The 144,179-nt window shown below is 39.2% G+C and overlaps 1 protein-coding gene across 3 annotated transcripts; it reads left to right on the top strand.

Moving 5' to 3' along the window:
* Nucleotides 1–5,822: 5,822 nt before the first annotated feature.
* On the top strand, nt 5,823–117,099 carry LOC118839358 (splicing factor SWAP). Of its 3 annotated transcripts, XM_036746849.1 has the most exons (19): nt 5,823–6,224; nt 9,341–9,510; nt 10,088–10,219; nt 13,932–14,020; nt 18,587–18,812; nt 23,069–23,178; nt 24,558–24,693; nt 45,992–46,115; nt 46,394–46,525; nt 46,856–46,949; nt 52,791–52,971; nt 70,172–70,405; nt 76,242–76,432; nt 94,472–94,737; nt 99,410–99,565; nt 100,968–101,093; nt 110,560–110,724; nt 115,833–115,905; nt 116,655–117,099. In XM_036746849.1, exons 1-19 carry the CDS (start codon nt 5,932–5,934, stop codon nt 116,718–116,720), a joined length of 2,964 nt encoding a protein of 987 aa, XP_036602744.1. In that variant the 5' UTR covers nt 5,823–5,931; the 3' UTR covers nt 116,721–117,099. The 3 variants fall into 3 exon arrangements, with proteins under 3 accessions (XP_036602744.1, XP_036602813.1, XP_036602879.1); XM_036746918.1 differs by lacking the exon at nt 99,410–99,565; XM_036746984.1 differs by lacking the exon at nt 5,823–6,224 and having other exon boundaries at nt 6,940–9,463.
* The last annotated feature ends 27,080 nt before the right edge of the window (nt 117,100–144,179 follow it).

Raw genomic sequence — 144,179 nt, forward strand, 5'->3', positions numbered from 1 at the left:
ACCTGGGTACAAGATGGGGGAGAGGGAAGAGGGTGTAAGGTATATTAAGACTGGAAAAGCTGGTTGGATGAATAACTCTGAACATCAGAGGATTGAATATTTGATCCTGGGCATGATAGGGAGCCACTGGAGTTTATTGATTAGGTGAATGGCATGGTTGGACCTGAACTTTGGGAAATTCCGGATAAATGGAGCATGAATTGGAGTGGGAAGAAACTTGTGGCAAGCAGACCAACCAGCAGCCTATTGCAATAGTCCAGCTGTGAGGAGATGAAGGTCTGTAGTACAATGGAGCAGCATCAGAGGAAAGAGAGGTGTTGCAAAGGTAAAATCGACAAACCTTGGCAACAGATTGGATATGGGAACTGAGAGAACAAAGAGATAAAGATGACACCAGCTTGAGAGCCTGGGGGAGTAGGAGAATAGCAGTGCCTTCAAGAGTCATATGGAAGTGTGGAAACAAGGACAGTTGGCAGATATGGGGGGGCAGTTGAATATTGAGTTCATTTCTGGGCATGGTGAGTTCAAGATGGCTAAATGACATCAAGTTCAAGATATCTAATTGGCAGAGTAAAGATGCTGGAGCTCAAATGAGGTAATATTTGTAAAGTTCCTAGCACAGTGCCTGGTGTAACATATTAGGTGCTATATAAATATGTATTCCCTTTCCCCCTTCCCAGATGTAAAATGGGCATTTGGCAGAGATTAGGGCTGGATAAGTAGATTTGAGAATCATCAGCACAAAGGTGATCACTGAATCCAGGGGAGCAGATGAGATCACCAAATGAAATAGCATAGAGAGAGAAGAGGGCCCAAGACAGAGACCTGTGGAGCACCCACGGTTAAGGGGTTTGACCTAGAAGGAGATCAAGCAAAAGAGACCAAGGAGCAGTTTGACAGGAGAACCAAGAGCGAGAACAGTGTCATAAAAAACCTAGAGAGAAGAGAATATCAAGAAGAGGCTAAGAAGAGGCTGCAGAGAGGTCAAGAAGGATGAGAAGTGAGAAAAGACCGTACAAGTTGACAATTAAAATATCACTGGTAACTTTAGAGAGGGCATCTAGATGGTACAGTGGACAGAGTACCAGGCCTGGAGTCAGGAAGATTCCACAAGCTCAAATCTGGCCTCAGACACTTACTAGCTGTGTGACCCTGGGCAAGTGACTTAATCCTGCTTGCTTCAGTTTCCTCATCTGTGAAATGAGTTGGAGAAGGAAATGGCAAATCATTCTAGTATCTTTGCCAAGAAAACCCCAAAATGGGGTCACAAAATGGGGCACAATTGAAACAACTAAACAACAAACTTTAGAGAAGGCAGTTTCAGTTGAATGTCAGAAACTAGACTGCAGAGTTAAGTAATGAGAGGAAAGCAAGTGGAGGCACCTGTTGTGATAAGGGAATTTCAGAATTAGTGAATATAGAAGTGGCACATTTGTGGATGATGCTAAGATCAAATGTATGGCTATCTTCTTATAGAGCTAAGGAGGGGTAAAGGTCATAGGAAATGAGTAAACAACTGGTAGGTTACGGAGTTCGAGGGTATATCAATAGATATGTTGAAGTCCCCTACTGTGAAGGCAGAAGTTGAGGAGGAGAGAGATTGTGAGCCAGGCATTGAATACACTAAGGAAGGGGGATATCTTGGAGATCCATAGGCAATAACTACCAGGACTTTGATTCGACAGCAGCTATGGATTGTGAGAATCTCAAAAGAAGGGTTACTGAGTGATGGTGATAGGGGAAAACCTGACAGTGACAATGGGAGGAAATATTCCAGCTCCCCCACTTTGACCAGTAAGCTGGAGGGGAAGGGAGCATGGGTGAAAGTGCAGCTAATGCTGGAAAGGACAGCCAGGGAGGCTGTGTCATCAGGAAGAAAACAAGTCTCATTAAGAGTCAGAAGCTGAAAGGAGAAAGGAAAATATTTGAAATGCGAGTTTATTGCCTGTGGAGTGAAGAGATACTCCAGAGGGCACAATGGGGTGGTTTGGGATTGGGACATGGTAGGGATGGGGGTGGGGATGAGAGGAATGGGAATAAAGAACTGGTCAGTGAGACATGAAGAAAGACATTTTAATGATGACCTACAGGGGTTCAAAACCCCTGGAATGAGCAGGGGAGAGGTATGACCAGGGTGAATTCTGTTAATTATTAAGGGAAATTTTTTGAATGATTTTCAATGTCAATAGTGTCATGACCTCAGAGTAGTCTTTTCAGATCCTGGGGCAACTGAGACAAAGAACTTGGAATGAGTGCTGTGATACTCTCATAGTAGACTGGCATGATGGAATGGCACTTCTCTTGCCACAGAAAATGGGAGACCAAGGAAGAAATGGAAGTGGCTGAGATGGAATGACTGGAATGGTACTCTCGCTCCTCACCATAGCAATAAGAGACTGGAAAAGTTCTTCTTTTCCAAAGGAGGCTGGAGATCAGGCAGGAGATACACAGGACATAATAGTAGGGCGCCCTCCTCTCTTCTTCCCACCCCAACTAGAGGCTGGAGACCAGAAAGGAAACTCATGAAGACCAGGCAGGAGAAAGTAGCTCAAGCTCAAGAACTCACCCTCCTCTCTTCTTTCCTCCTACTGCTGGGCACATACCACAAAGTAAAAGACTGAAACGTCTCAAATATTTGTAATAGCAATTTTTTAAACTATAGCCAAGGACTAGAAACAGAGTAGGTGGCCATAAACTGAGGAACGGCTGAATAAAATATAGCATATGCACATAATGTGATATTATTGTGCTATAAGAAATAACCAAGATGAAAAAATTCAAGAAAACTTGGGGACTTATATGAACTAAGCACAGAAAAGTAAGTAGAACCAGGAGAATTACACAATGACTACAATAATATAAATAAAGCCAACGTTACAAGATATCAGAACTTACCACTTAGGACTTCGAAGAACTGAAATTAAAGCATAGCTCTCTTCTGAGAAGAGAGTTGGTAAACCACAGATTGGGTAGGAAGCACTGGTTGTCAGACATGGCCAACAGGTTGATTTGTTTTGCATGTTTCTTTATTACAAGGAGAAGTTTTATTAGAAAAGGCTAAGGGGAAAAAGTTATTGGGAAATGATATGGTTTTTATAGACAATAAAACATTTATTTTTTAAATGAAAACAAAAGGCATCAATGAAGTTTTTAGAGGAGAGAGTAGGGAATAATGTCATCAAAGACTGGGGATATCAGAGAAGGCTCAAGGAAGACACTGCATTTGAGTTGTGCTTTAAAAGAACTTGATAGTAAAACTGAAGAACATTCACGGCCTCATCATGCTAGCAATCCCAACTCCTTCTTTATTTTTCTTTATTTACAGATGAAGAAACTAGACCAGAGATTAAGTGGCTTGTTCAAGGGTACATATGTAGAAAGAGGTAGAGCCAACATGCAAACACAGATCCTCTGACACCAAAGCTAGCACTCTATTCATTTCTGGAATTACAGTGAGCTAAGGAACATAGAATTCACCTCCAGTACATACTAGATGTTTAACATTTGCTGAATTTAACTCAGAGCTAGAAACATTCTAATCTAATCATCTAATCTAACCCATTCATTTTACAGAAAAGGAAACGGAGGCACAGAAAGAATAACAGGCTCGCCCAAGTTATCTTGGGCACAGCTGGGACTGGAACTCAAGCCTTCTGATTCCAAATTCCATTTCACCATGTTACTTATCTGCCATCCAGACGTGAAAGCCCATAGAGGGACAGTGAAGTGTTCGTTTTGGCTGGTAAAAAGTGATGTGAAATAGGGCTCAAGAGTAAGGCAGCACCAGAATGTGCAAGGCCTCAAATGACAGGCAAAGGAGTCTGAACAAGAGAGAAAAGGGAGTCGCTAGAAACTTGAATCAGAAGATCCATATGATCACATGCAAGGAACAGCAATCAATGTGTCACAGAACATAAGAGCTGGAAAGAACCTTAGACACCACCACCAAACCTTCAATTTTACAAAGGTGGGGAAGAAGACAGGCAGCTTCTGAGATAAAATACAACCCTTCCCCGTTTGTATTTTAAGCCCTTCACTTCATCTTTCCAGGCTTATTTCAGCTTTTCACACACTTTATTTTCTAGCCAAAATGGTCCATAAGCTATTCCCCAAAGCTGGCTATTTCTTCCCTTACCCTAGGCCTAAAAGACACTCCCATCTCATCTCCATCACTTGGGATCCCTAGTTCCTTTCAAGATTCACCTCAAGAGTCACGTCCACAAGGCTTTTCCTGCTCTTCCTAGTTGTATGGCTCTTTCCCTTCCAGATCTATCTTCTATTTAACTTATCTGTGTTGAGTCCCAGAAGCAGAATTGGAGGTCCATTATTTTTCAGCTTTGTCTCTCTAATCAATCTTCCATCCCCCAACATTTAGCACAGTGCCTTGTAGTTCAATCTAACAAGTACTTATTATGCACCTACCATGTACCAGGTACTGAGCTACTAGCTGAGGATACAAAGCTGAGGATACAGCTTCTACTCTCAACAGAGATTACATTGTATCCTTGTATTTACTTATGTACATGTTCTGTAAAAATAAATACAAAACAAATACATAGTAATTTTCAGAGGAAGGGCACAGGTCTAATATAAAGGGAAGCCATACAGGGCTGGAACCACAGGCACAAATTGAAGTGTAGAGAAAGGAGAGAAGAGGATGATACTGATGGCTTATGGGGGAGCAAAGAATGGTAGTGAGGGAAGGGCACTTCAGCCCAAGCAGCGTATGTAATTCAGAATCAAGCTATGGGGCAAGAGGGACCCATATAGTAGGCACTTAATTATTTGTTGGATTGGAGTGGAAATGGCCCATAATAAAGTCACAAAAATGTCACCCAAAAAGCATTTATTAATGGTCTGCTTTGAAACAGGTATAGAGACAAAAAGTTAACAGTCCTTATTCTGATGGATCTTGCTCCAAGTCCTGGAGGGAGTCAGGGGCAAAGCTGGGAACTTAGAACGTGAGGTGGCACATAGTAGGTGCTTAACATGTTTATTGAATTGAGCAGAAGGTAAGGCCTCCTCCCTGAATTTTCAGGTTGAGCAAACCTAAACGCCCATGAAGACAAGGAAAGGCAAGGGACGATGCAAAGAGGAGGCTGGCTTGGGGGGCGGGTAGTTCTGAGGCTTGAGTTAGAGATATTGGACTTGCCTATCAATACCTGTGCAATCCTGAGCAACTCATTTCCCTCTATGAAAAATAACAAAGTTGGTTTAACTGACGCTTAAGGCGCCTTTCACCTCTAAAGCGATCATCTAGGAACAAACCTTTGGAATGGGGATGAAGAAGGAAAACATCCTGTACGTAGGCAGGGGAATGGACAGAATGACCCCTCCACACACCCCCCCCCCCACCACCCATCCCTACCTCCGCAGCCCCAACAGCCCCTAGCCTCGCCCAAGGGCAGGGAGAAGAGAATGGAAAGAGCCACGCAGGACAGTCGGAGCCGATTCCCCACTCCCCTCCCCCTGCCTTCCTCCTCCTCTTCCTCTTCCACCCTCCCCTTCCCCCAGCTCTCCAAGTCCTTTGCACCCCGAGCCACAACATTAGAGCTCGTTCGCTTTCGCACTTTCGACATGCGTACAGAAAGCCAGGTGAGAAATAAAGGGGAAAATAAAAAATACAAACCAAGCCCCCGCTGCCACACCTCCCGCCAATCATGTGCTACTCCCCCAGAACAGCCCCCACCTGGGCCGCGATTTCCCCTTCTCGCCCGTGTCGAATCTGCGGATCCGCGTCGCGGACACCGCCTGCCGGAAGTTCCGTCATCCCTCCGCCGGAAATGGCGCTCCCGCCATTTTGTCCTCCGCCATGGCGGCGGTGTTGAGGCTGCGGCCGGGATGTGGCGCTTCTGACTGACGGGGCTTGACGGCCGAGGAGGGGACAGCGGGAGCATCCGTGCGGCCGCCGGGGGCGCCGTGCCCGCCGCCATGTACGGGGGAGGCGGCGGTGGCGGAGGAGGCAGCGGCGGCGGAGGGGGAGGCCGCGGGAAAGGCGAGCGGAAGACCGGCGCGAAGGAGGAGCCGGGGCCCGGCGGTAGCGGCGGCGGCGGCGGAGGAGGAGGAGGTGCAGGTAGCAGCGGCGGAGGCGGCAGCTGCCGCGTGGAGCTGCTGGTGTTCGGCTATGCCTGCAAACTCTTCCGCGACGATGAGCGGGCCCTGGCACTGGAGCAAGGACAGCACCTCATCCCCTGGATGGGCGACCCCAAGATCCTCATCGACAGGTCGGTGCCTCCCCGCCCCTCCCCCTCCTCGCTCCCCGCCCCTCCCCTCCCCCGCCGACGGCGCCCCCCCATTCTCTTCCCAGACCCCCCCCCCCTTCTCGCTCACTTGGTTCGGTCTGGTCCGGCGCCCGCCCGGGGCCGGCAAGGAGGGCATGAGGCCGCCCCTTTCCTGCGCTCGAGGAGCCTCCAGCCTCGGGAACGTCTCCGGCTGGCCAGCTGGTCTACCTTCTCCTACCCGCCCCCTCCCCCCGTGGGGGAGGGCCCTGGGGGGAAGGGGTCACTTGGACCGTGGCCTCTCACTCGCTCTTTTGGTCGTAATTGTTATTCGTTTTTCTAAATGAGGCAGGGGGTGCCTCCTGGGGGGGGGGGTGGCGTCTGTTGCCTTGGTGTTGAGGGTCGCGGCATTTGCAAGCGGATTTGGAGACTGCGGCTTGAACCCAGTAGTCCCTCCCTCATTTCCTTTAGTTGGTGTTGTGGTGAGGGTAGTGTTTGGTCTGGAAGTCCAGTCTGGAGACGGGGCCCTTCTCGGCCCCTGGCTGTTGCAGTGTGACCTTGAGCAAGTCACTGCATTCTGTGCCTCGGTCTTGACTCTCCGTCACTTCTTCTCTCCCTTCACCCCTTCCCCCACTCTCCTCCTCTCTCCTCCTTCCGCTCTTTCTCTGGACCCCAGTTTTCTGCTCCTCTCCCACTCCTTTCGAAGTCGAAACAGGCATAGAAACATATGCCCCTGTCCCGGCCCATTTTCTCCTCTTCCCTTTTCTGGGCCTCAGTTCTCCCCATCATTTTTTTTCGGCTTCCGTTTCCCCTTTAAAAATGGAAGGGTTCCAAGTGGATGCCCTGTAGGGCGCCTCGATCCTGGTGATAAGGTGGTGGAGGTGCTTGCTCCGTGCCTCCCTCCGGAAAGTTGTACTTTGTTGTGGGATCCTTGTGCGTCCTGAGGCTTGGACACCCGGGCGCTGAGGAAAGGTTTCCTTTAAAGAAAAGGCAGTGGATAGAAAGCATTCTCTTTAAGTAGTTATTGAAGACTTGGCTTTGCTGGCTGGAGGCAGTGCTCTGAGTGAGGATTTCTCTGTCTACAAAGTGGGGATGGGGGTGGAGGGGAAGCTTGCTGTTTCTTTTCAAATCAAACCTGCCAGAGGTATTGATTGCTCTTCACTATTTGGAGTTTGGGGAAAACTGGGTCTTGGGAAGGTGATGCCTGAAGGTCTTTGATTTGAAAACAATGACATCACATGCCGTAGATTGTTTGCTCCCCCTTCTTCCCTCTTTTCCTTCCCGTTCCTGGGGTTTTGAAGCAGGGTTTTGGCAACAGAACTTCTTGGGCCTGGATTGAAAACCTAACAGTGTGACAACTATTAGACTATGGAATAGTATCTCCAAGGGAAGGAAGCACATCGTTTGAGACATTTAGAACTGGATTCTACAAAGCACTGGAAAATGTACTGTAGGGAACAATCGTGAACTGGCCGGGATGGACTACAGTAATGACCCAATGGGTCTTTTCCATCTCTAACTTTTCTGTTTGAAGTTAAATCTAGAAATCAAGGACACCCTAAGGGAGATGACGTGACAAGTGAGATCAGACCAGAATCAGATGTGTTTATTGTTCTGCTAAAACTTTGTTGTGTATTAAATTATGGTTTCTATTTCATGATAATGCCCATCCTTGTCTGGCAGCTCATTTTTCCAATGCTATTATTTGTTACAAATCAATTATTAAGTGTGGTAATTGATGAAGATTGAACTCTTTATGCAGTTTTCACACCATATTGTATATGATTTGGGGTAGGTCTTCTAAAATTATTGGGGAGCAAACTCTACACATGTGAATGTATAACATTTTAAAAATAACAATCTACATTTGTAAGTTAAGGAGGTTTACATCTAAATAAAATTCATTTTGAAATTAAAAGAAATGCAGTAACCCTTACTGACTCTGGAGTCTGAGGACTTGGGTTCAAATCCTGCCTCTGGTGCTTACCCATGTAGCCTTGGACAAGTCTTTTAACCTCCCTGGGCCTGTTTCCTCATCTGTAAAGTGAGGGGGTTTGGCTAGTTGACCTGAGGTCCCTCCCAGTTCTAGATCTATGAACCTATGGTCTTCTTGTACTTTGGATTTAGATATTTTCTAATATTTAAATGATGAAGAATTCATCATTTTAATCATGGCAAACTCATTATTAAATGTCAGGGCAGACTTCTGTTTGTCATTTGAGATTTTATGAGACCTAAAAATCTGGGTATTTTAAAATTTGCAAACATACTCACCTTACTAATCTCTGAGAGTTGGCTCCATTGAGAGACTTTGGTGTAAAAAGATGCATGGCAGAGAACACTATCTGTAGTTTGCATTTAGCTGGAGTCTTATCTATTACTTTGTGATGGCGAAACATATAGGTGATATATTTGTGTGTCCTCTTTCCTTGGGGGTGCGGGAGGTGGTGATCTGTTTAGAAGAAATAAGCTCTACTGCATCTTCTTATAGTTTTGCTGTATTTCTGGTGAACCTCCTTAAACTGCATGTATATGTTACTGTTCCTATGTATGTGTGTCTCTCTATCACATAACCCAGAACTTATTTCCTCAGCCAAATGGCTAGGGGACGAGCCTAGCCAAGATTTTACCTCCAATGGACGCAAGTTTCTTTGGTGAAGATCTCTCCTGAGAGTTCGGGACTAGCAGAAAGAAGCGAGGAAATTTCGACCGTTTGGTTCTTTCGGATAGGTATTTATGTACTCGGGTTTGTGTGAATGTAAGCTACAGTATTTGACTTTTCAGAAAAAAAAATATTTTGCAAGTGACATTGAATGGTTGGCAAAACCATAAACGGTAAGAACCATTATTGACATGGATCCCATTAAACTATTAAAGGATTCTTTGCCTTTAAATTGTTAACTTTATCATCATAGAAAGGGATTTAGACTTTATTAAGATAACTTAAATTTAACAGTAGGCAAGAAGTAACTAGCAAAATTAAATATAAATCTGAGATGAGTGGTTGTGTTTAGTTTTTTAAATATTTTTGATTTCTTTATAAAGGGTAAGTATTTTAAATAATCACACACAAAACCCTTGATCTTAATTTCTTTACATTGACCAGTTTGTTCATATTACAGATATGATGGACGCGGTCACCTGCATGACCTTTCTGATTATGATGCTGAATATTCCACATGGAACAGAGATTACCAGCTTTCTGAAGAGGAGGCACGAATAGATGCCCTGTGTGATGAAGAGAGGTATTTAGCCTTGCATACGGACTTGCTTGAGGAGGAGGCAAGGCAAGGTACTGCTCAAGAAAAACTTACTTAAGCAACAAACTTTTTTTTAAAAATTAAGTATTAAAAATTTACTCCCACTCATTTTTTATACTCACTCTTTCTGATATTATCTTGACAGTACCCAGTGGATTGGAAAAACAGGAGTCTTTGCGTATCTGAGAGGACCTCAGGATAGTTTATATGTAGAGCCACAAAGAATTTTCCCAGCTTTTGAGGGCAGACTGGGATTTGAAAAAAAAAAAACTCTTTAACTGTTCTTCTTTAACAGTATCGTATCAATTAAACTTGATGTTCTTGTCTTTGCCTTAACAATCTTTACTGCAGTTCTTAATCCCCAAGTTTTCTTAGCAGGAAGAAATTTTCCACAAAAGACGTGTATTCTGCTATCTATGGGTAAAAATGTACTGGCAGAAAGTACATATTAATAGAAGTGATGTGTGAACTTATAAATTCTACACCTCAAAGTGAGGTTGAAAATAGTGTTGTATGCTTTATTGATAGCTACAACTTTTGACGTTTGTGCAGTTTTTTTTTGTAGTCAATTTCCTTTGTGTTAATAAAGCACTCATGTTTTTGTTCAAGAGGAAGAATACAAGCGACTCAGCGAAGCCTTGGCAGAAGATGGAAGTTATAATGCAGTGGGATTTACTTATGGCAGCGATTATTATGATCCTTCTGAACCAACAGAGGAGGAAGAACCCTCAAAACAGAAAGGTGAGGACAGAAAGAGGTTATTGAAAAAAATGTTAAGAATTTTAAAAAAGGAAAAGGACTTTTTTCTGTCTTTGAAAACGATTTTGTTAAATATGTTGTGTTAGACACTAAGAAGTAATAATAGCCAGCATTTATGTAACACTTCACAGTTTTCAAAGCACTGCACATATATTATTTCAGCATACCCTGGGAGGTAGGTGCTACTATTATCTCCACTTTGTAAATGAGGAAAGTGAGGTTGAGAAGTGACATGCCCAGGGTCACATATCTGATAAGTCTCTGAGACTGGATTCAAACTGGAAATCCAGCACTATTACCTCCTATCCCACCTCTTTACCTCAAATAGAGTTTCCTCTAATTATTTGGAGTACTTGTGAGGATTTTTAAGAAATCCTAGTAATACCCTTGAAAAATAAAGAGCAAATGGCAGTATCTTCTCTTCTAATAAAAGAAAGGGTTTGGAAATAGGACTTTACTTAATTAGAATTTCTCTCAGACTTGCTGCATTAGACCAAGTTGCCCTATTAGTTTGTTCCTGTCATTGCAGATTGCCAAAAAAAAAAAAAGAATAAAGTCACTTTCAGAGTTCTGTGTGTTACCTAATGAATAGCAGGTGGATTTTCTTTGGGGACCTGGCTTCTGATCATGCCTTTTACTTTTACTACCTGTGTGGTTTTGAGCAAGTCACTTAACTTCTGCAGGCCTCAGTTTCATCTGCAAAATAAAGGGGTTGGACTACATTGCCAGGTTGGCTGGACAGTACAGTAACAGTGCAGGGTACTGTATAATGAGACAGGGGAAACAGTCAAAAGTCAGTAAGCATTTGCTAAGCACCTCCTGTGTGCTAAGCATTGCCCTCTAGGAGCTGACAATATGATGGGCAGACAGCACACAAAAAGAAGCTGAAAAGGGGAGGAGGGAGTATCTAGGGGAGAAAATGATCAGAGGAGGTACACAAAACACAAAAAGAAGCTGAAAAGGGGAGGAGGGAGTATCTAGGGGAGAAAATGATCAGAGGAGGTGAGTGTTTCGAAGTTGATTTCATCTTGCTGATGAATGATGAGTTTCTGGAGGTCATGAAACTCAGGAATTCAGCCGGTAGGAAATGTGCCCACTTTAAATCCCTGAAATAATGAGATGAAATGTCTGATTGCCCTCTTTAAAAGGATTAGGGAAGGACTCCAGTGACCATCCTCCACCCTCTTCAATCTGAGGTTTTGCAGGACTTTGAAAACCAAACAGAGGAGTTTGTGTTGGAACCTAGATATATAGGAAACCACCAGAGTTGATTGAGCAAGGGAGATAAGATCTGTGCTGTAGGAAGGTCACTTTGGCAGCTCTGTGGAGAATGCATAGGAAAAGAAAAGGACTTCAGGCGGGGGGGGGGGGGGGGGGGGGGGGGGGGGGGGGCTGATTATTAGGCTATTGCAGTAGTCCTGGTGATGTAAACCTGAACTAGGCTACTGACTGTGTGAATGGATAAGAAAGAGCCAGAGGCAAGAGACATTTCAGGAGGTAGAAATTACAAGACATGGCAGTTGAATGAGGAAGGGTGTGGAGTTTAGGGTGACTCCAAGGTTGCAGAACAGGACAACTGAAAGGATGGTGATGTCCTCAACAGAAATAAAAAAGCTTGAAAGGAAGTAGGTTTGAAATGGAAGATAATAAGTTTGATTTCAGATGTCTGTGGAACTTGCAGTTCAGAATGTCATATAGTTGGTGAGGCAAGACTAGGTGAGCTCAGGAGAGACCTGGGCTATGTTAGACATCTGGGAGTTGTTGGGATAATTATAACCCCTGGGAGCTTCCAGTGACATCACTAGGAGAGATTGTAAAGAAAGAAGAGAGCTGGGACAGAGACTCATGGGGCCCCCATGACACAGACCACTTTGAAGCTCTATGACAGAATTTAGTATATAATATTGTATATTATTGCCAACTGTATTCACCTCCTCCTCCTCCTCCCAGTTTTTGAGATCCATGGAGATCCAAAGGGACCGTGTTTCACTTAAATCTGACTCTCCTCCCCCGCTACTACCCAGTGGCTCCCACAGTGTTCTGGATATAGTTGGTACTTGATTACTATCTGTTTCTTATACTGACATTTCAAAGGGTTGTCAATGGGCTTGATATCTTGTGGAGCAGAGATGTCAACCTGGTGGCCCAAACCAGGTTAAAATGTAATTGGAAAATATTTAACAAGATAAATAAAAATGCACTATGACATAAATAATATTAATTGGAGGTTTTGAGTCCATAGGTAGAGGCTGCAGGGATCTATTTCTCTTTGCCATCACTAATAAAGAATTTATCAGTACCTGATTTTATTAGATTAAAAGTCCAAAAGCATGTTACATCAACTTAAAATGGGTATTTGTAAGGTTTTCAGAGCTACCTGAAGGAAACAGGTGTCTTTTGAGCGCATCATTAAAGCCAAATCCCTGCCTTGAATTGACTTATCTAAATGTATCTTCTGCAGTCTCTGCTTTTGCAGAAATAAAAGTAGCAGGTTCCTTGCATATTTAATACCCAGAGTCTGTATTTTATGTTATTTTAAAATTATGCCTTATTAAATCTGAAGGTTTATTATTCATAGTTTTCTATATACTCATCATTCTTTTAAACCTTTTAGTTTTAAATATAATGGATACTACACTCTCTTGGATACAGTAACAGCTTTTTTAAGCTAAACTCAGCCATCAACCTCACTATTCCAGAGCACAGCAAAGAAGCAGGAAGGAATTGAAAAAAAGTCTCTGGATAGCCAAAATAAATGTCATATAGTTACTCATAATTGAGGCTCTGAGGGCTGATTTACTCTTAAGGTTATATACAATCTAACAAACTTGGATATTTGGTTTCCAAACCAACAACTTATTAGAGGCAGGAAAGTAGCAAGAGAAAGAGGGATGTAGGCACCATGACAGTAGTAAAAATTAACTGCAGTCATTCTAATAACAAATAAGTAGATTTTTAAAAACCTATAAAAACTCAAAACACTCAGTATTCTGGCATCATGGGGCAGATAATACACACCTCAGTTGGCCCTGAGGACATCACTTTTTTTTTTTTAAACAACATAGTATAATTAATAATTATATTTATTGGTTAGTTTATCTGAGGAGGGAAGTATGTAACATTCTACTAAAATGATAGAAAATGTAAGAGAGTTAAACCCTCATTCACCTGGGGAACTCATCTTTCCAGAGCATCTTATTCCCTGAAGTTTTGTGAGGCAAGGTTTTACTATAGCACCCTGCCTCCAAAAAGTGCCAAGCATTTTCATATGCTTCATTTCTTCTTTAACTCATTGTCCTAGGAGAGAGACTTAGAAACATCAATGTGAAACAAATGGAAAAAATTAAATGGGGCAGGGAGGGGAGGGCCAGGCCACCGCCAGTGTCTTTATTATCATCCATAATATTAACTTCTCACCAATATAGGTACCAAACCAGCTAAAGTAGTGTAATATCAAACAGCCAGAGTGGTTCCTCCATGGATGTGTTGGAATGGGGAGGAGGCAGTGTCTATTACTTTTGACCTGTGTGTCATTTGGAGACTTTCCGACACAAAGATGGGGCATTTTGTCTCTAACTTAGTCTTAATTGCCTGTGACATTTATGTTTATGTTATTTACGCTATTGCTTTCTATTTGGTTATTGACTTTTTGTTCATTGTTTTAGATTAATTCATGTTTTCTCTCTTTTTGTAGTTGAAAAAATTGAGGCAGAAAATTCAGAGGAAAATGAAGAACCTTTCATTGCCCCTTTAGGATTGAACGTGCCTTCTGATGTGGAACTGGTATGTGAACGTCTGTCTCATAAACTATATTTTCATAAATACTTGTTTAAGGACTCTAGACTCTTTGCTCTTTTGTTTTTAACTGCTTACAAAAAAGTCTGAGTTTAGGAAAGGAAATGAATTCTTCCCATTATTTTCCATTGGAGAAACAAGAAAAAACTGCAGCAGAATAACTTCATTTAACTCAGAGCCGCATTTAAATCTAGCACTAAAACCCTGGTTAGACTTTCAAGTGAATATGTTGTTCTGACGTGTCCCAGGTAGCTCTTTGTAGATTTTTCAGAGATAACAATACCTTACACCTTTTTAAATTAACCAGCATTTATTTTCTCTCACTCCCAGCCCAGCCCAGCCCCACGGTATTGGGAGAGGATAAGATGCAGGGCACCTTTTAACAATATGCATAGTCAAGCAAAACAAATTCCTACATTTCCATGTCCAAAATTGTATTTCATTCTGAATATTTAGTCAGATAATGTGTTTGTGAGGAGGTGAGTAGTGTTCGATTCATAATTGCATTAATAGGAGTTGTTAAGTCTTTCAAAGTTGGTTCATTTTTAGTGTTTTTTATAAATTGACCTCCTGGCTCCTCTTCAAACTGCATTAGTTCATACAAGTCTTCCCACATTTCTCTGAAACTGTTTCATCATTCTTACAGCATAGTGTTCTGTGCAGTCCATATACCATATTTCGTTCAGCTATTTCCTAGTTTATGGGCATCCCCTTGGTTTATAGCTCTTTGCAAATTAAGTCAACTGCAAGTCATGTCATCATTTCCCTGATGCCATGGTCCTCTTCAGAAACTAAAGACAAACACAACCTGTGAGTAAACTGAGCTGCCTGAATGGAGACCCAGCTAGTTGGATAACTCTGCTAGTCCTCTCCTTCCCCTCCCCCCTCCCCCTCCTTTTCCTCTTCCCCTTTCCCTTACCCCTCCCCCTCCCTCTCTCTCTCCCTCTCCAAGGAAGGTAAATTTTGATGTCCAGAAGCTGCCCACTTAACTTGGGGTTTACTGGCTAGATTTCCTTCCTTCCCTGCTTTCTTCCCTGCTTCTCTCACTCCCTGCTTCCCCCTTAAACCAACCCCCCCCCACTTTCCACTCTGAAGCTTATAGATTCAACCGCAATTGGTCCCTGCCCAAGTTCCACTTAGTGGTTGTGTTTTGGGCCCTCCAGGCTCAGAATGATTGTCTATGGTAACTGTTTCTCTTTGCAACAGCAACCCTGAGGGTCTTCCCCTCCCAGCCTGATTTTTTTAATTTTTCTAATTAAAGGGGCTATCCCTTGACTCACTTCTTAAAGAGGCCTATTCACTGAATGGGCGTTGCCTCCCTCTCAAGTGAGTACATGGAAAGGCCTCAGCCTAAAAGGGCCAAGGTCTCCCTTTGCATCCTAGGCCACCTCCAGTCATCCTGATGATTATCAGGTCACTGGATCCAGATGGCTTTGGAGGAGAAAGTGAGGCTGGTGACCTTGCACAGCCCTCCCTCACTCAAATCAAAGTCCCTGATGCCATGGTCCTCTTCAAAAAAAACGAAGGACAAAAACAAGCTCTCTGCCAACCCAGAAAGAGCTACTATAAATACTTTTGTACATCCAGATTCTTTTCTTTGATCTCATTCATGTGTAGACCTGCCTGTGGTTTTACTGAGTCAAAGGGTAAGCATCATTTAGTAACTTCAGGGGCATACTTCCAAATTTTTTTCCAGCCTGACTTGGCCAGTTCACAGCATACTAGCACACCTGTTTTTCCACAGCCCCTCATACATACATTTGTAAAGCATGTGTACTCTACAAAGTCCCGGTATCCCTATAAGTAGTTTGGCTGCCTGTTTTACATGTGGGAGAAACTGAGTCACAACTTCTGTACACCAACCGATTAGTGATAAGGTTAAGACTCCATACTAGTGCAACGTTAACACTCTTCCTAAACAAAATTCTTGCCAGTGAACTGTCGTCCTTTCCAATTGAGTACATGCTTAAAATTGGCTTTTCCAAAATAACTTTTTGGAGTTTTTAAAAGGTTACATAGGGGTGTAGGCTGGCAAATATGGTAGAAACTCCTTGTCCTGCTACCCAACATCCTCAACGCTGTCTCCTCCCTCCCCCTTCTTGCTTTTGTCACATACTCCTTTCCACCTACTCTACTTCTAGTCCTCTCTGTGCTCTCCTCCTGCCCTTCCTGGTTTTAATGTTGGCTTAACTCCCACCCTGGTCAGGTGTCAGCTCTCCCCTGATCCTTCTCCTTCCTCAGAACATTTCAGATCTCTCTGTTGTATTTTTGACCTTCTTCTTTGTATCATCATTTTGTGGGTTCTTTTCCAACCACTTTTAATCCCATTAAACTGTAAGCTCCTTGAGGGTGTTTTTCCTGTTGTGTCTTCAGCACACACCTCCTATGTGGTAAGTTATTATCTAGTTACCACATACAGTATGGGAGTGCCTTGAGAATTATCAATGGAAGAATTTTCTTCCTCAAAATGAACCTGGCAGTTGTTGGCATTTGAGCTTTTTTTGTACTTTTGAGAAATATCAAAATACTTCCCACTGCCGCTTCCATACTCTTTGCCAAAACAGGCTGCAATTTTCTGTACTAAGTGTAAATATTGCTCTTATTTGAACTTGTCAGTTTCTACCATAGATCCCCTTATGGTACCTAGAGCTGCAAAAAAAAAATGTTAAGTAGGAGTTAATAAGAATCACATTAATGTTCCTTAATCATCTTTCAAACTTGTAAGTTGTTGGGTGATTGTTTGCTCTTATTATTGGATTCCTGTTTGCCCTGGCATATGCAGTCTGTTTTAGAGCTGTTAATTCTTTGCCATTTACATGAAGCCTTTACTTAAAATCAAAGTAGTTGCTGGGCATTGTGGCATATGCCTCTAGTCCCTGTTCTAGAGGCAGTTGAGGCTGGTGGGTCCCATGAGCCTTAAGACTTTTGAGCAGAAGTTGGGCTAAAGACAAGTAGGTGTCCTAAGTCTGATACTGGGATGGTAAGTTCATGAGAATAGGGTGCCGCCAGGCTGCCTAAAGAGGGGCGAACCAGTCTAGATCAGAAACAGAGCAAGTCTAAGCTTCCATTCCATTCACTAGTGGAATTGGGCCTATAAGTGGCTGCTGCACTCAGCCTAGTTGAGATAGGGAGACCCATTCTCTCCCCCCTTCCCATGCCCCCTCAAAATCAAAGTTGTCATTCCCTTACCCATAAGTGAAATATGTCATTAAAGAGATTATTGTGTCTATGATATAGAAAACATTCTGTCGTAGGAGTCAGGAGACCTGGATTCTAGACAAGTTTCTCCTGTTTCTGTGACCTTGAGCAAAAGCTTTCGTGGGCCTCAGTTTGTTTACCTGTAATATGAGACAGTTAGATTATGTGATCTCAGAAGCCCCAGCTCTAAGGTGCTATGATTTTTCTCTAAAAAGGGTAATTGTAGTTATATATCATCATGGTGTGGCCCCATCAGAGAAAAATAATGCTAACACCATAGTTGCAATTCAAGACTTTGGCTTTTGTAATGTCTTTATCTATAAAATAAGGGGATTAAATTAGATGATCTCAAAAGTCCCTTCCAGCTCTAAAATGCTGTTGTTCATTTAAAGAAAAAAGGTAATATGGCTGTGGATAGTCATATTGTGGCCAGATCAGGAAAAAAAAACGGTGCTAACACTGTAATTATACTTCAGAAGCTCTGCTTTAAGAATACACTGTCTTAATCTGGTATTTGACAGAACTGACAGCATGTTAGTAAAACATTCTTCCCATTTTTCTTTTATCCTAGCTGTTTTGTACAGTTACCAATAAATTTCTTATTTATCCACTCTAGGCATAGTATCATCATAGAAATGTCTGATTCTAAGAAGTTTATGATGAATGCAAAAATCTTGGTCAGCAGAAGCAAACTTTACTAGAAAAAGTAATGGACATTATCTGAATGTGGTTGTTTTTGAGAGAGAGAAAAGCCCATTAGTCCAAAGGATCTAAAGTCTTAGGTGTTTTATCAAGCACAATGAAAGTCTATATCAGTATCTGTTTTAGTGCTGAAATACATAGAAGCAAATATGATAGACCATAAACATGAAAGCTAATTTATTTGGGGGTCAGTAAATAACTTTAATTGTAGACATTTATCCTTTTTAAGTACAAAACTTAAGAGACTGGTTTAGAAATAAAATTCAAGAGTGAAACTTGTTTATTTTTATGAAGTATCTGAGCAATAAAATTACAGCAAACTCCTCGACTTCCTGGTTTTAATGAGGATTGTTTGTAATCTCATTTTTGGGAGCGTATTAAATGTATAGGTTTAAATTATATTCTGTTAAGTATTTTCTGTCTTCAGCTCAGCAAACATTTATTAAATGCCTGCTCCTCCAGTGAGGGGACAGTGCAAGAGCATTAACAAAGTGTACCCTTCTTGTTGCACATCCATGAGCCCCAGGGCCAAGCCTCCCTGGTTGCTTTGGGGGAGACAAGCAGGTGCAGGCCTTGTCAGAAGGGGCTGGCTCTGTTGGTATGCTGCTAGACTTATGCTGACCATGCATGTGAGGGTGCTCATTTTTCTTGTAGCCGCCAACAGCCAAGATGCATGCCATCATTGAGCGCACCGCCAACTTTGTCTGCAAGCAAGGGGCTCAGTTTGAGATCATGCTGAAAGCCAAGCAGGCCCGCAATTCCCAGTTTGATTTTTTGCGCTTTGATCACTACCTCAACCCCTACTATAAACACATCCAGAAGGCAATGAAGGAAGGGCGATATACCGTTCTGACAGAGAGCAAAGGAGAAGAGAAGAGAAGTACGTATGCCTCCTTTTGTTTTCTTTCTGAGCTCTAGACTGACAGACACTGCTGACCAGTTTTAGGCTTGTAACTTACAAGAAAGACATTTCAAAGCTCTGTGGATTGAACTATCAACTTTAAAATTAAGAGACCATGTTTCTTTAGAATAGTCTTCTTCATACTTTTTAATTGTATGGGGTCATTACTAAGAAATTTGAGCCGTTTCTCCAGTATGTGTACATTTACTTATTTACAAGCTATATACTTGTATTGCTATCGTAATAATTGTATATGTTATGAAATTTACACAAAATAAACATTTAAAAGGGATAGGATAAAGTTAAGGAATATTTGATCATAGACGTGATAGGGAGCCATTGGAGTTTGAGTAGTGAAGTGCATGGTCAGATCTGTGTCTTAAGAATATCACTTTGGCAACTGTATGAGGGATAGATTGGTAGGGGAGACTTGAGAGGGAGATCAAATTTGATTATTATAATTCTCTGGGTGAGAGATGGTGTATGAGATGATGAGATGACTGCAGTGGTCATCGTATGGGTGGAGAGAAGAAAACCTGTTTGAGAGATGAATGTAGAAATGACAGGTTAGACACTTGGAGTGAAGGGTCAAAGATGACACCATGGTGATGAACTTGGGGGACTTGGAAGTGTGACAAAAACCTCAAGAGCAAGAGTGAAATTTGGGGCGGTGGTGTGTTGGAGGAAATGACATGAGATCTGAGGTGCAGCTCACAGCCCCATCCATGCTTGCTTGTCCTCGATGACAAAATGAACAGAGAGGATTCAGGGCTCCTAGTCATTGATAGCTGCCCCTGAGGCAGATCTCACCCTTGACCTGGTGGGACCATGGGTCAATATGGTAATCCCAGGCAGTAGGTTAGAGTAGACAGAGCATTAGGCTTGGAACCATCTGTAGGACTGGGGGATAAGTCCCTTCACTCCATGCAGCCTGTTTCCTGGTCTGTAAAGTGGGGATAATAATACTCATTTCCCAAGGTTGTGAGGATCAAATGAAACAACACACTAAGTACTATGTAAATGCTAGCAAGTGTCATCATTATTGTGGAGGGGCAGGATGTTGTGTGGGTATGAATTTTCCCAGTGGTAACTGCTGATGTGAGCGCCTCAGTTAAGTTATAACTGCCCTCAAAAGTCTACACAGTTCAGGTAGGGAGAGAAGGAAGCAAACTAGAGAAGTATTAGGAGATAAGGGTAGATACGGTTGTGGCAGCAAGGCCCATGATTCATCATCATGGGGAGGATGGAATGTAATCCGTATTCCCACCCTCTGATTGGTTGGTCATACACCCCTTTGAGATCCCACCATTATCCCCACTTTAGAGACCATTGCTATGTTACCTGTGTATCCTAAAAGTAAGAAGTGACATTGAACTCTTCATTTCACCCATAGGACATTTCAGTGTTTATTTTCACATTGAATCATAAAATGAATTTGACATGCAAGAGTAACTTAAAATTTGATGAAATATACTGATGCAAAACCAATTTCCATCAGAAAATAAAAAGGTTGTAACAATTTGCTTCTCTCTCCATTGCAGCTATATAGCATTGTCTAGTGAATCTTATGATATCTTTAATACAAATATAAAGATGAAATATGGAACTGTAGATAGAGGGCCATCCTTAGAATCAGAATAATGGCCTTTGTACTATTTCTCCCTGACACCTCCCTTTTTTATGACCCTGGACAAATTGCTTAACCTCATGGTACCCCATGAGACTTTACTGTAAGTTGGAGCACATTTGGGGATCTGCATTGGCCCAGGAAATTTGCTCACAAATAGCTTCCTACATTGATAAAGATCAAATCACAGATTTAGACAAGAGAGAGATTACATACATACATATATATATAAATATACATATCTGTGTGTGTGTAGTATTGTATTTATGTCATTATTTGAATTTTGGGATTAAATTTTAAAATTCTCAAAAACTAAAGAGGTTTGATTTATTATCCTTTTCTGGTTTATTTTTGTGTTTATTTGATTCTAGAATATGTTGAATTTTAAATTCTCGTTATGAGGGCCAGCTAACTTTATTTTAAATAAAAATTCAGAGCAATCTACAGAAATCTTGTTAATTTGAAAAAAATTATGTAGGACCTGATTTCTCTCTAAACACTGTTTTGAGGTGAGTTCTTCTACTGGAATGTGCTGTTATCTCATTAGAGAACAGAATCTTATCATAGCACATTCCACTGTGGCTTGTTGTGCCTCTCACATACCCTCTCAAATTTTTTACACTTTCTTGCTATAGACATTTGTCTTCTATTGGGTCTGGAACCTAAATATGGTTATCAGAAATTATGAAATGAATTTGTAAATTGGCCTCATTTATTTCTGTAAACCAGATCCAGTAAAATCCTACTTTAAGACCTCCTTGTGTCATGGAGGTGACCTAGGGTTCTCAAAAGCTCTGCCAAAAGACCACACCAGGTTCCTCTAAACTTGAAAGACTTTAACCCCACCATATATCTTAGTCTCCAGGTTCCACAAGTTCAGCGAGACTCCTCACTAGGTGGGCCTCAGGGTAACGGTCACAGAAGATCTTAAAGACTGCTGTTAAAAGGTTGTGATCTCTTCATTCAAAAGTGTGCCAACACTGATGAAAGCACTGGTCCTTGAAATAATGCTTGTGTTCCAGGGACAAACCTCCAAATTCCAGCAGGAGCAGCCCGTCAAAGAGCTCTCAAAGCATCCCAACGCTGGGTGATTCTTGTTCCATAAACAGAGTTCCCTGCATTAGGATCTTTTATAGATGTCTGGCCATACACCAGTTTTTCATTCTGTTATCACCAGCCCACCTACTGGCTGTACTTTGCTGACCCCTGCCCTTCTTGTTGGTTTGATTAGCTCCAAATCACCCTGGTTTTCTTTTGCTCAAATTCTTGTCTTCTTTCAGTTCCAGACAACTGAATGACTCTTAGTATGTTAAAAACAATTAAGGCCACTTAGTTAAAAGGAAACAGTTGACCAGGATATAACATTAGGTAATCTGATTTCTAATTGGAGAAAAGATTAGAGACTTTCCAAGTTGTGAGGGTGAGAGTGAACAGATGCAGTACCTGAAATCAGAAAAAGAGATGTCCCACTTCCCCCAAGTGTCTGTGAACATTCAAAGGAGCGTGGAAACAATAACTGATTGATCAGTACAGACAAGTTTTCAGGTAAAACGTGGGTTGATTGAGGTGTACAATTGTAGAGAAACTCCTTGCATCAATCTTAGGATCTGAGTTTCTGGTCAGCATAACCTAGGTCTTTAGTTAAGGGTCTCTAAGCAGCAGGTAGAGAGTGGTCCAGCTTCCCAGCCATGCAGGGCTAGATTCAAACAGTACAATAAGGTTTTCTCCCAGTTCTCACAGTTGAATAATTTTTTTTTTACAAGACAGAAGTTGGACTAGACCCATAATTTAATAGAAAGGGAACTGAGCTAGCTCCAGAATTGAGTCACAAGATGGAGTCATTGTGGTTCACTAAATTCCCACAATTAGCCAGTTGTTATCCTAATTGCCTCGATTCCCTCACCACTGAGTGAAAGCTACAGGAAGACTAATTTCAAATTAATATGAGAAAAAAGTACTAACAAAGAGGACTGTCAGTAAATAGAATGGGGACTACTTTTGTAGGTAAAAAGTTCTCCCTCAGTGGAGGTCTGTGAGTAGAGGCTGGATGACCATTTGTCAGAGATGTTGTAGAGGGGATTCCTTCTCAGGTACAGGTTGGACAGGATGATCTATGAGATACTTTCTGACTCTTGTATTTCTCTAAGCTGTGTAGAAAAGAGAAATGGTTCTCATTTCTGAGTTTTTTATAAATTAAAGTTATCTTATAAATTCCAGGTAGTCCTTGTTAATTCTATTAATGAGAGTCTTCCCCAGTGGGATTCCAAATGGAGCAAATTAAAGTTTTCCTTTCCTTCCCTCCCGTCTTTATAAAGGTGAAATCAGATTCAAATAAAGAAAACTTAGAACCTGTAGAGGATATGTGTAGATGAGGGGAATCATTTGATTCTTTAGGTCCATAGGGCAATGGTATAAGTCCGTTTTAAGCAGGAGATGGCTTAAGAGCAAGGTAATAGGGAATAACTCCCAAATGGATTTTTTATAACTAATCAAGAAGTATTCATAACTGCTATCTTTTTAAGCTATTGAGTTCATCTACATTTTGCTAGAACTTTTACTTTCTTTGAACTTTCCTTCTTCAAATTCTAAAAATCTGTTTTTGACTTAGATTCGGGGGCCAACTCAGATGATGATGATGATGACGACGATGATGGTAATTACCTGCATCCATCACTCTTCGCTTCCAAAAAGTGCAGTCGACTTGAAGAGCTTATGAAGGTTTTTATCTTAATCTTAAACTATATTTTTGTTAATGTCATTACAAAATTATCAAGACACTTGCTAATTTAGCTAAATCAAATACTAACATTAATACTAATGTAGTTATGGCAGTAGAACTATTCATTTTTATTAGCTTCTAGTTTTGGTGATTATTGCCTAGTATGCTTGGTAATAGAGAATTCTTTTCCTAAATATTTCATATTATATAGAGCACTTTTCAAATAATATATCCAAATAATATATCTTTATATCTTTTTCTACTGCCTATTGCTCATATTAAAGCTTCCTAAGTTAGTCTTACAAGTCTTTTTATTACACATGCTCATTTGTGACTTACATTAAGTTTGAGGGAGCTATACTGTCTTTTAAAGTACCCCAGCCCCATTACAGATTGAGTTTAGGAAATATAAGCATTTTCTCGGTATTGATTGAACTTCAATATTCTAAGAGTTGCAGAATGCTTGACTAAATTTACTTTAGCCTTAGTTTAATCATTTTAGCATAATTTAGTTAGAATGGCCAGTTTGACAGAAGCAGAAATGTACTAGATACATGCATGGTATAATTAATGCATGCATAATACCTAATGTTACTTGAGGCTGACCATTTGTTTCTAAATCTTCGTGGCTATTGTTAGACTTATTACTTAAGATAATCATGTGGCTGAAAGACAGGAGAGGTTGAAGGAACATTGTTCTTTCTTTTCTCCTGTTTTCTACAATCAAGAATCTGTTCTTTCTCTCTGCCCAACCATATCATAAAGAAGTCTCCGGAATTATCTTGCCCAAAATTCAGGCCAGGCAGTCTGTCAGCCATAAATTGAAAGAAACAGAAATTCATCATACATACTTAGGCATATGGTTTCTAGTAAGCCAGCATGGCAGACACCCAGAGAATGAATAACCCTTGTTCATCTTTTACTGATGATACTTTTAAAATTCTCAGTAATTAAGAATTCAGCATCTCTGTGAAGGAACTGTTAGTGATTGGTTCCCTTAAATGGATGTTTCAACCTGTTTTACTGTCAGAAATTTTATCAGTGCTCATACGTGTCTTGATCTATCTCATTGTTGATAAATTTAGAGCCACTTTGATGTTAACTGAGTTCTTTTCTAATGCTAGATAATACTTTTGGCATATAATTACTCTTCTTAAGTGACTTGTTTTCAAAAAGCAGTATCATTTGCAGAGAGGGGAATTATGACATTTTCCCCAAAGTCCCTATTAGAAGCATAGTAATTGCAAGATTTTCTGAGTTAAACATTGAAAAAGAATTAAAGTTGTTATACACCAAAGTTGAGAGGTTACAAAATATTTTTTTATGTATGGCTTAAAAGGTGGTAAATGTTGAAATATTTCTATCACTTTATCTGTAGCCTTTGAAAGTGGTAGATCCTGATCACCCTCTTGCAGCACTTGTTCGTAAAGCCCAAGCTGATAGTAATGCATCTACCCCTCAGACAGCAGATGGGGCAGCTGTGCAGGCGGGACAGGTGGAGTACACTTCAGATTGTAAGTATATTGCCATGAGATTTTAAGGGCTATAATGATACTGTTATACAGAATTTAAAAAAACAACTACCTATTGTACTCTCAGTGGACAGTGTACTATTATACAAAGCATAGAATTAAGATATAATCATTCTTTTCAAAATTACTATACTTAAATCATTTTTATTATTTAAAGATTATTGGCTGGAGGAGTTTGGAAATCCTTGTCGAAGAACCTTTAAGAGATACCTGTCTTACAGATCTTGCTCTTTCTCTCTCTCTCCCTCTCCCTCCCCTCCCCTCCCCTCTCTCTCTCTCAGCTCATTTTATTTGGTTAAATATTTGATGAAAAAGGACTTTTTAGCAAAAGTCACTGGCAATCATTTGTGCCATCTGGTTCACATGAAAATCTGATAAAGAATAGTGCTGACATCTACAAAGTAAGATCCTTTAACTAGAGATTAGAAAATCAGCTTCACATATTAAGTCTGATCTAATGAGAGAGCTGCTATCCATTTGGGACCAAGAGAAGCTTTCAGTGAAAAAGTTACTAGACTACCCTTGAAATAAAACAATTTCTTTTTTATCAGTGAAGAACAGTGAAGTGAGCGTTTGATTTTAAAATGATAAGTTGGTATAGTTCTAGGAGTTTTAGACAATTGAGAAAATTTTCTGGATGCCCACAACATTTAAAATGAACTTAAAAAATCACTTCAAAACAGTTAACATTTTTGAAAATACAGACTTCGTGCTGTACTCCTAAAGACTATGAGACTCTTGGTTAGTAGGGGAATTTGTAAATGAATACTGAATTACTGAAAATGAATACTGTCTATATTTACTCTCCTATCTCTAGATTATATATTTCTAAGTCAAGGACTCTTGGTGGACTGATCAAGAAAATGGTATTAATTGTGTTGTCAACTTACAGGGTTTCAGAAATGTGAAATCACTTTTAATTATGCGAGTGTGAAGCATGTTATATTTTTTTCTTTAATTTCTTTTCATCATGATCCTACTAGAGTAGGATGAAAATAATAAAAATGAGTGGTAGTACTTTATCTTAAGAATATTCTTATGCAAGTGAATTGTTACATGCAAAAAATTGAACATTTTAAAGGTAAATATCTAAGAAATCCTTGAAAATTAATTGCACTGAAAATATAAAGCGATGCATTTTGTTCTTTCACTTGAGAGATTACAATTTCATAAACATTAGTGGTGGGTTTCACTTCAGAAAAATGTCATGTACCTGTATATTTTATTGGCATGCATTAATGCTGGGTTATATCTGCTTCAGTTGTTTTGAAGACATTTCTTTGTTCAACTCACTATATAAATGTGCAATGATGATGGTGATAGACCTCGTCATGATCAAAGTTTGCCTCTTGATTGTAAGAGATTCCTCATTGTGTGATTTGAAAAATGAAACATAAGTACTGGACCTTCATTTGAGGGAAAATTTAAATCTTGAAATATTAGAGCTGAAAGAGGGACCACCAAAGAGCATCTGAGTTAGCCCCCTTGTTTTTCATCAAGGAAACTGAAAACCAGAGAAGTTAAATGACTTGCCTGAGTTTTCTTAAGTACTCCCCTGTTGTCACCCAGTGAATTAGTGACAGTGTGGCCTCAAACCTAATTTTCTAGACTCTCAGTTCAGTTCTTTTTACTTATTTTACTTTGAAGTTCCTTGAGCACTGCTCTTTCCTTATCCTAGTGAGAATTTACTACTGAAATGCCTTTCAGGAAAAACTGTACCAGCTATAACTGTCCAAAAATGGAGCATCTTGCTTTGGGCAGTAGTGGGTAACCCATCACTGATGGTCTTCAGTTGAATACATCATAGAGGAGAATCTTTCTTCATACCAGTTTGACTATATCAGAGGTGTCAAACAATTGAGGCCTTCACCAGATTAAAATGTAACTGGAAAATACTTAACAAAATAAATAAAAATACAAAAACATAGATAACATTACATTTTAAAACTAAGTGAGCATGCAGCTATAAGGTTCCTTATGTATGGCTTAATGGTCTCCATTTTTATTTGAGTTTGATACCACTAAACTACTTAGCTTCTAGTGCTCTTCCAATTGTGAAATTCTGTTAAGTATTTAGTCCAAGCTTTCAACCATGGTTTGTAGATTTTATACTTCACAAATGTTGAACTTACCCCCATCAGATTTGTTATACTGGGGACAAAGAGAATATTATACTGATCCTCAAGACAGATATGAGCTGTCTTGAGATTTGGGTGAGGGTGAATTATAGGGTAGGGAGGAGAAGTGAATAACCCTTCTTAATAATTTTAACTTGTAGTAATAGTATCATGCTCAAATCCAACCCAAAGCAGATCTAGGAAATCAAAGGATACAAGAAAAATATTTTAATGTCTTCATTTTTCATATTAATATTTTGATATTAATGGTTATATTAAAATTATGGTTAAATATTAATGATATTTTAATATTAATATTTTATCTCAGATTTAGCTCTGTAGTTCTTTTAGTATAAATATGTTCTAAGTGTTGAGGTTGCAAAAGAAAATGCTGCCTTTATCAAATGATCATTCATAGTTTGGGGAAGCATGCTTTAATTCTGAGATTTCTTATGTTTCCATATTGTTATATCCGTATTTGGATCTGTAATACAGCTATGACTTTGAAGGAATCTAATTAATTCCATGTTGCTTGTAATTTTAAAGTTGCTTTTGTCTTTAAGAATAATTATTTCTGCTTGCTTGAGGTGCTATAACATTGGCTTTCGTAAATTTACCTTGTAAGCTAATGTTATATGAAACATATGTCTTTAAAATGCATGAAGCAGTTTCTGTCTACATTTAGTTGGGGGAAGAGGGGGCAATTACGGTTTGTTTTGTTATTTCCCTTGGTCTCATCTCATATAACAATGGTTATATTGCTTCATAGAATCAGAAAGCCTCAAAAGTTTGGCTCAAATGTTGACCAGACATAAAATTAAAGTTTGGTAGTGAATCCATAAAAGTAAAAATTCTTAACATCTCATCCACAAATCTTATAGATTCGCACATAATAGGTTTTTTTTTCTTTGTTGTAATCTATATTAAAGAATTGACTGTTATTTTACTATAAAGATATAGCTGGGTTTTTTTAACAAATATACTCAAACCTAAACCTCCAGATGAGTATTGCCTTTCACAGCAGTTCTCATTTTTATGGCACTGAAATGTAAAAACTTCTGTATTAAGGCTTTTAGGTTTTACAAGATGCTTTTCTCACAATAGCCCTATGAGGTAGCTAGTGTGTTATTATCCTCAATTTACATATAATTAAACAGAGGCACAAAACAAAGGGCTTATGTCCTGCTTGAGGTTACAAAGTGTGTGTCAGAGCCAGGGCTCAAACTCAGGCCTTCTGATGTAATGCAAAAAAAAGCATTGACTTAGTAATGATAAGGCTTGGGTTCAAATGCCAGCTGTGCCATCTTCGTAAAGTCACTTAACTTTCCTGGGTATCTGTTTCCTCTGTGGTAAAATCGGGAGGGTTTATAAGATGTCCTCTAAATCCAATGATATCATGACTTCTAAATTGAGGTCTCTTGTCTTTCTATTATACTTTGCTTCCCCTACACCATTTAGAGCCAATTCTGGACAAAACACTGCATTTTGCCTTGTTTTTGTGAATTTGAAAAACAATTATTTCATCACATGTTTAATGTTTATTCTATAGCTAGCCTGTTTTAATAGTGCAGTTGCACTTTTTAATACATTGGATATATGCTTGATAACTTTTGGGTTCTTTGTATAATTAATGCATACAGTATATGGTACTTATTTCACAAAATTTGGAACATAAGTTTATTTTAAATTATTAGGGTTCTTTTATGATTTAGTATTGGTAATAGCTCTTATTTGATGTTAAGTATTTGATCAAAAACAATCTCCAATTCCAGCATCTTTTTCAAAAGAAAATTCTGCCTGCTTTGCATTGATCTGTTATGTGGTATTTCCAAGAGCACACTTCAGCAAAAAGTGAAAACTGCATATCTAGTATCCAAATTATAGGAAGTGATGTCTATCTTCCTGCATTGGTCAAACTATATTTTGAGACTCTACCTTCACCATATAATTCCACACCTTGTTCTGCACAATTCTTGTCCTTTTTTCCCCCTTATAAATTCTTTATAGAGAACCTGGTCAATGTACTATAGGATTTCTCTTATTATGGTATCTCAGACTATTTTAATTTTTGGCCATTGCTATTTATGAAACCAGACTACATTTGGAGTATTGGATTAACCTCTTGGTATTAGCAAATATCTCCACTAAAGTCATCATGGTGGCATAAAGGAAATCCTGATTCCTTGAGGGCGGTAGTGGAGCACAGATCTAAATACATCCTCCCAAACTGGCATATGGCCATTAATGACTCTACATTTTACTCAAGGACCAGCCTGTCTACTTTAAGAAACTCATAAATAACTGGCCTCCAGTAATGAATTTTTCCTGTGACAATAGCTTGTGAACGTGTTTACACTACAGTAGAACAAGCATTTTTTAAAAGTACCTTCTGTGTACGGAGCACTGTTCTGGGAAAGATACAAGTTTAGATAAGACACAGTTTTTGTCTCCAAAGAGCTTATCATCTAGTAGGACAATAAGAAGCATAGAGATGTATAATACCCAATGTAGTGATCATAGAATCCTGGGTCTTAACCTGGAAAAGGATGTTGGAGATCATTTTGTCCAGCCCCCTCGTTGTACAGGTAAAGAAACTCAGCACAGAGACCCCAGTGACTTGCCCTTGGTCATACAGGTAGAAAATAGCTGAGCTAGCATAGAATCCTGGTTCTCTGAATCCAAAGCTGCTGCACAAAGATGATGGTTTGAGAGATGCAAGAGACAAAGTACTGTGTCTGAACGATGAAGGACCGGCTTGGTGGACCAGGAAAGGGTTTGTGGGCATGGCAGATTAAATGTGAATTCAACAGGAAAAGAAGGGGAGATAGGTATTAGGAACCACTTGAGTAGAAGGAGAAGTCTGAAAACAGGCTGTTATCTGCGAGCAGAGCATGGTCCCATTTGACCAAAGCTTAGACTGCCTATAGGGGAGAGTAAGACAATACAAAATCTAAGATACATGGTGCTAGATTGTGTAGAGCCATCAGGGCCAAGAAGGAGATGTTGAACTTGGCCCAGAAGCAGTAGGAATCACTAACAGTTAGGAACAGAAGAGTGACATGGCCAGAAATGTAGTTGAGATCTTCCCAGGGGCAATATGAAGGGGTGGTTGGAGCTAGGGAGACACATAAGGAGACTGTTCTCTCCATTCATATGGGCAATAACAAGGATTTAAATTAAGGCAGTAGCAGTGGGAATGGAAAGGCAGAGATAGGTGAGAGATAGAAAGGCATGAGGGATTAGGATCACCCCTTCTGTGGCACTGCTGATAGCAAGGTAAGGAATGGAGTGAGGGTACTAAGGAAGTTCACATTGGAAGGTTTCAGTCTTCTCGATATAGTAATAAGCTAGGCTCAAGTATAAAATATTTATTATTTCTGTGCCACTTTAGACATTTTCATAATACATATTCATAGTGAAGAAATCGTAGTACTGGGACAGCCAGTCTCTATAATTTGTCATAAATTCACTTTAAATATATATTTTCTTGACTCAGGTCATTGGAAAATACTCTTCAGTGTCAATTCGATACTCTGTGTTCTTTGCGACTAGTCCTTGAATATACTTTAAGTTTGCTTTAATGTCTATCTCATTCCTTGAAAAATTGTAACTTTCTTTCAGCAGTTTTAATTTTATTTTGCTAAGTTTGGCCAAGTTGCCTAGTAGGATCAAATATGTACTAGTTACAAATTCCCTCTGAAATTGAAGTGTTTATTTAAAATTTCTCTTTTCTCCCCTATCCCCCCATCATAAAGCCATTCCTGAGATTAGACTCAGAAAACAGTACTAGGTGTTTTTATCTTTCACCTTTACAATACCCTGTTACTAATGTCTGAGGTTGAAGCAATTTTTTTTTTTAAAGCTCAGCTACGGCGGGATTATTGACTTTCTATTTTGAATACGCCACTGCAAATTGGCAGTGAGCTAGTTTAGGAATTTAAAAGAAGAACAGAGGGGATTACATTTTAAAGACTTCATGTTGCTTTCAGTGGTTCTCAACTGCCCCAGCATGAAAGCTGTAGTAGTCCCCTGGTGATGTTATAAGGCTGAGAATCATGAAACATCACAATCCCAGAAGAAACAAATGCAGATGATCCAGAAGGCTGTAGAAACATATGTGGAGTGTAAATTAGATGCTACATATTACCAACAAAGACTTAGACACAAGATGGGACGTAACAAACATCCTAAAGGACATGCTTGACCAGAGAACAATGCGGGCAGTTATCGTGATGAGGGTGAAGGATAGACAACCTAAGTTTCCCAGGATGAGAGGTTTTGGATGGGTTGTTTTCCATACAGGTGGAGGATACTCATGATGAGACTGCAAATCTTCTTCACTGTGGAAATAAATAGTGACATTTGAACTGGTAGGAAAAAATCCAAAATCAGATTATCTTAAAATTATGTCTCCATAGGAAGATAATGCACAGAGTCTTTTATCCCCACTCTAATCATCTCAGTTACATTGTTGAGTTGGTAAAGGAAAGATTGATTCATTGATCAAGATGAAAAATTGCTTATGAATGTATGATGTATGAGATTGTAGATTAGTTTCAGTTTTTCAAAGAATTCTGGAGATATTTTTACATTTTTGAGCTCACCTGAAGGTATTCCCATAGGAAATGTGTATTCTTAGGTGTATTCTAGTACTTTTTATTGCCAAGAGATCTCATTACATAATAGGTAAGTTCTTCAGGATCTCTGATTTGCCTTTCTATACTTAAAGAAACAATAATAGCATGAGTTTCAGAATGAAGAAAACATATATTATTATTTATAATGTTATTTTCAGCTATCACAAAGCCCTATTATGATACCTCCACTATGGTGTGAAAGTGACTCTGGGTACTTGCCAGTGAAGTACATGCTATAGTGGGTTCTACTAAGATAGAAAGAGCTTGGAGAAGACTGTCGCTTTCCTCCAAGGTGTAGCCCAGCTGAATTCAGAAAACCTCATCACCAGGGGGCTGATCATCAGGTGATGAAATTTTACTCATTTAATTATCTACTAAGGTGGTTACTCTGGGGTCCATAAACTTGGATGGGAGTGAAAAATATGACACTTTTATTTGTACTAAGCTTTAACTTTTGAAATAGGAGAGCTATGTGCGTGTTTTAATTATTCCGAGAGGAAGTCCATAGACTTTACTGGCTATCAAAGGGGTCCACAGCACAAAACAGGTTAAGAACCCTGGCATAAGGCAGAGTGAACTGTTTCAGAGGAGGAAGCACTTAAACTAATAAAGTCATAGATTTATGACTGACTTGAACATATTTTCTATAGATCATACATGAGTGACTTTTATACTTTGCTATACTGCATCTATTTCCTTATTATAACCATAGTCTTTTTTAAAAAAATACATAGCATAGCATTCTTTTAACATTTCTGTAATTATTTCAGAATAAGACACTTCAAGCTTCACTTTTATCATTTAAGAGATGATTTTAATACCTCTAAAACCTGCCTTCCAGGGTTGTTATAAAATTTAGATGAGATAATGTATGTAAAGCAATGGGCAAACTTTGAAGTATTGTGTAAATGTTCATTGTTTCTACTACAAGTATCATAACTACTACTCATTTGGTTCCCTACCTAGCCACTTCCAACTGTTCTGCTAGTATCATTAGCACCCTGTTTCTTAAGTGATATAGCGGAGAAACTGTACAGTGATCAAAGTAAAATAAATGGTATGTGAAAGTACAGTTCTTTTTTTTAAAAAAATCATCTACCTAGACATTTAAAGGTATATCTTGTGAGTGCTTGGCAATGAATGCCTGGCAGCAGAATTGTAAGTATGAACAACTAGATGAGAGAAGTGAATAAACAGCTGGTTAAGTTGGTATCCTGAGAATTGGATTTTGATTTCTGGTTCGAAGCTTATACTGTAGGATTGATGGACTCTGAAGCAGGAATGGAAACTACTAACAAGGGCTAATAAAACTGCATTTATCTGGAGCCTTTAAAATCCAGTCCAAAGGACTTTATGTAAAAAGAATGGGGAAGGAAAATACTGTCTGCAAATATCCATCAAACTAGATACCATTGAGAGATTAGCCAGTGTGGGGAGGAAAGCAGCAAAGATACCCAGAAAGTCACAGGAGAAGAAATGCAAGAAAGAAGCCAGCCTCTCCACTTTGTCCCCAATCCCACCCAAAAAAAATTACTTTGACCTCAGAACTCTAGAGACAAGTGCACATATTTGGACAGCAAAGAAGGTAAACTAGAGATCCTGATGGAAGGGAGCCATGTCTGGAATAAGCCTCTGGAAGGGCAAACCAAAAAGAGCTTGAACTCTGCCAGGGTAGGGTGTCTGTTCTTCAGTAGCCTGTGTCCTCTTCATTGCCATAAAACTTTCAAGACTGTAGCACTTTCTTGCCAAGAAATAAAATAAAAATGACAGGTGTACTCTTCAGTGGAGTCTGATGAAAACTAGCAGTAAGGTCAGAGACAGCTGAGAAGACCCCGGAGAAGGACTAGTGTGGTGACATAGATACTATCCTGTGTTGTTTCCAAATTCTTTACTCTACTACCACTGATAAAAAGCAAATACCACTGAGCTACCATTTTGGAAGCTGTCTGTCAAGATTTAGTTAGAAAAAGTTGTCACTGAACCTTCCATTTTGTGTTACTGCATTTTGTGTACTTGATGTTAAAAATCAACAGAGCTGGAAATTGATGTGATATGCTCATCAAAGTATACTATAGACTTCCTTTACAGAAAGAAGAAGTAGTTAAGACGTTTAGGAAGCATTACAGGGCTGGCATGGAGGCATGATATAGTAGTAACATGGTATTTAAAATCCTTGCATCTGTTGAAACTCCTCTGCCAAAAGCAAAGTACATAATATGTCCTTGACTCGATGATAAGTTTATCCTTCAGAAAATAGAATAACTAACAAAGGGAAGAAATTCTATTCTGGATCTGATTTTTAACAGCAGGAAAGTTCTTATTCCTTGCAGAAGTGATTATAAAAGAAACGTGGAAGGAAAGCAACCACTTAACAGTTTGTGATAGAAAAGAAGTGGAAAAGTTTGTCAGTCTTGCATGCTCCCTACATTTGGGGAAAGCCAATTTTAAAGGACTGAAGAAAAAGGAAATTAAGATTACATGGATTGAAATTGTACAGGGGGACTCATATGTACAAATAAGTTTATAGCAGCTCTTTTCTGTGGTGGAAAAGAGTTGGAAACTGAGGAGTTGCCCATCCATTAAGAAATGGATAAACAAGTTATTTTATATGAATGTGATGAAGTATTATTCTGCTGTAAGAAATGGTGGGAGAGACAGCTTCAGAGAAGCCTGGAATAATTTATATGAACTGAAGCAAAGTGAAGTGAGCAGAACTGAGAGAACTAAAACAATCAGGTTTGAAAGACTTAACACAGTGACCAACCACAAATCCAAAGACCTAATGATGAAACACTTTCAGATAGAGAAATGGTGGCATCGCAGTGCAGATCACAGCATATTTTCTTTTCTTTCCTTCCTTCCAGAATGCAGGTAATATGATTATTTGTTTTCATGACTATGCATATTTATAATTAGCTTTATTTTTCCTGCTTTCTCAATAGATGGGGAAATTTTGGAACTGAAAATAAAATTGACTTTTAAAAAACTACAGGGAACGTCATCCCAGACGGGATAGTAAATTTCAAAAATGAAATTCTGAAAAAACAAATATAATCAATTCCATTGATAAGGAAATGAAGTTTTGGTTGATTTGGATGCACAGGAATACAACCAATTTAGATTTTTTTTTTAAGAGACGTGAAAGATTAGAGGTAAAGACAATTAACAAGATTAATATAAAAGTATGACAGTGACTTAGGAAAAAATACTGTCACAAGTATAAAAACTTCAGTTAGGTGTGCTTCACCTTTGTGGCAGCCAGGTTAAGCCTAGAAACCCCTTCTCAAAATGATTTTAAATGCATAAAACAAAATACATAAAATTACAAAGGGAAACCAATTATATTGAAAGTTATCAAAATATTTCTCTTTTTCAAAAGTTCACAGACACCAGAACCCCTGGCTTAGAATGAACTGAGGCTGGCAAGAAAAGTGAAGAACAATGAAAGAATAGAACACTGACCAGAGTGAATAATAACAGGAGAAAAAGCTGTTAAACCTTTAATTTGCTAATTTTCTCTTCCAAGGAGAATGATCTTTGGATTAGAGAGAATAAAACAAATGACTAAGGAGGTAGTTAGGGAGAACTTAGCACAAGTCAGCAGGCATTTATTAAGTGCCTACTGTGTTCCAGCCATTGTGCTAAGTGCTGAGGTTACAAAGAAAGGCCCTCAAGAAGCTCACGCTCTAATGGGTGAGACGACATGTAAACAACTGTATACCAAAGATGTATATAGGCTAAACTGGAGATAACTGAGAGGAAAGGCACTCTGATTAAGGAAGACTAGGAAAAGCTTCTTAAAGGATCTGGGACTTCAGCTGAGATTTGAAGGAAGCCAAGAAGTAGCGATGAGGAAGAAAAACATTCCAGGCATGGGGGAAGGCCAGTGAAATTGCAGAAAGGTCATGCACAGGAAACAGTGGGAAGGCCAGTGTCACTGCATAGAGGAGTATAGATAGAAAGATATAAGACGTAAGAAGCCTGGAAAGGTATGAAGAGTTCTAAAAGCCAAACAGGTTTTTATTTCATCTTGGAAGAAATATCGAGCCATTGGAGTTTTTCAGGGTGGGGGGTGACATAAAGACTTAAGGAAGGGAGACCTACCAACAGGCTATTGCAATAGTCCAGGAATAAGATGAAGGTCTGCATCAGGATAGCCGTGATGTCAGAGGAGAGAAAGGGGTGTAGAGAGACACCAAGTGGGCAAATAGGCAAGACTTGACAGCTGAGTGGCTATATTCTTGCTAAGTGAAAAATAATCTGGCCTGGATGGACTATATCATAGGGTACTGAAAGAACTGGGAGGTGTCATTTCCGAGCTTCTTACAGTGTTTTTTAGAAAATTGTAGGATGGTACCTCAGAACTGAAGGGCAAATGTCTTGCTCTTCAAAGAGAAGCAAACAAGAGTCTGCAAACTATAAACCAACAAGCTTGACATCAATTCTTGGTAAGATTCTTGGTTATTATATTAAAGAGATGATTAGTAATTATCTAGAAAAGGAAGTAGTGATTACACAGCATCAGTGTAGTGTCTCAAAGAACAGGTCTTACCAGCCTAACTTCCTTTTTTGACACAAATGAAGTACTAGATCAGAAGAATGCTGTAGGTAGTTTACCTCAATTGGCAAAGCATTTATAAAATCTTGTGTTAGTAGTATGAAAAAGATGGAAAAGTGTAGGCTAACTGGCAGTTTGGTTGTGTTGATTTTGAACTAATTAAAATGGCCAGACACACCATGAAGTCATTAATGGTTCCATGTCAACTTTGTAGGAGGTCTATAGTTCCTCAGGAACCCTGCTTGGCCCAGTGCTCGTTAGCATTTTCTTCAGTTACTTGGATAAAAGTATGTTTATCAAATTTGCAGATGATTTGAAGTTTAGAAGACAGAATACTAAAACACTAAATGAGAGAATCAGGACATAAAATCTTGGCAAATAAGAACATTGGACCACATTTAATAGAAAGAAATTTAATAGGAATAAATAGAAATTCTTATTCTTGGACTCAAAAAACCAATTTCATAAGAACAAACTAGGTGTGGCCTGGCTAGTGAGCAGTCATCTGAAAAGGGTCTGAGGTGGGAATGGGACTAAGGAAGGAGACTAAAGAACTGAAAACTGAGTGAACATTGTAATATGAGAGCTGAGGAATCTAATTAGATTAATGGGTACCTCATTAAGATCGGCACAGCTTTACTGTTTATTACTGTTCTTATTACTGTTGGATCACCAGACCAGGAGTCAGAAAAACCTAACTTCAAATGTGGCCTCAGACACACTAGCTGTGTGACCCCTGGGTAAGTTACTTAACCTCTGTGTGCCCCCAGTTTCTTCATCTGTAAAATGAGGGTAAATAGCCCCTACCTCCCAGGGTTGTTGTGGAGACCAAATAAGATAATTATGAAGCACTTCGCACAGTGCCTGGGTACTATATAATGCTTATTATTATTACTAGAGATCTGCAGTGTTGCACTCAGTTCTGGGCCACACAGTCTATAAAAGATGTTGATAGTGGGGCAACTAGGTGGTACAGTGAGTAGAGCACCGGCCCTGGAGTCAGGAGGACCTGAGTTCAAATCCGGCCTCAGACACTTGACACATGTACTAGCTGTGTGACTTTGGGCAAGTCACTTAACCCCAATTGCCCTGCCCCCCCCCCCACCCCCAAAAGATGTTGATAAGCTATAGTGTCTGGAGGAGGGCAACTGGAGTGGTCCAGGGACTTGAGTTCATTTCATGAAGCTTGATTGAAGGAACCAGCATTGTTTACCCTGGTGAAGAAAAGGATCTGAAGGAATCATTCATAGAAGAGGAATTAAGACTTACTATACTAGGCCCCAGAGGGAAGAATGAGGTACATTTAGTAGAAGTTGCACCAAAGCAGATTTAGCCTTAATGTCATAAAAAGCTTCTTAAGAGATCTATCCAAAGTAAAATCAGCTGCCACCAGATGTAGTGCATTCTTCCTGCGCTGTAGATCTTCCAGCAAAGACTGAATACCTGTCATGTATGTTGTAGGAGGGATTTTTATTCAACTAAGGCGTGGCCTTTGAAATCCCTTCCAACTCTTTGATTTTTTTAAGTCTTGGCCTCTCCAAAATCTTGCGAGCCTATGTGCATTTTTGAAAAAACATATGAAGCCTTGTTTGGCAAGGGAAATTTCTGTTTTCCTAAGAGTGTTTGAATAAATCTGTCAGAATTCTGGCATATCAAAAACTGGATTTGTAGTCAGAAGATGGGTTTGGGTCTCCACCTTACCGTGCATTAGGGCTGTAACCTTGTGTAAACTTAATCTCTTGAGGCCTTTGTTTTCTCACTGGTAAAAAGGAAAAGGTTGGAATAGATGCTCTCTGAGGTCTCAAAACTTTTAAGTCTTTGATACATTGCTCTTATGACAGATGTAATGAAAAACTGAAATTATTTTGTAGAGTATACAAACTTTTTGCCTGTCTCCTATTTGTTGATATAGGCGTTAAGCTATCTTGGTAACAAATACAGAATTATGATATCCAACATTCATATAATACTTCAGGTTTACAGTGTACCTTACACACACTCTCTTCTTTGGGTGCCTAAACAATCCTGTGAGTAGGTTTTGCAGTCATTATTATGTCCATTTTTGCTGATGAAGATGCTGATATCAATAAAAATGACTTGCCTGGGGTCATGCAATAAGGGTTGAAGGTAATTGAGCCTCAGTTTTCCTAGCTTCTATTCCAGTACTTTACCTACCATACCTTCTACACTTAAACATTATCCTCTCATGACCACAAATCTTTCTAAAAGCCAGACCTTTACATCCTGCTTCATTATTATTTTGTGAAACCTAAGAGTTTTGAAGAAAATATTACACAATAAAACTAGAATATCTTAAGGATTAAATTCTCTAATAGGAGTTTCATTGTTTAGTTTTAATATGCCAGTATAATAGTTTGAAAGGAAAATAATTTTAGATCAATTCTAATCCATTGATTCTAGTAGATATCACTTCTTGTAGTTCTCTGGGTTATCAGTGGTATGATAGCCGGACTTGCAAAGATGGCTTTTTCCCCTTTTTTTCTGTTTTAACAGCTGCCATTATTGAAGTGGCCTGATTGCATTTTTTTAATTCAAGGCTTCCAGCTTTCTGCCCTCATGATACTCTCGCTTAGTGTTTCATCATCACCTAGAAACTTGTGCTGTCGTTTTTACTACTTGCTTTATATGAGTTGAGATTTTCCTAAATATTGATTGGCTTGGGGAAATACGTATCCATTAAACAGGAACATTATTGTACCAGAAAAAAACCTTTTAAGATAAAAATATGTAATACTGAACCAGTTCTCTCAAAAGTTGCATTTTTTTAACCTGATAATGAACTGTTTTTCCTATTGCTTACACACTGTAATTACTCCATTTTCTTTCTGCATTATTGCTACAGAACTTCACAGTAAAGGTTAGAATAAAGGAAGTGAATTATGCGGGAAGAAACAATAGGTTATGGAGGCTCAACATACCACCTGCTCTTGTGGCATACAATTTAAAGGGGGAAATGCCAGTCTACATTTGCTTGATGACAAAGCCTAAAGGAGAGCTTAAGTAAAATGAAATCATTGCATCTTGTTAAAAAGTCTTTTTTTAATTGGTCTTGCCATTCACTGTTTGTGGAATTGGCCTAATGTCAATTGTGTCTGCAATTTTAAGCATAACATTTTGGGAAGACAGTGGTTAAGTTGAAGAACATCTAGAGAAACAAAGGCAGGATGTCAGAGCTTCAAAGTGTGACCAGTGTGGTCACTTGGAGAACGTGTAGGAATTTATGCCAGAGGAAGAAGTCTCATGAAATAGGTCTGCTTGGCATAGGTCAGCTTGACTAGAAGCCTTGGATAGAAGCAGCAAAGAGGAAAGTGTAGACTTGGCATTATCCTCAAAATAAAAAATATCAAAGAAGGTAATGAGCAGCCTTTGGAAGCCACATAATGTGAAAATGTCAAGGGACCACTGAGGCCGTCTCTTCCAACCTGTAGTCTTTTCAACAATATACCAAGTTATTTAAGCAAATGTTGGATAAATTCTGTCTTACTCAGGTGTAGTTTGAACTCAGTAGCCTCAGTAAAATACCCTTTCTTTTCCAAAACCAGGAATCTAAAGGACTGTGAGGCTTTACTTACCTGGAATTTGACAAGGTGTTATTTTACATTTAGGGAGCCAGGGTGTCCTAGTCTGTAAATTGACCTCATAGACAGGAAGACCTGGGTTCAAGCCCCACCACTGACACATACCACATTGTGACCCAGGGCAGATCACTTCATTCCTGAGTTCCACAGGCAACTCTCTAAAACTGGAATTTGCCAAGAAAGTGCCAACCTATAGAGAAAGTTCAGTTTCTTAGACAAATTAAATCACATAACCAGCCCCCTTCTCTACCCTTATGTTATACTGAGTTTAGACTTGTTAGTTGATTTAAAAGAGAAAATTTCCAAAAGAGAAAATTTCCAAAAGAGAAAAATGCTGTCATTTATTGAAATTTCATGTGAATGGCCTTTGATTTTATAAACTGAGGTAAAATTCCAAAATACTATAGTTCAGAGATGCAAACTGATTTTTAAAAAAAATTTTACTAACCTAAGTATAAGAATTTTTTTTTAAACTCTGAATAATCTAAGCAGTTATGTTTAAATCATCTGGCCTGGATGAATTACATTGTAGGATACTGAAAACTGGGATTCCCTGAAAACAGAGTGAATGGTTTGTGATAAATGCGAGATTTTTTTTTTTTAGTACATAACATTCTCCGCTGTTTTCAGTGAATCCTGTAGCACTTTTCGATTTTTTTTTTAATTTTCTTTTTAGATACTGATCTGTTACATACGTACAGTAAAGTAGTATATAGTCCAAAGTCCTATTAAAGTGAACTTCAAGGGATCGTCTGAATTTTTGTACTTTGCTGGACTTTGAGTGTGCCAGATATTTCCTGGTGTATGTGGGTCATTGACCAGAATTTGGAAATCATTGTTATATAAAGATTATTTTATAATGGCATTTTTTAAACTAGGATTTAAATTATATTTGAAAATACTTAGAAATAACATATGACCTATGTACTGTGTCCTTTTTTGGCATGGGATGCTTTGGCAATATTTATGTTAATTTTTTAAACTTAATTAAGGAAACTTGGTTAGCTTTTGTTAAATGCTTTGCTTTGAAATATTATTTGTATTGTAGAAATCAGAAAAAGATTCTATGGTGGGTTTATAGCGTCTGGAAGGGTGCTCTCAGAAATTTCAGGACAAAATCAAGGACTTGAGAGGTGAAACCAGAAGTCTTAAAAAAAATGAAGTTGGAAGTTTGGTTTTAACATAACTTCTTACTCCTCCTCAAAGGAGTTGTAATATTGCTGAGTTGTAATAGTAAAAAATAAAGTTTACCTCTGATAGGCCAACTTTTTTGTGGTCTAAACCATTGCTCAGACATCAGATGCAATCAGTCACGGGAATCATGTCTTACCTTGTGTTGGCAGAGGCCTTTGGAACCCAGGGTCCTTGGGTTACCTTCTTATTACCATGGTAGGAGGAATTTTAGGAAAGTGCTGCAAGGTTCTTCAGTAAAATCAGTTTATTCTTTATTATTAATTTGGTGTTTAAGGATGATTATTGAATTGTGTGGTCAGAGGTCATAATTCAAATGCATATAATTTTTACCTTGAGTGGGATAAAGTTCTTCATAAAGCACAGATATTATCACATCAATTATCGTTCATTAAATCACCTGCTGTGTGTCAGGCATTATACTAGATGCTAGGAATTAAAAAACAGAATGAGCAAACAAAACAAAAGTTTGCAAATCAAATGAACGGTCATAATTTGAAAAAGGGTATAAGTAAACCTAGTACTACTTTCAGGGAATCCAGGTTGAATAGAATCTTTAAATGGTAGTTAATTAACTTTAGTGATCCTTATTATCAAAAAAACTCTACATGAAATTATTGAAATCACCACAAAAGAAAAAAAATTCATTTTGTTTTTGGGACTAAACAGCCAAAAATACGGAGAGTAATTCTTGGCAACAGATCATCCACCTGATTAGCTTAGGGAAGAGGTGGCTCCTGACATTTACTGAAGTAATCAGCAGTGCTATTTACAGTAAATTCCTATTGGGGTTTAAGTCTAAAAATTAGACAGGAAGAAATATACCTAAGATTTAGTAGAAAAATATGGAAAGATTTTAACATACTGTGATAAGTGCTACAAAATGATAAATGTATGTGATTAGAAAATGTTAATAAGATACACTCAACTCATAAAAGATCTCAAATTTTAGGAAAATTTTTCACCCCAAGTATTAAGAGATGAAATAAATTATCTAAATACTCAGAATGTTAAGAACTATATAAATCCTTTTCCTGCAAGTAATATTCTTTCATATTTCAAAATTAGATTAAATAGATCCTTATCAGAAATTTACCTTAGATTATGATTTTCTGCAGGAGGCATTCATGAATCTGATGATAAACATCTGAATAGTAGCTCTCAAAAAACAGAGTAGCCGTTTGTTTTTCTCTGAACTGTTGTCATGAATTCAAAATGGTTATAGTGGCATAGTATATCCTTCATCTGTGGAAGGATAAATTTTCTCTCTAGGTGTTAAGTCCCAATAAATTTCTTGTATTTAAGATGCTTTGTGAATGTTTTTGTTACTTAATTAGGGAATTTTTAGACTTAGTAACTCTGAGCAAAAAGCCTGTTAATAGCTAGCTATTTGGTAAAAGGGTTTAACCTCAATCATTATGCAAATATTAAAACCTATATATAGTTGGGTATTAAATTATTTAAAACAGTGACTTGTATGCTTCTAAGCAGTTGCTTTTACCCATACAGCCCTATTTGCTCTTTGCCAATTTGCTGTCTAATTCTGGTTGTAATGTCTTATTTCCAATGTTTCTAGCTTTTCTGGTTGTCATCCTGTGTAATATATATACCACTCTATTATAAGTGACCATGTTTTAAAAATTCACAGATATTTACTAATACTTAATAACATCAAACAATGAGGAAGTCGTTGCAGCTTTTCTTAGCTTCTCAATATTTTTTAAGCAATTCAGAGAAGTTTTTAACTGCACTCATGTTGCTCTGAAAGGAATGGGGAATAGAGTAGACCTTAGAGTTGGGAAGACTGACCTGAGTTTAAATTCCATTTCTGACATGTACTGGCTTTGTGATCCCTTGGCAAGTTATTTAACCTCTGAGTGCTCTGGAGAACTTTCTAAGAACTCCTTTAAGTTACAAAACAGTTGTTGACCTGCATTGCTAGAGAGAGTGTCCTCATAGGGAATTCCGTACTAAAGAAATCACAGATGCATTTGAAAGATAGATAGATGAGTAGTGAGAGAGGTAGACAGATGGATAGGTAGGTAGATGGACGAATTTATTTCAGTCTGTGGGAGACTACAATAGATGTTTTGGTATTGGTCAGAAAATTGAAGTAAATCAAAAAATGCCTCACCAGTTCATCTATAAAACCACTTTTATCTAGAAACTGGTCAGATTATCAAATCAGGCTCATCCAAGGGAAAAGAAGGTTGATAAAGTGGAAAAGCCACAAAGCTTAAGAAATGTGTTCAAATCCTGACCTCCACAGTTACTAGTTGTAAGAATCAGAGTAAAACATTTGCTTTCATTCTCTAATTCCTCATCTGCGAGAGGGGTGATAATAATGCCGTGGCTACCAAACCAGCACAGAGTTGATATGAAGAAAATAATATATAAATCTGTTATGTATAGTAATAGATGTTTTCTGAGGCTTTTTTGTTAATTTTTCCCCGTCTCAGGTTTATTTTGTGACCTGTGTAAATCATTTAATAGCTATATCCAGTTCTTGTTTGGAAACAAGTTAGTAGAGTCTTTACTTGAGGGATAATAGCAGTGCAATATATAATGCCATCAAATTAAATTTCTTCAAATTGCCTATACCAGGGTGCCCATTTTCTTTAATTTTATAGAACTTTGCTTTTTATTTTTTAAATCAGTTGTCCTAGGTCAGTGTAATTTTTTTCTCTTAGAAAAAAATTGACTAGTCTAAATGTTGGTACCTTCAAATTAATATTTGCTGGTTATTTTTTAAGTAGTTTAGATATTTTGTGAGGAATCTGAAACAAACTGGTAAACAAGGTACTTCATGAGAGAGAATAAAAGCATCTTTTTGCTTTTATTGCTTACATGTCTTATCTGTGATGAGCAAATATAGTACCATCTCCATGAGGGCCAGTACTGTCCATATGTTAAATAACACATTGGTCTTGTTTGTACTGTCCCTTCAAAGGTAATACTAAATCACCACAGGTAGGACATTGGCCATGAGGTGCTTGTTCTAGCCAGAGGGCTAAATTTGCACAGATTTATCCATATGTACCCTTGGACACACATTTGTGTAACACATTCAGAGTGAGGAATGTAGTCTTAATGGAATCAAGCAAAGCTAATTGACCCATTCAAGGATTGAACCTTTGATCTTGACATTGGAACAGAGCTTATTGAAATAGAATCAGACTTGACTAGAAATCAGGTAGAACTGTAATTAGACACTTAATAGCTACTTGCTAGCTTGCATGCCATTGAACGAGACACTACCTGCCCAGGGCCTCATTTCCTCATTTCAGATGATGGGGGTGGGGGAGCTGTGGCCTCTAGTCCACATGTGGCACTCTAGGTCTTCAAGTGAAGCCCTTTGACTGAATCCAATTTTCACAGAACAAATATTTTTTATTCAGGGGATTTGTTATGTGAAGTTTGGATGCAGTTAAAGGGCTGCACTTGAGGACCTAGAGGGCCACATGTGGCCTAGAGACTGCAAATTCCCCACCCTGGCAGTCTCTAAGGTTCTTTCTAATTTTTTTTCCTCTGTTTTAAGTGGAATGAGGAGAATTTTCTACAGGTACATGAATACTCTTTCACTTCCTTTCTTCAGTAAAACTATGGCCTTGAAAGAACTGCATGTGGTTTCAGAAGTTCAGTCCAATATTCTTACTTAAAAGGATCCCATTGTTTGGCCTCTCTCCCTTCTTCTGGTTTGGGGTGGGAGTTAGGGGCTGGGGGTGGGAATTATCCACATAGAGTTTCAATTATTTCATGGTGGAGAGTTTAAAGCTAAATTTTAATTTTAATAGAAGAGTTCTTTTTGAAGGACTTAAATAAAAAACGTTGCTTTTTTGTGCTTTCAAACAGCTCCTTTCCCTCCCATGCCCCAAATAGTACTATCCAAGGACTTTGGTCTTGGCCTGTAGTTCCATTGTTCTTCCAATCCAGGGTCTTTCTTTAAAGATTGCCAACTATGTGATGAAACGAAATATTTTCATGCTGGAGATAAATGTGAGTACATTAAAGCTACCCACCTAGTTTTCACAAATAAAAATGTTGCTTTTCCTGTGTACCGGTAATGCATTATGCCAGTGTAATGATTAAAAATCCATACATGTATAATTAATAAAATAAGTCATTAACAGCTGTGAATTTGGGGGGAGTTTCAGTCTCCTGAGGGAGCAATCTTCATAATTTTATTGTGCCTAGAGCACATGTGATTTATGCATTCTTTCTAATTCATGATAGCAAGGCTACAGTTCTAGCTGCTGCTGCGAAGTATTTTAAATTGACATTTTTTTTTTGATATTTTGTTTTGTTTTGTTTTTCCAGCACAGCAACCTTGCTATAAAAAAATGGAGAATGGCCAGTCTAAATTAGTGCAAATGGAAGTTAGTTACTTTGTTTTCAAATTATTTACTTAGGAAGATCTTTTTTTATCATTCACCTTACTAAGATAAAAGTTAATCTGTTTAGTCAGAACATTTATTTCTAATGTATATTTTAAAGAACATTTCAGAGAAAAATCTTAAGTCAGGTGGATCTGTGCATCCACTTTAAAGTGATATTTGATACTTTGATTTGTGCCAATTTATAACATTTCTCTATTTGGCCAACAAACTTGTACTGTAGTTTCAGTAATGAAGGTAGCAGTGCTTACTAATTAAGAAATTTAAGTCATATATTTTCCTACTAATCACTGGAGACTTCTGTTTTAAATAGATCTTTTCCCTTTTATTCTTTTTATACCAGAATATTCATAGTATTACTCTGCAGTGTTTAAAACCATTACCTTCTATAGAGCTTCATATTAGATTCCTTTTTACATGTACCTTGAATGCTTCATGTCTATTCACTTTTGATTTAGTCTTGTACGATGAGTCTTCTTTATTTAGCTTAAGTGATTTGACATGAAAAGTATGCTATAGGCCATAAATATAGATGAGTTGTAAGAAGCAGACAGGAGAATACTGTATTTCCCAAGATGTGAAAGGCCCCTCACTTTTCCCCCAAAATACATTGAACGTACACTCCTTTGGTGGTATCGCTCTCTCAGTGAGTTTGTTTTCTTTTTAACAGCAACAGTGGCAGCCATGTATTGTAGCTACTACATGTTGCCGGATGGAACATATTGTCTTGCACCTCCACCCCCAGGAATTGATGTTGCTACTTACTACAGTGCTCTTCCTGCAGGGGTTAATGTACCTAGCACCACAGGAGTAACAGCTGCGCCTCCCCCTCCTGGGACTACGCCGCCCCCACCTCCAGCTACAACGGAGTCCAGCAGTGGGCTAGCTTCTGCCACAACTCCATCCAGGTATGAGATGTTCCTATATAATATCTCATTTTTAAGTAACTCCTCATTGTAACTCACTGTACACCTTATAACTCCCAGGGTTTGACTTACAAGAAGTGCTATTATGTTTTTTTCATCCATTTATTATACCCACCTTACGACAGCAATATTATTTTTGCTAGATTTGGAATATTCCAGCTTCTACTAATCTTAGCTTAATATTTGTTAATCTTCAAGAAACTTTTTGAAATTATTTTGGGTCCTCCATGAATTTAGTAATGGGCATCTAATATTTTCAGTACCCTTGCTCCCGTGGTTGCCATTATCCCTCCACCTCCGGACATCCAGCCTGTAATTGACAAGTTGGCAGAATACGTTGCTAGGAATGGAATTAAATTTGAGACTAGTGTTCGTGCCAAGAATGATCAGAGGTAAGATCAAGTATTTTTTGTGTTTGGGATTTTGTCGGGGTTTTTAATGTCTTGCTTAGTACAGGTTTTTTGATTAAATATATGTTGTAATTATCTGTAATATGCTGAATTACTTAAGACTTTTTTAAATAAGAATGTTGATATTACCTAGAATGCAAAGGCCAGAAGCCATGCTTTTCAAGAGGTATCCTAGGAACTGGGGCACAAACCATTTTAGATTTCAACATTAAATGGCATTCCATGCTTCAGGTAGTGCAGTGGAATTTTGTTGTTGTTTTTCCAGTATTTTTATGTTGTTGACAAATTATGTTGTTATTTTGTTGATGACAGGTTTGAATTCCTACAGCCGTGGCACCAATATAATGCCTACTATGAGTTTAAGAAGCAGTTCTTCCTTCAAAAAGAAGGGGGCAACAGCTCACAGGTACATATTATTGATGGGCATTAATGAAGAAGCTTTATACTTTAACTTACTTTGCATACATAAAAATGCATTTACAAATTTCTCAGCACAAGTCAATTTAGGAAGAAAGACAAGGCCATTTTGGTTACATATTTAGCATGTACAGTTTATAACTTTACTTTCTACGTGAGAATGTAGAATGAGCATTATTTTAATACTTGCTGAGAAGGGATTTTGAGAAAACGTCCTAGTGCAGTGGTGGTATGCTGCTAACACTGTATCCCAGCTCTGCTGCATCATCATGACTTAAACTGGGATCAGGGTTCCTGAGGGCTGTGCCGTTGACATAGAAGCCCTGCCAGGTTCTCCCAGGCCAGAAAGCCTTCAAGAATGGGCCATACTGCAGATAGCACTGCTTAAAGATACTATTAGCTGAATTTGAAGAGAGTGCTCAAGACAGAGTTGGCCAACACAAGGTGAATTCTTTGGCCACAGTAATCATGAAACACTTGGAAAGACAAATGGTACTTGTTCCATGACAGAGGGGCAAAGTCTGCTAAGAGACACTTTTTTAAAATTATTTGTTTAATTGAATTTAAATTACTCATTTAACTGTTGACAAATTTCATATGAGATCTTTGCACAATGACCAAAACCTTATTCATACTTACATTCTCACTATTAATGAAACCAGAAAGCATAAAGAGTTGTAGATATTTAAAAGGAAAGCTCATAGCTGAATCAAGCTCACAGCTAAATAAAGGGTTAGGAGGTTGACAAAAATTAGTTCCATTCTATACCTAGATATAACAAACTTCATTTTATGGGACGCTTAGTCATCTTGCCATTCAGTGCTTTATACCAAGTAGAAGCAAATTATGAAGCCAATTAGGCCATTGTGGAATCACTAAATCTGATTTTGAAAGAACCTCAAAAACCCTCCAGTCTAACCCATACTTGAACAAGAATCCCTTAGAAATGGCTGACTAGACATTGTATGAAAATCGATGAGAAAGGGGAGATCCACAGGGCAATTAATAAAAGTAGCAATAATAACTCACATTTCTCAAAAAACTTGCAAAGGATTTTCTTTGCAATAGTTGTCTAATAATTATTATAAGAAACATTATCTCCATTTTACAGATGAGACTGTGTCTCGGAGAGGGAATGTGACTTGTCCATGGTCATATATCTCATGAGTGACAGAGGTGGAATTAGAATCTAAATTCCTGATTTCAGTTCTGCTGTTCTTTTGTTGCAGAGAATGAAGTAGAGAAATTCTTTTCAAAACCTGTTGTATCAACATATGCCTTGACATTCCATAATTATCATGCAAAGGTTGATGGGGAAAGATGGCATAAAATGTATTGGAAGACATGGTCTATGGTTAAGAAATGAAAAAGGCCAAAAACTTACACATTACTCAGAAAATTCACATCTATATATTATGAATATATGACTTTAAAAGAGTATTAGAGTGAATGAATAGGGGAAAAAGTTATGAAGCACTTACTCTGTGCCAGGCACTATACTGAGTTCAGGAAATACAAATACAAGTAAGCGAGATAGCCCCTGCCCTTGAGGAGTTTACATTCTGATACCACACATACTTGGGAGTAGGAGGCAGAAAGTACCACTTGACTGGAGAAGACAATGTAAAAGATTGATTATCAGAGCTGAGGGTCCCAGTGGTTGAAGTCCAGTTTCTATGCAGAAGAGGAGACTTGAATGCAGGTTGCATAACAGAGTTGTCTGGGAAAATGTGTGGTGGGCCTGGATGCGAGCAAATAAGATGAACTCTCCAGTCAGAGACCTGGGTGCCAGGAGACATAGGAGGAGAGTAGACTGCAGGCAGCAAAAATAGAATTGATTATATCTTAACAGGAAATGACTGCTCATCATAATCAATGCAGGCTTCATTTCAGAATCAACCATATGCAGTCAAATCATTAACTACTTATAGCAAAGGTCAAGATTAACACTGAGTTAGATGAAAGAATAAAGATCAGAAGATGAGTCTGAGCACAGTACAAAAACCCTAGCCCAACCTACTTAAACAAGCTATTGACTGGAAAAAATGGGAAATGGACAAAATTTAAGTGACTCCACTTACATTTTTAAGAGACATGTGGTTAGTGTAAATGATTCATCACAATAAAGATGCCAAAAATATCCCAGAAACCATCTCAGCTGGTAAACCAGACTGTTGGTCAGGGGAAGCATTGCTTTAGGGGTCATTTGCAAAGCATTGCTGATAATGCCGGAAAATTTCATAGTGTTCCTTTGCAAAACAAAAAGGGGGAGGGGGGTGGGGCATGGAATGAGCCCAGAGAAAACTTGACATGAGACCCAACTAAGTCATATCTCTCTCAGAGCATTTATATAGATAACAAATATAAGACAACAAATAGACATGAAACAGAACTCCATTCACTTCTGTGGTGACCTATTCATATCATTGATAGTGACCAAACTACCTCCTTTAAATGCTAACATCTCGGTACCCACTGTACTGTATGAGGAAGTGGAAATGACAGGAACTGCTACTGGACTAAATAGAATCAAAAACAGTCTAGTACAACTGATAGAATTTTAAAGGTACTCAGAGATTATTCTTAAAGATAGTTCAAAAGAGGACATTCCAAAAGAAGAAAATACAATGAATGGTGTTACTGACTCCCTAGCCGTAGTATCAGCAACTATGGCTGCATATGGTTTCTCTGTTTCTCTGTAATCTTGAGGAAAATTGTCTATGCACATGACAAGGGTATCCTTGAAGAAAAGAGAACAAGTAGGCTTTCCTCAATCATTTCCTGCAGTTGATCACTCTCTTCAGAACTACACATTATTTAGAGATATAGAGTAAAAGTTTACTCTGTGTTTTGATGCCTAGAAAAGTATTCAACTGGTGAACAAAACAGCCTTTAAAGGCCCACTTCAACAACATATATTCCATGCTTATACATCTATTAACATCTTACAGGATTCTTTGATAGATAAAACCACAGATAATTTTATTCAGTGGTCCTCTGATAATAGCAAGTAAAGCATAAAACAGACATGTACTAGGGATATAAAGACAAAAAGAAAACTCCCTGCCCTTCAAGGAGCTTCCTTTGGGGGATGGGAGAGGGTGAGCAGGTAAGGGGAACATGTATGTAAATAATGAGAGAATTAATGACTCAAAGTGACCAGAAAAGGTCTAAAATGGAATATAATGTTTAGGAAAATAGGTCATGAGGAACATCTAGTGCAAAGAGAAAGTGTGAAGAGGGATTCCCTGTCGATGAGGATGTTCTTTAAATTTTCCTGTTTGCAGATGGCCTTCCCAGAACCTCAGAATTGCAATAGACCTCAGAAGCCATCTAGTCCAGTCCCTATCAGGATAGTATGTTAACCCCCCAAACTACTGGTCAGCCAGCCTCCACTTAAAGAATGATCTGTGGTGAGGCACTACCATGAGAGGCATCCCGTTTTATTGTTGGGTAGTTTCAATTCATTGGAAATTGTTCCTTATGTTGCATCTAAATCTGTTTCCCTGCAGCTTTCTATCCATTGTTGCTAGTTCTGCTCTATATAGTCAAACATAACATCTCATTCCTCTCCATATGACAGCCTATCAGATGCTGTAAGACAGCTATCATGTGGCTAAATATCCATCTCTTCAAGTGAAACATCTTCCCCTTCACCCAGTATTCATGTGACATGATATTGAATTGATGATCCCCCTTTGGCCACTCTCCAGATTACTACTGTTTTTTCTAAAACATAGCCTTCAGAACTGAGCACAATAACCCAGATGTGTTCTGACCAAGGCAAAGTATAGTATAACTGTAAGTTCCTATATTCTGAACACTATCCCTCCCCTAATATGTCTTATAATCACATCAACTTCTTTACTATTGTATTTTTATTCATTGAGCTTATAGTCCACTAAAACCTTCAGATCTTTATCACATGAACTGGTTTCAGAATTACTGTTGCCTAGCAAGTGTATACAGCAATAATCTCAGTGCCCTGTTTTGTAGTTCATCCGGGCCTGAGGACTCAAACTCAGTGGAGGCAGCTCTCTTGCTCCTTATTTACCTTAGGTTTCAGCTCTCCAGAAACCATTTGTGTTCTTTTATGCTGAAGGTATTAAATCAGAGGAACACCATAAGGCCTCTGTGTAATCTACTTTTCATTTCTTGTTTTGTTTGTTTTAGTTGTGCCTGACCCTTCCTGACCCCATTTGGGGTTTTCTTGGTAAAGATACTGGAGTGGTTTGCCATTTCCTTCTCCAGCTCATTTGACAGATGAGGAAACTGAGGCCAACCAGGTTAAGTGACTTGCCTGGGGTCACACAACTAATAAATGTCTGAGGCCAGATTTGAACTCATGAAGATGAGTCTTCCTGATTCTAAGCCCAGTGCTCTATCCACTGCATTGCCTAGCTGCCCCTGTAATTTCTAGTCACCCAAAAGAGATAAGTTTAGCCATCAGCACATGAAATAGCCCTTGTGAATGAGGAGTGCCTGCTGCCCAGAATTTGGTGTGATGCTCAATGGTCAGCCCATTAAATTCTCTCAGTATACTGACCTGGACAGTAAGCCAAGCCCAGAATCCAAGGAGGAATCATAGATCTAAAAAGTAACAGACTGGATTGCTTTTTTAAAATTGTACTGCGTTGTTAATGATTCCAAGCCACTCTACTGCAAATTCTTCCTTTTAACACTAAAATTCTCTTTATATGTAAGTCCATATTACTTCAAATTAGAATAGATCATGATCTTAGAGTTAAACTGGCAGTAACCCAAAGGCATAGTAGATGAAAATAAACTGAAACATTATCAATAACAAAAAATGTTCAGGAAGTGATACAAAGGGCATCGTTGAGGACCCAAAGAAGAAAAGATGATGGGCTAGCTGATTATATAGCAAGAATGAACAAGAACCAGTGAAAAGCCCAGTGATGCACTTGCCTCCACAAAATATTGAAAAACCAGAAGACCTCCAGCACATTTAGGTCCCTCCTTTATAAGTGATTTATGGAAAGACAGAACCAAGAATTACCCAGGATGTAAAGGCAATAGTGAGTAGAGGAAGAAATACCACATTGGTAAGATCACGGAAACATCAAAGTAGAGTAATACAATGATACCTCATGGAATCATGTTTGTGAATGTTAGGTGTCTAATAAATCCGACTTACATTTTAAATCTAAAGCTTATTTTTATATTAAAATTTCATATGTCATACTGAGCACCCATAGGGCTCTTTACCATTATTGAGGTAATATAACCTCCTACCTCATTACCACTGCTTTTATCTCATCACCTCCCTGCCTGCTCCCTGACTTTGGTGTCAGTCAAAGAAAAATGTTATTATATCCCTATTCAAAGCTTTTTTTTTGTCTCCTTAGTTTATCCCTCCTTATTGGCCTTTCTTCTGTTTTTATTCTCAACAGCATGGAAGCCCTAACTTTTTATACCTGTTTTGGCGGAGGGGTGAGATACAACTTGCTTATCAGTAGATGTCTGCAATCCTCTATCTTTGAATGTCCAGACTAAAGGAAATTGACTCATCTGAAGGAGATGGGGATAATTTAGCATTCTAAAATCAACCTTGGTAATCAGAATCTCCAAAGAAAAGATGTTGAACAATGACTCACAAACTACTTTAGTCTTAAGAAAATCCATGGGCATCAGATCTTGTGGAAGAATATTTTATTCTTCCTCTTGTTCTCTTTCTGTCAGATAAAGTGCACACTGTTACCAAAATGCTAGTGTCAAATGAATTAAATGTATACCTTGCTTATTTCCAAATTTAAAAATTATAATTATATCACTGAAGTTACAGCTGAGCAATGTGTAATCTCTGTAGGTTGTAACGGCAACAGCTGTAGCAGAAGAGGCTCCGGCAGAGCCTGCCCCTGAAAGTGCCCGTGAAGTGGTAGAAGATGGTGGGTCTGAAGATGCCACTGACACAGCAGGAAAGGGTGCCTCTGGGGCAAAAAAGGAGTCAGCTTCCAGTAAAGCCGTCAGTGATGGCAAACTAGTGAAAGGTAAGTCGGCATGGTTCTTAAAACTGAAATCCAATCCTATTACTTTGTTTTCAGTTAAAAATCTAGCGAGGAAGAATTTTGAATTACAGCACATCATATGCTGTTGTTGGGCACTGGTTGTTATGAGTAAGTCAGTGTACTAGGCTTGTCTGAAGTCCTCTTTTCGTTAGCTGGTCTATTTGAAACGAGAAAAAGATCAAATGCTTAGAGAAACAAATTTTCAAATATCTTCAAGCAGTTTGGAAGCAATAGGCTATTTGTGGTTAAATTTTCTGTAGTGCTTTCACACATAGCATGTATTTAGCCTGACGTGTCCTGGCTGCTTGATTGTAAACAGGCCACTTAACCTCTCCCTGCCCCAGGAAACTCTGTAAGAATTAGAAGTTGTAAACAGTTGTTGATCTACCTTAGGAGAAGGAGCTTCCTCACCAACGCTCCAAAGTAAAGCAAGACCAACCCCCACTACCAAAGAAACCCCACTGTAATGAATCAGAGGATATTAAGAACCTAACATGTGCCAAGCATTGTGGTAGGACCTGAGAGTGCAGATAAAAAGATTTATAAAAAGCTTTGCATATCATCCCATTTTATACCTGCAGTAACGCTGAGGAAGGTAATTACATGCATTAAGTATTATTACTACCCTTATTGTACAGATGATATAACCAAGCCTAAAAGAAATGGGATAAATTGTCTATAGACATACTCCTAACAAGTCATAGAACCGGAATTTAAATCCTTCGGGCCCTTTGGCTCCAAGGACAGATTTCTTATCAGGCAACATTTCCTTTAGCCAGTTTGAGGTACCCTGTAGACTTCCACATCCATTCTTCAGCAAACATGAAGTGCCTTTTGTATACTGAATGCTGTAAAAAGTGTAGATGATTTATTACACTCAAAATCTGGGAGGGATAAAATCGGCAAAAATAACTGTGCTTCACAGTATTGCCTGAAGTATATGGCTTGACAGCATCTAGAATTGAACAGAATTTTCTACATTGAGGGAAACCCTGGCATTCTTCAGATGAAGGAACTGAAGCCTAGTCACTAGGCTAAGTGACTTTGCCCAACTTCACACAGCAAGTAACAAAAGTGGATTTTGAACCCATAGTTTTTGGCTCTAAATCCAAACATCGTAGAATTTGAACTCTGAGGGGGTATTTGCTTATTAGTCATTAGAAACTCTTCCTAGAGGAAGTGGCATTGGAGTTGAACTTTAAAGAATGGATAGGAATTCAGTGGGCGAAAAACAAGAGGGAAGCCATTACAGGCATAGAGAAAAGTGTGACCAAAGACATGGAGGACTGAAAGCATTTCTGCAGGTAGAGAGTTACATGCATTTGACTGAAGTGTTCCTGAAGGAGAGTTACATAAGATAAGATGCAAGCTAGGGTGGCATCAGATTGTTGAGAACCTTAAAAGCCAGGCAAAGGAGTTTAAACTCTACTCAGAAAGTAATAGAGGGCCACCAAAGACTTCTGAAGAGAGACCACTGCTGTCCCAAAATCTATGAGAAAGATGAGTCTAGCAGTGGTATGAAAGATGAATTATAGCAGACATTCTGAACCAGAGTTCTTCAAACTTTTTTTTAAATATTTTGAGAACTGTTTCATTATAATTGGTTTCCTTGGTAATCATATGTATTTTATTTTACACATATAAAAACATGACTCTGAGAAAGGGTCCATAGACTTTAGCAGGGTCTTTACTTCAGAGAGGGCCCATGATGCAAAACAGGGGTAGGAGCCCCTGGACTAGAGTTAAGGACAGAAGTCCTTTCAGGCTGTTGTAATAGCCCAAGCAGGTATGACAGTGACTCCTCAAGGGTGGCAGCAATGGTAGTAGGAAGGAGGAAGCCAGAGAAGCTAAATTGGGATGAGCGCTTCCTCATTGTCAACAGCACCAGACTGACCAAGCCCTTTTGTCCCTGCTCTGAAGATGCCAAAGAACGAGTCTGGCCTTCAGAGAGGTTGCTGAAAGTGACAAGACATTTCACTGAAAATAGTCTCAAAGAATTTTCCCTAATTTACACAAATTCTTCCACCATTCTCTGAAGTAGTGAAATGTTACTGGATTCAAAAATACACAAATCCATTGTAGTTGAGGTAGGAGATTTTGTTAGGTTCCAAGAGATATTGTGTAATTTCAATCCACATTTATTAAACACCCGTTTCCTGCCTTTGATGAACTTCTGTTTTTCTAAAGAGAAACAATATCTACACAGATAAGCAATTCCTAATTCCATGAAGAGGAAACCAGTATGAACTGCTGGAGACTTCACAGACTCACACACAAACAGCAAACCCTACGGCAGGGGTGGGGAACCTGTGGCCTTGAGGGGGAGAGGGGATTAGGAGGATGGTGGCAGTGAAGTTCAGAAGAGGGGAGGTTTTTGGAGAGAAAAATAACAAATTCAGTTTTGGACTTCGTGAGTTTGAGATCTCTGTACATCATGCAGTTTGAGATCACTGATAGGCAATGTGGAGATAGGAGATTGGAGGTTAGTGCTGGATGAGTAGATTTGAGAATCATCATAGAAATGATACATTGACACGGGGAGAGATTACCAAATGAAGTAGTGTAAAGAGAGAAGGAAAGAGGGCTCTGGATAAAACCCTCTGGGACACCTACAGTTAGAGGGGGTATGACTTGGTGAGAATCTAGCAAAAAAGACTGAGAAGAACCAGATAGGGGAGGAATCAGGAGAGAATCAAAGAAGAGATCAAGAAGAGAGTGATTGGTAGCATCAAAGGCTGCAGAGAGGGCAAAAAGGATGAAAATGGAGAAAAGACCATTATAGATATAGATCATTGTTAACTTTGGTTAGAGTGGTTTTGATTGACAACTAGACTACAGAGAGGTGAGAAGAGAGGAAGTAGAGGCACCTGATGTAAACATCCTTCTCAAGAAGTTTGGCCACAACAGACAGGAGAAATATGGGATTATATAGCACTGATGGATAGCTCAAGTGAGGATGGAGGAGAGGTGGACATGTTTGTATACAATAGGAAAACAGCCAGTAGACAGGGAGAGATGGAAGGTAAGTAAGAGAGTAGAGGTAATGGATGGGGCAGTCTTTTTTAAGAAGATCCATCATACACATAAAATAGTATCCCTTGTACACATAAAAGGGTTAGTGCTTACAAAGAGAAGGGCTCCCTCACCACATGAGACAGAGTTAAAAGAGAAAATAGTGGCTGAAGTGCTAACCTCCAGTCTCATATCTCCACACTGCCTATTAGGCCGAGGAAGGAGACTAGGAGCAGAGGAAATTCTTGGCAAATGGTTTCAACTTTTTCTGTGAAGTAGGAGAAAATTTTTTCAGCTGAGAGGATGAAGAGGCAGATGAAAAGGTTTGGAAGAACCACTCTAGCGAATATATTATTGAGTTAATTAATTAGAGAGGTGTAAAACAATTGCCTAGCAGTAATGAAGACCCAGTTATGGTTATAGAACATAAATTTGTGATGGATCCACTCAACATGCATGATGGTCTCCATCATCATCTAGCAGCACGTGTATAGGAGCAAAGGTGGAAGTGATCCAGGCAGGGCGCACGTAGTGATGTTATAGGGGGCAAGGCAGTCGAGAAGAGGACAATGTAGAGTTGAACTCTATCAAACTCTACCCTTCACCAGAGGGTCAAGATATATGATCAGATTGCCAAAAAGTGGGGGAGGGGCCAGAGTGTGAGGAGACAGTCTGACTCTTCCCTTGTCCTCACAAAGTCATAAGGTCTCAAGGAAGAATCTCACCATATCAGGACTTCCTGAGGTAAAGTTGTAGGAGAAAAATTTCGAGGAATGAGCAGCCATGGGAATGAGTTGTGATCTGGAACACTGGAAAAAGACACATCCAGGAGATCAGAGACTTGCTGGATTCTGGTAGTATAATTAAATGAAATTTTTTCTTATGTTGAGCCTAAATTTGCCACTTTGCAATCTGCACCTGCTTCCAATTCATTCTCCAGACAAAGCAGAATAAGTTTAATTCCTCTTCCAGGTGATATAGCTTTTCAAATGCTTGAAAACACCTATTAATATTCTCCCTGAATCTTCTGTAAGCTAGTCATCCCAATTCCTTCAACTCTTTCTTCCTCATGTTATTAAGACCCCTACATCATTCTGCTTTCCTTCCCATGAGTGCTCTGCTGTATCTCAATGTCCTTCATAAAATGTGGTTTCTAGAAGTGAATACCATACTGGAGATTTGATTGACCAGAACAGAATATAGTTTCACTGTCACCTTAGTCATAGAAAATGTATTTTTATATAGTCTAGAATTGCATTAGTTTTCCCACCTACCATGTCGTAATGTTGACTCATATTAAGCTTGTATTCTCCCATAGTTCCCAAAATCTTTTTTCAGACAAGCCTCGGTTTAACTGTGCCTCCTCAAGCTTGTGCTTTTGGGGAAGGTTTTTTTTATCATGTAAGTGTAAGACTTTACATTTGTCCCTATTTAATTCAGCCTTAAGATGGAGCCAAGATGGCAAAGTAGAAGGAAGTTATACAGGAAGCTCCCCTCAAAAACTCCTCCAAACAGATCTAGAAAATGTACCAGAGCAAATCCTGATGAGAAAATCCAAAGCAAAGTTGCAGTGAAGAATTTTTCCAACTCAAGCCAGCATAGGGAGACAAAGAGGTCTGTGGCACTGGGGACACTCCAGAACACCACCTAGGGAGCATTCCAACATAAAGAGAGGCTGTTTACCAGAACAAACAGGTCCCAGGCCCATGCAGTGACACCTTAACAGGGACACAAGTGCCAACTGGCAACTTTGTTGTCTTCTACCCAGTTCCAAATCTCAGGCAGACTAGCAAGGAGAACTCTGCCAAGGGGCAGTGTTCCTGGTAGCAAGGCTCTGAGGTCTGAAGAGGAATAACTAGGGGAAGAATTTCAGACAAAAGAGGCACCTGTAGTGCTATCACCCTGGACCAGCAAAGCCTTCTAACTAACTGATGGCAGCTGAGCCTAGCAACAGTTAGCTGTTGCTCAGATCCAAACCGAGACAAGGAACTTTCAGAGCTCAAACCAGAGGGGCAGCAATCAGACTTTACCCAGAATCAGACTGCTTTGGGAGCACTGAAAACTTGCAGATCCCCAGCCTGTGTGCCAAAGAACCTGGAACACAAGATTCAGTATCTCAAGAAAACAGCAACAAGACCAGGCCAGACCTTCCCTCCAGAAATGCACAGACCCTGACCCAACATCAAGTCCAAAGTCAGAAAGCAAGTGGGAGGAATGAGTAAACAAAAAGAAACCCCACCATAAAGAGCTGTTGTGGTGGCAGAGACATTCAAGACACAAACAGAGAAGTAGAGTGACTCCAAAAATATCTACAAGCAAAGAAAGCGTCCAAGAAAAACACAGTGGGGGCCAAAAATTAAACTAAAATTCCTGGAAGAGATGAAGCAAGAGTTTAAAAAGTTAACTAAGAGAGTTTATTAATGAAGTGAGAGTGCTAGAGGAAAGAATGGGGAAAAAAGGAGGAGCTAGGAAAGAAAGATCTGAGAGAATTAACAGCTTGGAAAAAAAGAGGTACAAAGCCTTGCCTAAGCAACAAACTCCATGAAAGTGAAAATAGACCAAATAGAAGCCAGTGACTCATGAAACAACAAGAAACTGCTATTAAAGTCAAAAAACTGAAGAAAAGAAATAGAAGTAAACGTAAAATATCTTATACCAAAAACAACCGACCCGGAAAACAGATAAAGGAGAAAACATTTTTAAGACCATGAGCAAAACAAGAGCTTAGACATCATATTTTAAGAAATCTTAAAAGAAAACTGCCCAGAGCTCTTAGAACCAGAGAACAAAGTGGAAATAGAATCCACCAGTCACCTAAAAGACATCCTCAAATTAAAACTCCCAGGAACACCATAGGCAAAATCCAGAGCTTCCAGGTCAAGCAGCCAGAAAGCAAGAATTCAAGTACCAAGGAGCCAGAATGTCACCACTCTAGTACAGACCCTTATCACCTCATACCTGGATTACTGCAGTAGTTTGCTGGTGGGTCTGCTTGCCTCAGGTCTTTCCCCACTCAAATTTATTCTCCATTCAGCCACTAAAATGATTTTCCCAAAGTCCAGGTTTGACTGTATCATCCCCCACTCAATAAACTTCATTGATTCCCTGTTGCCTTCAGGAGCAAATACAAAATCTTCTGTTTATCATTCAAAGCCCTTCATACACTGGTCTCCTTTCCAAACTTGCTTACCTTACTCCCCGACATGTACTCTTCAGTTACGGTGCCTTTTGACTGTACCATGAGCAAGATACACCTTCTCTCAACTCTGGGTTTTTTTTCTGTGGCTGTGCCCCATCCCTGAAATGCTCTTTGACTCCTGGATTCTCTAACTTCCTTCAAATTGCAGCTAAAATCCCATCTTCTACAGGAAGCTTTTCCCAGCCTCTCTTAATTCCAGTGCTTTCCCTCTGTTATCTATCCTGTAAATAGCTTGGTTTATATATATTTGTTGCATGTGGTCTACCCCGTTAGATTGTAAGCTCTTTGAGGGCAGGGATTGATTGCCTATTTGCTTTTTTTTTTAATATCTCTAGTACTTAGCATGGTCTCTGGCATGTAATAGCCAATTAATAAATGTGGACAGATGGATGTAAATGTGTGTGTCTTTTTTATGTAATATAATTCTTTAATATTAAGGTTACATATCATTTAAAATATATTTTGGAATATGTTGTAAGATGTTAGTCTAAGCCTAATTTCTGCCAGACTGCTTTCTAGTTTTCCCAGCATTTTTTTGTTTTTAAATTTTTTTCATTTTATTTTTCCCCAGTTACATGTAAAAAAAACAATTTTTAGCATTTTTAAAACTTTGAGTTCCAAATTCTCTCCCTTTTCCCCTCCCCACACCCACTTATCGAGAAGGCAAGCAATTCGATATAGGTTATACGTGTGTAGTCGTGCAAAACATTTCCGTAATAGTCATGTTGTGAAAGAAAACAGAGACCAAAAGAAAAAAACCCTCAAGAAAAATAAGAAAACTTAAAAGGTATGCTTGACTCTGTATTTGGACACCATCAGTTCTTCCTCTGGGGATGGATAGCATTTTTCATCATAAGTCTTTCAGCATCATCTTGGATCATTGTATTGCTGAGAATAGCTAAGTCATTCACAATCATCTTACAGTCTCGCTGTTAACTTTGTACACGGTACAGTTCAGTTTGCATCGGCTCATGTAGGTCTTTCTAGATTTTTCTAAGAGCATCCTGCTATTCATTTCTTATGGCACAATAGTATTCCATCATAATCACATAGCACAATTTGTTCAGCCATTCCCCAATTGATGGGCATCCCCTCAATCTTCAATTCTTTGCCACCACCAAAAGAGTTGCTATAAATATTTTTTTACATTTAGGTCCTTTTCCTTTTTGTTTTTTATCTCTTCTGGGATGCAGACCTAGTAGTGGTATTGCTAGGTCAAAGGGTTTGCATGATTTTATAGTCCTTTGGGCATAGTTCCAAATTGCTCTACAGAATTTTCCCAGCATTTTTTATCAAATAAAGAATCGTTTCCTAGATAATTAGTATTTTCCGCTTTATCAAACGCTGGGTTATTGAGTTTCATTGTTCCTCATTCGTCTTTGTGTAGTCAGTTCCATTGATCTATCTCTTTCTTTGTTAACCAGTCTATCTTTTCAAAAGGAATAGCATTAAGACTTTATGAAGTTTATATTATATAAAATTAAGACAGCACAATGCCTCCAGTGCTTAGCACATAGTAGGTGTTTAATAGGTAGTTTGTGTGTGTATGTATTTCCCTAGATCCACTGGGTTAGTAACCCCAATAAAAATAAAATTAGGCCAAAAAGAAAACCATTCCTAGCTTTCTCTGAATACTTCTAACTGTTCACTAACCATAGTTTTAATATGTTGTAGAATTTTGCCAAGAATTGAAGTCATATTCACTATATTATTATTTACATACTCTGTTCTATTTAAAAGAAATGGAACGTTTGCCCTTTTCCAATCCTTTGCTACCTCTTCTGTTTTCTAGAATTTTTCAAAAATCACTGACATTGCCTCAGCAATCAAATGTCTCAGTTCCTTCAATACTCAAGAGTATAGTTCTTTTGATCCAGTTAACTTGTACTCACCATGGGAGCTGAGAAGTTCTCATTATCTCCTCACTTCTTTTCAATATCAACTCCCTCTTCAGTTATTTCTTTTCTCTCCTCTCCAATCCGAAGATTGTTCTTCGCAGAGAAGACAAAAGCAAAATAAGAGTCAAATAATTCAGCCTTATTTTTCTTTGTCATTGTCATCCTATCCACTCTGGAGTTTTGAGCCTCTTATTTTCCCTACTGTAGCTTAAAAGGAAGAAAAAAAGAACACCTTTCTTTGGGTCTCAGTTTCATTCATAAGAGCTTCCCATCCTTTCTAGACAGACTTCCCTCTGTAGAATTTTAGTCCATGGAACTCTACCATCCCTTCCTTAGAAGCTCTTCAGATCTGCTCACCAGAAATCTAAATGTCAGAATGTCCCAAGCTTTCTTCTCCTCTACCCTAAATATCAGATCAAGTTCTTACTTCTCACTTAGGTTTATATTATTTCCATCCCACAAGTCCATTTCTCCTTTCTAATGAAAAGCAGATCCAGAATAGAATTTACCCCATTGGTCCCTTACCTTGTGAAATTGAAATTAACATTGATTCAGACCTTAACATTGAATGTTTGGGCATTTTGCACCAGAATGGTTTTAATTTATAGGAGGGTGCAGCTAGGAAAAAGGTGGATAGCAGAAAGGAGTGACTTAGAAGCAGAGATACCAATTGGGATATTGTATAACCTAGGTAAAAGTGAGGGCCTGAGTTCAGTTGATAGCCACATGAGTAAGGAGAAAGGGATAGGTGCAGAAGATGTTGTGGATATAGAATTGAGAAGTCTTGGCAATTAATTGGATATATAAAGTAGATGGAGGAGTCACAAATGACTCTTGCGTTGCTAAACCAGTTGAAAAGAAAGTTAGCATTGCATAAAATGTTGGTGGTTTCTACAGAAGAAAAAAAAGGGAATGGGGGTAGGGGGAGGGCAAGCTTATCAAAGAAGATGATCAGCTTCCTTCTAGACATTGACTTCGAGGTGCCAAAGGATATTTAGAAAGAGGTGTCCTGCAACCAGTTAATGATGATCTAAGTCCTACAAATTGGACCTGGAAAGATGTATTCCTATATAGAAGAGATACTGCTCTATATATGACTTTGGTAATTTTGTCTGTATGAAATAAGTGAAAATCACAGAATTTCAGCATTTAAGTGGGCCTCAGTAACCATATAATCCAACCCATACCTGAATGAGAATCACCTATGAAATATTCCTTAAAGGTGGTCATCCAGCTTTTGCTGTCTTAAGGCCAGCCCTCTTCCACATAATAGCCCATCAGATATTTGAAAATTAGTATCATTTTGTCTCTTCTTCAAGCTAAACATTCCCAAAACTTCCAGTCGATTGTCATATAGCATAATTTAGAGGCTTTTCACTATCCTGGTTTCCTTCTGAAAGTCTTTCATTTATCAATGCTCTTCATAAATTGTGTCAATCAGAACTGAACTCGATAGTGGAAATAACATTTGCAGTGTTCTGTCCATTATGCATCTCTTAATAAAGCCTAAGATCTTAGGGGTTTTTTTGCTGCTGTGTCATACTATTTACCGTGCGTAGTATCTAGAAATAAGAAAATGATAGTCATGCTGTATTCTGCCTTTGTCAAACCATATCCAGATTGTTTTGATCAATTCTGAACACTACATTTTAGTTGGACGTTAACAAAGCTAGATAGATATCCAGAGAAAGAAGACCACTGTATTGGTTAAGGGCCTGATATCATGCCAGATGAAGATCAATTGAGAGAATTGTGGATGTTTTGCTTAGCAAAGAGAAGACTTATGGGAAAGTATTATAGCTGTCTCTTCAAGTATGTAGAGGAGTGTTATGTGGAAGAGTTGTCAGTGAGACACCCAATAAAACTGTTAGTGGTTAGTCCATAAGGGCAGGGGCAGATTTAGGTTTCTTAAAAGGACATAATCTTGCATTTCTCAGTATCTCTTAACCCCCTTTATCCAATCTGTTGTCAAGGCCTGTCTCTTTGACCTTTGCAACATCTCTCAGAGATAGGCCCCTTTTTCTCTTCTGATATTTGGCACCACCCTAGTGTAGGTCCTCATTACCTCATGTTTGGACAGTTGCAGCAGCCTGCTGGTGGGTCTCCCTGCCACAAGTCTCTCCCCACTCTAGTCCATCCTTCATTCAGAGTGATTTTCCTAAAGCTCAGTTCCAGTGACATGCTCAAATTCCCGTAGCTCCCTGTCACCTCAAGAATCAAATGCAAATCCTATTTGGCAATAAAATCCTTCCTAACCTAACCTGCATGCTTGCTTCTCCTTCCTCCCTCCCCCCACCCCCCACTCCCCTCTACCTTTCTAGTAATCTTATGCTAACATCCTAGTGACTTTGGCCTTCAGGCTGTTCCACAAAGCAAGATACTTCATCTCTCTGCTCCAGGCATATTTTCTGTCCATCCAGTGTTGGAAGTGCTCTTCATCATTATCTTTGCCTCCTGGCTTCTTTCAAGTCCCACCGAAGATTCCTACCTTCTATAGGAAGCCTTTCCAAATCCCTCTTAATTCTAGTGCCTTCCCTCTAATTATTTCCTGTTTATCCTGTGCATAGCTCATTTGTACATATTTGTAAGCTTGTTTTATCCCCATTAGATAGTGAGCTGCTCCAAGGAAGTGATTGTCTTTTGCCTTTATTTGTGTACCCAGTGCCTGACACATAGTAGGATAAGTGTTTAATGACTGACAGATTAGCAGTGGAGGGGGAGGAATGATGGTCATAGATAGACATCTGCTAACTCTCTCTGCCAAAAAGAGTAGTTAATGGTTTCTTGGTAGTCTACCAAGAGAAGGGAAACGTAATTAATCCCAAGTCTTCTGGAACCAAGACTGGTCATTGCAATTAACCAGATTTTCTGACTTTATATTGTTGTTTTCATTCACATTATTGTCATAAAATGGTAGAGTTCACACATAGAACGTTGCATATCCTGTCAAATTTAGTTGCTGTGTTAGTTGATTTTGCTTAGCAGCTTAATTTTTCTTTGTTCTTGAAACAGCAGATATACTAGAAAAGAAGAGGCTTAAAGTGGGGGTAGTGTCACTGCTCAGAGAGGATTGGGCTTTAACACAGAGTGAATTGGATCAAATGAGACAAAATGTGTACACCACTTTGCAACCTTTATTTGGCTATTATTATTGTTAGCTTATTACTTTGAGAACAAAAAACAAAAGAGAGACAACACCAGACTTGTAAGCTCTTATTTCTTTTTTTTCTGTTGAATGAGAACATTCTTTCAACTGAAAAGGATGGAACAGAAATGGCTTAAAGGGCGTTAGCAGAGGACCTTCTTGTCCTTGATGAGTGTATCACCAGGCCTAGAGTAACTTTAGCACTGAAATACTTGTCAGAAAGCTGTATTGTTATTATGAGATACCCATTGTGTGCAAGGCAAAGTGTTGGGCATTGGCAAAATTAGACAAAGACAAAATAAAAAACACCTGTCATCACAGGACTTACATTCTACTAGAAAGGGATGCCCACGTGGGCAACAGACCTTGATCATCTAAGTTCTCCAAAGTTCATAAAGCTCTCATCATAACATATGCATAAGTGCCTGAGAAGATAAGATGTCACCAGTCTGGATGCTTTCTCTAGTAGAGAGATCACTATCCAGCCATATCTTTTTAGCCTGTCTTCCCATCAGTCCATATAGAGAACCTATCCAGTGTACTGAAGGCCTTTCTCAAGTTCTTGACATTCCATGGGTAGTAGTCTGGCATTGGGGTTTGTCCTCACTATCACCTTATTCAGCATCGCCAGTTGATTTGTTTACCTCATCCAGCATCGTTGGATGATGTATGTCTTATGCTATGTAGGTCATCACTGATAATATGTCATAACTACTTTGGTCCACCATATGTCTTTATCCAGCACCCTCCAGCTCCCTTGAAATCTTGATTAAAGATTAGACCTTCCATGCTTTGAGGCCATACATAATTAGAATAATATTGTTATTCAAAAGATGGATTCTTTTTATAGGTTAAAGCTTGAGATGATTGAAAGCACTGCACAATTTCCTTAATGCAGTCAAGCCCTTTCTTTTCCGTTTCAGTTCTGGACCCATTTCATTGTCCATCTGAAGTGTTTGTCTGTAGTGCATATCCAGATAGACTGACTCACTGGATGGCCTATTTAGCTGCTGTGAGAAAGCAGTAGGCATTCTTTGTCCATTTGTGGTTTCTTTTGTTTTTCCCCTGTGTAGATTGTTATACCAATCTTTTTTGAGGGTCATGGATTCCATTAAAGCAATCCCATGATGTTCTGGAGATTTATACACTCCTCACAATGTCACCCACAAACAAGGCTGCGGATGACATAGGTCTGTCTATGACAAGGTCTATCTGTGACAGACCCTTCCATGTGGACTCCACACAAGATGTCCTCCATGACAGAGGCCATTCTACATCTCCTTCTTTAGGGATGTATCTACAGATCCTTGTTCAAGGATTTTTTTATGATCTTAACATGAATGGCAGGTCCCTTGTGAAAGGGGAACAATGTGAGGAATTACAGTGGGATCTTTTTTTCCGTATACTTTTAATTGTGGCACTGGGAATGTACCATAAAAAAAGACATTTGTGAAAAGCATGCTTGTTCCCATGTTTTCATCAAGTATACCCTTGTGAAATGTATGTAGGCCATTCCAATGAAGATTCTATAAAAATGAGAAAATAGCCATGTTGGCCAGTGGTTACGATGTCCTTTCATTTGCACCTTTTCCTGTAATAATACTGCCTTTTTCCCCCAGTCATTCAGTATCTCCAACTATCACGAAAGTTGATCCCTCCATGCTTTCAAAATTTTGTCCCTTCCAGCACCAATTCTCCTATATATAATTGGTCTGTTCCAGCTGCTCTTCCTAAATTCATAAGTACTATTTAGGCTTTATATAGCACATCAGGGAATGAGGTGTTAGAATCAAAATGTAGTGGTTAGCTTTCATATATGATGAAAATAGATCATTATAGAAACACTGGTAGATAGGTTGCGTTTTTTTAACCTCTGTGTTGTTCACTTCCCAATTTCATCTATAAATGCTTTTCATATGATTTCATATACTTAGGTATTGTGCCAAGCTTTCTGCAGACACATTTTCTCCTACACTATACTTATGTTTTATTAGCTGATACTCTTTCTAGTTTTTCACCAACTTCCTCCCCAACATTTTGAAAATGGATTTATAGTCCAAACTAGTGTCACCCTTAACATGTCTCTTTCCTTTCCAGAGAGATCAGGATTCCAGAGGATGTTTCTAAGCTCTTTTGGCCTACTTGTTGTGGCAACTGCTTTCCTTTACATCAATTTATATTTTTGAGCAGTAGCGACAGCATCGATTTCTTTTCCAGTGTGAGAGGGAGAGATAATGTCAATAGCATTGTTGGAATAGGTCAGGTTAGAGCTGTTATAATTTCTCATAATGTTGTCTTCTCGTTTTTGTCCTTAATTCTGGTTTGCTATTAATTTTCATTTGTGTTATAACTAATCAGTAGTCTCACTGTACACAAACTGCTAATTCAGGAGCAATTCCCATGTCAGTAGTTGAGTTCTTTCTTTTTCTGTCTCTTTAGGATAAAGTCAGTTTCATTTTTGCTGATAATTGGTGCCTGCCATGTCCACTACCTTCTCTGTCTCTTCTGGGGAAAAGTCAATAAATATTTATTAAGCTCCTACTATGTACCCGGCTCTGGAACCACTCTCTAGAATAAAATGTTCTCTTTTCTATATAGGCAAGAGGAATCTTGAGTTATCTATAAGTCTTTGGCTTCTTTCATTTTTTAATTCTAAATGAGCCTTCCCAACATATTTTTCGCTACCCCCCTTCATTCTCAGGGAAAAGATACTGGTATGCAAGTTACCTTTTGTTTATTAGATTAAGTTAAATAAAGCATTTATTAAATGCCTCCTCCATGTATTCTTTTAGTCACTAGGGTTACAGAGTCGAAACAAAACAAACACTTTTTAAAAAAAAAACCATCAATTTTCCTGGAGGAATACAGCATCTATATAAACAAAAAATGTTCACAAATGGATTTCATTGATCAGGAAAGGCAACCAGGATGATTAGAAAAAATAACATTTGAGCTGTGCTTGGGAAGATAAGTAAATACTACATGTCAGTACAACATAGTTTTAGGAGATGGGTCACTAATAACAACAGGATTAGGAAAGGTTTCTTCAAGGAGGCAGCCTTGGACTGAGCCTTGAAGGGATCTGGAGTCAAAGAGGAGGAGATAGAACATGTCAATAATAGGCAAGGAAGAACCTTTGCAACAGAACAGGAATGGAAGATAAGAGTATTGCGGTGGGAAACCGCAGGTCAGTCGGTGTGGTTAGAGCACAGAGTTCTTACAAGAAAACTGCAAGAAATCAGGGAAAGTAGACCATAGCCAAACCAGGAGGAGTTGTAACACTCACTATTTTGGTGTATGTGTTGGACATCCCGTTTCTATCTTTGACTTCCTTAGGATATATAAAACCAAGAGTACAGTTTCAGGACCAATGGATATGATCTGCTGAGACGTTTCTTTTGCAAAATTCCAAGTTCATGTACCAAATAGATGGACTAGTTCACAGGTAACACTAGTGATGTATTAGCATCCTTGTCACTGCCCCAGCATTGACTGTTTCCATTTTTAGTCGTTTTTGCCAGTTTATGCAATGTGACATAAAAGTAGCAGAACAGAGGGAATGCTGGATCTGGAGCCAGGAAGACCTGAGTTGGTATCCAGCCTTAAACACTTACTAGCTGTGTGATCCTGGGCAATTCACTTGACCTGTCTGCTTCAGTTTCCTCGACTGTAAAATGGGAACAATAATAGCACATACCTCACAGGTTGCTATGAAGATCAAATGCTTAGCACAGTGCTTGGCACATAGGTTTTATAAATGATTATGGTTATTGTCATTTTTAATTAATGATAGCTAGCAGGAGGAGGAGTACACTACTACAGCAACAACAATTTTAGAGATTCTGAGCGTATTTTCACATGATTGTTTATAGTTTAGAATTTGTCTTTTGAAAGTTGTTCATATCCTTTGATAACTTATCTATTGTAGAATGGCCTTGCATTATATTTTTGTGTCAGTTACCCGTATCATTCAGATGTGAGACTAGTGCTTTTGGCTCTGGGAGAAATGCAGCTATTTAGATAAATAGTTGAAGTAGTTTCGATGTAAAAGTCCTTGAACTCTTGAAATACTTTTCGTACATGAAATCCATAAAGGACAATTTATAATTGAATTAGAAAACAAAAAGAGCCAAAGCAAAACACATGCAATAACTTCCTTATATGATGTTTTCCATAAGTAAGTGTTAATTCACAAATCGGTTGGCCAGTTGCCACCATTTGCTACTGCTGCCTCTACAAATTTTTGAGATTATCTGATTTTTCTTCAGTGCTCTTTGTTTTGCATAAGAGTAATGATAAACTACTCTTTAGCCTTGATGAAGTCCCCACCCTGCAGTAACAAGTATAGATAAAAGATGGAAGAAGTGACATCTTAGGGAACCTAAGTCTTTAACGTTGGCTTTGGTTCCTAATATTCCAGTTGGGGAAGAAAGACTTTGGATTTAGAATTGCATCCTCACTTTTACTTGACATTTTCAGAAGACATTATTTTCCGCCTTTCAGTACTGAATGTTTACTGTTGATGTGTCTTTACACATTGAAAAGGTTTTTTTGGCTTCTATCTTGTGGGCTTTCTGACCAGCATTGTTTAAAGAGAATGTGCAAATAGTAAAGGGTTAATTTCAGGTCAGATGTTATACCTTACAAAAGATTTGCCTTATTTTAATTTATTGATCCCAGAGGATATAGTTTTAATGTAAATAGTCTGCCTAGTCTAAAATACTTTAAAGTGAATGATCTGTATAAACTTAATAATATTGTAATTTGTATAACCATTGTTATTTAATGTTTTCTTTTTTATCTCTCTGTGTGTAAGGTGATGATTCTTAGCCTTCAAAATGCTGCTTTTGTTATTTCAGAGTATATGCTATAGCTTAGCATTGTCACTTTAATGGACTGGTGCTGTATTTCCAAGAGCTATGATGTTAAAATGTTCCAAAGTATTGTATCCTGCAGATCACTTAATTGATTTTAATAAATATGTAGTAAATGACATTAGATGCCAATTCGCTGTGCTAGGCACTGAAGATACAAAATGAAAAGCTACAGCTCTTGCCCTCAGCATATTTATATTCTTATTGGGGTAAGGGAGAGGAATGAACCAAGAAACAGTTTTATGAGCCAAACTATGAATAGGGTTATAGGACAGGTCAAGCAGTATTTGGAGAGACTCCAAGTAGGAGCCATTTCTATGTTAGGGGAATCAAGATTTCATAAAGGAGGTGCACCTGGGTTAGGTTTTGAAGGAAGAAAATTATTTTAAATAAGTACATATTACAAAGTTGCCTGTGTTTGGAGTATATTTAAATTTTCTCTTTGTTACAGTTGGTTATATAATTCTCTGGTTTGGTGTTTTGGTTTGGTTTTTTTTAATAACCCGTCATAAATAGCAATAGCCATTTTTTTATGGGATTATGTTGTTTAACATTTATCAAGACTAACCACTGTTAGCTCTTTAAACTTTGTATGTTTAAATATGTGAATAACTTGTCTAGAAATTGGGTTGTTTTTTTTTAAGTGTCTTAGAACTGAACTTCAAGACTTCAAATTTTTTCTAAGTTTATTTTCCTAAGTACCGGTGGGTGGCAGGACAAAGGGTAAGGTAAGAAGGCAGAGGCATGGGCTCATGGGAGAAGAATTCTTGGAGGCTGATTAAAAAAAGAAACTCATAAATTATCGAGTTCTAGAAATTTTTAATAGAATTTTTGCTATCATAAAGGTTCATTGTTCTATTGTAAAAGACTTATATAGGCACACCTCTGCTAAAAAGACTATCAGGTAGTGACTGTCTAGTAGGAAAATAAGACTGGTGGTGTACCTTCCTACAGACTTTGCCTTTTGAAGTGGAAAATCAGTCCAGTGAAAATTTTTAACTCTTTTTGCTGGAATCTTAACAAAACATTTTAAATTTTCATCTTTTCCTCTTAGCTTCATTTGCTCCAATAAGCTTTGCAATCAAGGCCAAAGAAAATGATCTGCTTCCCCTGGAAAAAAACCGTGTTAAGCTAGATGATGACAGTGACGATGATGATGAAGAGGGCAAGGAAGGCCAAGAGAGCTCTAGTAGTTCTGCAAACCCTAACCCAGCACTTGTCACACCCTGTGTAGTTATTGAGGAGAAAAAGCCTCAACTTACCCAGGAGGAGCTGGAAGCCAAGCAAGGTAGGTAGATGAATGTTTAACTCCTTGGAAAAATAGGAACTACCTATATGTGAGGTCAATTAAAAATAGCTATTTGCCATAATAAAGCCTAGTAGTCTTAGAAGGCAAAGCTATCAGAAATATTCCTGGTTTCTGCTTAGGGATTTTTTTTTTTCAACTAGAAGTTGAATGCATTTATAAACACATTTTCAAAAGTTCTATATCATTTCTGCCTACAGCTCTTCAGTTAAGTATAGTTTTTGTTCCCATTAGAGTTTTGTTTTGAAATTAGTCGCATTAGCATCCCTAAATACAGCAAGTTAATAGGCCTGGCAAAGAGCTCTAATGGACAAAGCATTTTTTGTTTTAATTGCCATTGTGCAGTGAAACCTTCAGGCTTTTTCCCCAGTTGTATCCGTGTTCCAAAACGGGATTTATCTTTATGAGTTGTCTCACCACAAAACAACTGAAAGTCTCTGACTCATTCCTAGACACATAAATTGCTTCACAGTATAGAAGATGTTGCTCTCTAGCAGATCACTCCTAGGGACTACTTTTTGAGGGACATCACTTAGTATTCATGGTTCAGTCGAAAGAAGTTTAGAAAAATTTAGCAAGTCCAATTATGCTGGAGGCCTCAAATTAGTTAATTCACTTTTTATTTGTGAGCGAAAAACGATATTATTTGATTTTTATAGTTTTTTTCTGTGTTAAGGTGAGTGGGACAAATGACATTTGTAAAAAGGTGATTTCTACCATGTTAATTTTACTGTAAAGATTTTATATTAAACTCTCCCTTCATGAATTTTATCCCAGAACTTTAAGGTCATGTACTTTTAAAACAAGTGTTTGTATAAGATAAACAAGGTATTAATCATTTGGAACAAAATACTTCTCATAGAATAATAATGGGCTAGTTATGAGCATGGTGTAATGATAGTCATTCTAAATCTGATTTTTCATTTTGTAGCTATATGTATTGTGTGGAATTGTTCTAAATTGCTTTTATCATTCCTAAATTTGAGTCACAAGATGTCAAAAACATAAATTTAAAAATGATTTAATTTTAAACTAATGATTAATTTTTGTATAATAGAAAATAGAAAGTTAGCTAGGTTGTATAGTGGATATAGCTCTGGCTTGGAGTCAGGAAGGCCTGAGTACAAATCCTGCCTCAGACAGTTACCAGCTGTGTGATCCTGGGCAAGTTACATAAACTTTCTGTGCCTCAGTTTCCTCATCTGTAAAATGAAAATGATAATACCTTTCCCAGGGTTGTTGTAAGGATCAAATGAGATAGTATTTATATAAAGAGCTACTTAATTCTAGATATTATTATTTGAAATGATATGTGGAGTATTTGAGGAGCCAGGATGGTAGATCAGAGGCAACCCAGCTGAACTTTCTCAACATTTCCTTCCAGACAACTTTAAAATAATGCCTTAAATCAAGTATTAGAGTGGCAGAGTCAACAAAAAGTCAAGGTGAGACATTTTTCTGGCCTAAGAAAACCTAGGTCAGTAGGAGAAGTTTATGACGCTAGGGTGGAAGCCTGTCTGGCGCACATACACATGATGTCAACAACAGCAGCAGCTTTGGGAGCTCTCAGCCCAGAGAGGGTAAGGGGATCAGACAACTAGTGAAAAAGAGATTACAGAGGACCCCTTGCTGGCACTGAATAGTAACTATACTGACCATACACACTTCTGGGTCTCAGTTCTAGGGCAGATAGGAGCATTGGGGATCTGTCACAGGGCAACAAGGGCCCTGTCGCAATTCCAAGGCAAAGAGAGCACTAGCTCTTGTGACTAAAGGGGACCAGGGGCCCATCCTGAATAAAGACCGCAGTGCAGACCAGGACAGCAGTGACCATACTTCTCCCAGGATCATACCACCTTGAAAGTAATAAAAACTTGCAGACCCCCAGAACCTTTGGGACAGTTGAAACCCAACTTTAACATAAAGTTCAAACTCAAGAAATAGGCTGAGAAAATGAGCAAACAAAAAAGAAGAGGAAGAATTTGACCATAAAAGGCTACTCTGGTAGCAAGGAAGACCAATGCATAAACTCCAGAAGACAACAACAATGTGAAAAGAGCTATAAGCAAAGCCTCAAAGAAAAATGCTTTTTTAAAAAAGTTTTGAGTTCCAGTTTCTATCCCTCCCTCCTCTCCCCACTCCCTGAGGTATATCAGTATATCAGGTTAATATAGGTTATACATGTGTTGTCATGTAAAACATTACCATATTATTCATTTTATATAAGAAGACTCTCAAAGAAAAATTGCTAATTGGACCCAAGCCCAATAAGAATTCCTGGAAGAGTTAAAGTGCTAGAGGAAAAATCAGGAAAAGATTCAAAGACTACTCCAAAAGACTCGTGATGGAAAAAGCTATCTACATCCAGAGAAAGAATTGTGGAGTCTGAGTATAGATTGAGGCAAACTATTTGCTCTCTTTTTTTTCTTTTCCAGTTTTGTTTCTTCTTTCTCATAATTCCTTTCATTGGTTATAATTCTTCTTTACAACTCGACTATTGTGTAAACAAGTTTAATGTGAAGGTATATGTAGAACCTATATCAGGTGGCAGGTGGGGAGAGAGGGGCAGAAAATTTGGAACTTAAAAACTTGTGGAACTGAGTGTTGTAAAATAAAAAATAAATTAAAAAAATTTTAAAAAAGAAATAACTCCTTAAAAAAGAGAATTGGCCCAATGGAAATAGAGGTACAAAAATCTCACCGATTAAAATGATTCCTTAAAAATTAGAATTGGGCAAGTGGAAGCTAATGGTTCTACAAGACATCAAGAAACAGTAAAAGCAAAGTTAAACGAATGAACAAATAGAGGAAAATGTAAAATATCTCAATAGAAAAGCAAGTGAACTGTAAAATATAAATCAAGGAGAGATAATTTAAGAATTATTGGACTTCCTGAAAGCCATGATCAAAGAAAAAACCTAGACATCATATTTCAAGAAATTATCAAAGAAAACTGCCGAATATCATAGATCTAGGGGGTAAAATAGACATTGAAAGACTCCACCTCTCACTTCCTGAAAAAGATCTCAAAATTAAAACACCCAAGATTTAATTTTGCCAAACTCCAGAACTCCCAGGTTAAAGAGGAAAATAGTTCAAGCAGCCAGAAAGAAATAATTCAGATATTGTGAAGCTACAGTCAGGATTATACAAGATTTGACTGCTTCCATGTTAAAGGAGCAAAAGGCTTGGAATGTGATATTCCAGAAGGGAAAGGAACTAGGGATTACAACCAAGAATCACCTACCCAGCAAAACTGAATCTAATCTGGGGTGAAGGGGAGGTACCCCATGGGGGAGAATGAACATTTAATGAAATAAAGGACTTTCAAACATTCCTGATAAAAAGACCAGAGATGAATAGAAAATTGGACATTCAAACAGAAGACTCAAGAGGGTGATTATAAGGGATTTAATGAAGTTAAATTGTTTACATTCCTATATGGGACAATGATACATATAACTCTTAAGAATTTTATCATTATTAGGTCAGTTAAAAGGAGTTTACATAGACAGAGGGCATGGGTTTGAGTCGATTATGTTGGAATGGTCTCCAGAAAAAATGAAGGGGTGAGAAAGGAGGATGTACTGGGAGAAGAAAGAGGTAGAATGGGAAATTTTCTCACATAAAAGGCATGCAAAAAAGAGCTTTTACAATGGAAGGGAAAGTGGGGAGAATGGCAGGCAGTCCTTAAATCACTCTCATCAGAATTCAGGGGAAGGTTCACACACACACACACACATATTACCCAATATGGAAATAGGAGAGGAACAGGAGTGATGAAAGGGAGGGTGGATTAAGGGAGGCAATTGTTAGAAGAAAAATAAACTTTTTGTAAAGGTTAGGATAAAAAGAGAGAGAAAGCAAGAGAAGAAAACAGGATATAGGAAAATACACAGTAATCAGAACTCTAAATGGGATGGGCTTGTCCATAAAATGGAAGCATATAGGAGGATGGATTAGAAACCAGAATCCAACAATATGTTGTTCCTTTCTAAAGAAGCACTTGAAACAGAAAGACACAATTAAAACAAAGGACTGGGGTAGAACTTATATGCGTCCCCCTAAGGAAAAAAGGCAGGGGTAGCAAAGCAAAAGCGAAGATGGACCTAATTAAAAGATAATCAGGGAAATTACATTATGCTAAAATGTACCATAGACAATGAAGTAATAATTTAAAATTTTTACAGTAAGTTCCTCTGATAATCATTTCTCAAATATATACTGACTATAGAACTGAGTCAAATTTATAAAATTTATAAAGATAAGAGCCACTCCCTAGTTGATAAATGGTTGAAGGATATGAACAGGCAGTTTTCAGAAGAAATCAAATCCACCTGTAGTCATAGGGGGGAAAATGCTCTGAATCACTGTTGATTAGAGAAAGACAAGCTAAAACAACTCTGAAATACCACCTCACACCTATGAAGTGACAAATGTTAGAAAGGATAAGAGAAAAATAGGTAAACTAATGAATTGTTGGTGGAGTGGTGAACTCATCCAACCATTCTAGAAAACAATTTGGAACTGTGCCCAAAGGGGCATAAAACTGTGCATACTCTTTGACCCAGCAATAGCAATAGCGTTACTACTTCTATATCCCAAAGAGATCAAAGAAAAAAGACGTACAGGTTGTAACAATAGTGCTGGAGGTGTAAGACTAACAACACCAGCACACAGGAGGGCTGCTAGCACAGGTTCTTTGATCTGCTTTTCTAAGGAAAGCCACTTTAAGGGGTTTACAATCTCACTTTAATTAAACATACATATATCATTCACTTAGTTCAGTGGAAGTCAGTACCCTGAACCTCCGAGAAAACACAAACAGAAATTACAAGCAGAAATTATATAAACAGAGCAAATAACACAAATCAGCAGACAGGGCTTCTAACCGTATGTCCATAGCAATACATACATAGTTACAGGAGAGAGAAGCACCAGTATCTGGGTTTTCAAAGCCAGGGGTTCCTTTAACAGGCTACCCAGAGTCTCCACATGAACACTCTTCCAGTGAGTGAGCCCCTAAAACAAAATGCTAATCTCAGAGTATATATACACTTCTTCAGGGTCAGAAGGTGTTACAACATGTGACTTGTCACTTAACCAGGTTATCAAAGACTCTAGATTCAAAGACAAGACTCAGTCAAAGGCACTTGATTGCCTTAGTGCAGAGAACTAGAACTCCAAAAGAAAAAAGAGCAAAACAAAAAATCCCACTTTCCTTGCCATTACATAGGTACAAAAATATTTATAGCAACTGTTTTTGTGGTGGCAAAGAATTGGAAATTGTGGGGATGATCATCAGTCAGCTTGTTACTGAACAAGTTATGACATATGATTACGATGGAGTACTACTGGGCTATGGGAAATGATAAGGGGGGTGGTTTCCAAAAAAATGTGGCAAGACCTAACTTGATTTATTTTTCTTGTCTTCCTAAAAATATATACATGGCTCATGTGGAAGTATGTTTTGCATTATTTCATTTGTATAATTGATATCATATTGTTTGCCTTCTCAGTGGGTGTGGGAGGGTGGGAGAGAATATGGAACTCAAAATTTAAAGAGAAAAATAAATTTTTGAAAATATTTTTTAAAAAAGAAATGGTATGTCTTTGCATTTAGATGAATTGTATAGAATTTGCTAACAGTCAATTTTTGTAGTAGAAACAAAATTTTGTACTAAAATTTACTTGTTAAATGTATATTATTTTATAGATGTCTTTTTCCTTTTTTGTTAAAAATCAAGTATGAGAAAACTTCATTCCATTGCTAAGATGGTTTGCTACAAATTGCCCATATTTTTGCTTGTTTCCAAAGCAAAGCAAAAACTAGAGGATCGTCTTGCAGCTGCTGCCCGAGAAAAGCTGGCCCAGGCCTCCAAGGAGTCAAAGGAAAAACAGCTTCAGGCTGAGAGGAAAAGAAAAGCTGCTCTCTTTTTACAGACTTTAAAAAACCCCATGTCGGAAGCAGAATCTGGGAAGGTGGATGATCATCCCTTTGGTGTGGAGGTGAGCTATGTGAGAGTACTGTGTCTGCATGGTGCCATTGATGTTATTATCAGTATCCCATCAACATGGCTGCCATTCTCTCCACTGTACCTCATGGTGGCCTTCTGGCTAGTTTTAAAGTCTGACACTCAGGTCCACTTTCTCTCCTTAAAATTAGGCAGATTTCAGCTGCAACAAAGAGACTACTGTAAATACTTTTTATCTAGTTATATTGCTTATATATTTATTGTATAGTCTTCTGTGTAGTATAACTGTATACTATATTAACCAAGTGTTAACCATATTGATGAAATATGGTAGAGTATTTGCTAGCAGCTCATTTCATTATCAACGACAAAAACACTTCATCTTAAGTCCAGCAAGACATTTTGTTTTGTTTTTTTCAACAGACAAAAATCTTCCCTCTCCTGCTTCCTTTTCCCCATTAAAAACAGAAGAAAAGGCAAAACCAAAATACATATCTCAGTCTAAACCCTGAGTCTATCACCTTAGGATGTCAGGGGGTAGGTAGCATGTTTCACCATGAGTACTCTAGAATCAGTTGGTCATTGAATTGATCAGAGTTCTTAAGTCTTTCAGAATTTTTTCTCTTATATTGTTTTTGTTATTATATAAATTTTTTTCCTGATTCTATTCATTTAACTGAACATCAGTTCATATAAGTCTTCTAGGTTCTCTGAAACAATGTCTTCATCCTTTGTTAATGCACTGTAGTATTCCATTACATCCATGTAATACTAGCCATTCCTCAGTCAAGGGCACACCTCCTTAGTTTCCATTTCTTTGCTACCACTAAAAGAGCTGCTATAAATATTGTATAGATGCATCTTTTTCCTCTTTCTTTGAACTCCTTGAAGATATAGGCCTAGTATGGTATAGCTGAGTCATAGAGTATACCCAGTCTGACAGCCTTTTGGACATAGTTCCGAAACAGTAAGTTTTGGTTTTTTTTAGACCCTCCTATCTACCAGGTCCTGTGCTATGCATTGGAAATACAGGAACAGAAGTAAAACAGTCTGCCCTGGAAGAACTTCTGTTCTAAAGGGAAGTGGGGACAGAATAACATATGCACAAGCAAATACAAAATGTGAACTGCATAAATAAGAAGTAATTTCGTGGGGAAGCCACTAACAGCTGGAGGGAGGGATCAAGATGATGTGGCCCTTGAGCTTGCCCCAAAGGGGTATAGGGATTTCAAGAGGTAGATAATGAGGGCAATTACTCCAATGCATGCGGAACAACCTCTGCAGAGGTATAGGAATGGGAAGTAGCGTTTCATGGATATGGAATAGCAAATAAGCCTTTTCAGCTGCAGTATCTCTAGAGTTTGAGGAAAAGCAACATGTGATTTTCTGGGAGGGAGATTGGAGCAAGATTGTGAAGATCTTTAAATACTAAAGGAGGTTCCCTTTTATCTTAGAGGCAATAGGGAGCAACTGAAGCTTCTTGAGCAAGCAAATGAAATGGTCAAACCTTTACTATAGGAATATCAATGTAGCAGCTGTTTGGAGGGTTGATTTGAGAAGGAGAGGCGAGATGCAGGGAGACTAATAGCAAGAACTTACGGAGTCCTAAAATAGAGTAATTGCATTATGAAAAGAGAAGGGGACAAGTGTGAGAGATGTTAATAGAGATGGAACCAGTAAGATTTGTCAACTGATTGAATATGGGGAAAGGAGAATTCATGAAGAGCATCTATTGAGCGCATACTGTGTGGTAAGTACTATTCTAAGCACTGGGGGTACAACTACAGCTGGGCAAATTGACACAGTCCCTGCCCTGAAGGAGCTTATGTTCTAATTGTGCAGACCACAGTGAGGCAAGTGGTGGCCAGGGAAGGGAGTTATCCATGTCCCATCCTGTATGTGTGAACACCCTTAACTCCTCCTACATATGGCCCCTGGTCCCATGTGGCCTGCTGGAGCAGCAGTAGCCCTGATGGCAAGGCAGAAGAGTGACTTGGATCAGGGTGGTGCCTTCAACCGGAGGGGAGAAATTAGGAGAAAGGTTCTGCTTAGCCATCCTTTCCCCTAAGACAAAAGCGTAGAAGCCAGAAAATGGGCCATGGTGTTGAGGGAATTGAAACAGAGAATTAAGTAGAAGAGTAACTTGTGACACATGGCTTCAGTTTTTTCAGGAAAGTCTGAGTTGAAGTCAACTGCTAAGAGGGAGGGATTGGGAAGAGTTTAGAGAAGAAAAGGTTCACAGTGACAGTGCGAGTGAAATAGTTCACCAGTGAAGAGTGAGCAGAATGAAATACAGCATGGAGAGCCCAGCTGAAATTGGAAAGAAGGAAGGAAGCATTAAATACCCACTATGTGCCAGGCACTGTGCTGAGCCCTTTTTATTCTTTAGAACAAAACACTGCCTCTCTTGATCCTTACAACAGCTCTGTGAGGTAGGTGGTGTTACTGCTCCCATTGTACAGTTGGGGAACTGAAAGCTGATGGAAGTGAAGTGACTTCCCATGATCACGCAGCTGGGAAGTGTCCGCAGCCAAATTTAAACTCAGGCCCAGCACTCCATCCATTGCGCCACCTGATGGTGCTCAGCATGGTTTCCTGACCTCTCCCACTTATGTGTGAGTAGGAGCCAAAAAGGTAGGTGATGGGAGTAATCCATGGCGGGTACGAGGGGATAGAAAAAGGTGAGCAACGGTAGGCTAAGGGTACAAAGGATTCCAGAGTAGAGAACAGTATAAAGTTGAACCGGTTAGCTATAATCAAGATTGAGAAGAGAGAAAAGCCAGGCCAGAGCAAAGGTGGATAGCCTAGGAAAGCAGGGGGTGCTGGAGGAACCAGAGGATTCAGGTAGGAAAGAGAATGAGTAAGTTTAAAGACCGAAAATATAGGGGATTCTGCTCAGATAAAGGTATTTCACAGTTGTAAATCATAGAAGTAAACTTTGTGGATCATGAAGGGTTCTGTGTGTTGAGATGATATGAAGGTATACATCACAGGAGTTGAAGAGATTAGTGAACTGGCATTTGACAGGATATCAGCATGTGAACTGAAATCCCTAAGTATAAAGGTAGTTGGAATAGAGCCCATCCATGAGCCAAGTACTAAAATCTTGAGAAAGGAGGGAGAATGCCTTTGGGAGCCAGGAGGTACCTGTTACCAGGATCTCCAGAAACCACCATTTACAGCAAGTATTTATGAAGCGCCTACTACGTACACCCTCCTTTGGTAGGCTTCCTAGGAGTATACAAGACACCAGCCTTCAAAGAGCTTACGGTCTAGTTGTGGATAAGGCACTGACACAGCTCTAACATTCAGCATTGCATGATTAAATGTATTCGTTGCAAAGCAGACTTTGTGAAACCTCACTTTGAGCTGGGCAAGAAAGGGCAGAGGTTACGTAATTGCTTACCAACACTACTTCAGAAGTTTCTAAAGAAGTTTTTAAGAGCTGGTGTTTTGTGATAGTTTGTGTGCAAATGCTGTATTCTGTGTTCCATACTTCTTAATGACTGGTAATAAATTGTTGCTTACTGTTGCCTTTGCTAAGATAATGAACAAATTGACTAGTTACAACTTTCCTTTTAGAGTTAATATTAAATTTTTAACTATACTATTTTTTGTAAAATGTTACTGAAAACTTATCTAACCAAAATAAAAGTTAGTTCTATGTAAATGATAACACATTGTGTTTTGTTAATATCATATTTAATCAGTGGACTGACCTGGAGTAGTATGTAATTAGTCATAAATTAACTTTTTTTTTTCCAATTTAGTTTCCTCGCTTTTGAGAACCTATCCTGATGTTTTGACATTCTGAGTATCAATATTAAGTAACATATTTTCTCAGACTCCAGGAAATTAAAATGAGATGGTTTGGGAGTTTTTTCCTTTGCTAACAAGATATTTTATTTCCCTTTGATGACTATTTAAAATATTTTTAAAAGAGATTATGTGTGTATTGAATGTAATAACTTAATTGTGTTTATATAATTTTGAGCTCCAATCTCAGTTAAACATTTTTGTTATCTGTGATCTTTGAGTTTAAAACTGACAAACCACCTTTCTGCTCAGAGATACAGAGGAAAATAGCATCTGGGCCAGTAACTGAAAAGCATAAAATGAAATTATCTGACTCACAGAGTTTTGTGACAAGTGCTACATTTGGAGCCTCAAGAATTGGGTTCAGATCTCAACTCTTGTCAGTTATTGGCTGTGTGACCTTAAACAAGATGACTAACCTTTCTGGACCCCAGTTTCTTCTTCTTGAAAATGAAAAGGTTGGACCGTTCTAAATCTGTCATCCTTTTGTCCACTATTAATAACCAATTAAAATGATGTTCCATCTCATCTTGCTGAGTCTTCAAGTTTTAGAGCTTTTTGCAATTTTGTAATTTGAAGCAATCCAACTTTTCTTTTTAAACTCTATTCCAAGAATATCAGGGGGCCCTTTGAGCTTAGAAGCATTTTTGTGACCTGCCTATTTTTTTAAATCACAAAAGATAATAGAAAATGACCAGACTTTCATTTCAGGGCATAATTATCTTCGTATCAGTAAATCATTACAATAAAACTGTGGCACTTTAATATTCCAGAATGACTGAAGAAGCTAATACTCAGAATTGAAATCAGTCAAAGGACCACTTTGCATTTAAACTGAAATTTAGAATGAATTATAGTTGCTAAACTTAGATATAGTGTTAAGTACAAAAAACAGTGCTTCTTCTGAGGCAAGGGGTAAAAATAACAATTCTGATCATTTCCAAACAGCTTTTTGAAAGAAAATAGTCTTAACAATATTTTAAATTGGTGGATACAGGTTGTTTTGACATCTGCAGTAGCAATAATCCTACATTAATTGTATAATCCAGAGCTATTGTTAACTAGCTCTAGAAACCCCAAGAGGAGGGTTTTGTTGTTACTCACCTCTTTCAGTCATGTCCAACTCTTCATGGCCCCATTTGAGGTTTCCTTGGCAGAGATACTGGAGTGGTTTACTATTTCCTTCTCCAGTTCATTTTACAGTTGAGGAAACTGAGGCAAATGGGGTGAAGTGACTTGCCCAGGGTCACCTAGATAGGAAATGTCTGAGGCAGGATTTTAACTCAGGTCTTCCTGATTCTACAGAGTGTTCCTAAAGTCTGGACACATAGGCAGTTGACGCTAATGTGGAATTACTGCATCAAGTTCACATGAATCTTGCAAAGCTCATCAACCTTCGCATCACAAATGAATTGAAGATGTAATTTGTTAATATTCCAGTTAAATAAAATGTTGTTGAAAATTTCATTCATTTCATTTCTTGAAAATATGCATTTTTGCCTATGTGTCCAGACTTTAGGAATGCCCTGTAGACCTGACTCCACCATACCACCAGCTGCCCTGAAAATTATGACATAAATGACACCAAAAGACTGACCCAAGTGAGGGCATCATAAGATTTCCAACAGTCATTGTGAAGCATTATCAGAATCTGAAATATGGCAACATATTCTTTCTGTGCCATCTTGTTCTCAGATAATCCATACTGCTTTTTCGAGAACTGTTTTTGGCTCTGCTACACACATAATCCTTGAATTATGACAATGACCATAATTGACTATATACAAATATGTGCACCTACATACCTGTGAACACACATGAATACGCATGCATGTCTATGTAAACATTCCTGGACCACTGAAATAAAAGGGGAACAGAAATTAATTGGATGACGTAGAGGTATGGGATGTCTCTTTCATCTCTCAAAGTACTGCCTCATGGTCCTTGAGTCCACTCTTCTCCGTAAATTTCCGTGACAGGATACCTCCATTCACCATTACAAAGGCACTTGCATGTCTTGAGCCACTTGTGTCCTGTTTCCACTCATCTCTGTTCATTTCCTTTGGATTTCAGTGGTTTAGGACAAATATTTTACTCTTAGTTTGAGGGGATGATTTCTGAGTGTTGAAAAGTTCTATCATAGTAGAACCTAGGTTTGAGATTTTTTAAATTATATTTTTATTGAATTTTAGCCACAACTTATTTCGTTTCTGTGTTTTAGTTACCTAATTTTCCCACATTTTCCCACATGTTTTCCAGTCTTGTTATAGCAGTATTGCATCTCCTTTTGTACAGTATTTAATGTGTTACTTCTCCCATCTTTACAGTTCCCTGAAAGTAAACCTTATTTTGAAATATTTTTTTAAAAAGAAATTTTTTGCTTGCTTTAAAAAATCATTTGGATAACTCTCCTGGATATATAATCACAGATTGTAACTGATAAAATATGCCCACAGAAATGTAATGTTAGTAACAGATGGTGATAAATATCTTTAATTGCTTCTGAACAAAAATACTTGTAATTAAGTTGAAAGTTGCTATAATTAATACACAGACTCTAAAATATTTTTAGTTTGATGCCATTTCTGAGGTTATGTATTACCCTTGACTTTAGACAAATCCAGTAACAGAAATTTTGTGCACCTAATGGAATCATATAACCATAGTATTTTAGAGTTATAAGGGACCTTAAAGTTTCATCTGATAATAATCTTTTTATTCTACAGATTTAAAAATTGAGGGCTATAGAGGTAAAGGGGTTTGCAACTAGTTAGCGATAGAGCTAGTACTGAGCCCAGCCTTATCCATTTTACCATAGTTCTTCTCAAGCCTTTGTAGGTTGTAGTCTCTTGGTTAATCTACTGGATCTGTTGTTGTTTGCCCTTCATTCTCAAAAAGCATCATGACATCAGGAAGGTAATACCATGGCATGCAAGTGAATTGGACTTAAGTGAGGTAAGGCTATGCAAAGTCACCAGCCTCACTTTCTCCTCCAGAGCCAACTGGGTCTAGTGGCAAGATATAGATCAGGATAACTGGAGATGGCCCGAGATGCAGTGGGAGACCTTGGCCTTTTTAAGCTAAGGTCTTTAACAGATCTCAGTTTGACCGAGGCAACACCCATTCAGTGATTAAGGCTAGGTGAGAAATGAAGCAGAGATTAAACACATTGAGATTGGACAGTATTTTCAAGATGTACAGTTTCTGGTTTTTCTCCTCAATGAAAACTTGATAATGTACTTATTGGGAATTTTTCTTTTCTTAGATCTTGCAATTCTGTAACATCAGTCAATCATCCTTTGTTGTCTCAGGAGGCAATAGTTTGGAATATTTCAGCTGTCGAAACCAATCCTGAAATCAGTGTCCTACCTGTCTTACGCAGTCCTTTATGTTATAGGAAAAATATACCCCTGACAGCCTGTAGTTATAGATGGTTAATTTAATATAGCAAGTCTGCCTGTGGTTTCCAGGTTTGTGTCTTATAATTGTTTAGTTAATAAAACTTATCTCAGAAACTGGTGGTAGAGGGTAAACTCTGACCAGGCTTCGCAGGATAGAAAGGATTTGAACACTGTCAAAAGCTATTCATTCTAAAACTAATCTCCCTAAGCCAAAGAATCTTACCATCAGATATTCAGTTATTTTGTAGATCATAGAGAGTTACTCTTTAATGAGTTTGTGTCTTGGGTTTCCCTGACTCTACAATAATTCTCTGTGTTTCTCTATTGGTATTTTCTTCTATTTATTCATTCTTCCAGAGTGACTTCCTGAATTGGCACTTTGTGTTGGGCCTAGCCTCTGTGCCCTTCAGTAGGGAATGGTGGGGATTTCTTTGATACTCATTATCTGGGCTCTAGGTCATAGTGTGATCCAGGACATCATTGTCCTCCCTGTCTGAACCCTGTAGGCTTCTGATCCTTGGTTCAGGATCAGAGACACAGAAAAACATAGCCTAGGCTGTAGTCTCCCTGCCCTGGATATGTAGCTTCAGGCTGTGCCCCTGAGCCAGGCTTTTCTAGATACCTCCTTATGCAGACCTCAGCTGCATTTACCATAGCTTCTCCTTGGATTTCGTGTTCATTTTCCATTCTGGCATTCCTTTTTATTTTTATTTTTTTTAATCCTATGAAGAGAGCTGGGCTATTGTTCTGCTTTCCAGGGGAAAATCTCTGGTCAGGTTTTTTTTAAACTGTAACAACTCATGAAGCTATCTACTAAGGTGCGAAGGGATTGCCGTCTCCATCAGAGGAGGGAATACCCACACTGATGAGAACCCAGAGCTTCCCAGTTATTAAAGTAAGCATTTAAGTGCAGATAATATAGATCCAGCTAAAGTTTTAAAAAGGAAATGGTAATGTAGCAAACAATTAAGTATTTATTGAGCCCCTACATATTTAAGCTGATTTTAGTGTAGGAAATTGGGAGGAACTGCAAATAATAAATATATCTACCAGCTTTCTAAATAACTCAGAATCTTTCATATGCAGTAATAATAACCTAACTGTGACGTATTTGGAAACAGATAACAAAACATATTAGCACTTTTTTTTTCAGGAGGTTCATCCATAGGAAAATGACTTGATAATTTAATGAAGTTTCACAAAGACAAAAAACTTGATAGAAGTCTGAAGTTTTCATATTTAATCCTGTTTTGTAGCTAATTTGGTATTTCTTGATAAATACCATTGTATTTCTTTATTCAAATGAGGGTTAATCTGCTTTTCAGCAGTAGATTTTTCACAGCAGGAAATGTGTGTTAGTTTTTATTGCTGACCTGTTGACAAATGCCATAATGTAGTGGGAGGATAAATAAATATGATTTGCTCTATTATAAATTTTATAATATTTCACTATTCTCCTCAAAAGTTAGACTTCATTATTATAGTATCCTTTTTCTGCTGATTTTTATTTTAGTCATTTTCATTTAAAACTGCTTCTTGAGAAGGCAGCTCAGACTGTCTTTAGAAGAATAATTTGCTATTGCTCAATACCCATAGCAATTATCATGCCCTCCTACAAGCTTCTGAAACACTTTCTTATTGATCGGTTTCTTTTGAGAGTTCAGACAGATGCCTTAGGAAGCCAAAGAAAAGGTGTTGGACTAGAGTCTTGAGCATGACCATTTAACTTGTATTGCGAAGTACTCACATAGAAAGTTTAGATTAGCGGTTAAACTTAAAATGCCTCAAATTAAGCTCGATTCAACATTTAAATTGAGTGAGAGACATTTTCTTAAACATTTTAGACTATTTTCTCAAGGAAACAGCTGGCTAATTAAGGTTCTTTATTGGGGAGCAGGGAGCCAGGGAATCAAATGATTTGACTACATAGAGGTGTGTTTTCAGGCAGTGCAATAAAGGCAAGATAATGAGTTCAGTTTTGGATATGTTGAGTATAAAATATCCAATAGACATTTGGAGATGAGAGATTAGAGGTCCATCAGCAAGGAGATTGGAGCAGGAATGATAGATTTGAGAATCATCGGCCTATAGAGATGTTAATTAAATCCATGAGAGCTGATAAAAATTGATGCAGTTTAGGGGTACAGGGATCCCAAAATACCAAGGTCCAGGGCAGAGTTCTCTGGAAAGAATTCACAGATGCATGTATTGGGAATCAAGATGGGCTCTTAGCACTTATTCAACCAAGTGCTCTTGAAGAGTTTGGCCTTTGTTTCCTTGATTAAATTAGAAGTCCTTGATGACCTCCTTGCCTCAAGGGAAAGCCTAGTTTACATGGGTTTGAGAGACATGTTTGTGACATCAGAGGCTTTTAGACCACGTGGGTTTAAGTTGCATTTTTGTGATGATTTTAAGTCACATGGGTCCTTAGGGGAGTTGCTAACTCCAGAGCCAGTAGTAAGAGCTTAAGTTCTGGTCGCTCAGATAATGTTTGATGACAGCTAAAGAGTGATAAAAAGGGAAGACAGAGCTATTTGCTTAGAGCTCTCACTCTTGTGATGTGGAGACTCTGGGCAGCTGTAGTTAAGAACCCTCCACCTTGTAAACCCAGATGTTGGGACTTTGTTAAACCCTGGTAACTATACATTGAGATTTGAATCAGACAAGGTCTGTCTGTTGATATTTGTAATTTGTTTGTGTTTGCTCTGAAGTTCAGGGTGCTGGATTTTTCCCCTGAACTAAGTGAATGATATTTGTATACTGGGTCAAAGTAAGATTGTTAACCCCTTAACGTTGCTTTCCTTAGTAAAGCAGATCAAAAGAACCTGGGCTTGCAGCGTTCTGTGAGCTGGTTGTTGTTGGTTTTATACCCCCGCTGCAGCTACTAGCCCAATTGTTGAAACACTCAAGTAGTCCAGTGTTTATTATAATGCTAATATGGCAGGCAGAGCTCCTTAGGAAACTTGAAACCTAACAGGAGTGATGCTAAAGCTTACATAGAAAACGTTCAATGAGTTATGAGGCAAGTGTACTAATTATGGGGGGGGGCAGGATCAAGGAGTGATCAGCTCCTAAATGAACATACAGTTTCTCTACCTTGGGCACAGCATCATTCACTACTGGCATGGCCTGGGTGAAGGAGCAGGGGGAGGCTTCTAAGGGGTCTGTACATCTGTCTCTGTAACAGGATACCCTTGGGAGTTGACATCTAGATTGTATACAGTAGCTATAGGAATCAGTATGAGAGTTCTACTGGTACACGATAGTCCTGTTCGTACGAGGGAAATTCTACAGAGGTCAGCTTGTTCTTGTAACAGGGAGACATCATTTGCCTCACTGGGCCCCAGCCAGAGATAGGATCTTTGGGCTGGGGAGAGACATGGTTAGGGCTGGGATACAAGCACAAGCACCCCATCAAGATCACAAAATGAAGTAGTCCAGAGGGAGAAGAGATGAGGTCACAGGACATAACCCTGAGGGATACCTATGGTTAGAGGCCATGCTCTGGAGGAGGATCTAGCAAAGAGACAGAGAAGGGGTGGTCAGAGAGATAGGAGGAAAACCAGAAGAGATTAGTATCCCAAAAGTTCTGTCTTTGTCCAATGATTTTTCCCCCCTAAAAAAGTGCTAATTCATGACCTAAGACTCCATCCAGATGATCATTTCTGGGTTTCACCTGAGTGTCCTCTGGTGCACCTTCAGCATTATTAGGAAACATTACATGAGTTCCTCTTTCCCTTTGAAAGAAAGTTCTTGAATTTCAAACACCTCTGCTCAGTCAACTTCAGATTCCAAGGAGCTCCTGCATGCTCGTTTAGCACCAACTTCACCCTCTATTTGAGTGAAAATATTGAGAGGGGATAGTGTAAGATTATACAGATTATTAATATAAAAGTCTTTGTTGGTATATATATATATATATGTTTATAGTTCTGAAACTACTGGCTTATTTTTTTTTTTTGATACATGGCTATTGTCTTTACCAGAGCTATTTGCTATCAGAACTATGTGTTGTCTATGAGTGTTAATTTTTCTTTTGTCCCCAAAGCCAGTTGTTGGGGTTTTTTTAATTCTATTTTATTTTCAATTCTGAATTTTCTCCACTCCTTCCCCTCCTCCATCCATTGAGGTTTTTAAAAATTACAACTACATATGGTCCTGTAAAACAAATTTCCACATTATCCATGGTCAATAATAATAAGAGAGGGAAGGAGGGAGAGAGAAAAAAAATGTGCTTCATTGTCTGCCCTCTGAGTTCATCATTTCCCTATTTGGAGGTGGGTAGTATGTTTTATCATGAGGCTTTTGGAGTTGTGGTTAGTCATTGTGTTGACTGGAGTTACAAAGTCTTTCAAAATTGATTATCTTTTCAATATTGTTATTGTATAAATTGTTCTGGTTATCTTCATTTTTATTTTGCTTCAATTCCTATGAATCTTTCATGGGCTTTTCTGAAACCAACCCCTTTATCATTTCTTATACCGCAGTACCATAACTTGTGCATATCCTCAGTTTCTAATTCTTTGCCACGACAAATAGAGTTTCTATAAATATTTTTGTATGTGTGGTCCTTTTCCTCTTTCTTTCATTTCTTTGGGGTACAGACCTAGTAGCAGTATTGCTAGGTCAAAGGGTTATAGATACGCTTTATGTTTTTTTGCACATAGCTCCAAATTGCTTTCTAGAATACTTAAACTAGTTAACAGCTCTACTAACCAAGCATTTTCCCACTAACCATGTTTTCACACAGCCCCTCCAGCATTTGTCGTTCTCCTTTTTTGTTAACTTAGCCAATCTGATAGACTTCAGCTATCACCTCAGAGTTGTTTTAATTTTTATTTCCCTAATAGTGATTTAGAGCTTTTTTTCATATGGCTATTGATAGCTTGCACTTCTTCCTCTGAAAACTGCCTCTTCATATCCTTTGACCATTTATCAGTTGAGGAATGGTTCTTATTCTTACAGATTTGACTTCATTTCCCATACATTTTAGAAATGCAACCTTTATCAGAAAAAACATGCAGCAAATATTTTTTCCCTCATTTCCTGCTTCTCTTCTGTTTTAACTGCCTCAGGTTAATTTGTGCAGAACCTTTTTAATTTTATGTAATCAGAGTTATCTGTTTTACCTCTTGTGAACCTTTCTTCCTCTTATTTGGTCACAGACTTTTCCCCTATCCCCACATTTGACTGGAAATTTCCCCTGTTCCTTTCTAATTTATTATTGGTATCACTCATTATGTTTAAATTGTTTACTAATTTGGAGCTTATTTGGTATGCAATGTGAGATCCTGATTGATAACCTAGTTTCTGCAAAACTTTTCCAGTTTTCCCAACAGTTTTTGTTAAATAGTGAGTTCTTGCCCCAATAGCAGGGATCCTTGGGCTAGTTATTGGTTTTAAAATGTTCTTTTGATGTGCCAAGAACCTCTACAGGGAATGTTCTATATATGCCATTAAGCTAAAAATGGGATTGCCAACACAGAACGTAATCCAAGTTGTTGTAATGACCAGTTTCAAATGCATGAATCAAAGTCCCATTTTCACTTTAAGTGTAAAGATCAATTATTTGATAGATTTCATGGAACCTATTTCTCCCTTGCATCCCCATATCTTGATTACTGTTACGTGAAAATCTTGACTGAGATGATTCCCTTGCTTAAAAAAAGGAAACTGAAAAATGTAAACAATTAGCAAAGAACATTGTATCATCATTATTCCATATAAACTAGTTAGTATAATAAAACCAAGATCCCTTAGTTCAAATAATAATAGCTATAGCTTTAAGGATTATAAGGAATTTTTCTCACATCGTTTCTGTGAAGCAGGTACCACAAGTATTCCTATTTAGCAGATAATGAAATATATTTGCCACTTCAGCTACCTCTATAGCCAAAGACATGTACACACGTACATGTCTGTGCGCCGTAATTGAATGTGTGTTTGTGTGCACATGCTACAAGTTTTTATATATAGTACTTTCCTCCTCGGTGCCTTCCTCTCCTCCCCCATACCAAAAGCACTAAAAACTATATGTAGATGCCATACCTTTCTGTATCCAGTGCCTAATACATCACTAGCTAGAAGAATTACCACAATGATGATTATGTCTCTGTTCATGTTATATCCCTCCATGAGCTCATTTTTTTTTTTTGTCTATGACCCCAGTACCTAGCATCATAAACAGTCACTCAGCAAGCATTTATCAAACACTTACTATGTGCCAGACATCCTAAGGTCTGGGGATACAAAGAAAGGCAAAGATACAGCCCCATTTCCTCAGAGAATGTCACATTCTAAGAATGGAGACAACATGCCAACAACTTCTTCTATACAAAATGCTTGCAGTGTAAATGAGAAGTACGGATTACAACCAGTGAAAAGGCACAGTCGGGAGATAGAGAATTGGCTGCCAGGGACATGAAAACCAATGGCACTGGCGCTTGAGTGTTCACTAGAGGAAGGCACAGACAGCTATCTGAATCAGGTTTATATTAGGCTTTGTACCCACATTCTAAAAATGAGTTTGATCTTTCCTGAGGAAGTTAGTTCTTGCCTTCTTTCATCTGAAATTCGAAAAGTAATTTTGCCTTTTTAATCATCAAAGAAGCCAGATGACAAGGATTCTAGGCAACTCGACCTATAGTAGGCCCTATTAGTACAGTTGTGCCACCAGAGTTCTAGTAGTACTAGCATTACAACCTACACTCAGTCACTTGGTGACCTTGAGCAAATCACTCCAGCTCAGCTTTCTTCTTTGATCCAGATGCGGGAGTTACAATTTAGGTGTCAGAAACCTCATCTGCTAAATTCTACTGCCATACAAGTACTCTGTTTGCTCTGGTGATATTATCCTAATTTTGGATGTGATCATCTGTCAAAGCTCCTTTCACTTTACCAAAAAGTGTTCTTTCTAGAGGCATATCAACCTACCTGCCATTTCAGTGCTAATTTCTGCACACTTTTATACAGCAGTGATAATCAGCATTCCTTAGTAATGTTGGCCCTTGACTCTTATAATTTCCCAAAAAGTCTTCCGGATCATCAAGAAAATACCATATTTTGTTCCAAGGGAGTTGTAGTGTTTCATGTATTCTCTGTATATAGGTAATCCATATGTGATTAATATGATAAATTTGTTACCCGAATGTTTTAAGTAACTAGACATTCTCTTTTTCCAGCCATTCAGAGTGATAGATTTTACCACTTATGTTTCATTCTCTTAAATGTTTCTAACTTTAAAATCACTACCATCTTTGTGTTAGTCTAAATGATGTGCTTGATATTAAAAATATGTGAGAAGGAACACTTGGCTGCAAGAGTTGTTTCAAAGGAGAAGTTTTAAAAACAAAAATATCACATTAAAATAACCCAGATTGTTTTCTTAGTTTAATTTGAATACATGTGCTTGTAAACCAGCTCTGTCCTATAGTGTGAGAAACCAGTTTTGTCAATTTAGGTGATAATTCTCAAACCTATTTGTGATCCTTGAAACTCAAATGAGTTTAGCATTATTTTAGTGTGTTTTGTAAATATTACAAAAATAGCTAGTCTCAAAACAGTTGAGAATAGTAATTTTGGTTACGATTTGGTATAATAATTTAAACCACATATGGCTTATATCTCTGCAAATGTTTTTTGAGCCTTTCTTTGTGATAATACATATTTAAATAGGGAAGTAGAAAGCACAAATTAATTATCAAGCTCTGATTTACAAATTCCATACTTTAATCTGTTAGTTCCTGTTGTATTCAAATTAGGCCTCACAGTCATAAATAGGGAAATGTCAGGATAGGCAGGGTGGAAATTATAGCTAGATAAATCTGATTTTTCCAATTCCTATGAAACAACAGCTGGGGAGTGTCAGAATTTGAAATGAAGGACAAACCTGTAGTGGCTGCCTGACTGAAATTGTTTTAAATAAACCTTGCAGCAGAATTCTCTGAGGCACAAAATGATAAATTGCAGGTTTCTCTATATGTCTTGAGGTGTGTGATGGTTAATTGACTGTAGCTAAAATTATTCATTTAGAATGAGTTGAGGAATGACCTTTCTATCCTTAATATAAAGGTGTTTAGGGGACTGCATACCTTTACATTTGCAGTCATTACCTTAAAACAAAATGTGTCTTATTTTAAGTTCATCTGTTGATGAGGAGCAATCTTCAGGGTGTTGTTATGATTCATAAAGGATACTTCATTGCATTAACAGAAAACAGAACTTAATCACTTTTTCTAAGTAAATTGTTATTCTTTGTTTCCCTGACAAAGATGAAATGTAGTCCTCCTAACAGAATGTCACTTAGAACCACATGGTCTTAGTATGTTAGAGCTGGAAGGGAGCATCCCTTCAAATTCATCCAGACAGATGCTGCCCGCATTGTAGGAAATAGCAAGGACCAGGGCCGAGCTGGGGAATGATCTGCCTGCCTGCCTACACACAGTGAGCTGGGGAGCCAGCACTGTTCCCGGCATTCCGCTGCCCTGTCCTCTGGGCTTGACGTTTCACCCAGAGCCTGCATCTGACCACTCGCTTTTACATATCTGTTATTAGTCTGCAGCCCTACAGAGTACGTGTATATTTTATATGTGTGTGTGTGTGTGTGTGTATGTATATAGGTATGTAAGCGAGAGATTTCAAAGAGCAAAAGCTTTTTTCTTTTTTTCTCTCAATGTTCAAGACTTAAGAATTATGCAGTAAAACACCTTTGATGTCCCCACTTTGCCCCTGCCAAGATTTCTTTTTTGGGTTAGCATTGTTAATTACATTGGCATAAAGAACTCCATGTTTAAAAAAGAAAACCCACCCTACCGGTAAAGATTGGCACTTCCCCCACAACTTAAACTTTTAGGGAAATACCTGTGGCACTGAGACATTAAGCTACTTGACAAGGTTACACAGCAGTATGTGTCAGAGACAGGACTTGAACCCAGGTTGTCCTGACTCCAAAGCTGGCCATCTGGGCACTAAACTGCCACTCTCCCCACAGATGCATTAGTGAAAATGTTTATGTAGTCTCAAAACTTTACCTGGATAATTTTCTCTTCTAAAATTATTTTTTAATGACTTCAGTCACTTTCCCAAGTACAGGCTTAGTTAAACATGTTATTTGTGTTGGAGGATAGGTTGGTGATTTAAAACAGTTGAGACTATATATATTTCAGTCTAAAATAATGTGCCAGGCATTGTGCTAAGACCTAGAGATACAAAGAAGGGCAAAAGACAGTCCTCATCCTCAGGGAGCTCACAACCTATTGGGGGGAAACAATAAACAAACAAAATAAGTAGGAAATAATTAACAGAGGGAAAGCACTAGAATTAAGAGGGGTTTGGAAACTCTTCTCCTAGAAGGGGGGAATTTCGATTGGGGCTTTAAGGAATCCAGCAAAGCCAGAAAGCCAAGATGAGGAGGGAGAGCATTCCAGCCATAAGGGGTGCCAGAGAAAATGCCCTGAGCCTAAAGATGAAGTGTCCTGTTTGTGGAACAGCAAGGGAGAGGTGTCACAAGATCAAAGAGTTTGTGGTGGGAGTATAAGATGGACAGGGAGAGAAATAGGTTATGAAGGGCTTTAAACACCAAATAAAGGATTCTGGATGATAGGGGATCACTAGAGTTCATCGAGTAGGAGCATGACATGATTGGTCCTACTCTTTAGGAAAATTACTTTGGCAGTTGAGTAGAGTGAGGAGGGATTTGTGAAAGGCAGACCACCAAGGCTATTGCAGTAGTCTAGGGGTGAGTTGATAAGGGCCTATACCAGAAGAAGGGCAGTATCAGAGGAAAGGGAACCATGCAAGAGATTTTACAAAGACAAAATCTACCAGCCTTGGCAACAGATTGAATATGGGGGGTGAGAGATAGTGAAGATACCAGGATGACACCTGAATTGTCAGCCTGGGAGACTAGAAGAATAGTGTTGCCTTCTATAGTAATAGGGAGGTTTAGAAAGGGAGAGGGTTTAGTGGGAAAGGTAATGAGTTCAGTTTAATATGTCTACTGGACATCTAGCTCAAAATATCTTAAAGGCAGTTGGAGATGTGAGATTGCAGGTCAGCAGAGAGGCTGGGGAAGGAAAAATAGATTTGAGAATCATCATGTGGTAAAAGAGGAGCAGCCATTAGAGAGACAAGCAGAGATTGAAGATAAGGGAGATAGTGGAGATGATAGAGGACGCAGTCTATGAAACAGAATTCCTCGTTACATGTAGAGGAATTAGCCTTGGCAAGGAATAAGGCCACCTCTTCACTTGAGACAGGGGTGAAGGCACAGCAATATATGTCAGATAGTGGCAGATGGCATCTGGGTAATGGGAGATGGTAGAGGAGAAGAAAGAGCTCTTGGTGAGTGGCCTCTTTTTTTTCCAGTAAGATGCGAGACAAGATTCTTAGCTGAGAGGATGGGGGGAAGGGGAGTCATGAGATATTTGAGGAACCTGAAAACAGGGTTTGGAAAAACTAGTGTGGAACAATGAATTAATTAGGGAGGTGTTGAAGATTGCCTCACAGAGGTGAGGGCCCAGTTGAACTTGTGTAACATGAATCTGTAGTGGCCCCACTCAGAATGGTTGTGTGATTGTCTCCGTCAACATTCAGCAGCAAACAAGGAGAATGGTAGCAGATGGTGAGAGTGATCAAAGGCTAAAGGGGGCCGGAGACTTGAGAAGAGGACTCCATAGATTTAAACAGATTCACCAAGGAATGAACATGGGGAGAAGAGTAGAGGAACAAGTGTAGAGTAAAAGATTTTGGTTTACTGGTGTGAGGGGGTCATTCTTTACATCGGGGCTTTTGACTATGTATTCAGGCCACCACAGCTGCTTTTTTTTAACAGCCAGCCATTGGCTTCATTCTTTCAGGAAGTCAGTAATATGCCATGTACTTTACTGACTGGAGTGAGACCTCTGCCAGCTTTGGAAGTTAAGCCACCAGAAAGGCCTTCAAGCAAAAGTAAAGAGCCTCCCCGAGAAGAAGAAAAGGAAAAGAAAAAGAAAAAGCACAAAAAAAGGTCTCGGACAAGATCCCGCTCTCCCAAATACCATTCATCATCTAAGTCCAGGTCTAGATCACATTCAAAAGCAAAGCATTCTCTTCCCAGTGCCTATAGAACTGTCCGACGGTCAAGGTGAGTCTACAAAAAATAATCTTTTTCTTCATTTTTTAGATCAATTTTTATTTAAGAGAAAATTGGACTGTTTCATCAAATCCTTCTAAATGCAGTTAATGATAATGAAGAAAAGTACATTTTTTATTCTTTTTACTTTCAGCATATTCAAAGATAATCTTTTCAATTCCATTAATATTTATTGAGTGCCTAGTATTGGGGAGTTGCCTAAATAATACAGAGATAAATAACACATAAAAGCTGCCCTAATGGAGCTTATAAGCCAGGGGGAGGCTGTTCAGCACCTCCAATCAGGACAGTTTAAAAATGGTTTGGGTTTTAACAACTCATCTGTCATCAAATAGATTAATGAATGTATCCCACACAATATTGCCTGAAAAATAGAGGGTCCTTTTTTTTTTTTTTCTGTAAACTCTTCCTTACTGTCTCGTTTCTTTTAATGCCAGATTTCAGTACCAAAGAAATCTTTGTTAGTAGAATTATAAATGTGTACTCATTCTGCATAGTCACATGGAGGTGTATGTAGTGAATGAAAAACTCATAAGGTTTTAAAAAGTATAGTGAAAGTGGTTTTGGTTTTCATTTTGTTTTGTTTTGTTCGTTTTTAAAGCTTGTCTTTCTAAACCTCCCTCTGGCAGTCACTATCTTGTGAAAAAAAGTTTTCATGTGATGGACAGCATCAGGAGCAAGGTCCCCTTCTCTTTAGTCAGGTGTTTGAAGAATTAATGGCAAAGGAAGTAAACAAAATTAATACTTCTGACAGTGTAAATAAAAGGCATTCAGATTTTTGTGAGTTATAGTATTTAGTATTTTGTCATAATAGGAGTAACTACTTTTAGGAAATTAAGGGGACAAAATCTCATTTAATTCAGAGTTTTCTTTAAACTTTTTAACTTGTATTCCATATATTCTTCATTAAATTGGTACTTTGGTTTTTGTATGTTTTCTTTTCAAGAGAAAAGATGGATTTATCCTATCTTCCTTTTAAAAAATAAAAATAGAAACCGGGTTAAATGATGCATGTTGCCCAAATATAGAAGCAGTTTAAAATTCCATGATTTAGGTCAGGTGGACTTAAACCTTTTGTGACTCAGAAAAAACCTGAAAAAAGACGCATAATATGCCCTGAAGTAATAGGAAAGTTTGGAAGGGGTAGGGGTTAAAGGGAAAGATGATGACCAAACCTGACTCTGTAGGATGTTTTGGTAATGAAATGACTGTTTGCTGCTCCTCTTGTCTCTCTTTGAAAGCCCCTGGTGGGCATTTGTGTTCTCCCTCATGTGAAAATACTGCTGAGACAGTAGCATTTGGCTGAGGACATGTAACAGATGCAGAAAAGTCATTTTAATCATTTATAGCAAGTCCAGTTGTACCCCTCTCTAGAGCAGCAGAGGGCTGCAGTTTATGTAGCAAATTCTTTATTACTGGACTCAGAAAGTCCAGTCTTAAGGACAGAATGTTTATTTTGTTGCTTAAATGTGAGAAGTTGGTCTCAGGATTAATTCAAACATCTTTGAAGTAAAACTTTTTCAGTTGCAATGTTTACATTTGTTATGCTTGCTCTGTTTTAATTAAGAAAATGATGCTGTAATTGTTACGCACTTTGTTTTCCCAGTGGTTATATTCAGAAATTAAAAATATTCTAAAACTTAAGCTATAAGTTTTTAGCTTTGATGTCATATCTATATCTATAAAACATTAAATCTATCTTTGTTAGTGTGTCTATTTTAGTATAAAAGGACTATGTGTTTATCCAGGGCATATTCTTATTCTAGATTTTTGTAACACTTAGAACACTTTTGTAAAGTGTTTTTTATAAGCATGAAAATACTATATCAAAGTAACAATATTTTCATAGCTCTAAACATGATTCTTTATAATGATACCAAAAATGGTTACTTTGGCCAATAAGTCAGTAAATCAATCAGTTTGTTAAAAATCATTAGGCAAACCAAGATTTAACTGAATTGACGGGTCCAAAACTTCAGTCCATGGAGGCTTTGCTTTTATAGGTATAAAGTGATGTCAGGCAAATTACAGGACAGCAAAAATAAAGCTAAATTGATGCCTTCAATATCAATTGGTTAAGGTAGACATTTTTGCTATTTAACATTTTACCAAGTAATTACTCTTGGAAATGATGACGCTTCTCCTTTGTCCTTCATTTCCCTCTATTACATCCTGTAAAGAGGGCCCCATGGTACTGAATGACCTATTGTAGTCCTAACCATCCTTCAGGGGCCTAAGTGAGAGGAGCATAAGAGCCTCAGTTGTGCCGAAGAGCCAGTGCTAGTTTGTAATGCCTCCAGAATCCCTGGGACAGGAGTTAAACAAGCTCTTGCTTCCCTGCCTTTAATTACCTTCTTTTATGCAGGCTCCTGCCTCAGCCTTAGCAGTGGAAAATGACTGCTTTGAGTTGCATTCAATATTGCTTCCTATTCTTCTCTGCTGGTAGCAGTCTTTGGCCACCTAATTTCTCTACTTGCATAGTGCCATGACTTGTAATGTTTCTTGGATGTCGGAATGGCATAAAAATTCAACATTTCTAAAATGAGGGTGGGGGATCACTTTTCAAAATGATATGTAAAATATTCAAATGTATGAGTAGGTTTTTTTCCTCAAAATTTATTAACCATTGATGCTACTGTCATAATTTATAAATATTTTTCTTTCAAATAGTTTAATCCATTGCAGATGTGAGAGTCTACATATAACAGAATAAATAACTTAAGAGTTCTGGGATAGTTTAAATTACATGGTTGTTCTGAAAGGAGTGCTACCAGCTAAAAATTAAAGATGCCATTTTCTGTCATTTCTGATTAGACGGGGCTATACTATAGTTGAAATATGTTTTCTTTTTGAAATTAGCCAGTCTAAGCAATAAAGTGAGGTGCAGTCTGGCATATGTTCTACCAGAAGGTGGAAACGCCATGTGCACTTTAATATTTATGGACTTATTGAAATCCTGTGTATCCTATGCGTTAGCTATAGAATACCTAAAGATCCCGTAAGTGAAAATCTTTCATATGGTTATACATTTCTAGGAAAAGTATAATGTCTCTCAAAAAATAGAGTGAAAGATATATTGAGTGTTTTTTATTAAACCAACATTAAATGCAAGTTTTTTTTCACTTTGCATTGTTTTCACTTGCATTTTCTCTGAGTCTCATTTGTGAATATTTCCTTTGTCTTTTGGAATAAATTATTTTAAGAAGTTTCTCACACAGCTTAATACTACTGCCTGACATTTAAATTCTGTAGTTTGAATTATTGATGATAATGTACCTATTAGCTTCCCAATTTAATTTTCAAAACTTTTTTAGTAAGAGGATTTATAGTTTTAGTTGTACTTATCTATAATCTCTGAATTTATCTTTGGAGCTGTTCTAATTTTGTTATCTAGATCTGTTTATTATTAGTAAGATAATTAGTTCCTTGAATTTCCTGATTTTGACTCAAAAGTTTCTCAGCTTCCACATATAATAGTCCTATGTGATTCTATATTCTCTATGTTTATCATAAATGATTTGTTTCTCTAAATGTTTTCATCTCAACTTCACATGTGGCTCCTTTAAATATTAAGGTAAATGCCGGAAATATAACCAGCCTGAAGTCTGCAAAAGCAGGATCATGTTTTAGTTTGGGGGATCAAAGCCAAAATAACCTGTGTGATGAGCTCAGTCTACTGATCATGCAGATAGAAGGATTAAACCTGTAAATCAAAATATTGACTGTGTTCATGTGAGCACCCATCTTTTTGAAGCCAGACCTAAAGCCAATCTGTGCATGTATTTGTATATGTGGGAAGAGACTTATCTAGTAAAAGATGAATGATTTGTAAATTAAAACTGCATCCACTATTTAAATTTCAAGAGAATTAGAAGCTGAGAACATCCCCAGTATTGTTCTTGATTTATTATCCTAGCAATCTAGTGTTAAATAAACTCAGCTTCCTCATTTAAAAGTCTTAAAGCAGTAACTAAAATACTAGGTGAGATAGTTGTAGATTCATGAAAGAAGTTTTGAAAAAGTTGTAATTGTTTCCTTCAAATGAAACTTTTGAAGTTTCTTTTTATAGTAATTTAAGCAAATCTCAAAATGATGGTTTGTTGTTTTCATTTTTAAAGTAACATTTTACCTATGAATTTGAGTTTTTGCAGAGATTGTATTTGAAAGACTACAAATTCAGGCATATTTTTTGAAAACTCCATTTGCTTTATTTGGGTAGTTTACTAATAAGATAGAATGTCAGTTTCTTTAGCTTTGTTGTGGTTTTCAAAGATTTGGATATGTGGCCATTGTAAAAATCTAATTAGTAGTATGCGAAGCATGAGAGCTGCTGTAATTAATATAAAACTTTAAAATATCTCATGCAGTTTACTAAGCTGGATTTTTAAATGGCCTTTCCTCCAGAATGATTTGAAATCTAATGCTAATAACCATTTCCATTTCAAATTGCTACAAAGTGTTACTGGGGTACCAGACTTCGCAAGCACTAAAAGCTAAGTGACTTTCCTGATAATATGAGGGTTTTGTTAGACGTATACATGTAAGTGCTCCATAAGGTGATAATAGAGCTTTGATTAAGGTACAGAGCTTTTTCAGGATTCTAGTTAACACCAAATCTAGCACATTTTATTCTGAATGTGAAGTGTGTGCCTCCATATCACAGACCCACAGCCTCCACAGGGACACTGAGCACGGAGCCATGTCAGAGCAGCTCATCAGTGGCAGCAGCAACAGATCAAGACAGTTATCAGGCAGCTTCGACAACGAAAAGATTTGACTCCTGGAGCTCTATTGAGGGAAAACCTGGTAAAATGTCAAGGTGTCTAACTGACCTCAACCTTTGTAATCTGTTTTATAAATCTTAAGAAAGGTCTGAGAAAAAAGTTGTTTTCTAAGTTATGAAGAATTACATGAGTGAAGAGCTTAAAACTGATTGGATACCGTAGTTTGTACCAGAAAGGGATCTATTCCATTGTTATATTTCCTGAAGAATGGCTCTGCTTCTTCTGTATGAATCTAGAGGGTGGAATGTGATTATAACTGGTATTTTAATGCATCATTGGTCTCTGCAACAACAATGTTTTTTTTTTAAATTGTAAGTAAAATGAATCAATATAGAGTCTTTTTTTAAGTGGCAAAATCAAGCTGCTCTTCTTAGATTGTTTTCAAGTGGGTTGTTATGGAAACAAGGGGAAGAGATGATTTTTTCCAATTGATTATTGCATGTGTTCCTGAAAATGTATAATTTTATTGAATGAATCAAAAAATGCAATAGAGAAGTCCTAAAACCACTGTTAAGTGGCCTTATGTTAAGGACTCTGACTCTAAAGTGTCCCAGGTGGAAGTACTGTTCACAGATTATTGTTGGTTTACGCAGGTTGTGGTACTAGAGGAATAAAAGACATCTCTCTCAGGCACATGAAAAGTATTGCCAAAGTTTTCATTGGAGTAGATAATTTCCAGGAAGTCTTATGAGCTTAAAAACAAAGTGGTGCTTTAATGTTAATTTGGAAAGACATATTCAGAATTGGGTTGAAGTATTTAGGCTTCAAGCCAAAAAAAGAATTGGGTGTTAGAGAGTTGGGTAAATTCAATGTCCCGGTGAGAACTGCTGCCAATCCTTGATTATCCATACTAATGGGACAGAGGGATAGCATGAATAAATGAAATTCACAGGTAATTTCTAAACCTTATTTTAGCCTCCTCCCCAAGCAAACCTTTTACTTGAAATTGCAGCAAATAAAATTAACTACTTTGAATTGTAATGCCTTTCCCATATCCAGCCTATAATAAAATCTACTAATGAGCAGGGAAAAGACAAAAAAAAAATTAGGAAAGGGGAAATGAAGCATAAGGCCTAAGTAATCCATAAATTATATCATCAGACTTTGTATAATCGAGAATTGGCTAAGCAGCAGGCAGCTCCAGATTCAGTTATATATGGGTTGAAAGTTCAGCACAGATTAAGAAATCTACTCTGTAGATTTAGGTGGTTGAGAAAAGAAGAAGAAAGAGTTCTTGTGAACCTGGATATGGGAGGTTCTGGCATGACACAGACTAGTCCTTGTGGAGAGCTTTATAATAACCACATCTTCAAGAACCTTCTGTTTAGTTCTTTGTAGGCTTAGATGATGTCTGATTACTGCTGGAGTGATAGAGAAGTAATGTGATAGATTCAGATCAAAACCAGCAGTAAATAAAGCTACTTGATCTTCATTCAGGTCACGGTCAAGATCGCCTAGAAGAAGAGCTCACTCTCCTGAGAGAAGAAGAGAAGAAAGAAGTGTTCCAACAGCTTACCGTCTGAGCAACAGCCCAGGAATCAGCCGGAAACGCACACGTTCCAGGTGTGTGGGGGGAGGGGGACCTCCAAACTTCAGGGAAGGGGAGTCTTTCTCCCATTTGAAAAAAAAACTTGATGTTTACATGCTGGATAATAAGAACTCAAGATTGAGTCATACCAAATTTGTGTCAAGGTAGTGTGATTATTACTTGAATACTTTTTTGAATCTGTAGTTTCATCTGTGTAGACACTCCCTCTACTTCTGCAGTTTTTATACCCCTCCATGAAGAATATCCTTAGTGTCCCAGAAGCCTTCCAGTTGGTCTTTTAATATTTCAAACATACCATTGCAACATGTGGGGTATGCATCTATTATCCATCATGTGACTGTTTTACAGCTAAGGAAACTGAGGCCCAGAGAGGTAAAATGACTTACCCAGGATCGCATAGCCAGAATCTTTCTATTGCATTATGCTGGCTTCTCAAAAGTATTTGTGGTTTGGCTAAGGTGGGTTAATAATCAAAGCAAAATCAATGACACAGGCCAATTCTGGTGCCTGTAAAATGATCCCACACCACTTGCCCCACCTGCAGGTCAGACCAGCTGCCTCAAAAAGGCTGGAACTATTTTGAGTTGCCACTTTGTAAATGCAATTATACCCATTCTGCATTTTGATTTTCAGGTACTTCTGTTGATGTTTGACATGAATGTGGCTGGGTAAAGACCTAGTCTCCTTAATTTATGCAGTCCTTTAGTAAATGGCTTGAAAAGGGAATACTAATCCGGTACTCTAGATTTTATGTCCTCTGACAGTCCACCAGGATACCCTACACCCCTGTGTACTGGCAGACACTGGGAACATAATTTTCTACCCTCTTTCAATAGAGCCACCACCAAACATCCTCTCCAGGGAATGCTCTCCCTTGTTCCTGTACTAGGCCTGGGAGATCCAGTTTTTAGCATTTCATTGCTCTTTGGGAACGAAAGACAAACACAACAGCAGTGGTATTATTGCTCTAGCCTTTTGTCCTAGAATGTACTATGTGAGCTTTCCAGAACATTTATTGCTAACAAAGAAGAACTTAAATGAGAAAGGAAAACTTTAAGTTTTCCTTTTAAGTCTCTCCCTGATCTAGAACAAATTTGCTGCTTTTAGCTAAGCAGCAACTAAATTATAAAACTTCATCGCATTGTCTGTGCAGCATCACCCCAGCATTCTCTTGTGGCTGGGGAAGGTGATTAGCCATACCTTTGGGAAGGGCCAGCCATTTCATTTCTGCATATAACAACATGCTCCTTGTGGCCATCACCCTAACTTAGACTTGACTGGCCTACTTCCAAACAACCAAGCATGACAATAGGACTTTAATAGGGGAATTAAATTATATCAGCCCCAAACAAGCAGATAACTTGTTGGTTTACTGATAGGAATGTTTGCTGAAATGCTGCCCTTGGTGACGCACTATACTAGGCATTAGGGGAGACAAATTGATATCTAAGTAAGTTCTAGCCCCTGCCTTGAAAAATACTAGTCTAGTGAGGATAGGTAAGACCATAAACAGATAACAGTAAAAATTTGGCTATGATGAATGTCTAAAAGGAGTATAAGAAGATCAGATGGGTGAAAGAATCATTCCAGCTAGAAAGATCAGAGAGACTTCATGGAGGAGGTGTCATCTGCGTGGGAACTTGAAAGATATACAATATGTCAGTGGGAAAAGTTTGAATTGTGATGTTCTATTGCATAAATGTACTAGGCAAATCCTTACATACCGACCGTTAGAGAAGTTTCAAAGGGGCAGCTAGATGGCACAGCAAATACTGACAGCACAGCACTGACCCTCAGGAGGGTCCAAAAAAAGTGTATCAAAGTAAATTTTACTATGGCAAAAATCACTATATACTAAGTTCAACCATAACTTTTTTAAAAATAGGTTTTTATTGATGTGTAAGAGAAAAAGAATAAATCAGCATAACTGATCAAGACCTTTAAAAAAAGCAAAAATCTGTGCAATGCGCAGTCCCCCCACCTCTGCAAAGGGGTGTAAGGGAATGTCTTCCTGTGTCTTCTGAGCCTTGGTTATTCTTTATGATTTTGCAACATTCAGATTTGATTTTGTGTGTGTGTGGTTATTCTTTACTTTAATATTGTTCTAGCCGTTGTGTAGATTGTTTTCTTGGCTCTGCTACTTCACTCTCCATCAGTTAATGTGGATCTTTCCAGGCTTCTCTGTATTCATCACATTCATCATTTCTTACAGCACAACTACATTATCCACTTCAATTGTTTCTGATTATTCCTTATTTAATCTGATCTGTCTCTCTATTTTTTAACTAATACCAGATGGTTTTGATGACTGCTGCTTTATGTGTCAAGTTCTATAAGTTATTCTTTTGATAATTTGATGTATAGCATTACAAGGATAAATCAACTTTAGGATTGTTGTCGTTTTTATTATATGGCACAGCCTACCCATGAGCACTAAATATTTCTCCAGGTATTTAGGTTCCTTATTTCTTTAAGGAACATTTTGTAATTTAATTTATACATATGTTTTGGCATACTTTAATAGATTCAGCTATAACTTTTTAAAATGTTTTCATGAAATAATCCTGGAATGAATAAACAAAACATTTAATAATAAATGAGGCTTTCCCTAAGATCTAAGGAGAAATGATGGTCAAGGTGGTCATGGTGATTTGACTTGGCTGGAACATGCTGCTTCCCATCTTGCCCTCAGGGTGCCTTGCTGCTTTGGGAATGTGATTTTTTGTTTGTTACCAGCCAGTAAATTACTGTGCTGGGTATAGTTCTAAATTCTAGGGATACAAAAAAAGGCAAAGGAAAGACAATACATAAATTACTAGGTGCACACAAAGTAGGTATATAGGAAGTAGCTGGAAAGGTATCCTGAGAGGGAAAGGTGCTACAAGCCTGAGAACCAGAAAGTACCTCCAGTGGAAGATGGAACTTAAGCTGAATCTTAAAGGGAGCTAAGGAAAGCAAGGGGCAGAGATAAAAGAGAAGGCCTTCCAGCTGGGCAGCAAATGGCCAGTGTAAAGGCTGGATTTAGGACATGGAGTGTCAGGGATGAAGAAGCAAGAAGGCCTGTGCAGCCAGACCATAGAGAGCATGGAAGGGAATAAAGGGTAAGAAGAGTAGGAAGGTCTTTAAAACCCAAATTGAGGAATTGCTGTTTGATGGTGGAAGCAATAGGAAGTCATTAGAGCTCATTGAGTGAGGAAATGTCATGGTCAGATGCTCCTTTTAGAAAAAATCACCTTGGCAGCAGACCTGAACATGGATTAGATTAAGAAGAGACTTGAGTCAAGGAAATCAATTATAAGGCTATTAGAGTAGTCCATGAAGAGATGACAGGGGTCTCAAATTATGGATGGGTGGCTGTGATTGGATATATGGTGTAGCTGTTGTGAAGGGTACGTGGAGCAAGAGTGAAAAGTTAAGGAAGACACTGAAGTTCTGAGCCTTGGTAACTGGAAAGATGATAGTACTCTCAACAGTAATAGAAATGTTGGGAAGAGGGAAGAGTTTGGAAAGGAAGATAATGAGTCCATTTGGGGCATATTAGTTCCAGATATCCAAGAGACAGTTGGCGATGCATAGATCTCTGTAGCTAAGAGTAGAGACTAGAGCTGATTATGTAGCTGTGGGGATCATCTGTGCAGAGGTGGTAATTGAAACCATGGGAGCTGATGAGGTTACAAGTGAGATAATAGACAAGAAAAAGAGAAGAGGGTCCAGTTTGGGAGATAGCCATTGTTAGTTGGCATTATAACAATAAAAGAGTCCGGCAAAGAAGACTGAGCAAGGTTAGGAAAACTCAGACAGGAGGAACTTCAGGAGAAGGCGATTAATAACGGTACCACATGCTAAGGAGGGGTCGGGGGTATGGAAAATGGCGGGGTGGGGGGTGGTCATTAGAATTGCCAATTAAGATACCATTGGTAATTTTCAAAGGGCAGTTTTATTTGAATGATGAGTGAGGAGGCCAGATTACCCCATGTTTGGAAGACAGTGAGAGGAGAGTAAATGGAGGGACCCAGCCAGTGTAGACAGTCTTTTCAAGAATTTTAGCAACAAACAGGAGAAATATAGGAAGATAATGAGCACAAATGATGGTGAGGTGGTTTGTTTTTTTTTATCAAGTGAAATTTTTTTAGGGGTGCAAGAGACGTAGGCATGTTTGTAGAAAGCAAGGAGAGATGGAAGGTGACAGAATGGGAAGAACAGTGGGAGTGATTGACCGGATTAAAACATAATTGGGAAATATTTAACCAAGTAAATAAAAGTACAGTAAAAGATGGTTAATATTACATTTTAAAGCTAAGTCATTAAGCAGCACACTACTGCTGTTGAGGAATTTGCTGTGGAATGGAGAAGTGCCACCTGTTCAAGACCTCAGTAAAGGAGGAAATGGGAGTGAGGAGAAGAGATCTGAATGACAATAAGTAAGAAGGAAGGGAGAAAAGGGAACTTTCCTTAATGGTGAAGTGTGAGGCAAGCTCCCAGCCCAGAGGGTGCAGGATTGGAGCACCATGGGAAGTTTTTGACACAAGAGATTTAGAACAGCCACTGTGGAGAGAGAGGAAACAAATTGATTAGAGAATAGAATGTTTGCCTTACTGCACTGAGGGCCCAGGTGAGATCAGACGACATAAATTCTAGTGGGCCCAGTCAGCCCAGTTTCATGATTCCCTCCGGCTCCACTCAGTAGCGTGTGACTAGGAACGAAGGAGGTAGGTGCTGGTGGTTATCTAGAGGTGGGATTTGGCAGAGCATATTGCAGCCATAGGACAAAAAGACAAGGGATTAATGAGCAGCTGAGGATTAGCAGAGAGTTGTAGTTTTACCTTGTCACATTGTATTCACTCTGAATTTATACAAAATTAAAACAAAGTAGTTTGGGGAGGGAGGGCCGGGAAAAGTTTCACATTAAAGCTGGTGGTTGAATTGAATTTTGAAGGAAATTAGGGATTCTACAAGGTAGAGGTGAGGAAGGACTACTTTCCAGACGTGGGGAGTGGCTAGTGCAATAAAGGCTCAAATACTGGAGGTTGGAATACAAGAAGACATCACGTGTGAAGGCAGGCAGTGTGTAGTAAGGCCAGAAAGATAACCAGGAGCCAAGTTGCGAAGGGCATCAAGTGCCCAAAGAGAGTAAGTTATAGGTTAATTCAGAGGCAGTAAGGAGCTGCTGGAATTTATTACGTAGAGGAGTGGCATTTGGCAGATTTGTGTAGAACAGCCTGGAGAGAGGATAGACGTGAGGCAGGGTGACCAGTTAGAAGACCGTGTCAGTAATCTTGCTGAGAACGGTGAGACCCAGAATGAAGGTCGTAGCTGTGTGAGTTGAGCGAAGGGGTCAGATGGGAGAGAGATTGTGAGGGAGATGGAGAAGTCAGGGAGAATGCCAAGATTATGAACCAGAGACACCAAAAGGAAGGCGCTGCCTTGGACAGAAATAGGAAGAAGTTAGGAAGAGGGGAGGGTTTGGGCAAGAAGAAGCGAGGTCCATTTTAGAGGTGTTGGGTTTCAGATGTGTGCAGGACGCCTGGTTTGAAATGCCCCGTGAGCAGCTTATGGCGCAAGGCTGGAGCTTAGGAGGGATTGCAGCTGGATGGGTGGGTCCTGGAGCCGTCTGCCTAGAGATGATGAGATGTCTATGCCGCGCCTGCTGCGTGCCGTCATTGTGCCGAGCAGTGTCACAAATATTACTGGTTCTTCACAGCAGCTCTGGGGGGTGAGTGCTGTTATTATTTCCACTTTACAGGTGAGGAAACTGAGGCAGACAGGTCAAGCAATGTGCCTCGGGAGGGCCCTGGGCAGAACCTTGGGGAACACCCAGAGTTGGAAGGCATGATATAGATGACAACACAGGAAAAGAGTGGGAAGCAAGGGCAAAAGTGGGAGAAAAAATTTGGAGCAGTACAGCAATTTACAGCCCTTCCCCCTCCTCGAGCCTCTCACCTTTTTGTCATTTTTGTGATCACTTGTTAGAAGCCTACGTTATTTAGGCAGCCACCCTGAAACATAGGAGTAGGTGTCCTGCTGTGGCAGAGTTGTTGTGCCCTCGTTACTGTCATTGTTTTACTCTACATAGCCTAGCAGCTGGTGGCATGTGAACAGAGTGCTGAGCCTGGAGTTAGGAAGACCCGATCACACATCTAGCCTCCAACGCTCACTCTCTGGGCACCCCTTGGGCGAGTCACTTAACCGCTGTCTGCCTCAGTTTCTCCGCAAGTGTAAAATGGGACTGCGGGGGGTGGGGGAATAATAGCGTTTGCTTCCCAGGGATGTTGTGAGGACCAAGTGAAATGTTTGCTTTCCAGAATTCCTTAGCACATTATCTTGCATATAATTGGCACTATATAAATGTGTATTCCCTTCTCCCTGAGCAGTTTTGTGGTTCACAGCAAGTAAGAATCAGGCTTGATGTTTGCCACGGTTTTATATGTTTAAATCATGAAGAGCTGACAGGATAGTGAGAAAGGAGTGTTTAGAGCTCAACTGTTGGTGAATGAGAAAATTAGATATGTAGGGTTTCAAGGTTAGGAAGAAGAGATTTGATGAAGCAGATGGAGAAGCAATACCCCCTAGGATAGTCATGTCTCCATTATCTAAGTTAACATTTTAATATGAGACTAAACTCTCCATTATCTCCTAGCAAAACAGTTGAATTATTTTATATAGATTGATTATTCTTTAATTAATGCATCACACACACACACACACACACACACACCAGGAATAGTAAATTATAATAAAAATTATCACCTAGAACAGTCTGTTTTCGTGCTCCTAACTAGAGGCCTAAAATTAAAATTACTGCTGTATTCATCTCACCTCATTCTAGGTGAGCTGAGCTCTTCTTTTTCAGGTTCAATTTAATGACAGTCAAGGAAACCAAGGCTAACCTAATTAATTTAATTTTCAGTCATCTCTGAAGAAGTTGAGTGTTCGATGACATTGGACCGCATTCTGCTTGATGATCTTTTTTCCTGTTAACTCTTCATATTCATGCTTATGTAAAATAAATAGTTTGCTCTAAGACTTCACCTCTCACACCCAGCTAATTGGCCAAGGTGACAAAATATGTAAATGGTCAGAGTTGGAGGGGTTATAAATTAATGGTCCAACCATTTTGGAAAGCAATTTGAAATTATGCTTTTAAAAATAACGACAATGTTCATGTCCATTAACCCAGAGGTCCACCTGCTTTGCATCCACCCCTAGGAAATAAGACAGAAGAATCTCTTGGACATCAAAATATTCATGGCAGCACTTGGTGTGGTTGCAAAGAGTGAGGAGCAGTGGATTTGCCAAACACTTGAGGAGAGGCTGAACCAGTCTTATAATGTGAATGGAATGGAATGGACCATGAGAAATGGACAGTCCAGAGAACTTTAGGAAGACACAAACTGAAATAACCAAAACCAGGGAAAAAGATGCACAGTGACTACACTGATATAAAAAGAATGGCAGAGGCTCTTTGGTTCTAATGACTGAGGTTGGCCCTTCTTGGAGAAGTATGGAGGATGATGCACTTCCCTCCTTTCTTTAAGGAAAGGTTTTGGATGGGGGTGTGACCTTTTACCAGACCATCAAACTTTGCTGAACTTTTCTTTTTTTTATTCTTTGTTGTAAGGGATGCCAAATTCCAAAAAAATTTTTCTAATGAATAAAATGAGAAGAGGCTAGAGGACAAGCTGTAAGTGTGAATTCTAAAATTTAATGCCTATTTCCAAGTTGTCATACACATGCTGCCCATAAAGGCATTCTTACGTTTCAGAAGCTAGAGCAATGGCTAAATTAAATATCTAAAAGAAAGGTGTACCGACTCTTCTGTTTCCTCTCAATGCCATCCTCATGTTATAGTCTGTTTCAGAGGGCAACATAGTCTGTAGTTGATCTCTCGGATCCTGAACTAGCTAAAATCGAAGCATTCTGAGCCATACAGTGCACACAGATCATCACTGGGGATTGACTGTGTACATCATAATCTGAGAGAAAAGCGTCATTTTACATCTTTTTTCTCACAGCCCCCTTGGTAGGATTTTGTTAACAAAGCTTGTGCTTTGTTATCTTGAAATCAAGGTTCATTACTACTAAGATTCACTGTTATATTATTATCTGATCACGGAATCTAGTAACTAATATTAAGTCCAATTTTTCTTTACTAAATAAATTACAATGATATATTAGATCATTCTGAGAATTAGGATCATTTTAAAGGTTATCTGGCCCAGCCTTTTACTAATTATAGAATCTCTGACAGTCAGGTTTCTGCTTAAATTCATTCAGTGACAGACATCACACTACTGGGACAGATTTAATCATTGAAAAGTACTTCCTTTTTGTTATCTATCCATTTAGTTCTCATGATCCATAGAATAGTCTTCAAGAGAACAGTCTTCCCCCCCCCCCCCGCCCATATATTTAAAGACAAGTATCCCTCCATCATCTCTTCAGACTAAAGGTTTCCATTTCTTTCAGCTGTTCAAAACATGACTTCCATCACATGAAATGCCATCCCACTACCTGCACTTTGCAAAATCTGACCCACCCTTAAAAGTCCTGCAAAGTACTTTGATAGGAGCTGGAGATAGTTGGGGATAGAGGAGTCTTTATTAAGTGCTTACTATATGCTGAACACTCTGCTAAGCACTAGGGGACAGTCCCAAGCTGTCACTCAGCTGTACCTTCCACATCCCAGAACATCACAATTCTTGGCTTGCATGTCTTAGTTTCGCTTAGTTTCTTCTCGATAATAGAGTAAAAAGGTAGCAGGAAGCTTTTTGAGGGCGTAGATGATTGTCTTACTTTCCTATTTTTCCACACAAGGGTAGGCACTTGATAAGCATCAATGAATGTTAGTTGAATTGACTAGAAACAAAGCTAGGTGGGAGCCACACTAAAATATCATACAGAGGCCTTCTCTCTGACAGGGATATTTCAGTGGCAATTCACTGCCATTCACAAAGAATTAGTAAGTCATACTTAAGAGTTCAGCACATCCAGCTTTACAAAATAGAAACTATATCATTTTCTTTTAGGAAACTTTAAATCGGAATTAAACAAGTCAGCAAACACTTTGAGAATCTTCCCTATACAAAGCACTGTGCTAGGTACTGGATGAGACATAATATTTAGATGTTTGGTGATTGGTTATCTTACATTTCTTAAATAAAAAGTCTTGTTTACCGAAAACATGAGTTTTTCTTGAAATCCTCAAATATGAACTGTTTCCATCTCTAGAAGAAACTGTTTACCCAGTACAGTGACGCTTATCACAGATTTCTTAAGCCATCAGTTTACTGATTAAGTAAAGGTATATAATATAGCTTTAAAATAGAGGTATAAATGAGCAGTTGAATCAGTGATGTTGCATAAAGGGTCATTTTCATTCAAAGGAGTTTCTCTAAACCAGACAGTGAACTGTCTAAACTTGTGCATCATTTGGAATACAAGTTTTTGTCTTTCAGTAGAAACTAATGCTTTCTTTTTCAGAAGTCCCCATGAGAAGAAGAAGAAGAGAAGATCTCGGTCACGTCCTAAGTCCAAGGCAAGGTCACAGTCAGTGTCGCCAGGCAAACAGGCTGCACATAAGAACTCGGCCCATTCAACCAGCATCTCTCCTGTGGAGAGTAGAGAATCCAGCCAAGAGCGCTCCAGGTAATAAGCTCCTCCCACAGCATAGGGCCAAAAAATCATGGACCTTGGGCATGGGCTGGGTCTTTTGGGTATAATGCCAATTACCAGCTGACAGAAATGCTCAATGAGTTTATTGTGACAAGGCCTCTCATTCTCTTAGTGAGAAGTGAGGCACTTTAAAACATTCAGTTCATCAAATCACATCTATCAAAGGGCACTTAACTCCATTTTAAAATGCAGGAATTGCTTCCGACTGTAAATCTCTCATCCTGGTGATCCTGGAGACAAAGGCAAAGGATGGGATACAGCAGTCTCATTTCTATCAGTGTTTGGAGATGTATTTATTTTACTTATTACTCAGTTGAATTCAGCAAATGTGTTTTCCATGTACAAACTACTGTGTTCTCTGAAGAGGATGATAAAGAGTTTAAATAAGACACAGCCTCTGCCCTTGTGGAACTTAGATGTTCTAGAAGGAGGGCATAGCACATACCAGATGGATAAATAAGTAAGTGCACAGGTAACTACAGTACCAGATTATACACGGCAAGTACATTGGGAGGATACACAACAGAGTACTTTGTGTAGTCTCCCAGGGAAGGGGTCTTTACCAAAAGGGGGAAGATCAGGGAAGAAGTAGCATTTCATCTGATGTCAAAGAATGGGGAAGACATTGTACAAATGAAAAGGGAGAGGACAGACATTCCCAGGATAGAGGTGACACAAGCAAAAGGAAATAGGAAAATGTAGAGGTGGGCAAAGAATCTGGGCCAGTTGGATTGAAATGTGGTATATGGGGAAGACAGGTAAGAAGGTATGGCATGCTAGATTATAGAGGACTTTGATGGCCAGACTTAGACTTGACTTGGTGGTAGCCATAGAAATAAAGAGAAGATAGTGAACGAAAGGTACTGTGGAGCTAGGATTGTCAATACTCGACAACTTCTTATAGTGGAGGAATGGTGAGGGAGTTGGGATAACTACAAAGTTGTTATCCTGGGTAACTAGAAAAATGATGGCACCCTAAATAGAAATAGATAAGAGAGATGAGTTTCAAGGGGAACATCGTAAGTTCGTTTTTGACACGGTTAGAAACGCTTACAGAACATCCAAGTGGAGGTGCTGGTCTGGATGGGTAGATTTGAGAGTCATTTGCATAGAGGTCAATTGAACCCATGGAAGCTGATAAGATCAGAAGGTCCCAGGATGTACCCACACATTGGAGATGGGCCATGGACAATAATCCTGCAAAAGAGTCTTAGGAGGATTGGTCAACAAAGACAAGAAGAGAACCAGCAGAGAACAGTGTCACAAGAGGCTGGGGAGGAGAGAGAATGCCCAGGAGGAAGAGGTTCAGCAGTGTCAGACACTACACAATGATCAAGAGGGTGACACCTGAGAAACAGCCGTTTGTTTTAATGGTTAAGAAATCATTGATGAACTTCAAAAAAATAAAAATTTAAAAAGATGAGTTGGAATCCAGATTACAAGTAACTGATAAATGAACAGGGAGGTGAGGAAGTGGAGGCTACAAGTTTAGACAGCTTTTTCTACGAGTATGGCTGCAAAAGAGAAGAGAGATAGAGTACAACAAAGGATGTTAGAGTTAAGTGAAGGTTTCTTAAGGATAGGAAAGACCCAGGCATATTTGTGGGCAGCAGAGAGAAATCTGGTGAACAGAGAGAAATGGCATATTGGAAGGAGACAAGAGATCATCAAAGGGGCAGACAAGCTTTGGAGACCATGGGAGCAGAGGGCTTGGTTTTGACAAAGAGAAGAACTATCTCCTCAAAGGAGAAGAGAATGGGGGATAAGAGGGGGAACTCATGACAAATGACATCAATTTTCTCAATAAAGTATGAGGCTAAGTTCTCTGGCAACAAATTCTTTGTCTTTGGAGGACCAGGCAAGCAAAGTACAGAGAAGCACATTGCCAGGACAACCTTGAGATGTTGATTTTTTTTTTAACCATGACTACCTGTGAAATAGACAAAAGTACAAAATGGCCTCCATCCCAAGGGAATAGTATGGCAGAGAAAGCAAAAGGGGGTCAGTGGGTGATTTTTTTTTAAACAGCAAAAACATAATTCTTAGACTGTCTCCAAACATTTATTTTATTGTTGTCTCTTCTGATAAAATACTTGTCCAATGACTGACAAATCTAAGCACAACTGGAAGAACTGAACCACAGTCATACTTGGCAATTTCACTGTAATTTAAAGAAATTACAGCTAAATAGAAAAATAGCACTAAGATTCCGAATGGTGAATAAAGGAATTGTAGAATTGTTTTCATCATACACCTAAAGGCAACAAGAAAAATCCTTTCGCAAAAAGAGACATTTGGTCATCTTGATTTGTATTGCCAGTGATGAGTATAAGCAGCCAAATCTCCCATTAAGTCATTTGCCACTTACGTAACAATGCCCATCACAGCTGATGAAAAAGGGCAGTTCTGTGAAGAGGTTGACAAAATCTTCCAAACAAAGTCAACATCGCCTTGATATTCAGTGATGTCAGTGCAAAAGTGAGCAGAAGGACCACCAGCAAAAACTGTGTTTTTGTGTAGTTTGAGATTAAAAAATGAAAAAAGCCAAAGACTCATAGACTCAGAAACCTCACATCATGAATTTGAAGCCTTTGGATATTGGAACTCCAAAAACAATTAACTGTACCCTAGACAAGAAGCAGCTGGTTACATCACCATACGCTCTTTGCAGTGACATCATGTAGATCGAGTAGAGCAAAGGCCAGTGTAAACAGAACGTCTGAAGAAAGGATCAAGATGAAAAGAAGATGCTAACTGTACTTGGCTCTACTGTGTTTGATCTAGAGGTGGCTAGAATGGCAGTGAAGAGCCAGGCCTAGAGTCAGGAAGTAGCCTCAGATACCTCCTACCGTGTGACCTGGGGCAGCCCCTTCACGTGAACTCTGTCTGCTACACTTGCCAGGTAACCATAGGACCTGCCTCCCAGAGTTGTTGTGGAGCTCAAATAAGAAGGTATTTGTAAAGTGTTTTGCACTTCTTAAAGTGCTACATGAATGCTAGCTATTACTGTGAAAAATGGGGCATGTAGAAAAGTTAAAGACATTTATTGCCATTTCCTAAAGAAGTTTAATTTAAAGAAGAAAATAGTTGTCACAGTGAAGAGGTGAAGACTCCCTAAACCAGGAAAAAAAATGTTCTTGTCCAGGAGAAAGAGGGCAATGCCAACTGGAGTCATTAGCTCTTTTGTCGAACATTACAGAAGAGGAACCAAGAAGACCATAGAGAACTTGTGGTTAAGGAAAAATCCAGGCTGCCTAGAGCCTGACATCGTATTCTGAGAGCATTTGTAGCGTAAAGGACATCTACAATGCAGCAGATCTGCCATGTTTTATAATGATCTTTGCTTATCAATGATGCATCTAAAATGCTGCTTCAGCCCCCGACATCAGGACATGGCGGTGGAAAAAGAAGTAGTTGCACTTCACATAAACACAGAAGAAATTTATGCTGAAGGTGATATAGGGTGAAAGGCACTTTGGAGTTCAGTTTTCAAGATATGTTCAAAGAAGGGAAAACATGAAAGACAGACCTTTTACCATAAAGGAATCGATGGGGGAGGCTAAGGAGATTAGCAATCACCAGCTCACATGCCTGCTTTTTCACACTTACATCAAGCTTTGTGAGAATGGTCTATGAAGGTTTGCTTGAAAACATGAGAAGTGAACCCCAAGTCCTTAACAATTCCTGCAGCAGACCATGCCTGTACTCAGTCACCCAACTGACCGGGAGACCCAGAGGAGCTAAGATTCCACTGTTGTTTGTTGATTTCTTTTTAAGCATTTGTTTGGATACAACAAAATTCAATCTTCAGGTCCTCTTTCACAAGGCACCTCCCACTCAAATATGTAAATTATTCGTGATTTTGACAGAACTAGAGATTTCGCTTTGTTTAGTGATCTACTGAGTATTATTAATATGAAGCAAGTATAGAATAAAGAGACATTCTCAAAGGCACATGTAAGTATTATGCAAGGTTTGCCCTGCAGGTGCCGTTGAAATAAGAGTTCCTTGTTGATGGTGAGCTTTTCCAAATGGCTGTGTGCAGCCGTTATTGTATAGTTGCTGTAAGCTATAAAACTTCCCCATTGAATTGGGCTTCTCTCCACCCACACTGAAACAAAAAAGTAGATGAAAAAAGGTCATACTCCAGACTGAGCTGCAGCTGGATAGACCCTACAAAATGGACAAAGATCTGGGCCTAGCATGAAGTTAGGGGAAGTTTGGGCTGGATTGCAGGTGACGATGACGATGACGAGGACAACAGTGATGATAGCGATGGCGGCAGCAGCAGCAGCTAACATTTATATAGCACCTGCTAGAGCCAGACACTGTGCTAAGCACTTTGCAAATATTTGTAGCCCATAGGTTAGAGTTTTTCTCCTCCCTTTTTTAAAATCAGGACATTCTTTTTTGTTATATGAATTTACATAATATATATCATTATTGAACCTAGAAATGACTGCATGCATAGAAATACATGTATCTATTTCCAAATCCTTGAGTACTAGGAGAAGAAATCAGGAAATGTCCATTGCAAGGAACCACTGCTAGTCAGAGCTCAACCAGAAATTAAGACAGAACATGTAGGGCCTTATGATCAAAGTCCATGGTTAAATGTCTCAGTTTACAGAAATTCCTTGGGCATGGTACTGCATAAAGTGGCAAACAGTTAATGCCAGATTTTGAAAGCAGTGCCTGCATCTTTTGTATGTTAACTGAGTTTTAGTTATTAAAATGCTAATATAATGTGATACCCTGTTTTTGAGTTTATTGTGTTAGCCTTTAATTTTCTTAGAAGGAATAGAAACCTCTTTTCACACCCCACCCTTGGATGACATGTTAGAATTAGTATGCTTAACTAGCCACAATCCATCTAAAATTAAACTGATAGCCTTATTATTATGAGGAATTAGACATCTTGTTCATAAATGTTATAATGCTTTTTTTCCATCTAACGGATGGGTTTTGGTTTAGGTTTTTCTTCCAGAAATCTTAGTTTTTAATTTATCTCAGTCTTTATTTTTCCCAAGAAAGTGTTGGTTTTGTATACTTTTAATATGTCTTATTAATCTTTCCATTAGGGGAGTTTCTCAGGAAAAAGATGGTCAGATCTCTTCAGCAATTGTGTCTTCAGTGCAAAGTAAAATAACTCAGGTAAGATTCCAACTATTTCAGCCAGAAAACATCTTGTTGTTGCATTGCAATGTTAGCTGTGTGCTCTTCTCATCTTTTTACCTCAGGTTTGTTTATATACCTTAATTACAGGGTTCTCAGCAAATAATAAAGGTGCGCTTGGTTGATGACCTGGACTGTTGATACTGAGATTATGCCAGGTTCGTCCACAGTAATAAAAATGAGAGAGAGAGAGTAGAATTCTTTGGCACCTTTCTTTTATGTATCCAAAACCTTTTTATCTAGCCAGTGTAGCACTTTAATTTTAGAATCAATTTTGCAAGGTAGGGAGAATGAGAAGGTGAATTTTTGATTTAGGCTTGCATATTCCTGATTTTATACAAGTGCTGCAGTGACCAGCCCCTAAGATTTCTCATTTTCCACAGAGCATTTGGATTTTGTCTTTCTGTAGCCTCTGCTTTCCTCCATGAGCCCTTTTTGAATCATGAGCTTGATTTCACCAATGCAGAATTCTGTGGGGGTTCTGGTGGGGCAGTGTTAGCCAGGACCCCATTTCCTATTTCTTTCTTGTGTAAGCTGGTACACCACTCTATTAGTTTACAGTTGTGTTTGTCACTTAAAGAAAGCCCTGTTTTATGTTTGTGCCCCCAGCATTTTCAGATATCTCTTCACTACATGGATTATTTACCTACCCAGGTTATTTAGACAGACATGTTTAGTTTAATGGAAAGCTAATGAAAATGTTCTCAACCTTCTCTTCTTTTTAACAGGATCTAATGGCCAAAGTGAGAGCAATGCTTGCCGCTTCCAAAAACATACAAACTAGTGCCTCCTGAGACCTGGTGAACTGACCGTTCCTTAGGGGAACATGTGGGAGGGGATTTTGCAAACAGTCTCCATTGCCTCATTGCAGCTGTAGAGCAGAGAACTCTGACCATTTGGTCCTCAGCTTCCTTTTGTAGGAGGTTATTGGAATTGGAAGATCAGAAAAACCTTATTTCTGTCCAGCCCCACCCTCACAAGCGCTGCCAGAATTTTCCACCCTGGATCTCCCTTGGACAATTGAAGGTTTTTGTAAATTGATTTTTGATGACCTCTTCAGTTTAAGATTTTTGACCAGCAGTCTCTTATCTGTATATTTGTAAATAATATCATGTTTCTGTGAAAATGTATTACCAAATAAAATGGGAGAAAAACACCTTTTCTAGCTAGCAACTTTTTGGCAGTTTCTTCATTTTGGGAGTAGTGATTTTATTTTTACCATTTTACTGTCTGCTGTCATTCTTTAGGCAATCCATTAATTTACATACCACCCTCTCCCCCAACCTCCCCGTAATTCATGACAGATTTGTTGTACCAAACAACCTATATGTTTTTTAAGTTGTTTACCATCTGTTGTATAAGTAGTAAAGAGAGCATATTTTGAGCTTTCCCTGGTAGTTTTCTTGTAATACTGATAAAAATCCAAATTTGTTTCAAATGATTTTTTTTTATTTCAGCATACTAGTTTCATTTCATTCAATTAGACTTTATTCTCCAAAATAGTTCTAGTGCTTAATTTAAGATGTAACCTATCCTCTTGCTTCAAGGCAAAACTCAGCCTTAGATTCTCATAAGCAGTTGGGTGACTTTCTGTCTTACACATTGCAATCCCAAGATAAGAAATCTTAACACATCCAGTGGGGAAGTTCTCTGCCTAGACCAGGTCTCTCCAACCTTCTTAGAAGGCTTTTTCCTTCTTCTCTCAGTCCTGTCGAAAGGGCATTTTTTTGATCACCGTCTGTGTCCAAAAGTGCACTGCCTTAAGGAGCTAACTCTAGTTGGAAACACAAGGTGTATTCCCATGAAACAAGAAACTAAATCCTGGGCAATAGGTGACTGATGGAGAGGAGTCACTGAGAGGTCTCTGTGAGCCCAGGCCTTGAGCTCCGGCTGCGTGCTGGAGGCAGGCCTGGAGAGAATCTATAGAGGTTGGAGAGTTTAGGTGAAGGGTGAGGCTTTGAAGGCCACACAGGGCAGAGAAGCGAAAGGAAGTGAGCCTTGTGCAGGGGCTTCAAGCACAGGGGTTAGGCCCACCTGGCTGGAAGGAATTGACATCTCCTCCCGAACAGGAGAGCTATTCTGAAAGTTAATGACTTCATACACGCATCTGTAACAAATTGCTGTGGGTCACACAGAGAGTGTTCTAAAATGTTTTCATGTTGCTGTTTTTCCCTCTGCAGGGAAAGGCTGGGATCATTAACCAGAAATAAAACCTCCTAGACAGGGAAACGGGAAACAATTATGTTGGTACAAAATTAACTAGTCCAGCTATTTTACTAGTTCAGCTCTAGGAGGTCATTGCCAGGGGTTCGTATAACCTCTTAGACATTGAGAAAAAAGATACCGGAGTGATTTGTTGGTTGGTTTGGGGTTTTTGTTTGTTTTTTAGTTTTGCAGTTTTACTCCCCAGTAGTGATAGCTATTGTTTGCCCATTGCTTCTCATCAGACCCTGTTTGACATTGTTTGTCCTGTTTGTTCAAAGCCATCTCTAGCACGGATAAAAAGTTATGGCAGCTTTCATGCTGGATCTGATGTGGTCACAACTCCTCAAGGATAGCTTCATTAGAAGAGTGAAATGTAGTGTTTAAATAGTTATTGTGTGCCCACAGAGGAAGGTGGAATTTACAGTCCAAGGGAGTTTTGAGCAGTCTCCTGAAACCTGATTACCCATAGATCACAAAGAGCACAGCAGGCTTTTTATATTTTCCCATTTGGGAACGTATGTGAGCATAACAAGCCATGTTGATGTGTTCTTATGAAGAGTAGCCATTCTACCTGAAGTGTATCTCACTTTGATCCCTCTTGGTGCCCAGGATATGTCCATCTGTGCCTAGGGGACATTCTGGTTAGGTCACTTTCCTATTCATTCTTGTGAGTGATAAGATTTGCCCCTAGATAACCATTTTTTTTTTTGCATGGTATACGCTAAAGAGCAGGAGCAGTTTATGCGTGCCACTGGAAAAGAGGAAGTTTGTGGTCAGGATGGCTTTTCAGTGGTGTTTCCTTATAAAGTAAGTGGGAAAAAAAGGAAAAACAGGAGGAAAAACTAGAAAACAGGGGACTAAGATGAGAAAAAAGAAGGGGAAATGAGGAAAGGAAGGAAGGAAGAGGTGAATCTCTTTCCTGCTTGGTACCTGCATGGTAAATAATTCATGACACTTGAGTTTGTAGGCAAATGGTTTTGGTCATTCAGGACCAAAACCAGAAGGTGTTGCTGAGGCCCCAAAAGGTGACTCCTATTGTGGCCAAGTTATTTGGTTAGCCCCAGAAAGTTTCTATGAAATGTGACCCCAATGGAGGTGTTCCCAGGAGCCACCTATCTGCTGGTTGTTGCCCCAGCCTTCCTACACAGACCTACTCAGACCTGGTAAAGTGGATATATCTTTGAGCTTTCAAAGGATCCATCTCTCAGCTGTTTCTAAGTTAAGATGGGCAAGCAAATGTCAGAGCAAGAGAGAATACTTGCTTTTTTTTATTCTGGAAACTAAAATACAAACCAAATAGCCCTTCATTTAAAGGATGGAAGCATAAAGAAGCCAGAAAGCTCTTTATTGGTTTGTAACTTAACAAAAGTATTAGACTCCTTCTTATAATTTTTATTTGGAACCCTAGATTCAACTTCATTAGCAGGCATTCAGTAATTACTTAATGAATTGAATTAAGTTTACTTCTTATGTTGGTCAAGCTAATCTCAACCACTTTCAGTCAATTCTGTTTGACTCACACCAGTGAGGATTTTGGTTAACTGCAAGCATGAGGTATGTATCCTCTTAATTGATAAACTCCCTCTTGACTTCCCCAGTTCAGTCCAACAAGTATTTATTAAACCCCTGCTAAGTGCAAGTCACTGCTTGCTCTGGGACAGAATGCTATATGTAAAAAGGTAAGTATATGCAGGATAATTTGAAGGGAAGGCAAAGAGCAGGAATGGCTTCCCTCGCTTTAGAGTGCATTTAAAGCAGCCTTGTCCAGTATGTTTATCACTATTAAAGATGATGTCACCAGCCCCTCATAATTTTAAATCCAGGAAAGTCAAATTTAATTTCCCCATCTGAGGAATACTGTAATTTAAGGAGGGAAAGGCACTATCCTGCCTTCATAAACAGCCAGCAATATGCCCTCAACCTATTTTGAATACGTGAAGTTACTTTCAGTACAGTCCCATTAATTAATCAAGACAGATGAGGAGAATGTGAGAGTTAGAATCCTGAAATAAAGCATTTGAAGAAAACCCTTAAAATGAGTTCTCTTCCTTCATTATCACTTCAAAAGTAAAAATGAGTGTACTTTTCTGTTTCTTCTACTGAAGTTCTCCAGTTACCAACCTTTTAAATCAAATTTTTTTTTAAATGTTCTTGTTATACTCAGAAGACTTTAGTGCCAGAATCACTGTAGACTGAATATATGGTCATCCTGAACCATATGACCAGTAAATATGCCAGAGCCTAGTGTCTGAAATGTCAAAAAGATAACCCCACCCCCCTGCTCTACAAGAATTGCACTATAAATAGGCCTGTAGTCAAGAAGGGCTCTACCTCCTTTCCTGGGCCCCCTACAGTGTAGGACCTATATCTCTGTTACCTCTGGGAGAAGCAGATTCCTCCAATCCTGACTCTATGTTACACAGCTAGACAGTCTTGGTGGATACACCAACTGGTTTTTGAGGATCCGATGAGAGAAAACCCAAACTGGAGAAAGGAATATATTTTTCATAGAGCTAAAAAAAAATTGTGACCGCCTTGTTTATAAAAATGCATCTGCAACCAGTGACTGTTTTTATTACTTCAAGAGAGAAAAAATACTGATCTCCACCATGCATTCTAGTTGGCACTTTTATTAGTAAGTACGATTTAAATGCATCTTTTCTCTTTGGCAGTGGAGGGATTGGCAGCCCTGCAGTTGCACAAACCAGCAGGACTTATATAGGAACAGGTTTTATCAGCCACGTGGGGTACAGTAAGATCAAAGCCTTAACATTAAGGGTTCCCCCCAGCCCATCCATCTGTACTATCTGCTTTCCAGCCCTAGGAATAATTTCCTGCCCATCCCAATGGCTTCTGGCAGTCAGTCCATTAAGGCAGAGCAAAGGTGTTAGATTTTTTTGGTTGTCGAGTACAGCAATGAGGCTCTGCAGCGATATAGAGTGCCCACATTAGAAAAGGAGGGGAAAGTACCAAGTAAACATTACTACCAGCTCGTTTCTTTGTCAGGCTGTCAATGTTAATGGCATTTAGAATCCTTATAAAAGAAAGCAAAGTCCTGGTAATATTTGTTTGTTTTTCAAATGTGACATTGTAAAAAGCAGCCTCTAATCGAGTAGCTTGTTTGGCAGAGGAGTATGGGGGAAAGGGCACTGGATTTGGAGTCTGAAGGCTTGGCTGGCTCCGTTACTTAGCAGCTGTGTGACCTTGGGCACATCCTTTCCTCTGTCCCTAGACTTCAGTCCTCATCTGTAAAATGAAGGGGATGATACTGTTGGCGCTATCATCCTGACAAGGATACTGTGAGAAAAGTGCATCCTAAACTTTGAGTGGCTGTGTAAATATGAGTTGTTATAGGAACTTTGTAAGGAAAAAACTTCTTAACAATAAAAGCTATTCAAAAATAGAATGAGCTGCCAGTGAAGGGAGGGGATTCCTTTTTTAGTCCAGGTGGGACCAGATAGCCACTGCATTTCCTTCCAGCTAAATTGTGATTCTGTAAACCAAAATTCATTTCTATCTAAGTGGGAAATCATGGGATGGCTAAATGAGATGGAATGGGTGGATGGGTGGATGGATGGATGGATGGATGGATGGATGGATGGATGGATGGATGAAAAAAAGCACTAAATGTTTACTATGCGCTAAATACTATTAGGAGCATAATTTTAGAACTAAAAAGGACCTCAGCAGCGTCTAGTCTAAACCTTTCGTTGTACAGATAAACTGAGACCTAGGAAGAAATTACTTGTCTAAGATTACTTCTAATGGGTCACAAGCATCAAAGGCAGGATTTGACCCAGGTGCTCCAACTGCAGAAGGATTGCTTTTCCCCCCGCACCGTGTTATTTCCCTGTGTTTGATTTTTCATCATAGCAAAAACTAGCTTTCGTGAAGTATCTCTAGCAATTACTAGCTTCCACATCTTACTTCGAGTTGGTGTTCCTGTTATTAGACACAACTACGGAAAGCTGAGTGTTGAGCTCCCTCTTCCTCAGCTCTAAAAAGTATGCTTGACAGAAAATGGTGGCATAACTCAGCTCAAACTTTTTTTTTTTTGCTTTTTTGGCAGGGCAATTGGGGTTAAGTGACTTACCTAAGGTCACACAACTAGTACATGTGTCAAGTGTCTGAGGCCAGATTTGAACTCAGGTCCTCCTGACTCCAGGGCCAGTGCTCTACTCACTGTGCCACCTAGCTGCCCTCAGTTCAAACTTTTGAATGACCTTTGTGTTCCTGCTCTTTAGGGAATTGTGTAGTGTAAACTAGTCTTGTTTGCTACTTCTTGGGCCTTTCCAATGTTGTTCTGTATAGGAAGTGGAGCCATGTTGTGATAACTAAGTTTGGCCCTTGAGAAGAAATGAGAAAGCTCCCCTCCCTCCTTTCTTTGCAGAAGTTGAGGGACTGTGGGTGTGAAATATTGCTTATGCTGTCAGACTCAGTTGATATGTTGGTTATGCTGCTTTTTCTCTGTGCTGTAAGACATGCATGGCTTACTGATCAAAGGAGGGGAGAGAAATATATTTGGGAGTGAAAGTGATGTAAAAGCAAAAGATTTCAATAAAATGTTTAATTTCATTTTTTTATTCTGTACTTAACAAACACCAAAAATGAACATTTCCATATACAAAGTAAGATTTTTAAAAAAAAAATATATGTAAAATTGCAAATTTCTATTAATTTGATTTTTGAGTATATAATAAATTCAATGCCACTATCAACGTTTGGTTTCCTTCTGAACTTCTTTTTGTGCATTTTTTTAAAGTTTCAATGACTTTTTTTTTCTTTTTTTGATACAATCCTTGTAACAAATAATTAAAGTCAAAAATGCTCATGTTTTCCATATCCAAAAATGCATGTCTCATTCTTCACCTTGAGTCTGCTATCGTTTAATGAAGATGGTGATAGATTTCTTCATTTCTCTAGAGTTCTGATTGATCAGAATTCTTAGGTTTTTTTAAAGATGATTTTCTTTGCAATATTGATGTCATTTTTTATATTGTTCTTACTAGTTGTTTTCCTGGTTTCACTCACTTCACTCTGCATCAGTTCATATAAGACTTCCCAGATTTCTCTGAAACAGTACCCTTCCTCATTTCTTACAGTCCAATAATGTGCCATTACATTTATGTACCATAATTTGTATAACTATTCCCCATTTGATGGGTATCACTTCGTTTCTGGTTCTTTGCTATAACAAAAAGATCTGCTATGTTTTTGTATATATAGGTCCTTTTCCTCTTTCTTCAATATCTTTGTAGTATGGGACAAGTGGTCCCAAGCAAAGGGTATGCATGGTTTAGTGATTTTGTGGGGTATATTTCCAAATTGTTTTCTAGAATGGCTAGACCAACCTACAGCAGCAGCAATAGCACATATTAGTGTGCTAAGTCCCTCCAACAGTTAACACTTTCCTTTTTTTCTTTGTCATTTTTGCCAATCTGATAGGTCTGAGTTGTTTTAATTTGCGTTTCTGTTTATTAGAGATTTACAACATTTTTTTTTCATAAGGCTAGATATGGATAGATTGTATTTCCTTTGAGAATCTTTTGACTCTTGAGGAATGGCCGTAATTCTTAAGTGTTTGAATCAGTTATATATCTTGAACATCAGACCTTTCAAAGTCGTCCCCCCCCCACCCCAGTTAACTCTCCATTCTAATTTTAACTGGATTGATTTTGTTTGTGCAAAAACTCTCCAATTCTATGTATACAAAATGTCCATTCATTTTTCCCCAGCCATAGTAGAGAAAATTATTTCATTCCTCAGTCTTTGAACTTGTTTATGACATGACCTTTTGTGCCATGTATCTTTTTGGAGCTTCTCTTGTTATATGGTGTAACATGTTGATCTAAACATAATTTCCAACAAATTGTTTTCCAGTTTTCCTAGAAGTTTTATAGAATAGGGAATTCTTACCCTCAGTAATTGGGGTCTTTGGGTTTATTGAACACTGTGCTACTATGTTGGACTGCTTCCAAATGTTGTATACCTAATCTGTTCCACTAATAAACCTATTTTTAAATTTAATTTTATTCCATTTTTGGTTATATTTTAAGTTCCAAACCATCTCCTTCCCTCTCTCCCAACTCCACACTAGAGAAGGCCAGCATCTGACACACAGATAAAGATATAGACATGTAAAACCATACTATGCATACTTTATCAGTTCTTTTTCTGGAGGTGGATAGCATTTTCCTTTATAGGTCCTTTAGCTGATTTGAATATTTATAATACTTAGAATAGCTTTAGTCATTCACACTTATTCTTCAAACAATATCGCTGTTACTGTATACAAAATTCTCTTAGTTCTGCTCATTTCACTCATTATTTCATGCAAGCAAGTCTTTTTTCCAATCAACCTTTTCATCATTTCTTAGAGCATAGTAGCATTCTATCACAACCCTATCCCACAACTTGCTTAGCCATTCCCCAATTTATGGGCATCCACTCAATTTCCAGTCCTTTGCCACCACAAAGAGCTGCTATAAATATTTTAGAACATACAGATTCTCTTCCTTCTTCCCTGATCACCTCAGGAAATTTCTGGGTAAAAAGACATGCAACAGTTTTATAATTCTTTGGGCATAATTCCAGTTTGCTCTCCAAAATGGTTGGATCAGTTCACAGTTCCACCAACAGTGGAACCAATATTTCCACATTCCCTCCAACATTTATCATTTTTTCCTTCTATTATTTTAGCCAGTGTGATAGATGTGAGATGATATCTCAAAACTTTTAATTTGCATTTCTCTAATCAATAATGATTTAGAACTTTTTTTCATATGACTATAGACAGCTTTGGTTTCTTCATCCAAAAACTTCCTGTTCATATCCTTTAGACCATTTATCAATTGGGGAATGACTCATATTCTTATAAATTTGGCAAAGTTCTCTATATGAGATATGAAACCTTTGTCCAAGAAACTGTCTATAAAAATTTTTCCCAATTTTCTGCTTTCCTTCTAATCTTGACTACATTGGTTTTATTTATACAAATACTTTTTAATTTAATGTAATTAAATCTCCAGGTAAATATTTTTTCTAGCTTGAAAAGTCATCTTTCGGAAGTTTGATTGGTATGACGATGAATAAGTAAATTAATTTAGGAAATACTGTCATTTTTATTACATTTGCTTTGCCTATTCATGAGCAATTAGCTTTTCTCCATTTATGTAGGTCTTTTTTTTTCTGTAAGGAACATTTTGCAATTGTATTCATATAGCTCTAATCATAAGGGATTTTTCTAAGATACATAGAAATTGCCTTAACCCCAGTGTCTGATATGTATTGGCCTCAAAGGTCAGAGCTGGGCTTCACATTCAAGTCTTATGGTTCCAAATCCCTGAAAACCTGGGATCAAGTCTCAGCTCTGACACTCACAAAGGCACCTAACCTCAGGCAGTCACTGCACCTCCAGAAGTATTGATCCCTCACCTCTAAAATGTGGACAATTAAAAAAGAAAAAGAAATCACACCACCTGTCTCACTAGGTTATAAGGAAAATTCCCTGTGAACTATAAATCAGTAAGTGTCAATTATTATTTATTAAACTGATCCTCCAGGCCAAAACATGAGACACTCTAGTTAAGGTAATTTCTATGTATCTTAGATAAAACCCTTGTGATCTAGGGCTGGAAAAGGTCCATAAAGGTCACCTAAAACAAACTCTTTAGTTCGAGAAGTTCAAGATATTAATAGTAATAATAACAGCTAACATTTATATAGCACTTACTATGTGCTAAACTCTTTAAAATTACTATCTGATTGGATCCTTACAACAGCCCTGGGAATGAGGTACCATTATGATCCTCATTTTACAGATAAGGAAACAAAGGCTGACGGAGGCTAAGTGACTTGCCCACAGTTGCCCAGCCAGAAAGTATCTGAGGTCACATTGGAACTCAGGTCTTTCCGACTCCAGGCATGGTCCTCTATCTGCTGCGCCACCTAGCTGCCCTCCTAATGTTCCTAGCTGCATCTAACATAATAGCAGGGAACCGGAATCCAAGTGGACATCCATTGATGGCACAAACTGTGTCTGGGAATGTAATGGGACATCATTGTGCTCTAAGAAAAGATGACTGTACGGAACCTAGAGCCACCTGGGATGAATACTTATATGGACTGATGTGGCATGATGCAGAACCAAGAGATGGCAAGTAGGGAATCAAAAAACCACTCAAAGAGGTAACTGAGTTCAGATCCAATTCCTCAACCAACCCTGATTCCGGAGGACAGATGAGGCCACAAAGCAATCCTTGTCTCTGCCGCTTATTACTTTAGGCAAGTCATTTGCCCTTGGAAGGGCATGGTTCGTGATGGCTTCTTTCATTTTCCCATTTCCACCAAGAACAACCACTGCTTTTGCTCAGCTCTCTGCTAGAGACCAGCCTTAAACCTGACCTCCTATGAGACTTTCTTATTCAGTAAACATCAACGGTCAGTAAATAACAGCAATGACCTTGACTCCCCTTGCTTCCTAAGTGAATTGTGGCTTCAGGAACACCTGCCACCCACAGATACATTTCATCAATCCTCCCATGCGCTTCATTCACAGATGTGGTCCCCACTGCAGCCTCAGCTCTGATGGGCTCAGGCACAGGAAGCTTGGAGGGGCAGGGGCTGAAGATGGCAATGGACATTTACCAAGCTTGGCCCTCTTGTGTCCTCCCCTACTGCCCCCAGGGCTTTGTTTGTATTTGAAGATGCTGACAGAGGCTCCCTGTGATCCATACAGTCAGCTGAGTGCAAGTCCAACACTTGACCTTGAGGTGGAAATGGCCCTCGGGGAAGCACCTCCAACCTGCTCTGTCTCCATCCCTTCCTTTAGTCAAGGGCCAGATGGCATCGGCCTCAGCTGCTTCAGTCCAGGCTGCTGAGTCTGTGAGATGCTCTGTCCCTTTCATGTAATATGTTCATGCCTGCTTTCAGTACCTTCTGTATCTCTATAACCTTTATATCTGTATATCTCTAACCCTTCCTAGGGTGAGCAGTCATCATTTGAAGAGCCCTGAGCTCAGTACCCTACGGCCAACCAATCAACCAACAAGCATTTTATTAGGTACCCTGCTTACTATGTTCCAGGCACTGTGCTAGGCACAGGGAGAAAGACAAAAGTAAAGCAGTCACCATATTGTAATGAAACAATCCTCCCCCTCAAAGAGCTTCCATTCTATTGAGGGTAACAACATGTACACATAGGCAGCAACGATGTTTCAGCTAGCAGCTTTGCCCAATCCAAGGCAGCGTAGAGTTCTGGACATGGAGTCAGAAAGTCCTAAGTTCAAATTCTGCCTTAGGCACTTAACTAGCTGTGTGTCCTTAGGCAAGTCACAACCACTCAGTGCCTCAGTTTCTCCATCTGTAAAATAAGGAGATGATCCTCGACAACCTTTAAGATCTTTCCTATCTTCATGACCTCAGAAGCATTTCACATTTTTAATCAGGCAGTGCATTAGTAAGCATTTGTAAATGCCTGTTATGCCAGGCACTGAGCTAAGCAACAGGGATACAAAAAGAAACAAAAGACAAGAATCTCCCAGTCTAATGGGGGAGATAATAAGCTGAGTACTTTTTATGTTACTCCACTTGGCTGATCTCATCAACTCCCATGGGCACAACTATTAACTCTACTGGAAGATGGCCAGATCTGAATGTATCCAACCCTAGGGTCTCTCCTGAAGTCCAGGCCTTCATCACCAAACTACCTTTTGAACATCTTGAACTGGATATCCCTTAGGCATCTCAAACTCAGGAGGTAGGAGAGATTCTCAAGAATGAAATTCTGAAGACATAAAGGGAAAAAATTCCAGTGAAGGGGCAGAAATAAGAATTATCTAAAGAGAAAGTCTAGGGACAGCTAGGTGGTGTGGTGGATAGAGCAGCCAACCTGAAGTCAGGAGAACTTGAGTTCAAGTCCAGCCTCAGTGACCCTGAGCAAGTCACTTAACCCCATTTGCCTCTGAGAGAGAGAGAGAGAGAGAGAGAGAGAGAGAATTGTCTAGTATTGCTCAGGGAACTCACCCACCAATTTAGATTTTAAAAAGAAGCGTACAACACAGAGGTGAAATGAAGGACTGGAGCTGAATCTATTATGTTCAGCTGAAGTGAAGAAGGCAGGAGTGGCTGACAATCATGATCTCAGACAAAGTAAAAAATACTCCTAATTGAAAAAGATAATCATGGAAAGCACATTTTGCTAAAAGCTATCATAGACAATAAAGTAATAACAAAAAATTTCACAGCAAGTTTCTTGGACAAAGGCCTCATTTCTCAAATATATAGGGAACTGAATCAAATTTATAAAAATAAGAGCCATTCCCCAATTGACAAATGGTCAAAGGATATGGACAGGCAATTTTCAGAAGAAATTAAAGGTATCTATAGTCATATGAAAAAATGCTCTTAATCACTATTGATTAGACAAAAGCAAATTAAAACAACTCTGAAGTGCCGCCTCACACCTCTCAAAAATGACAGATGCTAGAAGGGATGAGGGAAAATAAGTACATTAATGAATTGTTGGTAAAGTAGTGAAACTGATCCAACCATCCTGGGGAACATTCTGGAAGTATGCCCCAAAGGCTATAAAACCGCATACATTTTAACCCATCAGTACCATTGCTAGCTCTGTATCCCAAAGACATCAAAGGAAAAGAACTGGAAATTGAAGGGGATGCTCATCAGTTGAGGAAAGGCTGATCAAGTGGTAGCAGATGACTGTGGTTGAATACTATTGTGCTATAAAAAATGATGGAGGATGGAGGGAGCAGTTCAGAAAAACATGGTAAGACCTATATGAACTGATGCAAAATGAAGTGAGAAGAACCGAGAGATCACTGCGCACAGTAACAGCAATGTTATAATGATGATCAACTGTGAATGACTTTACTATTCTGATGAATGCAATGATGCAAGACAGTACCAAAGGACTTATGAGGAAAAATGCTATCCGCCCTCAGAAAAAGAACTGACAGAGTCCGAGTTTAGATTGAAATATATTTTTTCACTTTATTTTTTCTTGCTTTTTTTGCAACGTGGCTAATATGAAAATATATTTTGTATGATTTCACATGTATTATTGATATCACATTGCTTTCTTTCCCAACAGGTTTGAGAGGGGCAGGAGGGAAGGAGAGAATTCGGAATTCAAATTTTTTAAATGAATGTTAAAAATAAATGAATAAAAATTTTTTTCCAATAGGTTTTTTTTTTTGTTTTTGGCAGAGCAATTGGGGTTAAGTGACTTGCCCAAGGTCACAAAGCTAGTAAATGTGTCAAATGTCTGAGGTCAGATTTGAACTCAGGTCCTCCTGACTCCAGGGCCGGTTCTCTACTCTCTGCGCCGCCTAGCGGCCCATGAAAAATAATTTTTTAAAAATAAAAAAGAAGTGTAGAGAAGATGGAAGCAAGGCCAAGTGTTGTTGTTAGTCTGGGGTTTCAGTTGCGTCCGACTCTTCATGGCCCCGTTTGGGGTTTTCTTGGCAGAAATACTGGAGCAGTTTGCCATTTCCTTCTCCAGCTCATTTTACAGATGAAAAACAGAGGCAAACAGGGTTAAGTGACTTGCCCAGAGTCACACAGCTAGTAAGCGTCTGAGGCTGGATTTGAACTCAGGAAGACTCATCTTCCTGACTTCAGGCCTGGCACTCTACCCACTGCTTCACCTAGCCTGCCCAAGCAACAAAAAAGATAAATACATTCATGGCACATCCCTATAAAAATTGTGTCAAGAATAATAAAATTCAGAATGAACTGGAGAGAAAAGCTAAAGACAATAAAAAGGGATTTTTTTTAGTTATATTAGGAGAAAGGAGAGGATGAAAGAAGGAAAAGGCTTTTTGTTGAGAGTGAATGGGATGATGTTATTGGACAAGAGAAAAGAGCTGCTCAAGAATTATTTTGTTTCTGTTTTCCCCATATAGGAGAATAAACACAAATGGCTTAAAGGGAATTGATCCCAAGACAAGTAAAGAGACCAAGAATAGAGAGCAACAGCAAACCATTCCTGTATCTCTGCCAAGAAAATCCCAAATGGGGTCATGATGAGTTGGACAGGATGAAACCCCTGCATAACAAACAACACTTGGCCTTGCTTCCATTTCAGCTGCCCTTGACGAATTCAGATCACCTGGCTCAGATGAACTCCATCCAAGGGTCCTGAATGAACAGGACAGACACAATGGCTGAGCCATCATCAATGACATCTGAAAGAGAGATCCTAGACTGAACCATCTGAGAGTGGGAAATGGGGGAGAGGTTCCATAAGACTGGGGCGGAGTGGGGAGGGAATCTTACTGATTGAAGGAGAAGTTCCTTCCATCTCTCAGTCCCATCTTCTGGAAAATGATGGGGTTTCAATGTCAGGTATATATCTTACATAAATCAGTGGCAAAAAGAAAGTTCTCACATATATCCAAATGTTCCTAGCTGCACCTAATGGGGTAGCAGGGAACTGGAATCCAAATGGACACCTATTGACTGTACAGACTAATATTAATGCGTTGTTCATCTCGGTTTTTGAAGAGGACCAATGACATCGTGGGTGATTCCTTTACTAGCTCATGAGTTGGATTTAAGTGAGGCAGAGTTGCACAAAGTCAAGAAGCCTCACTCTCTCTTCCAGAGTCATCAAAGTCCAATGGCAGGACAAAAGTCAGGATGACTGGTGATGGCCTGGGTTGCAGAGGATGGTCTTGACATCTCGATATCTGACCAAGGTCTAAGCACCTGCCTCAGCCATCTTCATGGCTGTTGGAACAAATTGTTCTCGTCTACCCATTCTTCCAGGGGAAGTCTTCACACGCTTGGGGTAGACATCCCCTAACTTACCAATGAGTTACCTGTAGTAGGTGAAGGTAATGGAACATCATTGTTCTCAGAGACAACTGGGATGAACTTTATAGACTGATGTGGACTGAAAGAGAGCCAAGAGACCAATGACGGTGACTAGGGAAACCAAACCCACACAAAGAGACCACTGAACTCACATCAAATGCATCGACTCATCTTGGCTTCAATTCTCTGACTGCAAATCCAGAATTATTTCTGCCACAAATGCTGCCTCAGCTGTCCTCAAACCCCTGCCTCTTCCAAACTTCCCTGTTACCATCAAGGGTACTAGCAACCTTCCTCAACACCTCCATTTGGCATTTTAAGCTCTTTCCAACCCAGCCCCTTCCTACCTTCCCAGGCTTCTTACCCTTCCTCCCCTCCACTTACTCCATGAACCACTCACTCTGGTCTTGCTGTTGCTCAAACACAACACTCCAAGGGCCATCTTGATGGCACTCTGAACTGACCTATCCAGTGCCTCCTCACCTCTGCCTCTCCATTTCCCGGGATTCTGTTATGGCTCAACACAAATCCCACCGTCTCCAGGAGGCCATTTTCAATTTGTCCATTGGCAAGTATCACCGTCTCTAGTAGTGCTTTTCATCCAATAGAACCATATCTATACCTGTGTATGTGTATGTGTCTATGTATGTTTGTTGTTGTTCATTTGTATCTAACTCTTCATGACCCCATGGACCATAGTGCAGCAGGCCCTCCACTATCTATCTATCCATCTATCTGGAGGACAAAGTGCGGGTGGTGACCTTGCCCAGCCCTCCCTCACTCAAATCAAAGTCAACTGCAAGTCATGTCATCATCTCCCTGATGTCATGGTCCTCTTCGAGAACAAAGGACGAACACAACAACAATTTGTCTATATCTATCTACCTGTATCCATCTATAACTATCTATTTATAGCTATATACCCATAGTTACCTCTCTGTGTGTATGTAACTATTATAATCTCTATATATGTTGTGTTATAGGTAACGTATGCCATATATTATATAAATATAAGGATATATTACACATACATATGGATACCTGCAATGTCTAATGCAATATAAAACAATGTTTATATATTTTTATAAATGTTATATGTGTATTTATATACACATCTACATGTGTACGCATGTATATATAACATGTGTACATGGATTCTTATTTATATGTATATAAGCATGTGCATGTGTACACGTGCATGTGAAGTAATGTGTGCTATATTTATGTGTGTAAGTATGTGTACATACATTTATGTATATAGAAGCATATACATATGTAATGTGAAGCACATCGTAATATATGTATAATATAGAAACATGTGTACATATATGCACGTGTGTAATGTGCACAGTAGGTCAATGTGTCATATAAATATAACATGAAATGTACAGCATTACAAGGCATATTATGGATACATGCACATATAAACATGCATGTCTGTATGTGTGTGTATATATATATATATATATATATATATATATATATATATATATATATTGTATACAGGGCAGCTAGGTGGCAATATGAATAGAGTGCTGGGCCTGGAATCAGGAAGACATATTCCTTAGTTCAAATCTGGCCTCAGACACTTACTAGCTAGTGACCCTGGGCAAGTCAACTGTTTGCCTCAATGTCCTCACCTGTAAAATGAGCTGGAGAGGGAAATGACAAACCACTCCAGTGTCTCTGCCAAGAAAACTCCAAATGGGGTCACAGAGACTTAGACACAACTGAAAAGACTCAACAACAACAAAATACTGTATACACGTGTACATAAATGTATTTGTGTGCATTGTGTGACATATTATGATATTGCTTGTTATAGATTATATTTATATGTGACATAATTATGCATAATATTATGTTCCACATGTTGTCACCCCAGTGCTTAGCACAGTGTCCAGCATACAGGAAGTGCTTAATAAATGCTTATTGACTCTGATCCTGTGATTTCTCATCCCACTTGCTTCTTGGGCCACAGCTGCTGTTTCCCAGGGAGAATAGGCCTGCCTTTGATTGGCCTGGGCTTCCTCCATCCTTGGAAGCAGATTGTGAATCTTCTCAAATAGAGGGCTAGATTTGGAATCAGGAGGGTTACAGTCTCCCCAGAGAACTTTACTGAGGTCTAGGTGAGATGAGAAGGGTGTCAGTGCTGGGGCTGTGAAGGAAAGAGACTCCTTGGTTGTTTTTATTGTTGTCGTAAGAGAAAGATTGTTTGATCCTGTTTGAGAGAGACTTCTGCTTCCTTGTTACTGCACAAAAATAACTCTTCCATATCGATTATAAACAAAGGTAAGAAACGCTCACACTCTTCTCTGCGTAAGGCTATAATTTCCCTTCTCGAAAGCTGACGAAATTCAAATACTGGACTATGATGGTAAATAGAAATGATAGAGATAGTGCCAGAGTTTGGGGAGGAACTGAGGCCAGAGTCAAGAAATTCCTCCTTCGGATGTTGCCCAACCTGTCATTCCGGGGCTTGCTGTGCTCTTGGGTCTGGTGCCACGCAGACCAGCAACAGCCACAGAGTCAGCCCTCAGTGAATGATTACCGTCTGGGCTATCAGAGACACACAGAGACCTGGGTTCCAATTCTGCCTTTGACTGTCCTCCTTTTGGCTTGTAGGTGTATTCCCAGCACTGAGCGGAGTGGCTGCCACATAGAAACTATTTAGACAACATTTGTTGCCTTGATCTGACTGATGTTTCCTCCTGGACAAGTCTCTTACCTTCCCTGGGTCTCTGTTTTCTCGTTTATAAAATAAAGGGCTGGGCAGTTGAATTAGTTCTCTCCCCCTTTTGATACATGATTCTGTGAACACAAACTTGTGTCTTAGTTTCTGATCTATGGCAGGAAGAGAGTGGAGCTCGGGGTATCTTTGAATGACCCTCATGGTGCCACTCCAAAAATGGTGAAGGAATGAATCCAGTCTCAGACACTTCCTAGCTGTGTGACCCTGGGCAAGTCACTTCACCCTGTTTGCCTCAATTCCCTCATCTGTAAAATGGGCTAGGAGAAGGAAATAGCAAACCACTCCAGTATCTTTGCAAGAAAACTCCAAATGGGGTCATGGAGAGTCAGACACAACTGAAAAATGACCAAACCACAACACGCCCATAGTCTCCCAACTCTGCAAAGAAAGGGAAAAGATACATTTTCTCATCTCTTCTTCAGGACCAAGGCAGAATGGAGCTGTGAACCTAGAGTCAGGAAGACCTGAGTTCAAATCTGCAGATGCTTTCTAGCTGTGTGACCCTGGGCAATTCACTTCATTGCTGTCTGCCTCATCTGTAAAAAGGGGGTAAAATAGCACCTGCCTCCCAGGGTTGTTATAAGGATAAAATGAGCTATTTTTAGAACACTTTGTAAGCCTTAAAATACATAAATACAAATATATAAATATGTTATACATAAAATAAATAATATAAAATATAATATATGCAATGCTAACTATAAGGATATTGTTATTAATCGTTGTTATTAGGAAAACAGCAGCATCTGCCTCTCAAGAGTTGTTCTGAGGATCCAATGAATAACATGTGTAAAGCACTTTGTAAACCTTAAAGCATTATTTAAATGAAGATATTGTTATTATTTCTTATCTCTGTACAAATCTTTCTGAAGATGATCTACATGTACATTGAAGGCATCCTTGATGAAAATATGAAGAGAAGGGGCAGCTAGGAGGTGCAGTGAGTAGAGCACTGGCCCTGGAGTCAGGAGGACCCGAGTTCAAATCCAGCCTCAGACACTTGACACACTTACTAGGGGTGTGACCTTGGGCAAGTCACTTAACTCCAATTGCCCTGCCTTCCGCCCTCCAAAAGAAAGAAAGAAAGAAAATTTGAAGAGAAGACAATCAGTCATTGGAAGATGCTTCTCTGTAACAGGGCACATCTTCAGTCACATGACTCTGAGACACATGCCCACTTCATTGACTGTTCATTGGTTCCATAAAAATTCAGTAAAACTGAACACAGGCTTCAAGTCTCTAGTTCAACAAACTGTCTCCCATGCATGCATCGAGTCATATGAAATTCCTCAAGAGACACGACGACCACAGAGACAATTTTGCTCAGTGAGGAGGCCCTAAACATCAAACAAGGAGTAAATCTGGGCAATGCTCACCTAAGATGGTCGCCACCATCACAGATGATGTCCAGCAAAAAGTCCCAGTGGAAAAGAGATTCTCTATAGATGCTGAGGTCCTTCTGCTACTGTCTTTTTGTGCATGACAGTCTTTGTGCTGGGTGCATTGAGTCCCCAAAACACTATTGGGCTTCCTCAGTTAAGATATATAACCACTCAAAAGAGACTGGCTTAACAATCCACCCAGGAAAAACCAAATGGAGGAAGAATCTCTATTGTCCAAACTATAACATATATGCAACTAAAGCCTAGCACCCCACATTCTGGGCTTACTCATACAATGTTCATATCTGGGGTTATGGGAAGTGCCCACAATTCACTCTGGTTCATACCCACCCAGATTCTCTCCTGGGAAAATCAGAATATTACTCATGTCTTCTTGTTGCTTGATCATATCCAACTGTTTGTGACCCTGTGGATCAGGGCTGTCCAAAATGCGGCCCGCAGGCCGCATGCTACCCACAGCGTGATTTATGTGGCCCATCTGTAAGCAGAGAAATTTACATAAATGCTTTAGTAAATGAAGTTGAGCTACTGCAGAGCTCTCACTAAAATGGCAAATCAAAATATATTGTCTGTCGTTTCAATAAGAACCTAAGGTTGGACAGCCCTGCTGTACCATACTGTCTATGGTGTTCTCTTGGCAAAGATGCTGGAATGGTTTGCCACTTCCTTCTCCAGATCATTTTAGAGATGAGGAAACTGAGGCAAACAAGGTTAAGTGACTTGCCCAGGGCCACACAGCTAGTTAAATAACTGAGGCTGTATTTGAACTCAGGTCCTCCTGACTCCAGACCCAGCACTCCATCTACTGAGTCACCTCGCTGCCTCTAGTCATGTCTAGGACTCCACAGATGTTGGCGAAAGGGCCCTGAATTCTTCTACAAACAATCAGGCTAGCAATATATATCATACATGAGACAGCTCTTATTTCACCGCGTGGAAAGAATTAAAATGCAGCAAGAACTCACAGGAGCCCAAAAGCACAGGAATTAATTCAATCCAATAAATACTTATGACGTACATACTGTATGCCAGGCTCTGTCCTAGTCACTGGGAATACAGAGACAAAACGAGATGATGGCGGCCTTCTGAGAGCTTAGCTTTTGCCAAGAATACATTATGTGTATGGATAAGTAGATGAAAGAGACACAATTTTGATCAATACAAAGTTAATTAGGATGGGGTACTAATAATTTAGGGAATCAAGAAAGTCTTCTTAGAATAAGTGGAGCCTCAAGGGGAGTGAGAGCTTCTAAGAGGCAGCAGTGAAAGTGGAGAGCAGGTCTGGTGTGGGGTAGAGCACAAGCAAAGACAAGGAGGCTGGAGGTGTGCATATGGAACAGCAGGGAAGAAGGCCTGTCTGGAGTGAGAAGTGAATGAAGAGGAAGAGTGTATAATCCACCTCCACCTGGAAAGAAGGGCTGGAAACCAGACTGTAGAAAATTCTAAAATGCCACAGAAAAGAGACAATATTTTATCCTCAAGGCAAGACGGAGCTACCACACTTTCTTGAGCCTGAGGGCGGCAAGGTCAGCCCTGTGCTTTAGGAACAACCCCTTGGCAGCTGGGTGGGGGCTGGGTTGAAGAAAGAAGAGGCTAGAAGCCAGATCAGTCCTCCTTACCTCTCTCCAGTCCCACTGTGTTACAGGGGCCACCCTGTGGGTAAGACTTCCCCAGAAGAGAGACACACTTGGGCATGCGCTAGAGGCGAAACCCCATCCTCTGAGGAGCCCCTCGCTCTCCCCTGAGGAGTCAATTTGGTCCCCCAGACTTACAGCATCACTCTAAGGTTTGGGGTGCCCCTAAAGGGAATTTTGCACTTAGAGCTGCTAGAAAGTCAACCTGTATCCCATTGGGCCTTCACAGTCTGAATGACAGTAGTAGTGGAGGAGAAAGTCCAATGTGTTCCTTCCTCCCACCCCCACTACTACTCCTCTAGATGCTGGGACCCTGCACCTGGTTAGTTGGTCTGCATTCAAGAGCAAAATGCTCCGCTCCACCCTTGCCTCTGACTGTTGCCATCTCTTGGGAGAGGTGGCTCCTTTATCCATGACTTCCATCTCCAGGACTGAGGCTATTTAGCTAAATCGATTCTCCAGGCCCAGGGACCCAAGTTCACTGTTTGGGGTCTTAGTTCTGTCTCTGTAGGTCTGTCTTGATAGATAGATAGATAGATAGATAGATAGATAGATAGATAGATAGATGGATAGATGGATGGATGGATAGATAGATACATGGATAGATGGATGGATGGATGGATGGATGGATGGATGGATGGATGGATGGATGGAAGAATGGATGGATGGATGGATGGATGAAAGGAAGGATGGATGGATAGGTGGATAGATGGATGGATGGATGGATAGATAGATAGATAGATAGATACATAGATACATAGATAGATAGACAGGCAGTCAGATAGATAAATCCCTGGCTCTCTCTTGTGTCTGCTCTCTTGAACACAGGCTCTCTGTCTGTCTCTGTCTGTTTATCTGTGTGTGCCTCTGTCTCTCTCTGTCTTTCTCTCATTGGTTCCCTCATACAATCTGAAACAGCTTACGCCAACAATAACCGTGATGACCAATCTAATCAAACCATCCCAGGGTTTTAGAATAAAAATAACATTTGATCTGCAATCCAAGGACCTAAGTTCAAATCCCAGCTCTGAAACTTACTACTTTTATGATCTCGGACAAATCACTTCATCTCTTTGGGTCTCGGTTTCCTCATCTGTAAAATGAGGGAGCTGGACTTAGTGGTCTCTAAGCTCCCTTCTAGCTCTGGACCTATCCTCCTCAGTGAGATGCGAATGCACCCATAAGAACCAGATCAGTTATTTGGTCAGTCAGCAAGCATTTATTAATCACTTGCTATGTGCCAGGCTCTGTGGTAAGTGCTGGGGATACAAAAAAAGGAGCGCGCATGCACACACACACACACACCCTACAGTCCTTGCCCTCAAGAAACTTACATTCTAATGGGGAATAAAGCATATGAATAATTAAATTATATACAAAGTAGGGCCACTAGGTGGCGCCATAGAGCACAGAGCGCTAAGCCCAGAGTCAAGAAGCCTCAACTTCCTGAGTTCAAATGCAGCCTCAGACACTTACCAGGTGTGTGACCCTGGACAAGTGTAATAGTGATTAAGGTGGGACATTTTGCTGTTGACCTTTAATGATTCTGGCCTTTGTTTGAATGGGGCAGATAAAGTGGGATGCTTTTGTATTTCTCAGCACTGAGACCATGGGGAGCCATTGATTTGTATCTGATGTGATATTGGGGGTGGGGAACTTCTCCACGCCCAGCCTGGGTGAGGTCGGGGCCCTCTGGGGTTCTGAACAGGATATATAAGCACAGAGTTTAGCGTTTTCGCTCGGAGCTCTGAGCCACAGCAGGAGTGGCACGGGACTCTGGGCCAGCCATTGTGATGAGCTCCCCGGATGAAGACCCAGATGTTGATAACTATGAATTGTATTTGGTCTGTAATGCAGGGTGCTGGTTTTTTCCCCTGAACTAAGTAAATGATATTTGTATGCTGGATTAAAGCAAGATTGTTAACCCCTTAATGTTGCTTTCCTTAATAAAGCAGATGAAAAGGACCTGGCCTTGCAGCATTCTGTGAGCTGCTTGTTGTTGGCTTTACACCCTCGCAGCAGCTGCTAGCCGGATTGTTGAAACAAGTCACTTAACCCTGTTTGCCTCAGTTTCCTCACCACCTACCTCCTAGGGTTGTTGTGAGGATCACATGAGATAATAATTTTTAAATCATTTAGAATAGCACCTGGCACAGAGTCGGTGCTATAATAAATACTAGTTTTATTCTCATTCCCCCAGCAGAATGTAAGCCCCCCAAGGGTGGGATCTTTTCTTTCTATCTTGGGGTCCCTGGTGCAGGCACATAACAGGTGATTAGTAATTGCCTAGTGACTTGAACCCTGTCCCTCCTGACTCCAGCTCCAGGATTCTATCCACTGCACCACCCTGCCTGCCCTGAAGGTAGGAGAAAATAGAGTGGAGAGCAGGCTGGCCTGAGAGCTGGGAGCTGAGGGCAGGGGGCTGGGCTCCTCTACAGGGAGCCTGCAGTTTTTTTTTTTCTGCCAAGCAAAGGCTTCTCTGATGAATAGGTTGGCTCAGAACTTCCTAGAGACAGCTGGATGAGATAACTCAGATAAGTAACGGGCCTCGGGGCCAGCTGGGAGAAAACCTGAAGATTTAATGCTGTGACTGAACACGGAATCTGAGGCTGGGATACTTGGATCTTGTCTCCAAGACAATTCTGCATTTCTAATTCTTCTCCTCAAATACCAAGAGGTAAATTTGAATCGTCTCAACTGGAATTGATTCCTCCTTTGATAACATCTCTGGGTGCCAGAGATTTTGCGAGGCTTAGAAATATTTGCTCTTCCTGGACAATCTCGCTGAGGGACCGGAAGGGGAGGCTGGGCTCGAAGGGCTGGGGGCAGGGGACATTTTCTCAGAACACCAGACGGGAGTCCCACCGAGTGAACGTGGGCTGTGAGAAGCAGGGATGGGCAGAGGCTGAACAAATAGCAGGACCTGATTGACAGGCTGTCAGGCCTTGAGAAGAGCACAGACATTCCATGGGTCACAGAATACTTGGAACTCATGGAATGGCACCGACCCATGCTTGGTGTATTCTTATAGTTAGTGCAGTGGATAGATCCTCGGGCCTAGAGTCAGGAAGACTTGAGCTCAAATACAGCCTTATATACCTACTAGCCGTTTGACCCTAGCCAAGTGTCTTCATCTCTATCTGACTCGATTTCCTAATCTGTAATATGAAGATAATAATATCACCTATCTCTCAGGGCTCTTGCAAGGATAAACAGATTATATTTGTGATGTACTTTGCAAATCTTAAAGCACTACATAAAATACTATTTAGAATTCATATACTAAATATATATTTATAAATATATATGGGCCCTCTCCTCACAGAACCCCCCCATAAATATGTATAGAATAATTTTACACACACACATATGCATGTGTATATGTGTGTGTATGTCTAATGGTAGCCATCTCTAGGATGGGGAGGGGAGAAAACAGGGGAAAAACAAAGTTATATGATAACTTTATTATATATAAGAGAAAGGCAAGTTGTATATAATAGAGTCGCAGTTTCGTGTGCAATCATCTTTTTATTATACTGTTATGAAAATGCTGGTTTTATTCCATAAATTAAAAATCAAATAATTTTCAAAAGAGTGAAAAAACAGAATATAAAAAAAGAGACAGAATATGGACTCTCCCCTTAGCAACCATCCAGTGCGGGGAGGGAGAGACTTGACCCACCGCCCTCAGAACCCCTCTTTTGAGCCCTTTGCTCAGAAAGCTCCCAGTCTCGGGGTAAAGACATGGTCTCTATTCTGAACAAAAAACGACCAGCATGGGGAGGGGGGAAGAGATAGTCCCTCTTCTTGTTGACCCTCCCCCCACCACCAATTTGAGAGGGGAAGACAGTCTCACTCTCAAGAGACCCTCAGTCTGAGGAGGAGACATGGCCCCTCCCCCAGAACCCCACAATATCCCAATATGAGACATTTAGTCCTGCCCTAGAAGACCCCTCCCACTCAGTGTCAGGACAGGAGGCATCCCTCTTGATCTCACGGAACTCCCCAGAGTCTGACGAAGTAGATATGGCCCTGCTCTAAGGGACCCCCCAGTGGGGGGGAAGAAATGTGGCGCCTGCCCTCAGGGGGCCCCCACAGCAAGGCAGAGATGTGTCCCTGCACGATGGGCCCTTCTCTGCTTTCCCAGCCACTGACTAGGCTTTATCAGAGTTCATTCCTCATGTGTCCCTCCTCACTTAACTCCTGCAGCTCACCACCAGGAAGCTAGACCCTTCCCTCTCCTCTGGACTCTGGGCTGGCTAATTGGGGGCTCGCTCCTCCCAGGGAGAGGGGACGCAGCCAGCTGTCAGAGGCGAGGCTGGCTCGGCTCCTCTCCCGGCATCAGCCAGTCTTGCACAGGCATCCCAGGCCCCTCCATCTGCTTGGACTGCGCTGGCCCTCAACTATTCCCCCTGGGGCTGGCCTTCCTCCCTCTCCATCTGTATATCCTTCCACCCACCTTAATTGTCTCAGACACTTTACAATGCTTACGGTTAAATATGTGCAGCCCTTGTGTGGGACCCGATCCTAGAAATGGAGCCAGGAGGAGAAAAGATGAGCTGACGTTAAGCTTCTAAAAGCCAGGATATAGACAGAGCATCGGGCCTTGGAGTCAGGAAGAGCTGGGTTCAAATCCAGTCTCAGACACTTACTGACTGTGGGACCCCACGCAAATCACTTAACCCTGATTGCCTTAGTTTCCTCGTCTGTAAAAGAGGGATAATAGTAGCACCTATCTCCTAGAGTTGTTGCATCTTAATTGAAAAGTGCTTAGTGCAGAGTCTGACAAGTAGTAAGTACTTACTAAATGCTTGACATTTCTTCTTTCCTCCCTCCCTTCTTCCTTCCCTCCTTTCCTCTCTTCCTTCCTTCCTTCCTTCTTCCTTCCTTCCTTCCTTCTTCCTTCCTGATAAAGGGATTTACCTCATCAGAAGCTCCCCAGTGAACCTGTAAAATCTTAGGCTCTAGATAGCAAAAACTAAGTCTCCTTTCCTAAGCCATAGAGTTGTGATCTGCTTTGATGGAGAGAGTTCACAAACCCCTCAAAGAAATAAGGTCTTTGATGGCATCGGTTGACATTAATTAATTATTAATTTACAGCCAGCTCAAAACAGATGGAAGACAGAGGCCTGAGAAAGGGGCCAAGAATAAATGGTGTGAAGAGTCTGAATTGGGTGGATCCTTCCCTGGCCTGTCTCTTGGGCCGAGGATGTGCTGGCATCAGTTCAAACCTGTGTTAGACCCATTGTTCAATTTTCAGTGAGAGCATTTCCCCCCATGCAAATCTGTCAAATGCTACAAATCAGAACTCAATTTACAGAATTGTTGATTTTCTGGACTTAAGAACGTGATGAAGAAAATGTCAGTAATGCAAATTAAACCTAAAAGCTTGTCTTTTTCGGAAGACAGGTTGTTGACCATTTACCAGCATACCACTGCTTTGGCCCCAGCCCTTTCCTTTGTGGGGACCAGTTAGACACTTTCACCTTTCTCTCATTACCAGACAGCAAGCTCCCTCCCAACCCTGATGCTCCAAGTCCTCCCTAGGGAGGAGTTACACCACGAGCACCAGACATTGTACTAGCAATGTGAAGGGGCTGCCGACGATGCCCATTTTTCTGCCACTGGGAGCCATTCTGAATGCCACCTCTCCCCTTCTGCCAGGGTAAGACAAGAGCCACTACTAGAGCCTGAGCTCTTCTGCCCTGTCCTGGGTCAGAGCATTGCAGTAAGTCTGAGTACCACTGCACTGCCCCTGCTCAGGAATGACTACCCTGGGAGGGCAGGTCCTGACACGACCCCTCTGGCAAAAGTGCTCAGCAGGTGCCTGTGGGTGCTGCTGTTGGGGCCCGACTCTGCCCTTCTGTGCTGGGTCAAAGACAGAAAGCTACACAAAAAGTCACAAAGCCAAGACTTCTCTAGGCCAGTACATGGGCTCTATTCCACCTCTGCAAGGAGTAGCAATATCTGTCAGGGTGAGGAGATGCTCCCGAGGCCTAGTTCTGTGTCCTCTCCCCGGAAGAGATGGGAGGGAGAGAAACAGACAGGCAGAAACACAGACAGGGGAGGAGGGAGAGACACCAGAGAAAGAGAGAGGTAGAGAGAGACAGACAGAGACAGAGAGTGACAGAGACAGAGAAAGAGAGAGAGAGAAAGAGACAGAGACAGAGAAAGAGAGAGAAAGAGAGAGAGAGAGAGAGAAAGAGAGAGAGAGAGAGAGAGAGCCAGAAACAGACAGACAAGGGAGGGGAATCACCAAAGAGAAAGAAACAGAGAAAAGAAGAGAGACACCAATAGACAGACAGAGGCGTGAGAAAGACAGAAAGATGGGAGAGACAGAGAGGTGGGGAAGAGACACAGAGAGACAGAGAAGATGGAAGACAGAGAGGAGAGAGAGAACTTTTTAAAGTTTTAAATGCAGTACCTCTGCCTGTCCTCAGCTAATAAAATGAGGTACCACTGGCAAGTTTGTCTAAATCCTCATGTCCAGAAATGTTCCTAGGTTCCTGGGGAGAATTTAACATCATCCTTCCAATTGCCTCAATGACTTGCACAAAAGAATCCCAACAACAACAACCCAACAAAAATCCACACGGCCAAATAAATTGTGGTTGATCTCTCAAATTCCAAATTAATAGATAAAGCTCAGAGTTCCTTCTGCGCATCTGTTGAACAATCCTAAAATTCCAGGGATTTGCCTTGGCTTTCATTCTCACTCTGTCAGGTCTCTCTTGCCCCACACCCGCCACCCAATGGCTGGTGATGTCCAGAAACAATTATAGGATGGAAAACTGCTAGTCCAGCTGCACCATCATTTCCAAAAAGTCATTCAAAACTAACCAGCTTATGCAGGAGGCCTCCCCCAAGGCAATTGATGGTGACCATTAGCAAGTCAAAGACATCATCAGTCCCAAATTCAATCCTTCCTGAGTGCTTTGAAGGTAAACTGAGTTCTGAAGAGATTCCCCCCAATAGAACTTAAAGGAGGTTTAAATTACCAGGCTGGAAGGCTCAGCAAAGCTGGAGGGCCTAAAACAGTTTATCTTTAGAGTCCACATCTTAAGAACACAGATCATACTCACGCTTGTCTCTCCTTGCCAAATGACCACCTGCGGTTTATTCTCTAATCACCAGGAGTGGGCAGCGCCTCAAAGTAAGAAATTCCAATCTCTGGAGGCACCAATTTAGAAGGATCACATGAGGACCAATCCGGGCTCACCTTGCTCTATGCTGCTTCTCCCCCACTTTCAACTAGCTCATTGTGCCAACTCCTCCAGTTGGTCTGTTTTGGCTCTGCTCCCCCGTAATTTAGTTTTGAAACAGTTCAAAACTGGAACCAAAACAAGACATTGGTCGATTGTTCAACAGCTAACAAAAGGAGATTTACTGGCAGGAAAAAGGATATTTGACAAGGATGGGCAC

This window comes from Trichosurus vulpecula, chromosome 1 (assembly GCF_011100635.1).
Source record: "Trichosurus vulpecula isolate mTriVul1 chromosome 1, mTriVul1.pri, whole genome shotgun sequence".
NCBI classification, from domain to species: Eukaryota; Metazoa; Chordata; class Mammalia; order Diprotodontia; family Phalangeridae; genus Trichosurus; species Trichosurus vulpecula.

Coding starts and splice junctions, on each gene's coding strand:
- LOC118839358 (XM_036746849.1), top strand. CDS start 5,932: ATGTACGGGGGAGGCGGCGGTGGCGGAGGAGGCAGCGGCGGCGGAGGG. Junction 24,694..45,991: donor GGTGGAGTACACTTCAGATT/GTAAGTATATTG, acceptor CTCTTCCTGCAG/GGGTTAATGTACCTAGCACC. Junction 76,433..94,471: donor ATCATCCCTTTGGTGTGGAG/GTGAGCTATGTG, acceptor TCATTCTTTCAG/GAAGTCAGTAATATGCCATG.